This window comes from Malania oleifera, chromosome 2 (genome assembly GCF_029873635.1).
Source record: "Malania oleifera isolate guangnan ecotype guangnan chromosome 2, ASM2987363v1, whole genome shotgun sequence".
Taxonomy (NCBI): Eukaryota; Viridiplantae; Streptophyta; class Magnoliopsida; order Santalales; family Ximeniaceae; genus Malania; species Malania oleifera.
In genome coordinates, this window is record NC_080418.1 from 112,040,609 (window position 1) to 112,184,787 (window position 144,179).

The window sequence follows — 144,179 nt, forward strand, 5'->3', positions numbered from 1 at the left end:
CATATGGTTGCTAGCTCTAGAATCAAGGTACCAAACACTTTGGTCCTGGGGAGTTGAATCGTGTTCCATCAGCATTAACGACTTTCCATCTGCATGTTCATTTTCGGCAAGTTTAGCCTCCTCGCTAACTTTTTCTTGTTGTCGTCCCCAACACTTATTGCTATAGTGTTCATACTTATGACAATTGTAGCATTAAATGTTTCTTTTTGCTACGTTCGGGTGGTTATTGTATTATCCTCTTCTTCCTTGTCCTCTGCCTCATGGGATATAGTTCTGTTGATTTCGTCCTTCTCTAGTGGGACCTATTCTGCCTCTACCACCTCCTCTGGAGTCAAAGTTTCTAGAATTTCTTCCACGAGATCCTCGGCCTCATCCTCTTCCTTGCTGTGACGTCCCCCCTTTGTCGTATCTATCTGCAGTGAGGGACAACTTTGTTTGGAGGGCTTACTCCAGTGCTTTATCATCACTCATTATGTTGACTTTCTGCTTATGGGCTTGGAGTGAGCCCACAAGTTCTTCTACGGACATGGTTTCCAAATCTTTTGTTTCTTCTAGGGTCAAAGCTATATAATCATATTTTGGATCTAGAAATCAAAAAATTTTCTTACAAATTCGCTCGTCATTGAGAGTCTCTCCATTTCTTCTCAATTGATTTGATACAACCATAACTTGTGTATAGTAGTCAGCAAAAGATTCAGTAGATTTCATTTTTAGAGATTCGAAATTACCTCGCAATGTTTGAAGACAATTCTTCTTTACTTTGTCTGCACCTTTGTGTGTTCGCTGGAGAGAATCCCAAACTTCTTTGGATGTCTTAGCGGAGGTGATGATTTCGAAAGTGGCCTCATCAAGGCCATGGTAGATTATGGACTTCGCTTTGCAATCCTTCTTTTGATTGGTTCGCAAGGTCATTCTTAGAGAATCCGACATAGCTGCTTCGGCTTCTTTTGATGGCTTTCTCTGTACCCATCTTCAACAATGTCCATGACATCCTGAGTACCTAGAAAGGCTCTCATTTGAATCGACCAGTTGTCATAATTCTCCCGGGTCAACTTTGGAATGACCGCTTGGGTAGTACCGTTAGCCATCGAATTTAATATATCAAAACAAAGATATAGGGACTGATTTTGGCAAATCTAATGCCACCAATATGTTCAGAAGGTCGAAAAACCTTAAGAACCAGTTTTGGGTTGCAAAGAACCGGTCCGAAAACCACTAAACCGGCTATAAGAAGTTTTGGTAGTTTAAAACTGGGCCGATTTAAATTAACGGCCATTTGAATGGCGTTAGTGCTTACCGTTAGGCCACGTGGCAACATCTACGCCTGCCGCATGTCGGCGACAGGGACGTAGGTTGGAAGCGGGTCAAGTCTCAAGTACAGATCCGGGTTGCGAGTCTCGGAGCCAGGTTGCAGGTTGCTGGCCGAATTGGATCTCGACAAACAGGAGAGGAAGACGCGTGCGGGCGCGTGAGGGGCATGCCACCGGCTACCGGAGTCAACATTGGCGTGTGTGGCACGTGGGAAAGGCGCTGACAACGCTGGAGGCGCGTGTGAGCGCGTGCGGAACTTTCCGATCCTTTTGAGATGTGGTTTCCACCATTGTAATCATCTCGGCGCGAATTTTACAATGGTAGGCTCAATTTTGGATTTTGAGCAGCTTCAAATCTGAGAGAAAAATGAATTTTTTCTCTGTTCGTCTCGGCTTGGCAGATTTCAGCATTCCTAGACGCTCTGATACCACTGATGGAGGGAGAGAAACGTTCACTCACTGGTTGTGACTGAAACTCAGTGAAAATAAATGCACAATAACAATATATTTCAATCTAAAAAAATATAGAAGACTTCAAATCAGAATTCTCTCTCACGCTCACTGGTTTTACACTCTCAACACACCACATTAATACATTACATAAACACACCTATTTATAGAAAATTGTAAAATCAAATAATCAACAATTGTGGGAGTGAATCTTCAACGAAGTTGGGCTGGTAGGTGGAGTAGGTTGCCTACCGACTCCAAAAAAATCAACAGCGGGGGGCTGCTGGCCATCTCTAGTCAAGTTTATTATCTCAACAATTTCATATGATTAATAGAGTTTTAAAAGTTAAAAAAGGAAGAAAAGTGAAAATTTTACCTAATTGTTAGGAGGAATTTTGCATTAATGTCCAAGATTTGTTTGCATAATAAAATTGACTAGATAAAATATATACCACTCTTTGGACACGGAAGGACATCATCATTATCCCACTTGTTTATTAGTTTTACTAAATGATGCAACCCATTATATCACAACTTTTTGTTATATCCGATCTAAGACTAATTACATCATTTCAAGTATAGATATTAGAAAACTTCCGGGTATCAACTTATACATAAGACTCCAAGATATTCTAATGTCCTCATATATTGTCTATATTAGGGATGTAATCGATTCTAAATGACTTGACTTTGTCCTGAACCAAAATTTCTCCATTACCATAATGTGGGATTTGGTTGAAATGGGCCAAAGTCAATGTCTACAATCTATACCATGCCCCATGCATGTCCCAATGGTTACCCTTTCAAGGCCAACAATTAAAAAGCAAACCATGCTTAAAGGAGACAAACTGCACATCGAGAGTGGCATCATACTAGAATTGAAGAGTTGACAGTGCTTACGTACCTTGGGCAAGAAGTGGGTGTTGGTGATGATACAATACGCCGGGAGGACAGCATAACATAGCTCCGGAATGGACCTCAGGCCCCATATCAAGATCCAGATGTAGCCTAAGCACTGCCGGAACTGGAGCTTCGCAGTGAGTGTGGCTGTAAGGGGATTGTTCCGGCTGAGTAGGATTTCAAGTAGTCCCATTGCCCATCTCTTCTGCTGGATTATTGCACTAGGCCCGCTTGATGGCGCTGACCCGAGAAACGCTGGCGGGTTTGGGGTACAGTACATGGATCTCCATCCTCTTGCATGGATCATCAGTCCCGTGAGCACGTCCTCTGTCGTCGATCCATATAACCAACCAACCTAATACCAATAAAACAATTGGGCGCGCGCCATAGTTATTTAGCATTCTAGAGCATCTAAAAAAAAAAATCATAACACCTATCACAGCATTTTTACCAAAAAAAAAGAAAAAAATCTTTAATATGACAATAATAATAGTATATTATTTTTTAATATAAAAATATTTAAATTTTAATTATAGTTAATTAAAATAATTATTAATGATGCTGTTAAATAAAAATTATTAATATTTTTAATTTAAAATATGTCTAAAAATGATTATATAATACTCAATAAAAAAAGTTTGTATTGCAAATACCACTTATTTTAAATATAGCCAAACACTTAATTGTTTTGGTGTGGGCAAGGGGTGTTTCACTTCACTATTGATCGCTCACTTTTACACCCCAACTCGTCCCGTACTCATAACAACAACTAGCGACTTTGTACATTGCCCCAATTGTGGTTGTAAGATGATTTCCGCGATTTGAGTTTCTTTCCAGCTTTGATAAATTCTTGCCCGTTGATTCAGCAAATTCGATTGATTCTCCAAATGTTTTCTGTAACTCTTGAACAGCCAAATGCTCTATCAAAGAAATGGAAACTCGTAGAGTCAAAATATTTAAATACTTAATTAAATCAAAGAAATTGATTTAAAATCACATTTAACGATCAAAGAAGTAGGATCAATGCACTGTTGACATACCAATACGAGTAGTGGTTAGATTTCTTTCTCTTGTTTCCTTCTCATCTGGGCATGCTCCGTAAATGACTCTTCGTCTGTGAAAACATCCTGTTCCCCCATAGAATGGTCCTTGTATCCCCGCTATTCCCCTCCCCATAAACTGATTAATGCATGAAGAACATTATTAGTTACTTAACATGTACATATATCATTAATAGTTTGTTTGACGAGAAATATATATACATAGAAAATGAAGGGATTTGATCATGAATTGACACCTAGTGAAACAACTTTCAGTTATGTAAGGGCGTCCGCTAAATAAGTTTAATCCTATAATGAAACTAAGTCGAAAAGTTAAGTACATAATCATTTAATGTTGTGTAGATTTAAAAAAGGCTGATGACATCTTTTTTCTGGGTTTAAGAGATAGTATGTAATTAAATTTAATTTCACATACTTCATTTAGAACTTGAAGTGGCTCCGATACCCCATCGTAAAATATTTGAGGAGACTGAACAAATGCGCTTTCTTTCTCATCAGCGGAACCAAGTAAGAAACACATTGCGTGAAGTACAATCTGTGGATTGTTAGCGTACATATCGCAATCAACATTCAACATGAAGGGAGCATTTGTCATCAGCCCTGAAACTCTTACCTGTTATAGTTTTAACACACTAGTTATGTTATAATTAGCAAGTGAAAGCATTATTCAATAATAATAATAATAATAATAATAATAATAATAAAGGATATTGATCCCTTGAGGTTTAAAAAGTTCATAAACCTCTTTGATTATTGATTTTTGGTATTCCTATATCCTTTTATTGGGCTCGTCTTTTATAAATATGAAGGGAGATACATGTTTTGTGCTACATATACATAATAAAAGATTAATAATATATTTCAATATTTTTTTATCAAAAATTTATAATTTTAAGAGAGGTTGAGGTCTCCACATATCCGTGTATCTATTTCCTTAATGCTAGACATGTGACAAAGTAGTCATATATTCATTAATACTCATTTTTAGTAAACATATAATTAAGAAAAGAGACACGCCGATACATAAATGGGCACGTGAAGGGAGAAGTCCCTGTATAATTTCTCGGCAAAATCAGAAAGATTTTCATCAAATATCTCGTCAAGGATGGCTGGATTACGTAAGCTGATAGGTTACCAGAACATTCATGGCGCCAGCTTTGTAATGGTGTGGATGCTTTGGATGCTTTTCCCTTGATACATAAACAAGATGTGGCAATCCATATCCCCCTGAGAGCCCATCCCTATTCTCCCACATAACCTTCAAGATCACGCAAGTCCAAGTAAGCTTTTTGTATGATCCTATTAATAATTGAAGAGAAAAAGTACACGTCCTTTTCTTTTCCTATTTTTATCAACCGTTTGTATATTTTGGTCGACACTATTTGGCTGCGAGCTAGCATATGCCTGCGCAAAGCCATGTGCACGCAGGAGCAATTATTCCCACTCGGCCTATTCTATATACAATATTATAGGCCGGCAAACCTCACCATACTATGTCTTCACACTCAAATGTGTTTGAAAGTAAAATAGTACCTTCGAATATTTTAGAAATATTCAAGAATCTTTTGAGACTTGAATTATTACGATTAAAATATTTATTCTACTTCTTAAATATTTGATAATAAATTCATGATTTTAAATTTTGTGTCTTATAATTTGCATTACACATAAATTTACTGGAAAACTAATAAAACGATTGAGAATATTTAAATAAAAATTATCATGAAATCAAGTATTTTTCATTTTTGTGAGAGTTAAAGTAACATATCATAAATTTTTTGGTAAAAGAATTAATATTTTATACTAAGAGTGTGTAAATACTTTAAGGGTAGGGATGAGATTTTTACAAGCGATGGTTATTATTACATTTAGCCCTCTCCATTTGTTATTGTATGAACACGTGACTTGGATTGGTGCATGTGCATGAACATGCTCATCAATAATTCATATGATTTTTATAATTATTTTGATGAATTTGTTTAGATTGTAATATAAAATAAAATAAAAAATGAGGAAAGGCATTCATGAATCTTTATCCCACCAGGGAAAAAAAAAATTTAAAGAATTGCAGTAGGTTTATAAAAAATATTTCCTATTCAACCATTTAAAATTAAAATTTGGAGAGAGAAAGTGAAACCAAATAGTAAAATATAAATATATGAATTGATATATTATTATTGTGTTGAAGTTGTTTAACTTAAATGTATAATACAATAAACGAACGAGAATTGACCGTCATTTAAAGTACACTATTTCAAAATATGTTCTAGCGTATTCTCTATAAAATATTCACGCACGCATATTTATCTTCTAAGAAATTAAATACATAAAATTTATTTCTCAATCACACTAGAACAAGTTAGAAATATTTTTACCCGGACATATATATTCTCCAAATTTTTTCAAGAAATTGATTTCAAATTCAAAACATGGGAGATCTAATATATAGGAGTTCTAATATATAGGATATGGGATGGGCCAAAGATGACTAGCTCTCACTGTATGTACAGCCAAAGTTTAATAAACTTTGAAAGGCTATATGAATTCTATTAAAACTTAACTTTACATAAAGTTTGAGCATGAAAAAATGAGCTATCTATGTATGTACCTTAATTATAGTGGGATGATTTCTGGGGTCTACATTTGAGAAAACGTCAAACTCGTCTAAAGAATCATAAAGCATGGGCTTTTTGACCGCATTCTCGATCTTCTCGATAAGTTTTTCATATTCATCCTGTAAAGAAGTGAAGACATACATACATATACTAGATCATGCAACATTCATGCATGATTTGAAGCATCATACTTCAATTCTCCTTTCTAATGAAATTACCTATTTCAAAAAACACATATGCATGTACCTTTCAAAAATATTATATATGCAAGCGGCTCATCACTGACGCATGCTAGACGACGGACAGAGTCCGTGGAAGAGAGCTGTAGGACACAGCCCTTCCTCCTCAATTTGCTTCTCACATGGCCCATGATAAGCATAAGCCCGTGATGATCATGGCTTTTTTCTTTGTTTTATACATGTATAGTACACATACATACATACATTTGTACGTACATACATACTTATATACATGTGTGTGTGTGTGTGTGTGTGTGTGTGTGAGAGAGAGAGAGAGAGAGAGAGAGAGAGAGAGAGAGAGAGAGAGAGACGGAGGATACTTAAGTCAGACGAGCTAAAAAGTTTTTCATAATCAAAGGAATGGTATATTAAAAATTGAGTACCTTCATCATTGTCCACTCTTGTTTGAATTGCAATGAAGTTGCACTCCAGATGGGTTCACTGCCGAGGAAGTACCTGAAGGGGGCTCTAACAAGAACACCATATCTCTTGCAAAAGGGAACCCATAACTTAGCAAACTTTGAAGCTTCCATAAGAGCGTAGAAGGTAAGAGCGGAACCCCCATCGTCCGACACATAGCATGCTAGTTTATTAGCTGGATAATCAACTGCCATCAACGACAGCACTGTGTTCACTGTGATGATTGGAGGCTCTAATATAGGATCAGCCGTTGTAACAAACATGTCCACTGCAGGTAGCTCAGTTTCCCTGCTGAAAAGAAAAAAAAAAATCAATAAATCAGTTGTCTATGTTATTTTATATATATAAACAGCCAGAATAACAGATATACCAGTGGTGTAGGAGTCGTTGTGGGTAAGTTCTGTAGTCAACTTTGTTCCATTTGATGTTGATGATGAGGAGCCAATTGAAGGTGAACCATACCTCGCACAGGAAGGCGAGAAGCCAAGTGAGGCCATGATTGTTGAGTGAGAGGAGACGATAGGAAAGGAGAGAGAGGAGGAGAAATAGGATGATGAAATCCAAGGCTCTGAATAAAGAGTTTTTGTGAGTGACTCTTTCATAGAGAGGGAGAGACATGGAGTTGGGGGTCTTTGACATTGAGTGAGGATGAGAATAGCTCTGCCCAAAGCACTGCTTTCTGTCCTAAAAACTATGGTGAGAGTTGGGGCTAGAGTTCTTTATAGTATTGGATTAATTTATTTGCTCGAAAATACTGTATACTGTAGGTCACATACAGTAATTGAACTCTATATGAGGACAGTACCTTGTGTTGCCTTTGTTGACCACACCCCTATCTTAGTAACTAGCCTCGTGAAACTAAGACACCAGCTAGCTGGGTTTGGTTGGTCCTATACTTATAGCATACAGACATATATATATATATATATATATATATATATGTCTGTATGTATATATATATATATGACACAAAATTATTTAGTGCTGCCGTGCTGATGATGAGAGAGAGAGAGAGAGATTCTTTGGTGGTTTCACCAAAAATATATGTATTGAAAAATATTAAAATATATATGAAGTGAATTTGTTATAATTTTTGTTGATATATACCTGTTGACCAATCCAACAAACATGACTATTTATTTTAGTCACCCAATTATAAATGATTAAACTTAAGTCCAAATTGATTTAATTAATACTCATTCATTAGTAGTCAAGCATGTGGCTTGTTTTCCCAAGTACCTATTTATCAAAAAACAAAAAACCACCCTTTAAAAGAAAAATGAAAGGATAGTCATTACAAAAACAAAAGATTTTTAGTGATGAAATTATTAGTGAGGGAACTAAGATCTTCACTAATAATGAGTCATTAGTAATAAAAATAAAATTCGTCACTAATAGTTAACGTATTAGTGACGGTTTTATTAATGACGTTTTTTTCAAACCGTCACTAATAATGCAATTTTAGTGACAAAAATGAAATTGTCACTAATATTTTCGTCACTAAAAGTAAATTTCCCGCTCAAATTATTGTGGAACAATATTAACAATATTTTTTTGGGTATTAGTGACGAAAATTGTTGTGACTAATAGTGGACTATTAGTCACGATTTTTAAAAACCATCACTAATAGTAGACTTTTAGTCACGGTTTTTGAAACTGTCACTAAAGCCCTTACCCAGAGCACTTATTTCGTCTTCGCGCTGAAATCCCAAATCTCCCAAATGCCCCCTCTTCTAGCTCCCTGCACGATCAAAACCTCCTCCTTCCTCCCTACACAATCAAAGCCCCCCCCCCCCCCCCCCCCGGTCGCTCCACTGCTGGACACACCTCTAAGCTATCGCTAGACGCACCACAACCGCCGCACCACCATTGTACACAACGCTGCCGCTACCCTCCACTGCTTGCAAAAGGGTGTGTCTCCACCTCCCCCTCCCCCTCGTCTTCTTCTTCTTCATCCTCTTCTTCTTCTTCTATTACAGTATTTGTATGTGGGTGCTTGTGTGTGTGTGTGTGTTTGTTTGTTATTGTCTTTTGATATTGAACTATGATTTTGGCAGTTACATTTTCTTTGTACTCTTGCGTATTTATATTGAACTATGCTTGATAGTTGGTAATATTTGTGCACTTATGTTCTAGTATTGAACATTTAAGTCTTTTAAAGTAATTAAGTGTTTACAAATCAAGAATCCATTATATAAAGCATTTTATGCCCAATTTTTATAAATGTGTGCCTCTTCTTTGTAAGGCACGTGTCTTCCCCTTGCACCTCACATCTAGGCTCTTGGTACCCTTCGTGCCTTGTTTTGGCTTGCGTCCTTATATGCCTAGCATTGTAAAGCCTTGCACTAAGTGGCAGGTGCCCATGAGGGGCTGCACCATTTTTTGGTGGGACTCACCGTATATTTCAAGTGCCAACGGGCTGGCATGCCAAACACTGTCAAGTTGGGGTCCACTGCTATAATCCCTCGCAACAGGGTTGACTGTTGACTCCCCATAAAGCTAACAATCACCCCCAGGAGCTACCTTGGGAGCACTCAAACCCATGACCTCGATCTGATACCAATTGTTAGGATTAAGGGCTTACCACTCTCCTAAAAGCAATTGTTTTTAGGAAGGCGCAACTTTACTTCCTTGTAAGCCTAGCAGCGCAGAGCCTCGCACTAAGTGGCAGGCGCCCATAAGGGACTGCACCATTTTCTAGTGGGACTCATCGTATATTTTTAGTGCCAATAGGCTAGACACCAAGCACTGTCGAGCTGGGGCCCACTACTATGATCCCTTGCAACAGGGTTGACTGCTAACTCCCCATAAAGTCAACATTGGCGTAAGTAAAGTCTTTGAGGTTTCACAAGGTTTCTTTTGATGTCTTTGGGGAAGGTATATGTGGAGTTTTGATAGGGACACCCTAAATCATTTTGTAATGAAAAACTAGTAGAGGCTAAACAAAAATACAAAACATATAATAGAGTTTTATGCCTATGTCATGGTCTGATTCTTCCATCATTGGAGATATTATTTTTTGACCTAGGAGTTTGTAATATATTATGATCTCCTTGCATTGAGGTTTTTCAGTTCATAGTTGAGCTTTAAGCATTGTGGCTGAGCAACATCCCTTAATGAGTTAAACAATTTTTTGGTGTTCATAAGGTAGTTGATGGCCTTAATTAAGTTGTAGTCATTCTTCAAATCATTAGTGTTGGGGTGATATGATTTGAGCGCTTGAAGGATGAGTATCTTATTTATCTAGATTCAGGGCTCATTTTTTATGAGCTGAATAAGGGTGCTCATACAAAGTATCTAGAGTTTTTCATACATGATGATTATCTATTGCGGGACACTACGTTACGCATCCCCCACTCTTCTTTGGGATTTCCTAGTTTGGGGATTGCATAAAAGAAAAGCTGGTCATTTGGTTTGCCTTATTTGAGGATTGGTTCTGTTGGCCTTCTTATAAGAAAGATTTGGCTATGAATAAGCACTCAGTCTCCAAGTGTTGTGACTGTTACCTAGCTAAGATATTTATACCCCTTTTCCTTTGCCACACATGGCTTGGTGAGACTTTAGTATTGTTTTTTGGACTCCCTAAAACAACCTAAGGGCATGATTCCATATTTATTAATGATTAATTCTTCAAAATGGGACATTTTTTTCAGTGCAGCCAAGTTATATGTTATAAAGGTTGTCTAGCAGTATAGCTTGCTGACTCCATAGTTTCTAATAGGGACATCAAGTTTGTTAGTTGCATCTGGAAGGCATTTTTGATAATGTGTGACCTTAGTTAATGTTATCATCCCTAAAATGTGATCATTTTATAATTGTCTCCCTAGGACTTTTGTCTTCATACCAAATGCATGAAAATGATTAGATTACAAGTAATTAATCAACAGCTAACTATACCTTGATAGAGGACCATTTTGGGGTGAATTTAATGGACAAAAAGGGACTTTTGTCCCAACTTTAATGGAAAAAAAAAATCAATGAACTTGTTTATTTTAATAGACAAAATAGGTAGCGTTTGGAAGATTTTCAGAAGCCTTTGAATGCCTATTCTATCATTGGAGTCAGAGCCATATACCATTAATAAAAGATTTTAAAATTAAGACAGACATACCCCTCCAATAACACTAGTAAAACAGGCCATGAACCAATAGGTGACTCGTACCTGTATGTTTAAAACAAGTTTGGATCTAACCTAAACCCAACCCAATTAACCAACGGGTTAGCCAAGTTCATGGGGAACAACTATGTGGGAATGCAACCTACAGAGAGAATTAAACTAAATGTAATAGGGAATAGCAGACCACTACTGTTTAATGTGTTCCTAAAATGTACTATTTTATGCTCCCATTTACCTATGTTTTGTTCTCATTTTCATTATAATTGCCAAGGAAGTAATTGGGTAGCACAAGGCTCAACCAACTGCTTGACCATGTCTCTAAGGCTTTGTTTCATCAAAGCAACATGTACTTGCTCAACTAGAGTACGACCAAGTTGAGGAAGCCTTGAGCTGAACAATGAATTAATCGAAGATTTTCTAGAGTGTCTTGACCAGGGCGCGACCAGAAGAAGTCGAAGGTGCAACCAGGTCGACTACTATCATGTTCCTAATTATGCTATGCGAGATTTTAAGCAAAAGTGTCCTAATTTGAAATTGATTGCATAACCCAGATTTGTATAAAATCAAGCTTTGAAAAATTGATTAGGGGTCTCCTGTAGTTCATTTTTTGGTTCGTGAAAAACCATAGAGTGTCATTGGGTTGCCGTTAGATTAATTGTAGCGTAGATGTGTTCTCCTTTGGCTCCTCTTTGGTTAGTGACATACCTTGAGTGTTGTTGGGTGCCATTTTGAATAGATTTCAATTCATTTTCAAGTTGCTTCCCTCTTGGTTCTTCGAAGGTCCAATGACAAACCTCGAATTCAATTCGTGCCATTTAGATTAGATTTCAATTCCATTGTCAATTTACTACTTTGTACTCTAGTTGTGATGAAACCCTAGGTCGAGAATGACATAGCTAGGATTCAGACAATTGTGCATGATAGGCTATGGTTGTGAAAAGGAATCCGTGTTCGCTGGATAGGGTATACTTCGTTCTCTTGATTGTGCTCCAGACAATTGGTGCGAACCTTGCTACCTTATGCCACTCAAGTGGATTAAGTTAAAAAGGGATTCACGTTCACTGGATAGGGTATACTCTGTTCTCCTAATCGTGCTCCGGACAATTGGTGCAAACCTTGCTACCCTATGCCACTCAAGTGAAATACTTAACTTTGAAACCCTATTATGTAATAATTGACCGAACCTAGTAATAGCTCAGTAAAGACCTAGGGTGGATTCATAACTAGGGAATTGTCTTTCCATAAGTAGTTTAATTCACTTTTAATTGCTTTCTTAGTTTAGTAAATAAACCAAAATTCTATCTTTTTTCCTTTTGTTCAAAGCGTAGTTATTATATTAAATTGGTGCACTACTGCACTAGAGTCCTTGAGGACTAACACCTGAATTACTCATTGTTCTACTGAACTTGGGGTTAGTTTGGTTATAAATATTATTTTTGGTAGTTAATGACCCAAGCCTTGGCAAGCCAACCAAATTTTGACGTTGTTGCCGGTGACTTAGTTTGGATAGTGAGCCAATTCTTCATATAGTTTACTACGTGATTTTTATTTTCTTCTTTTCTTTTTTTGTTTGATATTTGAAGGCTTGATTGTGTGCTGAATTTGTATATGCTAGGTTTGCAATCTTTGGATCCCAAGTTAGTGCCTATAGACCCTAAAATTGAAAAATCCCATAGGTTAATTAGGAAATCTACTTCTAGTCCATAGTTAGCTAAGTCCTCCGAACCTAAAGTCATGGTTGATTGTCAACCGGTTCTCACTTTTCATCATCAAAACCAAGACTTGGAACCAATAGCTCCTCGTTGACCTGAGGCAGAGGAGCAACCTCTTCGGCCCCTTAGGGACTATTTCACACTCAATGCATACATGTTGTTGTCTTGCATCCATTTCCCCGATGTCAAGGTGGCGCAATTCGAAATCAAGACCTCCATCATCTCGATGCTTCCCAACTTCTTTGGGAATTCAACTGAAAATACATACAAGCATCTTGATGAGTTTCTTTAAATTTGTTCCACCGTCCATATACCAAACTTTGATGATGATGCCCTCTGTCTAAGGATATTTACGTTCATTTTAAAGGACAAATCCAAATATTGGTTGAATTCTTTAGAGCCGAACTCGGTAACCACCTGAACTACCATGCAATACGAATTCCTAAAAAAGTACTTTCCCATTGAGAAGACTAGCCAGCTTAAGAAGTAAATCACCAGTCTCTCACAGATATATGGTGAGCAATTTTTCGAGACAAGGGAGCACTTTAGGGACGTTTTACATAAATGCCCACATCACTAAGTCCCTTGGTGGCAATTAGTTCAAACCTTCTATGAGGGGTTAGCTAAGCATGATATATCCATGGTTGATGCATCATGTGGAGGTACTTTCCTCGGGAAGCATAACAATAAGACTTGGACACTCTTTGAGACCCTCGCTGAGAATTCACAGCAACATGCTGTTGCTACTCGTAGACCATCCCAACCATCTTCATCTCATCCTAAGGGAGTCTATGAGTTAGCCACTGGCTATGACCTTGCACCCACTCTAGACAACATTGTTAAGAAATTTGATCAGGTTTTATCCTTAGGATAATACCCTTAGCCAGTGGTGTGTGCAAAGTTGTGTGCCATAAGCTTTGACCCCTGTCACACCAACTATAATTGCTCTCATGCGTCTCCCACTCCTAAGTTTGTGCAGGAGAAAGTTAAAGCCACCTATAATTGGTACAATATGCCGGCTAATGATCCATACTCCAATAAGTACAATTCTGCATGGTGTAAACATCCCAACTTCTTCCAGAGGCCACAAACTCTGGGTTTTCTAGCTTAAAGACCTCAGTAATCACCCAATGCTCTTCCTCCTCTACCATTTCAAAATTCAAATCCTCAAAATTCTCCCAAGTCTGCACCTCGACAATCAACTTATCAAAATCCATCTCCTCCTTAGCCTCAATATGATCACTCATTTTAAGAGACAATGTTGAAAGCATTTAAGGGTATCGAGGATGATCATCAGATTGATCAACAATTACTCTAGTCTCACTCTCAGTCCATAGCGAAGCTAGAGGCCACTATGGGCCAACTAGCTAAATCTTTGAGTAGAAGTGATGAGGGTAAGTTGCCAAGTCAGTCCTTTGTTAACCCAAAAGGATAATATGGGGTGGAGTGTGAACCAATTGCTAGTCATTTGACATATCATAAGCAAGCCCAGGTTGTTACAACCCTTAAAGTGGAAGGGAGGTAGATAATAGGGCTAGGGAGAAGTTAGACCAAGGTAAGGGTAAGGAGAAGATAAGGGTAGAGCCTAGTGTTGAATCATGTATTGCCTCCTCCTCCAATCCAATGAGCAATCCCAAGATTCCCACCTCCTTTACTGAAGGAGCATTGCCCCATTATGTTCCTACGGTGACATACTGTGCAACTCTTCAGGCACATTCCAAGCATAATAAGGAAGAAAATGAAGAGTACGTGATGGAAATATTTAGGCAAGTAAAGGTTAATCTTCCTCTATTAGATGTCATCAAGCAAGTGTTTGCGTATGCAAAGTTCCTCAAGGACTTGTGCACCCAAAAGCGCAAATCTAGGAAGCATATGAATAAAAGAGTTAGGTTGATGGAGCATGTGAGCTCAATTCTTTAAGGTTCTATTCCCTCAAAACTTAAGGACCCCGGCGTTGCCACCATCTCATGTGTAATCAGCAATTAAACTATTGATATGACCCTTTTGGATTTGGGAGTAAGTGTTTACCTACTTTCCCACTTAATCTAGAAACAATTCGGCTTAGGAGAGCTTATGCCCACCCCAACCACCTTGAGTTTTGCTGACCGATTTATAAAAAGGCTCTAGGGTGTTGTCGAGGATGTTTTAGTAAAGGTAGATAGGTTCTTTTACCCATTTGATTTCATTGTCTTAGACATGGAACCTACTGACCCAACCAAAAATCTGATCCCTGTCCTTATAGGTAGACCATTCTTAGTTACGACTAATGCTTGTATTTAGTGTCGGATCAGGATCATGGATGTATCCTTTAGCAACACGAAGCTCCGGCTGAATGTGTTTCACACTTCCCAACACACATATTATGACGTCCAATATGTGGACATGGACATGATCGAAGAGTGTGTTGAGGAAGTTGCCCCATCGATTCTTTTGAAGGATCCCCTTGAGGTTATGCTATAGATTGATCATCCCTTCTTCTTAGGTCTAGAGGAATCGTATGAGCATATCTCTACTATTTATGATGCAGCCTCTAGCCTAGAGAGCATGCTTTGGACATGTGAAGAGAGCATTAGTATGGGACCGGTGGAAAAGATTCCCATTGTCGAACCTTGGTGAGTTCGACATGAGCATTCATTAGGTCTGGCTGAAGACGATAAACTTAGCGCTTTTGGGAGGCAAACCACTTGTTTTTTTTTTCTTTTTCTTATTTTCTTTAGTCTTTGAGTCTTTAGGTTGTACATTGTAGGGTTTGTTAGAGTTTAGAGTCCTCAGGGTAGGTTTTAGGTTAGTGTCTCAATCTAAGGTGTGACTAGTGCTTCCATTGGTGCAACCAGGTCCACCCCTTATAGTCTTTAATTAGGAGAATGTAGCTTTCTTTACAGAATAGGTTGACCATGGCTCGACCGCCAGACCCACCAGGTATGACTTAGTCTCCTTTTCGGCCCTTGAAACTTCAAAAATTCCAAACTTTTCCAGAGGGGTTCAACCATCGCGCAAACATCACCTCCCTAGGGGGCGGCCTAGTCGAGTCTAGGTGTGCCTATAACCATTGAAATTCCAAAAGGGTTCGACCGAGGTGCCATCAACACTCCACACTAGCATGACCTAGTTGAGAGTCTACTTTCCATCTTAAGTTAGGGGTGCGACAAAGGCGTGACCAGGCTACCCCAAGGTTTGACCTAGTTAACCATATAAAAATCATTTTAAATCCCCTTCTTCCCGCGAAGCCCTAGTTTTTTTCTCCTTTCCTCCTCTGACCTAGTTGCCCACACCTTCCCCACATCTAGGGACATCCAGCGACTATCTCTGGTGCCTCTCCTGGCTCTGGTGACCCCATTGGCTACTCTCCTTCTCTTGGTTGTGAGACTTCTCTACTTGCGTATGAGGGCTCTTCTTCTTCCCTTGTCGCATCCATGTCTCTTCCTATTCTCCACCCTTCCTCTTCAACCCTGGCTTTATATCCCTCAATCCTCTTCATTCATATGCATCATATCATCTCCTTCCAGCCTTCTTTGACCATGACATGTTGCACAACATCTCGGGCTACTTCTTAGCAACCTCAGTCATCCTATGCTACCACCCAAGTGAAAGAGAATTGAGGATCACCCTAGGGATGAGTCTACATTTGGGTCTAATGGGATTCTACCACTACATCCAAATAAAAGGGGTTAGGCAGCCTAAAGAGAGCTGGAGAGGATAGGGCGAGGGAAGAGGACTCACAGGATGACCCTCGACGACTATGACTTCAAGCCAATGTACACGTTCCGGCTTGATAAGACTCGAGCCCATCCGCGGAAGAAGTGTTGCATCAAGGTCATTGAGAAGTGGAAGCTTGACCACCATATGACCTCTCCCACCACATCCTATCATCTAGAGTTGGTGTGGGAATTCTATAGGAACATATAGCACAACCCCATCATGGGCATCTGGATCAACGAGGTTCACGAGATTGGATTCCAGCCTACGACTGAGGTGATTAATAGGGCCTGGCCATATGAGGAGATAGACAACATCTCCTGTCAAGCCATCAACTTTGCCAACGTCCACCATATTTTCTTTTAGATGTTCTATGGATCATATTATGATGGCGTCGAGTATCAAAAGGGGATGTGCACGACACGTAACTACCTGCCAGATTACCTACTTTTGTTGGACCTCATCTTACAACGTAACATCTGCACCTTTAGGCATCACTTTGAGAGACAGTGCGTAGACCTGCAGATCCTCTACACCGTCCATCGAGATATGCTTGTTGCCGTCCTGGAGCTAATTTTAGAGGACATGCTCATGTTCTATGAGAGGACATAAAGCATCCTAGACTGAAGATGTAACACCCCGGACCCGCTGTGTGGGGCCCATAGTGTTAAGAAACCGACACGCGTCTCTGATACCATTCACGCAGCTAGAAAAAAAAAAAAAAAAAGAACTAAGCTCGAACATAATATACCAAAGTTCTATATTTACACATTAACAAAACTTATATCATATAGCCATGTTTACCATATTACAAAACCTGAAAGAAATATAAAGAACTATAAAAACTAATACATATCCATTCTAGTTTCACTCACAAAACTACCCGACCTAGAGTGATCTAAGCTCGATCTCCCGAATAACCTTAAAATATTTAACATATGATGGGATGAGACACCTTTCAGTAAGGAAGAAATAGTTTATAACAGTGTGTGGTTGAAATGTTTGATATACAATTAAAATATTTATCCAAAATGCATCCACGATCCACAAGTAACCCAAAATATCATGCCCATAATCACACAAAGTCAGCGGCTTTGCCAACCAATCACATTCCACAATCATCAATATTTTATTGGTAATTCCTAAGAATAAAGAAACCTACCCGCTCATACAAGTAGTTTCCCTCTGCTCTAGTGCTAACACCAGGGCACTCACCTTTATCAGCGAGCCCTCGGGTTATGTTTTCAGGTAAAAAAGATCATCTGCCCATACAAGTGGCTTCCCTCTACTCTGGTACCCACAGTTAATTATCAAAGTACTCGCCTTTCCTAGCAAGCCCTCGGGTGGAGTAATCTACTTTACCATAAATACTTAATTAATTAAAGTCGCACTTATACCTATATCACAATCAATCCACATAGAATAGTCATACAGTTTCCAATTTTTACCTACACATGTTAGCCTAACAAGGCTTTCACCTCTTGTTTTGATGATAACAAATGAAGAAAAGGTTAATGGCATTATGTGTTCAAGTAATGATGTTTTTAGGAATCTAAAAAAGCTTAAAGGTGTATGGTGTGTCAAGAAGTGATCAAACCGGGAAGCACGAAGACATCTGAAGATGAAATGAACCTAAAGCTTCAAGATGATCATGAAGTTTCAAAGAACAAGAAATGTTCATATTGTTAGGAAATCTTCATGTAAGTACTTCAAAGTTAAAAATGTCATTGTGAATGAAATGAAGCTCATTAGGGGATAAATATGGACTTAGAGACTTTATTTTAATACCCCAAAAAATGCTTTTCAAAAGTAAGAAAGCAAAGAAACCAAATGTCTTTGAAAAAGAAAGTAGGAAAGTGGTTGTGTCCTGCCCAGGCGACTGAGGTTAAATCCTCAGGCAACTGAAGATTTTTGCTGAAGAAAATCAAACAGGCAGTGTACCTTTAGGCTTCTGACCCTGTGTCTTCAGGCTCTTAAATGTACCTCAAGCTACTGAGGTTGCACTTCAGGTAACCGAAGTACGGCAACGGGCAGATTTTTTAAACTTCTCTTTTTCAAATCTAATTGACTTGTGCCCTAATATTTTTGGAAACTTTGGAGGCACTCCAAGTAAACTTGGGGAGCACGAATGAAAGTTTTTTTGAAGCCTATATATACATGGTTTATGAGAATCAAATATACCAAGCATTGAAAATTCTTTCAAGATCTCTTTTACTCAAAGCTCTTGCTTTTTGTTTTAAAAGCTCTGAATTGCTGCGAAATTTTAAAGAAATCTCGAAGCTTTTACAACTTCTCTGAAGAATCTGATTTAAGTTTTTGATCCTCATCAAAGAGAAGTAATCCGATTATATTTACACAGAGCTTCTTACTTCATTCTTTTGATATTTTGAATTTGAAGTATATTAGTTTCTAAAGTGTACTAATCAGCTCTTTGTGTGAGCATTATTTGTACGCATCTATTTGAATTATTTCTTGTAGATTGACGATTCTAAGGGTTGTTTGGATCGTTGGCTAAGCAAGGAGATATTGCTTAGAGAGGCGGGCTCTAGCCTATATAAGGAGTGACCGAACGAGGGGATATCCTTTGGAGAAGGCAGGCTCTAGCCTTCCCCAAGGAGTTTTGTAAAGTTTTGTTCGGCCCGTTAAAGGAATAGGTTTTAGTAATCCTTTGGTGGTTTGCCAAAGGCGAGGATGTAGGCTGGGTATAAGTCGAACCTCGTAAAAATATCCGTCTCACTCTCTCTTTCCTTATTCTTTATTTTCAGTACTTATTTAAATTGCGTGGATGATTTGAATTTGAAAATCATATAAACTACGTATATTCAAAAATCAAGTAAGCCTTAAAGTTTGATTTTGATTTGGGTTGCAGAAACCAAAAGGGAGTACGTTGGTTGAACCATTATTTGCGGAAACCATACGAGTGTACTTTACTTGGCTAAACACCCCAAAGATAAATTAACTTAAGAGTTTATTTGAATTCTGAAGTTTGGAAAGAGTAATTGGATTTTATATTGAAGAAGAAATTTCATGTATATAGGGCTTTGTTCAAACTCATATTTACTACAGGGCTGAACACAACATAAAAGCTGAAAGTTACATATGCTAATCTTGAATGCTTCCATCAATCTTATAGTGCTGAAGTAAATTTATATTTGGCAATCAAATTGGTTGTGTTGGTTTGGAAATTGTGATTAATTGTTTGATTGTTTTTACTTTCAAAGTGTGGTTGAAGATTGAATGTTTAATTGTGTCGTTGATTGATTGTTCTTGTTTGATTGACAAAATAAATAAACAAGTCAAAGAATTGGTTTATTCGCAAAAGAAGTTAAGGATTTTAAAAGAACTAACCCCCCTCTGGGGAAGCTATTCCTAATTTCATTTGGTATCAGAGCCAGGTTATAGCAACTCTTAACTAGAAGCCATAAAAAGATTTAAATGGCTAACATAGGCATAGCTCCCTTTGGAGAGGGACAATCTTCAATTAGGCCACCAATCTTTTGTGGACAAAACTATACATTTTGGAAAAAGAGAATGCAAATATATCTTCAAACCATGGATTGGAAAGATTGGGAGTTTGTCACGGATGATGATCAAGTTCCTACCACATTAGTAGATGGAAAACAAATACCTAAGGAAAAGAAAGACATGACTGAAAGAGAATAAAATGTTACAAATAAACTCTAGTGCTATGAATACTCTATATTGTGCTTTAGATGCCAATGAATTTAATAGAGTAATGGCTTGCAAATCAGCTAAGGAGATATGGGATAAGCTAGAAGTAACATATGAAGGAACTACGGATGTTAGGGATAATAGGGTTGATATGCTTACAAGTGAATATGAAGCAATTAGAATGAACCCAGATGAATCCATATCTAGCATGTATACAAGATTTACCCACATAATCAATTCCCTAAATGCTTTAGGAAAAACTTACACTACTCATGAGATGATAAGAAAAATTCTTAAGGGGCTGCCACCAAAATGGGAACCAAAAGCCACTGCCATAACTGAAGGAAGAAATCTAAAAACCACTTCCTTAGATGAGCTTATAGGTTCTCTACTTACATATAAAATGGCTATGAATAAAAAGAATGGAAAAACCAAAACCAAAGATTCAATAGCCTTCAAAGCCTTAAAAGACAACTCAAGTAGTGAAGAAAAAATGGATGAAGATGAAGCAGCCTTCATATCTAAAAAACTAGCAAGGATACTAAGAAGGAGAAACAAATTCAAGAGAAGAAATCAAAAATCTGAATCAGATGAATAAAAAGAAGAAGTTAGCAAGAAATCAAAGAATAAAACTCCTTCGTGTTACAATTGCAACAAAGCTGGACATATAAAACCGGAATGTCCACTACTAAAGAAAGAGTCTAAGAATAAAAAGAAAAAGGCCATGAAAGCCACTACTTGGGACATGATGAGTACAAGTAGTTCTGAAATTGAATCAAGTGACCAAGAGGTTGCTTATACGTGCTTTATGGCGTGGGACGATGAGGAAAGTTCTTCAGCCAAATCCCTAGATAATTCTTGTAGTAATTCTTCAAATGAATCTAATGATGAGGGTATGCCCTCTTATGAAGAACTACAAAATGATCTATTCAAAGTATATAAGATGTTGATCAAAGTAAATAAACAAAATGCTTCATTGAAGAATAAGAATGAAAGTATAATGAAAGAATTAGAATCCCTTATGAATGCTAAAAGGGAAAAGGATTCAAGTATCAAGAAAATTGAAAATAAGTATGATGCCGCAATGAAAGAATTAGAAGCTAAAACTCTTGCTGAAAAAAAAAATGACTTGAAAAATAAAGAATTAGAACGCAAGAATTAAAAAATGATAGAAGACTGGTATATGAGAAAGATATGTATATTTCTGAATTAGAGGATAAAATAAGAAAATTGTCTCTAGAGTTAGAGAAATCTCAGAAGAAGGTCAATAACAAGAAAGATATAGAGTTAAAAGATCTCAAGAATCAAATTAAAGATAAGGATAAAATTATTTACAACTTTACAAAAGGGAAAGAAAACCTTGATAAGATGATTGGCTCACAAAGAATGACATTGAACAAAGAAGGTAATGGGTTCAATGAAGTTGAAAATAAAAGGAAAAAGAATCTGTATATGGGATATTTTTCAAAAGAATCCAAAGGCTATGCTACCACATCTAGTAAAGCCTACACAAATACAATTTGCTATCAATGTAAGAAAAAGGGGCATATCAAGTTTGAATGTCCATTTAAGAGAAAGGGTGTGAGGACTAAACAGGTGTGAAAAATAAAAGAAACATCCTTTGACAAATCAAAAGGAACCAAAAAGATATGGGTACCAAAAATAAAATAGAGAGAAATAAGGATCCATAAAGGTTGGATAAATGAAAAAAAAAAAAAGAGGGTCTTCCCTAACCCTACGAGGTCTAAGATATCTTTTTTCTAGATTTTTCAGCCCTTTTCTAGAGCTCTTCCTTTTTCCAAATATTTTCTAGGTCTTTTCTTTAACCTTGGAGGATCTAATCTTTTTATGGCACATACCTCCTGCACAACTAGTTTCTACTCTTTCTGAGTACCTAATTGGCTTCTGGGTACAACCATCAACCCCACTTGTCTTAGGGCAGCATGCTGGATTCATGAATGGCATACTTCTTATGTCTTGCAAGACATGCCTCTGTATATAGTAAAGTCTTATCATCTGCCTTACTGTTTCTGCTCATACTCCTAGAGTATCTGATACTTCTATATCTCTATCTAGTCTTTGTTTTACAGCTTGAGCAACCAATCCTGGCCAACTGCCTAGTAGTTTCTGCACAAAAACCTCTTTGGCATAAGCTTGGTCCTGGGGGCCTTGATAATACCAATGTCAAAACTCACAAAGGTATTCTTCAAAATTACACATTCACAGATATGAATTTTTGTGATTCCCATTTTGGCTTTCTCTACTAATTCATCTCCCATATCCACTAGCGAATATCGTACAAACTCCTGTTTGAGAAAATCTGTTATAATGGAAATTACTTCATCTGGGGTCTTAATAGTGTCTAGGATTATTGCACTTACATATGAATTTCTTTGCAATATTTCCCAAAAATTTCCTGCATTTACCCTCAGGGTAGATACTGCAAACTTATAAGCTCGTTCTACGTTCAAAGTTTCAATTCCATGACTTAGGATATTGTATCTAATATCCATAGCCCAATCATCTATCTTGACTGCAGGATCCTTTTCACAGTCTAATCTAAGTATTGTCCCATTCTGGGGTACTTCTTCTGGAATACTCTTCTTAGGTCTAAATAATTCTTGAATTCTTCCTGGATAATTCAAAACAGACTCCTCCTGTTTTGCTGTAGTTTGGAGCATTTATTTGAAAGATAATTTCTTTCGCTCCCACGGGCCAGGCTCCAATCTTAGGGGCTGCCATACTAGCTTTGCATTCCAAGATGAAACTTCTAGAAAACTTACTACTTTCGAAAATCCTGATGGTCCTGCTCTTTCAGTTCCATCTCCTGTAGATTCTTTACTCGTCTTTGCAAGAATTTTTTTCAACACTGGCTGGTTTCTTAGCCTTGAGATCTTTTACCTCATTCATCTCATTCTTGATTATTTTCTAAATCTCCAAGACTTCATTATCTATCCATTTTTCTTGATGTAGAAGCTTATCCAACTCATCCTAAGCTTTCTAGATATCTTCTGTTATGTCAGATAGGACTTTAGTTTTGTCTATATCTCTGAGGGCATTTGAACCTACTGTTCCTGTGCTTCCTCATAGTGTCTAGGTGTATATCTTCCTGATATACTGCTTCTAGCTTCTTGAGTTGGCTCAAGATCATCCTATTTCATAACTTTTCAATTTTCTTTAATTTTACTTATAACAGACTTTTTATCAGTCATTTTTGAAGATTAATGAGATCTTGGTTATCTAATTCTAATCCTAAGGTTTTGTGGAGTTGCTCTAACTGCCACTCACACTACCTAATTCTAGATTGATAGAGATGAATCTACTCTTCAATCTCTGGTAGTTGTGATTCAAGACCCTACTTAACTCTTTTTGAATCAAACACTATAGGATCTATTTCAAAATTGACTCTAGAAGAAGGTAGTCTGAAAAATTTTTCTTTCCACACTTCTTCAATTAAGTTCTCATAAAATCTTGTATTAGAATTTATAGAAGCCTTCTAATAAAAAAGTGACCCCTTTTATTTTTCTCTTTTACTGATCATAAAACCACAACCAGGCTCTGATACCAATTTCTCGCGAATCCTACCTGCTGGAGTTTTAAATTGAGGAAAATAAAGGAGGGGGAATAAGAATTAATTAATAAAAGCTTATTACCTATATTACTTGTATCTTGGCAATCTCTCTTAAACCTATACGAAACTGTATCAGGCAACCTCTCGATTCCACTATTATGCTTTGTGTCTAACTAGAACCTCTATGAACGCTCTCCTCAATGAGATTCTTTGAGCTTCCTTAGAGCTTCAACCATCACACAATAGCGTCTGAATAAAAAGAAAGATTTCAAGAGAGAACTTTTGGTCTGAATAAACTTTTATTAATATGTCTCAATTTTTCTTCCCCGAAGCAAGAGTTGGAGATCCCTTTAAATAGACTCCAAGGGATAAGCAGAACTTGCTTTCTCCTTGATTGACAGACTTACTTTTAAAAGAGCAACTGACAACTTTACTTTAATAAAACAACTGACATCTTTACTTTAGTAAAGCAATTGACATAAAAAAAACACTACGTAAATATATAACCTACCAACCTACTATAATAGCCTACCAATATTGACTTTTTAATACATCAAGTACACATCATACTTTAATAAAGTTGTTGCAAAGATAAGTAATATAACCAAATAATACAACAAACTTTAATAAAGCTGCTTTAAAGATAACATGATATGGCTTGTCGAATTGTCTGTTTTGCAATTCTTGGGTATGACACGTGTCTCGACAAGTGCCTGATATGAGCCTACTAACTATTCCGATTAGTTTGGCCTGGAATATGATGAAAACTGGACTATCATTTAAGCTGTACACCTGTCAAGATCTCGTCCTGCTTCAGAGATCTTCCAAAGCTGCAATGATTTCTTCATCGTGCTCTTTTCTTGCTAATTCTACTAGTACAATCTGAAGATCACTCTTCATAGCCTAAGTTGAAGGAAAATGACACTCCCATTTATTAATTTGATTGATTGTTTTCTTTGCTTCAATTGCATGTTCTTCTAAACTAGCTTCTTCAAATTGTTGGAGATACTTCCCCTCAATAGTAATTAAAGTTTCATGGTCTTCAAAGAAAATACAACTTAAGGCCATTCTTGCTTCAAGGAGATAAATTCCCCAAAGATTTTGAACCAATTCATAGAATTTCTTATGTCTCTGGAAGTCCTCCCAGTCTGGTTTTTCTTCGTGGATGTAGTGACCCAAAAAATAATAGTATTTAAATAATATGAGGGAGGAAAATGGGAACAGGAACATCAGGAGGTCATAGACTTCATCGATGAACGTGGACATCACATTTTGGAGATAATAATAATAATAATAATAATAATATCAAGGAATTGCCAGGACTCGTCGATGAATACAGGGGTTCGTCGACGAGTGCATAAGGAAATTCGTCGACGAGTACATGGTTTCATCGACAAAGGTCCTCAGGACCTCGTCGACAAAGGCAAGATTTCGTCGACGAGAAACTACCAAGCGAAGAATGTGCTACTCTGAATTTCGTTGACGAATACAGGGTTTCGTCGACGAATTTAATGAAGGACTCATTGACGAGGTGACGTGTCTCGTCGACGAATCTGGCCCTATAAGTAGTGAAAAAGCGGATTTTTATCCATTTTCAATGCCGCTCTCTCTCTCTATGTCCCTCTCTCACTTCTCTCTTCGTTTTCGGGCCTATTCCTCGTCGGATTGAAAATCTTGAAACCACCACAACGTTCCTGGCAGAGTTCTCTTCAAGTTTGTTAGGGCGAATCGTCGGTGGGATCGCGTTGGAATTTATCCCAAATTCAGGGTAAGGCCTTTTAGTCCATTTTTGGCCTTATGACAGTTATAGGAAATGATGCAGGCAAAGAAATACTGATATTTTGTTCTGGAAAATGTTGGTTTCAGGGTGTTGTGTATGAGGCCCTGCGAGTGTTAGGCCAATATACCCTAGGGACTTTTCAATAAACAGGTAAGAGAAATATGCTATGCTAGATATTTTTAAGATATTATACAGTTTATTAAATTATGAAAATTATGTGTTAAAGTATGTTGTGGCTTGAGAATATGAATATAGTACGGAGATATGATTTATGAATTTTAGTATCATGATTTTATGAATTTCAATACCATGATTGTACGAATTTTGTACCATGATTATGCGAATCTCAGTACCATGATTATACGAACTTCAGTATTATGATTATGCAGTCTTCAATATTATGATTATGCAGTTCTCAATACTATGATGTATGCATTACAATTACAGTTTATTCAGAATCATGGTTATTACGGTTATTTTAGAATCATGGTAAATCAGTTAATTGTATATAGAAATATACTATATAGTATCAGACCCTGTTGGACTATGTAGTTACAGAGCACGAAATCGTTGTTACAGATATTATGTTATGTTATGTTATGAGTGCAACCACCTATTTAGATAATACGTGGTAGTAGGTCGATCACCTAGGCCCTTGACGTAGACAAACTCCCCATCAGATATAGGTTGAGGTGGGCAAATCAGACCGATGGAGTATAGTGATTTACCCTGGTCGGCGAGCCAGTGTAGATCCCGTCTATGGGCCACACAACCCTATCATGAGGGGTTAAACCATGACACACAATTATCCATAGGGAAAGTTTTCAGTTACTATTACGTATATATATAGATTTATAGAAACAGGGAACATACTTGTGTACACTAGAAGTATTTTGAATAGTAACGTACGATATTGTTATGTTAAGCAACATGGAAATGGGTGGTGGATTTTATCACTTGTACTGTATTTATATATTCAGTTATACATGATTATATGGAAATTGATTTTCATAATATTGTAGCTCATTTGCTACACACTAGTAATAGCATATTTTGTCATACTAAGCGTTGGCTCATCCCAGTGTTGAATCATTTTTTAGGTGATCCAGGTAGGCGAACAGGCCAGGCTCGTAGATAGAGGGGCTTCAGTAATGCCCTGTCAGTGAAGTGAGTATTGTGGAGGATTTTTGTATATCCTAGTATAGTTGAGGGTATTTTGGGAAACATGTTAGAACTCTGGTATTGTATTATATGGTATTGTACATATATATTTACATATGGTTATGTCTATTTGATTTCCGCTTATTGCTGCTTAGGTTATGATTGGGTTTGCCCAGTATGGTATCAGAGCATATTGAATGTCATAGTTTTAAAATAAATAAATAAATAAATAAATAATACCCAGATAATTAAGCAGGTTGTTACAATGAAAGTCTGATATGGGACCTTCTTTCCAGTTTTCTAACAACAGATTCCAAAACAAAACTTTTCCTGTTTTTAATTCAATGGGTTTAATGTATCCACTCCACCATAACTGTCTTGGATTAGTAAAATTCAATACATGTTTTACCACTGATGGTAGGAAATTAAATGATTGGTCTGTTTTGCTGAATCCGAAAAATTGAACTTCTCCTATTCTTAAGGCCTTTTGCACTGCAATTAGCGACTCAAGGTTTATACTTCTAGGAATGTGTAATTTCAGAATACACAATCCACTCCTTATCTAAAACTATTTTAATTCTAGATATTCTAAAATACTTACTATCGCTCTAGTAGTGAAATTGTATTTCTTCAACTGAATATCCATTTCAACTTTGAGCTTGATTTGTTGATGGATAAGTTCTGATGTACCTTCCCTGTCCACAATTTTGAAGTTTTTTGAAATAATGGCTTCAAATTCTTCCAATATTTCGACTACTTCTTTTAGAAAAACTGAAAAAGATGCATTTGCTAGAATTGTTGGATTATTGACTATCCCTTCTAGCAAATTTCTTTTTTCCTTGGTGATTTCTGAAGTCCTTCCCAGAAAATCTTCGATAACCAAATCAACTTCAACTATTTCAACTTCAACTGTTTTTCTATCCTTACTGGATTTTGAAACATTCTTGATGATAGTTTCTTGGTCAATTCTATGCTTTTCTTTCATGCCTTGTCCTCTTACCTTTCTGGTTATAGGATTCTGAACACACTAAGTACTATACTGTCCATATTGGCTGCAAATAAAGCATTGAATATGACTTTTATCAATGAGTTTTTCATCTTTTCTAGACGAACTCCCTTTCTTTACCTAGATTTGTTCCAAAGCTAGAACCGAACGTTCTCTTTTCTGAGAAACATTTCTTCCTCTACTACTCCCTTCTCCCTTTCTGGAGTTGGAAGTTAGCTGCCTCTATTTGTCAACAAATTTTGCAACTGGGCAATTTGTGACCTTATGCTTTTCTTGACAAATCGCACATTTCAAATGGCTACTTCTGTTACTGCTACTGCTTGCCATTTGTTTTGCAAGAATTCAAATATCTGATTAGAATATAAGCAATAATATTATCTCTACCTTTAATATGTTCTATATTAAAAGAGTAATATTGTAATTCATTCATCCATCTAACCAATCTTACTTGAGTGCATTGTTTTAACTTAATTCCCATAAAGTGCTTTACATGGGAACTATCTGTTCTAACGATGATGTCCAAAAAAAGTTCATTAGCCATAATTCCTTTTAGGACTGCTAATAATTCCTTTTCATGAACAAGGTAATTTAATTCTGCTCCATTGAAACATCCACTGCAATATCTACTGAAGTGTTCTGTTTTATCAATTTTTCTAATTTTTAAAACACATCCCCATGCTATATCTGAAGTATCGGTTTCCAGAATTATATCTAATTCTGTATTGTTTGGATATTCTAATTTTAGAAAATTTTAAGCTTCTTTCTTTAAGACTTTTACTACTTTAGTATCCTCTGAAGTCCAATTCCAATGATTCTTTATTGAAAACTTTTTTTGAATTGGTGCTGCCTTTTCTGCCAAATTTTTAATAAATTTCCTAATATAATTCAATACTCCTAGAAAGCATTGACACTGTCTTCTGTTTTCAAATTCATTAGGAAATTCACATAACCTTCCTGTTATATGTAACTGAAGTTCTTCTTCACTTCTCCAAATTCTTAATCCTAAAAATTCAATCTAAGGCTGCATCCAAATGGTTTTTCTTTCTGAAAGAACCATTTCTTCTTTTTTTTGAACACTTGAGCCACCTGTTTCAAATGTTTTAGATGATCCTTAATATTTTTACTAAATACTAAGACATTGTCAATATAAATTGCAACAAATTCAGTCATTCATTCAACAACCCGATCCATCCTTCTCTGGAAAATTTATGAGGCGTTCTTTAATCTAAATACAATAACTAGCCATTCGAAAAGCCCGATCGGCGTAGTGAAGGCTGTAAGAGTTACTACTCTTTTTTTGACCTTTATCTGCCAATATCCTGATTTGAAATCGAATTTAGAATATGCTGAGGGTTTCTCCCTTCTTATTTTATTTCTAAGAGAATCCTGATTAGCTAAATTATACCCATCATCTCTTTTTTCTCTATTTAGATCTCTATAATCAATAATCATCCTGACTTTACCACGTACTTGCTCCACATGATTTGTTACCATGAATGTAGCACTCCTGTGTGCACTCTTACTGTACCTAATAAGCCTCAAATTCAATAATTCGTGAATTTGTTTTTCAAATTCTTTTATCATTTCATTTGGATAACTAATCTCATTACTTCTGATAATTGTATTAGGGTTTTAAAGTACAATATCCGCTTCTGGCATGACCTTTTGTAATAAAGTTTAAGGATTTTTTTGACCAATTGTCTGAAAGTATCTTCTTGACTTCTTCAATACTACTTTCTTCTTTTAATTGATTTATCATTATGTTACTTCCTGATATCAATTCCTTCTACTTATCAAACTTCTCTTGATAATCAGATTTTTCTTGTCTTTGACTATCATATAATTTTTTATAATAGTACCTAAAAATTTTGAAATGAAATGATTATTTAGAATTATTCCTTCTGAAAATACCATAAATGATTGATATTTCTTAAAAAACTTACCACTGAAAAAAAAAGAAAAATTCATCTGATACATTACTAAAGGAATACCCAAACTGTAGGGACCATCCGATACGGTTTCTCTGCCGCACATATAACGAGTGGCCTTGGGTGCGTAGTTCCAGCGCATCCCAATGTCATAGAGGAGCTTATATGCAGGGTAGCATGATCAAGACACAGGCTCGATTGCCCCTCTGCAGTTTGATTTCTGTATTTATTTTTTCAATGCCCAACTCAACCTCCCTCCCTCTCCATGAAAGAATCACATGTAAAAACAACGCACAGAGAGCCCTGGATCTCACCATCCTGTTCCTCCTCCTTTCTCTCATTTCCTATCGTCTCCTCTCCATCAACCGCCACGGATTCGCTTGGCTCGTTGGCTTCCTCTGTGAGTCGTGGTTCACTTTCGTATGGGCTCTTGCAGTTAGCACTAAATGGAACATAGTGAAGAACGAAACGTTTCCAGACCGCCTCTCCTCACAGTATGTACCAGATTAATTAATTAACCTTACATTTCTATGTACAGTATCTAAGGTGTTGTTATTCATTTCAAGAACTTTTTTTTCTTTTCAGACATCCTAAGATTGGATGAGTTTCCTTCGCACTTGAATCATTAATTTACAGTTTTTAAGGATAATATGTTGAAAATTATGTTTTTCTTTTCTCCCAAAGGGCGTCTGAGCTTCCAGCAGTGGACATTTTTGTAACAACAGCAGACCCTGTGTTGGAGCCGCCTATGCTGACAGTAGACACTGTACTGTCGTTGTTGGCAGTTGATTACCCAGCTCATAAGCTTGCTTGCTATGTGTCCGATGATGGCTGTTCGCCGCTTACCTTCTTCTCACTCGTCGAGGCGTCGAAGTTTGCAAGGCTCTGGGTTCCATTCTGTAAGATGTATGGAGTCCAAGATAGAGCACCCTTTATATATTTCTCTGATGATCATCCCATGTGTCCTAGTGGCGGCGGTGTTCATTCATCATTTGAGTTCCAACAAAATTGGAAAATGATGAAGGTGATTCATTTACTATATGAATAAGCCTTTCGCCCTTTATCCTCTATGATTGGCCCGAAATTAAAATTTTAATTCTTATAATAACACACACACACACACATATCTACGCATGTATGAATGTATATGTTAGTCTAATTCGTAATCTGGGTTTTTATATCTTTGAAATTTTTTTACAGGATGAGTACGAACAGCTCTGCCAGAAAGTAGAAGCAGCATCCCAAAAACCTGCGCCATTTGATCTCACCGGCGAATTCGAGGTTTTCTCAAATATAGAACGCAAAAACCATCCTACCATAATAAAGGTAATTTGCTTATATATATATATATATATCATGACCAGGCTTGTTTTCAATTTTTGTGTGCGACTTAATTGGGCTACATGCCTTTTGTTTGTAGGTTATATGGGAAAATAAAGAAAATGTCCCTGATGGAGCGCCCCATCTCGTTTACATATCCCGAGAGAAGCGTCCAAAACATCAACATCACTACAAAGCAGGGGCCATGAATGTTCTGGTACGAAGCTTGTTCCTACAGATGCGCTTGTGTCACGGGTCTGAATACGTATGCTTGACGAATTAGCTCATTATAGTTCGTGTTTGGTGCAACCAAGATTAATGTCCTTAGATTAGTTTGACTAGCACAATGAAAAATAGGTTAATTTTAGTATATTAATAACCATTTGTTATAAATAAATTATACAATCACTATAAAACAAATAATAATATCATACATTTTTTGAGTTTATAATAAGAAATAGGTAAGGATTGCTTATTCCCAAATTTGATGTCTATTCTTTTTCTTATTAAATGTTAAATTAAATAAATAGAAATATGTAAGGAATAATTACTCCCTTAATTCCTAAAATTTAAAGTATATTCCATATTATTTCAATGAATTGTTATTTTGTCAAACTAAATGAACTATTAGATTACGTTTGATTTGCGCAATGTCGATTCCTAAGAATAAATTAATTTTAGTATTTTAACTACAATTTTTTATACAAAAAATTATGTTACTATAAAAGAAGTAATAATGTGAAACATTTTTTTAGTCCATAATGAGGAGTAAAATAGGGATAATTATTATAAATTTCATCATGGGGATGCATATTCCTTTCTTGTTACATTAAATGAAACAATTAGAAATATATTAGAAATAATTATTTTCTTAATTCTAAAAATTTAAATTATATTCAATTTTATTCCAATGAAAAATTTCTTGTCGAATCAAATGAGCCATTATAGTCCATGCCCATGGGCTAGAGCTAGACAATTTATCTCTCCTCGCGTCACCAATGGTTAAGGTATTTTGCTAGTGTAAAGACCAACAACAACAACAAAAAACACTTCACTCTCTCTTCATTTTAACTCTCTTAGAGAGAAAATCAAATGATATGATATACCATACCAGTTCATTGCAATATTATTAGTCCTACCAAATCTTTACATCCTTTGTGTGTCATGTTTTAAATTTTTATAATTCAATATCAAATATATGTCATATCAAAATGTCCATTTATGTGCTTATATTCCAATACTATTTAAGGAATCGTTTGAAACTACTTATGTATAAGCATTTTTTTTTTTAAAGTGCTGAATTTAATATGTGTTAAACTGAAAAAATGTTGAAAGTTATAAGTGTTGTGTTAACTTTGGTGCAATCCCAAGAAGGGGGGGTAAATTGTGTTGTGCCGGGAACCCCACTTGTGTCAAACACCAATACTACAATTATTGCTATTGAATATATAAGAAATTAAAGTGATGCAGAAACTAATAATAAAACAGTACAAATAACAAGACAAGAAATCAACGAGGTTCGGTATAAAATTACTTATGTTCTCAGGCGCCGACGATCAATCCACTATTTCTTGACAAAGTACAACTTTGAGGTGTGTTTTACAAATGAAGAGTTGAGCTCTTTATATAGCTTCAACCTTAAGTCCAAAAAACACTTATTTCAAATGTGGGACAAATAATACAAAAAATTCAAAACAACTTTTAATACTAATGTGGAACTATTCTACCAATGTGAGACAAAAAACAACAAATCTCCACATTGACGATAAATTCAACAAATTTTTCAGTTACCAACATTTTCTAGAGTTCCACATCATCTGCGCCTTCAAAAAATATTCAGACTTGTAGGATATTGATCAAGTCTAAACAATGTTTGAACTTGATTGTTGTCACAATCTTAGTCAACATATCTGCTGGATTTTTATTTGTAGTAATCTTCTGAAGAAGTATCTTGCCTCCATCAATAATATCCCGTATAAAATGAAATTGAACGTTAATGTGTTTTGTTCGTGAATGGTAGACTTGATTGTTTGTCAAATGAATAGCACTCTGACTATCATAGAACACAACAATGTGCTTCTGAACAACTCCCAAATTTTCAAGTAAACTCTGCAGCCAAATAACTTCCTTAACAGCCTCTGAACCTACCATGTACACTGCTTCTGTTGTAGACAAGGCAATGGTAGACTGTAAGGTAGACCTCCAACTCACTGGACCATTAGCAAATGTAAAACCATATCCAGTAATTGATCGACGTTTATCCAAATCACCTACAAAATCAGAATCCACATATCTAACAACACGTGGATTAATAGTATTATTTTTCTCAAAATACTATATCAACATCAATCGTATTCATAATATATCTCAAAATTCATTTTACAGCTTGCCAATGTCCTTTACCCAGATCATGCATATACCTACTCACCATACTAACAACTTATGAAATATCAGGTCTAGTACAAATCATTGCATACATCAGACTACCAACAACACTTGTATAAGGAACCTGTGATATATACTTACGTTCCTTATTTGATTTAGGAGATAAAGTTGCACTAAGATTGAAATAAGGAGCAAGAGGAGTGCTTATTGGTTTTGACTGCTCAGACATATCAAAACTCTATACTACTTTCTTCAAATACTGTTTCTAAGACCGACTAACTCTTTCTCTCATTTTGTCTTACAAATCTCCATGCCAAGTATTTTCTTTGCTTCACCAAGATCTTTCATCTCAAACTCTTGATTTAACTAACTTTTCAACTTATTGATTTTTTCCCTATTCTTTGAAGCTATCAACATATCATCAACATATAAGAATAAATATGTAAAAGATCCATTTTGTAGTCTGCGAAAATAAACACAATGGTCATGTTTATTTCTGATGTACTTCTGACCTATCATAAACTGATGAAATCGATTGTACCATTGTTTCGGAGACTATTTTAAACCATACAACAATTTACCCAGTTTACATACCCAATTTTCTTTTCTAGCAATCTAAAATCCATCTGGTTGAGTCATATAGATTTCCTCTTCCAAATCACCATCTAAAAATGCAGTTTTTATATCGAGCTGAACTAGTTCAAGATCAAATTGTGCTACCAAAGTCAACAAAATTCGAATGGAAGAATGTTTAACAACTGGAGAAAATACCTCATTATAATCAATGTCTTCCTTCTATGTGTAGCCCTTAGCTACTAATCTAGCTTTGAAGCGAATATTATTTGCATCTAGAAATCATTCTTTCTTTACATAAATTCATTTGCAACAAATTGCTTTCTTACCCTTGGGCAATTGGGCTAGCTCCCAAGTTTGATTCTGATGAAGAGATTGCATTTCTTCATCCATCACTTTTTTCTACTTATCTGATTCAGAGTTCCTCATTACTTCTTTGAAAGTGTAAGGAACATTATCATCCACAATTGGAAGTGCATAGGCCACCATATCAGTATACCAAGCAGGTTTTCGAATTTCTCGTCTTATTCTCTAAGAAACAATTGAGTCTTGTTGCTGTGAAAAATCTCGAATTGAAATCTCCTCTTCTTGTACATTATTCCCCACCGTAATTGGAGAGTTACCTTGTGTACTCTCATTTTTCAATGGTTTCCTAAATTTGTCTCAACCTTCACCTGTTGTTGAGTATCACTGGTCTTCTCTTCAACTCGTGACTCCTTGCGTATTGTTTTCTTCATCATCGCAAGTTCATCAAAAGTCAGAATCCCTACTTAAAATCATTTTTTTGGTCTCTAGACACCAAAGACAGTATCCTTTGACTCCTGCACTTATCCCCAAGAATATTGTTTTCTTGACTCTTGGATCTAACTTAGATTTTTTAACATGTTAATAAGCCATAGTACTAGATACATGTAAAGAATCATAATCACTAGCAGACTTTCCAGACTATGCTTCATAGGGTGTTTTTCCCTCTATTGTAGATGATGGTAGACGATTGATGAGATGAGACACATATCTAACAGCCTCAGCCTAAAACCTTTTGTCTAACTCAGCATTAGACAACATACATCAAACTTTCTCCAGAAAAATCCGATTCATGAGTTCTACCATCCCATTTTGCTGTGGTGTATCTCGAACTGTGAAGTGTCGAGTAATACCTTCATCCTGACATACCTTCATAAATAGGTCACTCGTGTATTCACTACCATTATCTGATCTAAACCATTTAATCTTTCTGCCAATTTGAGTTTCAACTAATTTTTTCCACTTAAGGAAAATAACACACACTTCATTTTTATGCTTCATAGAATACACCCAAACTCTTCTGGAAAAATCATTAACAAAAGTGACAAAATAATGCATACCACCCAACGAAGCCGTTTTTGTGGGCCCCCATATATATGTAGGGATGTAGTCTAAAATACCTTCAGTCTGGTAGATTGCAATGCCAAATTTCACTCTAGTCTGTTTTTCCAGAATGCAATGCTTACAAAATTCAAGTTTGCACACCTTTGCACCCTTTAACAAACCTCGCTTAACTAATTGTTGTAAAGATTTTTCTCCTGCATGTGCTAATCGCATATGCCATAACCTGGTTGTATCTAAACCTGCGTTTTTCTCAGAAACAACAGCTGCTGAGCCAATAACTGTACTACCTTGTAAATAATACAAGTTATTTTTCCTTATTCCTTTCATCACCACCAGTGCACCTGATTTAATCTTTAAGGTTCCATCTTTCAAAGTGATAGTGAACCCTTTAGATTCTAAGGCACCCAATAAAATCAGATTTTTCTTTAGGCTTGGAACTTTCCTAACATCAGTCAAAGTCTTAATAGTTCCATCTTGACATTTCAACTGTATTGATTCTATTCCAGTTGTTTTATAAGTATTATCATTTCCCATAAAAACAACCTCACCATCTAATTCTTTAAAATTAAAAAACCATTTCCTATTGGGACACATGTGATAGGAACAACCAGAATCCAAAATTCACTCACCAAAATAATTTGACGAAGATGTTCCAATAAGAGAAAAATCTGACTCACTTCCATCATCATTGGCTATATTGGCATTAGAATGTGTTTTGCCCTTATTCTTCTACTGTAATTTAGGGTAGTCTTTCTTTCAATACCCTCTCACACGACAAAAGGTGCATTCGTCTTTAGCAGGTCTCCCACGAGATTTACTCCTCCCATGAGATTTACTCTTCCTTCGAGGCATACGACTCTGAGAACGTCCCCTTGTTATTAGTGCTTCTGCTGTTTCCTTATGAACCCTCTGATCTTTCTTTCTGCATTCAGTACTAATCAATGCAGTACAAATAACATCATAAGTAACTTTATTTCCTATATAATAAAGTGGTGGTCAAATGTTTATACTCATCAGGGAGAGAATTCAGTAACAATATGACTTTATCCTCATCTTTCACCTTTTCATCCAAATTTAACAAATCGGCCAAAATTTTATTAAAAACATTTATATCGTCATTAATCGAAATACCTGGTTGATACTAGAAGCAAAACAATTTCTTTTTTAAATAGAGCCGATTTTCCAGACTCTTGGTCATAAATGTATCTTCCAATGTCTTCCACAATTTCTTTACAGATGTCTCCCTCATAACACAATATTTATGATTTTTAGCGAGACACAGACGAATCGTACCACATGCTTGACGATTGATCTTTTCCCAATCTCTGTCACCCATATCTACTGTTTTATCATCCAAAGCAATATCTAGTTCTTGCTAATACAAAATGTTCATCACCTCACATTACCACATACCAAAATTATTGGTACCATCAAATTTCTTCACCTCAAACCGAGCATTAGCTACCGTCTTCAATGATAATGTCAAAGCCCAAGGGGTTGGAGTTCGCTTGGACAGAGTTTCTTCTACTACTGCACTAGTTTCTGCCATCTTCTATATATTCAATAGCAACTAACAAAGCAAAAGGCCTAGGATGAATAGTATGTACTAATTGTGTCTACTCTGTTTTATCCTATGAAATTCCACTTTGACTAGGCCAACCTCTAGGGAATGACTAAGCCGCAATGGTCTCTGAGCACTTGTCTATTCAAGGTCTTTCTTAAGCATCAAACGTGGAATCAATGATCCCAACAGAGGAACACCTTCATATTGACACCATTCAACCTAGTTCCGATCCCAATTGTTGTGCCGGGCACCCCACTTGTGCCAAACAACAATACTACAACTATTGCTATTGAATATATAAGAAACTAAACCAATGCATAAACTAATAATAAAACAGTAAAAAGAACAAGACGAAAAATTAATGAGGTTTGGTATAGAATTACCTGCATCCTCAGACATCGATGATCAATCCACTATTTCTTGACAAAGTACAACTTTGAAGTGTGTTTTACAAATGAAGAGTTAAACTCTTTATATAGCTTCAACCTCAAGTTCAAAAAACATTTCTCTCCAATGTGGGACAAATAATACAAAAAATTCAAAACAACTTTTTATACTAATGTGAAACTATTCTACCAATATGGGACAAAAAACAAGAAATTGGATATTTAAAAATTCTTTCCTAGGTCAACCAGTCTAACAATAGAAGTACGCAAACTAGGGTCTTTTTATGTAATTGCGAATCCAACTAGATATTCAACCAATAAACATAAAAATCTAGTTGTATAAGGATTACACTAAAGGCTCACTTAACGGGTGGAGTGACACTTAAATACAATCAAGTCAATTAGCACAGGATTGACCTCAACCTTTACAACCAATCCTTTCGGGCTAAATAACCGCTCCCTCAGGCCACGCCCAGAATACAACAATATTTCAATACAAATCGGGTATAGTGATTGTGCTTCTCAATCAAACAGATATGTACCAATAACAATCAATCAAACGCACATCAACGACATCGGAATTGTAAGCTCGGTGATGTGATTATGTGCAAACAACACTCAGCAATGTATAATCTTAAATATGCACAAGAGTGTTCAAACAAGCTATTCTTTAAAACATGATATAATAAATCTCAATATTAGATTAGGGTTTCAAAGATACTGGTAAGAATATTCAAACAAACTCAAAAATATTTTCCTTAATTTAATAAGCACAAGAGTTGTTTGAAATTGAGCTTGTAAAATGCTTTGCACACAAAAACTATTGCTTAAGGGATCTTGCAATAACAATGCAAAGACCCTCAAGCTAATGAGTTTTCTCCACACAAGATTTATCAAGTTAAATCCGTGGGAAAATTCTTGCTTAACTCTCAAAATCAAATACAATAAACAACAACACAAATGAGAGTTTTAAGTGATCTAAAGTGGAGCATTAGCACATTAGGAACTCTCGCAATACTTGGATGATCAAAGAAATGAGTGTATGAGAGTATTTGGAAGTAGTATAAGAAAAATAGGCTTTGTAAATTTGAGAGAGTGTTTTGCTAATGATCTAGCTAATCAACCTTTAATCAAGACAAAAGAATGAGTATATATAGACAAGAGGGGAAAATTAGCCGTTGGGGACACGCTGGTAATTTTAAAAATTTTTTTAATTATGTTTAAAACATTAACCCCTCATTTAACCTTAATTACCCACGGTAAAATTAAGCCAACCCGAGACTTTTGGTCGATCGAGCCCAAGGTTCGGTCGCCCGAATAGACACAATGGAAAAAACGAGTTTCCCATGTTCGAGTGCCTGAATTTATATTCAAGTGGCTAAACCAGGCGATTTTCCAACCGCTCGAGGTTCGGTCACCTGTTCCTGAGTTCGGTAGCCCGAACTCCTTAGTTCGGTAGCCTGAAGCTATGTTGAACGTAAATGTTCGGTAGCCCGAACTGTTGGGAAAAGTTTGAATAGGATTTCGGTCGACCGAGGAAGATGTGTTCTTTTTAGTTCGGTCACCCGAAGGTCAAGTCAACGTGCTAACTTTTCCACGGTTCGGTCGACTGAGGAAAATATACTTACCAAGTTCGGTAGCTCAAACCCTCATGGATTTTGGGTTAAAGTCCTATATTCATGTGCATTCAAGTGTGAGGACCTAAGGACCATTCTAGGGTCATTTGAGCTTACAATTACCTTCATGCATGACATGCAGATATTATTACAGACCCATTTGAAATTAAATTAATACAAACCCAATAGTATTTCAACAAATGATATATATATATGTCGGGTCTTCATAATTCTTCAAATTGCTGCATGCTATCAATGTGATCCAGTTAGTATGATCCTGTACACAAACTTGAAAGTCATCAAATATAAAGAGTATTTGTCATTATCAAAATCGGGAATGACCTATAAGGTTAATATGTTGTTTGCTTGTTATTAAAACAAAATGGTATTTGAATACTTATTTTTATTATAGGATATTATAAGATTTGGGTAGAATTAGACAAATCTGAATACAATTTTATTTTACATCTTATTCAAATTTAATATAAATCCAAATCCAATATCTATCTAAACATAGTATTAGTGATCTTTTTCTAATTTTGAATATGGTAACAATTATTACACTATTAATTCCCGAATCAAAATATGAATTGGAGGCTTCTTCTTATTCTCACATGGTGTATGATAAAACAGACCAGAGTGTCTGGGGTGATGACAAATGCTCCATTCATTCTGAACGTGGACTGTGATATGTATGCCAACGATCCTCAGATTGTTCTTCATGCCATGTGTTTGCTGCTTGGTTTCGACAACATAAGGTATTCCGGATTTGTCCAGTTTCCACAAGAATTCAGCGGCGGATCAAAGGTTCAACCATTTGGAGACATATTTGTGGTTATGCAGCAAGTACGTAGATTCATGAATATGTAATTTTTGCAGTTAACACAGAACAAATGATCATTCCATTTCTACTTAACTACTTTTATTCTTTCGCGTAATGTGTTAATATTGTCAGTACCTATTAAGAGGGTTGGCGGGAATTCAAGGAGCTCCCTATTCAGGAACTGGATGCTTCCATAGAAGAAAAATAATTTATGGTTTACTGCCAGATGACACCAAACTTGAAGGGCCAAATTTTACCTCAGCAGACGGTACATCCATGCATCAACTTTGGTTTTGTTAATTAATGTACTCAAGCTGCTGTATTTCTTATTGTGCTTTTGTCAATTAATACATTTATGCTGTAGATCCAAATTATATTTTCACTTTTTTTTTTTTTCCTGGTGGGGGTGGCGTGGTAGTGAGGTTATCATCAGGAAAATTGGCTGATCTGAGCCTCCAGAAAATATTTGGAAAGTCAAGTAAACTCTGCAAATCAGCATCTTACACTTTGTCAGAGATGGGCACGAGGACAGAGTGTGTCCAGAGTCTTTCGGCTTCTGTGAAGGCAGCTTACCAAGTTGCAGGTTGCGACTACGACTATGGTACAAGTTGGGGTACAAAGGTGTGGCTTACGTTTTCCTTCCCTGCTCTAACTCAGTTACCATGGCCCACATTTCACTAATAACATTGGCATTGTGCCCTAAAAATCTTTTTTTTAAAGGATAAATATTTTATTAGAAAAATGGGGAGGACTCGAGCAAAAGGCTTGAGCCCCTTTCGGCACAAACAGCAACCAGGTAGAGACTTGGCAACCAAAAGAGTATATAAAGTCAAGATCATAAATCAAAACTTCGAAAGAAGACTTATCTCTCGTCTAGTTAATGGAGGGAGAGGATTTTGTGAAGACCCCCCCATTGCATGGTTTGAAAGGGAGTGAGGGTTTTGCTCCAATGAAACATGTTACGCTGGATTTTCTTCTTGAATTGACAACGCTTTATCCATGAAGATTCTGGAGTTCCTTTCCTTCCATATTTTTCATGCACATGTACATGCCACTGGAATAGTGTGTCTTAGACATAAACTCAGGTGGTAAGAAGATTCCCTAAAAAGCCGCTTACAATGGTAGATTTGGGGTTCAAAACGTGATGCTTGCGACGCGCATATGGATTTGTCTCCCAATATTATAAAAAAAAAATGCCATTGGAATAGTGTCTCTAAGTTTGCTTGAAGGGCATTTTGATTGTGGGAAGTTCCAAGACTCCATCTAGCCCTCAAGGGTTTTGGCGTGGAGTTTGGGGGGGAGGGTGAAATGGAGATTTAAAAAAATTAGGTCTAATATTTTGTAATCAGTATACCACAACCTAGGGTCTGTCTAAAATTCGTATTTAAAAGATCCGATAAATAAATCAGTAATTAATGTGCGCAAATGTTTACTTCAGGTCTTTTCAATCAATCCCAAATATGTATTCAAAGATAAATTTAGCAGATATATATATCAACAAATAAATACCAGAAAATAAAGCAAGCAAAATACGAGATGACACCAGATATGTTATCGGGGTTCGGCAACAGTGCTTACGTCCTCGCCTCGAGCTAACAAGTAGGAAGATTTCCACTAAACCTTTGCTCACTTGCAGATGGAGCGTCCCCAATTACAAAGTCTCTGCTTACTGAGCAAGGATTGCCCCAAGTCAAATTTGCAAACCTGACCCCAACCTTTACAATCTCTTCTTAAAGGGGCGGAAAATGCCCACCTCAAGCCACACTTGAATTACAACATATAATCAAATAATGTGTTCAATATCAATGTTTCTCCAATAAGCAAATATGTACCAATACAATTAATGCACTCACAGATAATAGAGATTTATGCTCAAGTGAGATTAGGTTAAGTTATATGTCAACTCTCAACCAATGTGTACTTATATATATTTGTATATATCACTACAAAAAAATAGGGTTATTAGTGACGGTTTTAAACAGTCACTAATACTCAAAAAATCGTCACAACTAGTTTTAGTGACCGTTCTATGAGTATTAGTGACGGTTTTCAATTTTTCGCTATACCTGCCGTTACTAATACTTATTAGTGACGAAAATTTCAAATTGTCACTAATAATCGAGTATTAGTGACGGATTACAACCGTCACTAATAATAGCGTATTAGTGACGGTTTTAATCTGTCACTAAAGAACGAAACCCGTCACTATAGATTCTACACAAGATCGATCAAAAACCGTCACTAATGCTCAATTATTAGTGACAGTTTCAAATTCCTCACTAATTTTCTATTATTAGTGACGGTTTAAATTCGTCACTATTACTTCATTATTAGTGATGATTTTATATTCGTTACTATTACTACATTATTAATGACGGTTATAAAACGTCACTATTACTAATCAGTAGTGACAGTTTAAAAAACGTAACTATTGGCCTTTTACTAGTGACAGTTTCAAAACCGTCAGTATTTGTCTATTGTTAGTGACGGTTTCAGGGCTGTCACTATTGCTCTGTAGAACCGTTATTTATGGATTTAGTGACGATTTTAAACCGTCACTAAAGACATATTATAGTGACAATTTTGAAATCGTCACTAATACCTAAATTGCACAATTAATAGTGAAGGGAATTTTTTTCCAATTATATTATCCTGTAAAAATCTGATTCAAATTAATTCCTGTAAAAGCCATAATTGCAATTCAAATTTAAGCACAAATATATTATACAACTTCAAATTCAAATACAAAATATTATACAAATTCAAATTTAAATACACAACATTATAAAAATTCAAATTTAAATACATTCCAATTGTTTAGATAAAAAAAAAAAAGTGGAAAGCTGCATCCGAGCTGCATTACATCGTCCTGACGCTGTCACAGTTGCAAACCCCTACAAATTAAGAAAGTTAAAAAAATTAGTATACGGTTTTTGAAAATAAATCACTACGTAGCATATATACAGGCATAAAACATAAATCACATCAAGATCAGATTGTAGAGGACGAAATAATCCACCCCCCAATCAGTACACATCAATACAAAGAATGAAAAACACAGCAACAATGCAAATTAGGCAGCGCACACTAGCACAAAGCAACATTATAGAACTTCAAAGGTTAAGTTCAAAAAGCAGTCACGACTACAGAATTCAGTATTCTAGGAAGAAGCACAGATATACATAGCCTTGAATAACTGCAGGCACTTAAGCAGCCATGTTGACACTCAATAAACAATCTAGCAGTAGCTAGAAGCATTTGCAAGCAGGGTTAGGTGATTACGTACACACAACAACATCATTTCAATTACAAGATTTTAACTAGATTTTGATACACATTATCCTAGTTTTTCTTTATAAAGATTCATCAATCTTTATGCAATATCTACCATGACAAGGTGATGATTTCACAAGTGGGTGACATCTAGCTTACTGAACTTTGACGATCTTGCATGTTCACGCAATGACCAAGCTTTTAGGTTTTAGTTGAGCTATGTTCATTGATTGACATGCAACCAACCAAGGCCACCTTAACGATGTTGGAGGACCAATCATATAACTATATGTTTAGTATGAATGAATAAAATCAAATCAAGTGGAATAGAATCGAATTTATAACTTCATTTTGTCATGCTTCTCATTTAAATTTTTACTTCATTTTGTCATGCTTCTCATTTAAATTTTTATGTCATTTCTTTCCTACTCCTATTCCATCAGCAAACTAAACATGATGTTTGACATTTATACTTCCATGTTTCCACTTTTCAGTCCACTTCATAAACAATGCTTGAAATGATTACACAAGAAGGTTGTCACTAGTTTATTTTTCTATAAACGAAAGAATACAAGTAGGCTTTAATCGATGAATGTAAAACCCGAAGGACCAAAAAGCTCTCTTTGTGCGATCTACAATTTGTTCTAGCCACCTTGGTGAGAAACCAAATTTACTTGCTATATTGTGACCTTGAACAAATACAACTTCAGTAGAAACAGACAAAGCCAGCTGCAGTAGAAAGATCACAGCCACTATCAAGAACCACCTCTCACCTGCTGACTTAATGTGGGCTCGGAGATTAAGTGCCACAAACATAGCTGACATGAACCCCGCAACGCCTGCAACCACCCAATGAAACAATTCCAAGGGAACAACAGAGAGACACTGCAACCAACAGGTCTGGAATTATGGGAAACCATCCAATAACCGTAGTCGATGTTTCATGACATTTTTCATCAATGAAATGAAATAGGAATGGAATGACATAAAAAATTGAATGAAGAACAAGAAAGAAACCAAGTGGCAAGTTCCAATCTATTCCATTTTTCCAAACTAAATGTATAGTTTCCTTATCAATGCTTGGACAAGCAGTTTTCATGGATATTTGATCCTTGACCAAACAAATTCTATAGATATTAATCCGGTTGAAGGGAAATACGCAGAGTGCATGGTTAACCATCACTAACTAGATTTCCCTCAAAAACATATTTTACACAAAATATTTAATCTGATGAATGATTTCGAGAAGAGTATTTGATATCTCAAAGTTCAAAATAGAGAGAAAAAAAATCAGAAGGTCCAACAATGAGAACACCAAACATGAAAGCCTGAGAATGAATTTGGGTTTGAATTTTAATCCTTCAGTTAGTGCAGTTCAAATGCCTGTTGAGTAACTACTAAACCTAAAAGCTTAACTCAATAAATGAGGGCTTATGAATAAGTTTTATTTCTAATAATAGAAATAGTTTGACATGCCTTTAATGGTAAGCCTACCATGCAGAGAAGTGATTTTCGTTGCACAAAGAGGCATATCTGTAAAAGAACTTACCAAGATTGGAACGAAGATGAAGAGGGAGTAGCCATAAAGACAACAACTGGACGGGGCCGGACGGTGCTGAGAAATACTTGAGGATTACATACAAGCCTAGAGGAACAATTGTCACATAACCATAGAACAAACCCGCAGACCAAGTCACCAGATTAATGTCATAGTCCCATTCTTTTTTCTGTAGCTTGTGTGCCAAGTATGTAACAAATGTTCCAATCGAAGCTGCAACAAATATCAACGTAGTACATATCCAGAATGGTCCATACCTGCTTAAGTGAAAGAGAGAAAATCATACCATACATTCCATAACCATAAGAAAGAAAGCGATGTAGAAAACATAAGGGGGGATGGTATTGTAATTATGACAATTAACAAGCTTGGGGAAAAAAAAAAAGAAAAAACCAGGTAGTAAAGCTACTTATAATAAGATGGAGAAAAATGATCCTTACTCCTTAGTTTCCCAACACCTAGAAAAATTATTTTTCAAACCACAATTTCATATTTACTCCTGGATTAAACTTGACCTCAATTTTATCAATTTTATCAAAAGGACACCGAACTAAAAACAAAATAAAATGAAATGCAACCTCAAGACAGCAACCTTTAAAATCACTACAATGAAATGCAAAAAACTGACTTTTATAGTTCTACGTCTAGAAACTACAACTAGCAACCTAAACACAATAATATTATGGTTCAGCAACCTTAAGACAGCAACATCACAAAGTTACAGTGTACAGTAACATTACAATCCAACAATTTCAATTGGCAATGCATCTTCATCAAAGTCAGATGAATGAAGAAGAGATTCCAGACATAGATGGCAAAATATTAATCGGGAAAGAACCATTAGCTAAAAAGAATGTACAAGATCATGCAAATCAACAATATGAATCACCAAAGATAGCTGCTTTCAAATGAAGCCATAGCCCAAATTCACAAAATTGCAACACGGGCACACAGAACACAGTAAAGCCTTGAAATTCATTGAATTACATTTCACTTCCTAATTTGACTTGCAACATACTCATGCTTGAAGTTTCATTTTCTAGAAAATTTAAGTCCTTTAAAGATCTCAGTAAACTAGCCTACACAGATTCAGAGTTCACAGCACTATTTTTGAAGTCATATTAGGCCCACCAATGCCTCAAACTGTCACCATTTCTAAAGGGGGAAAAGAAACCAAAGAAACCAAGGGAAGCCAAGGACAACTAGAAATGAAAGTAGTTTTGAACAAAAATCTCACCAAAATCAGAGAAGAAACTCTTAGATAGCAAATGACACCTACAGAAGCACAATATGGGGATCCTCTTGTTTGATATTCTATATTTCAGTGGATTGCAGCCAATGTCAATATCTTTTTGCAGTTGACCCCTACATAGACAATGTCAATGGGTTCTCACATAGGTGAGCCTATATTGCCAAGTATATAAAAAAATTGATATATACTTGGACAATTACTACACCGTGCCTGCAGTAGTGCCTGTAGCAGTGGAACATGGTGGCTGCCAAGCAGCTACGCATGAAACAATGAGATGAAATTCTTAGATTTGATTCATTCGTTGAAACTGAAATAAGGTATTGTAATAAAATGACAAAAATATGATTAGTTAAGGAAAGTTAAGAAGAAACAAGGCCAAGACCCCTTGACAGTTCTTTCCTCCTGAAAAGTATGGGTCTCTTAAGAATTTTTAGGAAAAGGAGAAAGTTAGGACGCTCACTTATTTTGGGAATGTGATCTTCTTGTAACTAGTCTATACTGGAATATTGTTGTAATCTTACAATAATAAATGTTTTTATTCAAATTATTCTTTCACCATCTTCTCATTGCAGTAATGTTTTGGCAATTCTCTTTCTTGTGCTCGATTCAATTTTCCAAATTTATTGCTGAAGCTTTTCTTTTCTTTTTTCTTTTTCCTTTCCCAGGTAGGCTTTGTCTTTAAAAACTCTTCTTGCCAACTTTCATTTACTATTTGTCGTAAGTGTGAATTCATTGAATATTTGAACAAATTTCTAAAAGATATGGAATAATGGAAGGAATTGTTTGCCAATTCATTGGAAATGCATTTGTTTGAATTACATTGTCAATAATTGTTTTGTGTTTGTTTTCTGAGATACTGAGGACCCATTTGGAAGCCTGTTTGATGTATAAGAATGAAGAAATGATGTGAAGAACATATCTGTAAGAAAAGAAGCCCAAAAATAGAAAAAAATATGAGGTTTATTCCGTAAATATACAGATTGAGACTTGTATATAAAGCTAAAATGCGTTGTAATTTTGTGGAAAAAAGACTCACCTACAAAGAGTTTTAGGGGATGACAATGTATTGATTGTCAAATTTTCTAATAGAGAGATAGACCTCAGCACTTCTGCGACCTGTTCTGATAATCATTACACTGCCTACAGAAATATTGCTAATCATGACTTTTTATTGGTCTATTGTTTATCTAAGTAAATTCATGATAGTTTGTTGTAAGGAATTCTTGTTGGTCTATGTAATTACAATTTCACATGTAATTACAATTTCACCAAGAGTTTATGAGCATGCTTTTAGTAAGATACTGTAATGCACTATCTACTGTTCCTAGTAATTTTCTTTCATCCCATTTGTCATTGTTATATTTTAATTGCTTCAGGTAATAATTTATTTAAGTGCTTTGTTAAGTTTTATGGTTTTAGGAGTTAGATTTCCTTGATAGAAGTGTTTTTTGGAAGAATGATGTGAAAGAATGTTGGATGTTAAGGGTGCATTCGATTCGAGACAATGATGGAATACTAAACTAAATTCAAACTTGATTGATCTTGTAATTGATGAACTCAAACTCAACTTGACTACGAGTTCTTATAATTTGAGCTTGACTCAATTAAGCTCTATTTAAAATATTATTAAATATATTTATAAAATTTATTAGAATATATACAATTTATATAAGACATATAATATAGCACTTATAAAATATAAAAAAATACATAAATAACAAAAGCTTGATTACGATGGTCATTAGTGCTGTGAAAGTCAAACCTCAATTTGTCAAGGTACTCGAGTAGCTGGAAGTTGGCTCATTTACACACCTACAGCCCTATGCTTGCTTGTCATAGGGGGGGGGGGGGGGTGTGGAGATTGGGGATGATGGGAGTGTTTGGTGTGATTTGAGGGAGTTTTTTTATGTACTCACTGCTAATTCAGCGACCCACTTATGCAAAGTACATGTCTCTATCTAGCTTCTTATGGGTCTTTGATTCAATTCATCGCCCCAGCGACCGTGTTTTTGTTTGTGGAGTTGCTAAACAATTCTTCAATCTCACACATGATGTTGAGTGTCTTGAAAGGATTAATTATGGTTCAAGTTCATGATTGGATTCTAGACATATACCTTGGAAAATATTTTTAAAAGAGTGTCTCTAGATATCCATTTGATCTGTCTACCATATCATAGTTCTATATTGAATTTGTACTTGAGAGTTCGATTCACTCTAATTAGGTCATTGATTAGACAAGCAGACCATAACATTATACCAACAATTAATCTATTGATGTATTTTGAAAAAAAAAAAAAAAAAAGATGAAGTATTTATTCCAATTGAAATCCTCATGCATTTTATATTTCAATTAATTGTAACTAGCTTGTACATACCTTCTAATGAGAGGAGTCACCCGCATCATCTGGACGGGATTGGCGCATCATTTGTTCCATCTACACTTTCCAATCCTTGATGGCTTGCATCTCCGCTTCCCAATTCGAGATCTTTTCTTTCAATTGCTGGTTCTCCGCTTTCACCATTTGCACCCAGATAACCATCACCTCCTCTCGAGCCTCGGCGGCTCGGCGCTCTCGGTCAATCTCAGCACGAGACGCCGCATTGAAAGAAGATGATGATGTTGGGGCGATGTATCCACTCCCAAGACCATTCAACCAACCACCTGATCGTTGCCCAAGAACTTGAGTGCAGATCTTGTCATCCGTCATCGGCGGACTGCCCTCTGCAACGGGTGCTTCTCGCAGCTCAAGCATCCTTACCTATTTTCATTCATTAAAATGATGAAAATGAAGAAATAAGAATACAAATGACGTTTTGAATAAGAGAATGAACTAAATAATCTGCTTGACTTACATGTTTCATCTGTGCACCTTGGCACCACTCCCCCGATGTCCTCTGATGTGTTCTCTGATATAGATCCGACCTCGACTCCAGGTCGCCAGTGACGGGAACACGCTATAGTATCATATAAAAGTTCATTAATATGAATTCAGCGGTGTCAATATAAATAACACTTGTCAAGTGATGGTCAGATAGTTTCGTAGCAATTACCTTTCGATGATTGACGAACAATTTCGAGCCACCACAATGCGTCATATCTAGTTTTCTGTGATTCGCAGCATTTTTCTCACAGATAGCCTACAAAATATATGTAATCACTTTTTTTTATTCACATAAATATGAAAAAGTAGTTATTGTAATTAATAGAAGCACATCACCTGATAGTTAGGATCGTGAAAATGGCGACACACCACCCACCAATCCTCTAGGGAGATCTTATCGTATGGGTGCGCTTCTGCCTAATCTTCCATCTCCCTAAAATGGTTGCGCATTTTGCTACAATAGGTCTTACACCAAGAGCACAGCTGCGTGTTCACCGCCTTTTTCACATGGTTTGCGGTGAAAATGTCCATATCAAACTCTTCCTACATATGAAATATATATATTGAATGTTAGAGAATCTTTCTTGTAATATATTAAAAGTGAAAGAAATGTTTTAGGGTTACTTACCAAGATGCGCTCATACAGAACCAAGCGCTCAGCCTCCGTCACCTTTGCTCCGTCACCTTTGGTCAGGTGAAGCAAGTGACTGGAGCATATTGGCGACATATAATCCCAAACTCCCGTGACTAGGTTGTACACCAATCATCAATCGGGGCTGTAAAGCCTGGAGGAATGTCGATACGAATCCTTCGCCCAGTCCTATGCAGGTGCTTCTTTAGCGCAACGTTCTTCGCTGCACCGCGGCCTGCACTCATATGCGTCATAGAGGTCGATACTGAAAGAAAAGTTAAAGAATAATAACATAATCATACACGTGAAATGACAGTAAATATATTATTCTAAATCAAATACGCATAACCTTACCAACGGTGCTGATTATGGATGGCAACTCACCCTGGGCCTGATCCCTAACTGATGTATCAATGTCGAGCTAGGGTTCCGAGGGCTCAGAAGGTTCCGCATCAGCCCCGACGTGCTCAGTCGCTCTCGATGATGACCTATCATCCTCGCGGGATGCTGTTGTCGATAGCCTAGCCTGAAGTAAGGGGCGGCAACCTCCTGGGGCCATGTCTGCAAAATAGTTCACAAGTAAATATAAGAAGATTGGATATTAGATGGATGCATAGTAAATATATTTTCATTTGTTCTTATATGTCAAATGCACGATGACAACATAACACGCTTACCCCCTATACGTCCTCAATATCAGTATCATCCTCACTTTCTAGAGTGTCTTCCTCTTCATAACAATACATAACCATAGTTTCATCTTCCCCATCAATTTCATCACTGTCGATGAAGTCAACGTGTACAAAGGGTTCAATTCTAATGTCAGCAGTTCCTACGTGTTCTGCCATGGCACCAACCCTATTTAATAGTATAGGATCGTCTCCTTCCTCAGCAACATTGATAGCAGAATGCATTGCTATGGAAACAGATGGTTGATCTTCTTGGAAAGGATCATCGCTAACACTCTTCTCCCTATCTGCGATTTCTGTAATATCATACAAACTTCGAGGAGGAATTTTTTGGGCCACATGCCATTCACCCTTTAATTTTGTGTCCTTAAGGTATAACACTGTTCTGCCTAAGTCGCAAGTACAAAAGGGTCATTTTGATACTATGTTTTACTGAAATTAACACTAGTAAAGTAGGCATCTGTATTTTTCCCACTCTATTTATTGCTAATGTCCCACCCGGTACACTTGAAGATGTGGACAAGTCTGTTAGCTCCATAGTGAAGCTCTATAATGTCATCCAACACACCAAAATAGTCAATTTCCTCATCTCCTTCTGTGCCTAGCACCGCAACGCCACAATTTTGGGTTCTTCTATGCAATTCGAGGGATTTGGTATGAAAGCGTAAGCCGTTGACAATGCAACTGCTGTTGCGGTTAACTCGTTGATTGGGGCCACATGCCAACGCGTACAAATCTTTACTTCTTGTTGGTTCTTTATTATAATACATGGCTTTCATCTATTAATTACAAATGACTTTAGATGAGTAAACCATCAATATTGAAAATGTACATTGTAGCGAACTCACGCAGTAGTTGTTACTTACACGGCACTCAAACCAATTGACAAATTCCTTATGTCTTTCGTCAACATTCCTTTCATTTTGAGCAAAAAGTTCAGCTTTATGTTCACTATATGCAACAATAGTACATGTTAATGTCAACTAAGTATATATGCATATGTAAATACAATTCGAAGTAAGGAGTTTTGAACCACGTACTCGATATATGGAATAATTTCATCACAATTATTGAGGACGTAAAAATGTGCCTTTCGTAGGTCCTCCATATCAATGAAATCGTAAACCCGTGCACCGAACGGCTGAACATTTCCTCGAAATATAGAGCTCCTCGGTTCTTCATCTTTGGCATTAATAGCATGAACGTCTACATTTTGCTCCTCACAAGTGAACCTTGTTTCAATATTATGTCGATACATTGAGCGAAATGCAAGACATTCACTGTCAATGTATGCCTCAATGATTGAACCTTCTAGTCGTGCCTTATTGCGCACATAACCCTTCAAAGTGGATAAAAACCTGTGCAGTTTACATAGCATTAGTGAGTTGTACACAAAAAAAAAAAAACAAGGAAATCATGCGAACGTTGTAGGACTTTATAATGTACCTCTCAATAGGATACATCCAATGATATTGGACCGATCCTCCAATTATGGCATCCATTGGTAAATGGACGGCTAGGTGGACCATCACATCAAATAATGCTGGCGGAAATATTTTCTCCAGCTTGCATAATATGATCACAATGTCATCTGCTAACCATTCAAGTACATTTACGCTTAATTTCTCAGAGCACAACTTTCGAAAGAAGATCCCCATTTCAATCAGCATCGAGCGAACATCTTCGGTCAAGTGTCCACGAAGGAAAACGGGCAGAACTCATTGCAAAAGGATGTGACAGTGATGACTTTTCATTCCTAACATCTTCCATTCCCTCGTGCTTATGCATCGAGATATGTTCGATGCATATCCATTAGGAAACTTCACTGATTTCAACCATTCGAAGAAATTCTTCTTCTCATCTTTCGAAAATGTGTAACAGGATGATGGCATGAGAAGTTTGTCCCCATCACATATCAGATGCAACTCAGGCCGTATTCCTATATCTTCCATATCTCGATGAGCATTTGCGTTGTCCTTTGTCTTCCCATTTATATCTAACAATGTATAAATGACATTTTCACAAATGTTCTTCTAGATGTGCATGACATCCAGGTTGTGGTGTAGTGGAAGATCTTTCCAGTATGACAACTCGAAGAAGATGCTTCTCTTTGTCCAATTTAACTCCCACTCAGCACGTTTCCTTTTTCTATTGTTAGGTGATTTCCCAAATTTCATATCTCTGATCAACCTGAGCTGGTTTAATATCTCTTCCCCGCCTAGTCGGTTTGGTTGCAACCTTTGTTCAAGATTTCCATTAAAGCTTTTGACACCACGAGTCCTCCAAGGATGTTCAGGTCGTAAAAAACAACGATGACACATAAAACATAACTTGTGTCCATGCTTTAATGATAAGGACCCAATATCCTTATTACACACTGGGAATGCTAAGTAACCTTTTGTGCTCCAGCCCGATAGATTGCCGTAGGTGGGGAAATAATTAATTGTCCACAAAAGTACAGCATGCATCTGAAATGTTATCCCAGTTTGCACATCAAATGTCTCCACTCCTTTCTCCCATAGTTCTTTCAACTCATCAATTAATGGCCTCAAGTAAACGTCAATATCATTACTAGGTGCCCTCGGTCCAAGAATAAGTAGAGACATATAAATGAAGGGTTCTTTCATGTATCGCCATGGCGGCATATTGTATGGCATCATCATAACTGGCCACATGTTGTATAGGTTGTTCATGTTACCGAAAGGATTGAACCCATATGAAGCAAGGCCAAGTTTGATGTTGCGAGGATCACTAGCAAACCACGGATGCATTTTATCAAACTTGTCCCAAGCTTCGAAGTCCGTTGGATGGCTAAGGGTGTTTCCATCTTGAAGACGTTTCTCATTATGCCATCTCATATATATAGCAGTCTTTTTGCACATATACAATCGTTGCAGCCGCAGGATTAATGGATAATATTGCAAAACATTTTAGGGGATCTTTTTACCCTTCTTCTGATTAGTTGTATACCTCGGTTCACCACATTCTGAACACTCATTCGCGTTTTCATGTTCACCATAAAAGAGTGCACAATCATACCTACACGCATGTATTGTAGTGTAATCGAGACCCAATTCATGCATGTATGTCTTCGCCTCATAAAAGGACTTTGGAAGTGTTTCACCATTAGGCAGTGCTGCCTTAATGAGGCTTAAATGCATGTTAAATGCGCTCTAAGATAACCCATGCATTGTCTTTGCATGAAGCAACTTTATCAGGAACTCTAATTTTGAGAACTTTCTACAGTTTGGATATAGGGGCACCCGTGCATCCCTCACAAGATTAGCAAATGGTTTACCAAATCGATTTAACGTACTATGATCGCAAGGTATGGTACCTACTAAACTAGATTCATCACCAGTACACGACAGACTGACATCTTCCGTGTCACCTAACATTTCGATTAACCCTTTCGAACGTACATCACCACCTACTATATTTGCCCCCTTATCTTCATCGTCATCATCATCGCTCTGAACTGCATAATCTTCACCGTGGAACACCCATCTTGTGTACATTTTCTCCATTCCAAAGTCTAATAAATGTGAATAGACTAAATCAATGTGTTTGAATGTTATGTTTTGGCATTTCTTGCAAGGACACCTTATTCTACTAGCATCGTCAGCACGAGGACGCGCGAACTCTATGAAATCATGTACCCCTTTCACGTATTTTGGCAAAATCCTACCCCGAGCGTTCATCCAACTCTTATCCATGTTCATTAATTCCCTATAACATGTTCAAGTAAATGGTGTTGATTACATTGTCAGAATGTTTATGACGCATGCATTATGAATCCTATAATCAACGACCTTTCATCTAAAGGGTACGGATCCTATCCCATTCAGGAATGTTGCAATTACATTGCGATCAATCGCTCAAATTCCTTCGTCGTAGTCATTATAAATTTCAGCAGCATCTCCCCAATGCTCTCCAAGTACATGAGATGGGGGAAGTGCACATCATCTGCTAGTTTTCCATCACTGACAAATTGTCACCACACTCCACTATGCATCCAGAGAACACAAGTAGAGAGCGATCGAAATATATAATGACAATGACGAAAGCGTGAACGATGACAAGAATGTAAATAAAACTTCCTAAACTGTCCACATTGGACAATTCAATAATGGTTGAAATACAAACATGACTAATTGTAAATGAAACAAATAATCGACATGTTCAATTGATTATTAGTCTACATAATATGACTAATATTCAATTAAATTTTAACAATTGATTTTTCATACATGTACGATGAGGTATGAATGTATAGTAACCATTCTTGAATGGGTCTAAGCTTCGATGCACACATGAAATGACAATAATTAATTTTGCATAAGGAGCCCGTGATAAGTAGGCAAGGCATAAGCCTTATGGCATTAAGGTGTAAAGATATGGTTGTTGAAGATAAATGCTTCAATAGGTAACAATCGCGATTGATGGGACTATGAGAGTGATACTGAAAAGAAATTAATCATGCGCTAACAAGACTACCTCCAACCATGAATCACTCAGTTGCATAAAAATGCGTTACACCAAACAAGATAAAATATGAACAAAAATGTTCAATGCCTTAGTGAATAATAATCAAATACATATCAAGCCATATGTTAATATGAAATTATGGAGACAATGATCTGAGAACATGGAGTTAAGTGGATCATAGCCAAACATATCTCAAAATTTGTTTATCCTATGTGATCCTAAGTTTCCAACAATGAAGCCAGTCTAAATAATCCACACGCTCTTACAGAATACTTTGTCTACAAATCTAAAAATGGAAATAATGATAAAAATTTGTTTTAATGATTTCTAATAGGTAATAGAGATGCAGAACAAATATGACAAAATACTTTTCACATTACTGTTACATTGCTGTAGTGTGGTTACTCTTCATGCTTTAATGTAGCAGCATAATTCTTTAGATTTGTATAGGGGCTTGATTCTTTCTAGTTTATTTCATTCTGTATGGCTAGGAGTACTTTTGGACAAGAGATGGTATTTAACTATTTATTGTTGTTAGGATTTCTAGAGCTTACTCAACAAAAGAGATGTTTAGGACTCACAGTAAGCAGTTTGACTCTCACTAAATTCCAACTTTTGGCTTTTAAGTTATAGCAAGAACCTATCATTTCTCTCTATAAAAGTAGGCTTCAATAGACAAATGAACTAAATCCTTTATCTCACAGTGCTCCCAACTGTGTCAAGTTGGGAAGCAGAATTAATTTCATTTGGTAATCAAATATGTACTTGCTGTGTACAAGAAGAAACTGCAAAATTCTTTTCATGGAATTATAAACACAAGAAAGCACAAATTTTATCTATTACAAGCACCATAAATCCTCTATCTCAAAGCACTCTCAACTTTGTCACGTTAGGAATACAATCAAAGGTTCATTTACCATGCACCTACCTCTTTGAAAACTACGCCTAATCCAAACCCTAATACAATTTCTTGCAAAGTAGCCAAAAGTCCCAAAATGTCTAAGAATCAAACAGGAGCACAAGGCTTGACGGATGATGGTTCACCCAGATCTACAGGTAACTTGATTTTAACGGATAAGCTAAGAAGGAAGATCCTGACATTTAGAGACACCAAGGACCTGCCTCCTTGTGATGGCTCTACTTCGATTAATGAGGTATTCTTTGATCTATACTTAGGAAATTCACAACCTGTTGTAGGAAGAATACACTTTTTTTAAGTGTTGGTGCAGGTATTCTTTAATCTGCCCTTAGGAAATTCACAAGCTGTTGTAGGAAGAATACCATCTTTTTTTAAGTGTTGGTGCACTTCTCGGTTTTACCTACTTCCCTATCTTCTTGCAGTTGGTGGTTTCAACAATGGAGGGCCTCCATAAGCTATACCCTTAACCCTGAAGCCACAGCGCATATCCCAAGTTTAGAACTGAAGGGTCTATCGATGGAACAAGTTCAAAATTAAACTAATGAAACAAAAAATAGCTTTTTCCATAATTTCAAAGGCTCATAGGCTAATGCATATGACATGTTTAAATAGGGAATGGTCTACTTTTGCAATTATTTGAAATCCCTTCAGAATTTATGGGCAAAGAATCAGGAGTGCTCAACACCTTGCAAGCCTAATGATCTCAGCAATATGCAGATCCCTTCTGGTTGCATTGGTAAGTTATTTATCCAAGATTTAGGTGGCAGCTTTCTCTTAATTGGAATTTTTGTGAATTAAGCTCATTGAATTTTTTTTCTTCTTCTTTGTAGTTGAAACAGTGTTGGAGGCACTTGATGACATGATTAATCTAGCTGGAGAAAGGTTTGATATGATGGATGTGGAAGATCAGAAGAGTGATTGCGATTCAGGGGATTCTTATTCTAGCAACAGCTTCATCTGTAGCTCTCCGGTAACCCCAACATCTGTCCTCCCGCAGCACACCAACTATTTTGCCAAGGAGGAAGTGTCTGCCAATATTTCTTATTCCCCAGCTCTTCTTTTGCCTCTAAGAGTCCAAGTAGTGGGGAAATTGAGTTCGTTTGATATGAAATGCCTCTCATTTCACAAATTTCCTCATAACACAGCCAAAATATTCAAGCCCTTTGATGTAGAAGAACACAGTTGATGAACCAAAACCAGAAATAAAAGCACAGAGCAATTACGAGGGAATCATAGATTGCAAAACTGGGGAAGAATCTTCTACAATTCCAATGTCAAATTTGAGAGATGATCGAACTAGTGAAACTAGCAATCCAGTCCTAAAGACTACATATATTTTGGATTACTTAGCAATATATTTAAATATCAAGAAGCATCATTCGAAAAGTCACAAAAAAATGACTACATGGCTTGAAGCAGCAAGAAAGGGGCATGATAACCCATGACTGCATGGAAGATGGAGCTTAATCTTACCGTGGAGCAGCTGGAGACTGGAGGTGTGGAGTCAAGTCGTCTGTAGAGCTGGGGATGACTGATGCCTGTGGCTGGGGTCTGTGGAGCCTGGAGGTGACGACGACTCGAACTGGGGATCGTTCGCACTTCGCAGGCTCACAACACCAACAAGTCTAGCACGTAGCAGCGCACCAGAGGAGAGGAGAGGCAACTCAGGAGAGGAGAGGATTGAGATTTGAGAGAGTGAGAGCTGAGAGGTCAGAGATGAGGAAAGAGTAAGAGCTGCGGCATGGGTTAGGGGCCCTTAGGGCTTTTTGGACTGAAGTCTGAAGTAGTATTGACGATTTTGAAATTGTCACTAATACCCCGTTATTAGTGACAATTCTCCAAAATCGTCACTAATACCTTTAACCATTTTTTTTTAATATTTTTTAAATAAAAACACTAATAGTGACGGTTTCAAAACCGTCACTAATACCCCTTTATTAGTGACGGTTCTCCCAAACCGTCACTAATACCCTTAACCATTTTTTTTAAATATTTTTTAAATAGAAAACACTAGTAGTGACGATTTCAAAACTGTCACTAATACCCCTTTATTAGTGACGATTCTCCTAAACTGTCACTAATACCCTTACCCATTTCTTTTTTAATATTCTTTTTAAAAAACACTAGTAGTGACAGTTTCTAAACCGTCTCTAATACCCTAGAATCGTCGCTAATATTTTTCCGAAAAAAATTTCGGGCGGAAATTGTTTACCGCGCTGTTTTTAGTAACGAAAGTATTAGTAACGGTTTTAAAACCATCACTACTAGTGTCGTATTAGTGATGGTTGTTGAAACCATCACTAAGGCTTAGACTATTAGTGACGGTTCTTAAAAATCATCACTAATACCAACTATTAGTGACGAAATTGAATTCGCTACTAATACTTTCGTCACTAAAAACCCATTTTTTTGTAGTGTATGTGAGAGTGATGCCTTTGATTCAAAATAATACATTCAACAAATGAATAATCAAATGATTTTGAACTTTTAAGTAAATATCTCAACAAATATTTTTCAAATATTAGGCACAATCGAGATTGGGTTTAAGCTTGCAAAAACGTATTTTATCAAATAGCACAAGCAAGCTTTCGAATCTGGCAATAAGAATGCCAAGACTCAAAAACAAATAAGAGTTATTCCCAAATTATATTTATCAATAAAATATAATGGGAATAACTTTAACTTACTCTCAAAAAATCAATTTCAGATAATGCAAGAGAGAGTAGTAAGCTTCAAGAATGATGTATGAAAGTATGCACCACAATAAGAAATCAAACTCCCTTTTAAGTTGCAATTAGTTTGCAAGTAAGGAGTTATAAATAGTGATTCTCCTCAAAGATGATTTTTCAAATAAGAGTGTAAGGAGAATAAGTGATTTTCTTGAAAGATTTGAAAGAATATAAGCAATAGGAGCACAAATAATTTTAGAGAGTATTTGCTACTTATTTTGTTACTCCAAGTGGTTAATCAGGACAAACGAATGAGTACATATAGATATCCTAAAAAATATTACCGTGGGGATACGGTGGTCATTTTGAAAAAATTATTAATAAAAACTAACCCTTGATTAGTGCGGTAAAAAATAGCAAACCTGAGAGGCTCGGTCGACCTAAGCTCGGGTCGGTCGACCAAGGGGAACCGGCAATCGACTGAGCTTTCATAGCCAATTTAAATTTTAAATTGGTTCAGTTGATCAAGGACAAGCCGGTCGACCTTAAGACTAGAAAATCAGAACCCTTCGTGGGTTTGGTCAACCGTGATAAGGGGACGGTTTGCCATCAACTAGGTTCGGTTGACCGTGGTAGTTTTGAACTATATGTTCGGTTGACTGAGCAAGGTAGCACAAGGTTCGGTCGACCGTGTGAGCTCAGTTCAACACTGAGTTGGTGACTGAGCCGTGGCCAACAAGTTGACCCGGGCAAATAGTAGTTCGGTTGATCGTTTGATTATAATACATGGGTGGTCGGTCGACCGAGGACATTTGGATTTTCAATTTTGCCCTCAAATTGACCCTAAATAGATATAATTTAAACTTCGGGTAATTTTCATGAAGTAACAAGGGACTTAAAGTCAGTCTATAACCTTTTGAGCATAAATACCTATCATGCATGAAATGTAATTATTATAGATCATAATTATTACAGACCCAAAAGATTGAAATATGATTACAATAAAGAAAAATGGTCTTCATTCCCTTTGGTTCTTCAATTGCCATCTTGTGATTTGAGCATTTGGTTCCTTATGACAACACTTGTATCTTTACCAGCCATTATGTGCTAAGGTTAATCCTGTATAAAAGCTCAAGGCACATGTAAGATACTGAGAGATTTGTCATTATCAAAACGAGATCTAACTCATATAGTTAACAGAGTTTTGAAAGCAACAAGGCAATTTTAATTATTAAGGTTAACTTAGTTTTGCATGTCTAATTTTAAACTAGAGAGAAGCTTTTGGGTATTGTTAGCTCAGATATGTCCACTTTAATGTCACAAACATGTTGGAACTAACCCTACTCAATTTGGATCTCGTATGCCCGATTTGAACACTTTAGTTCCAAAATGAACTAAGCACCTAAATTATGAAAGTCATTTTACTTCTAAGTGTCTAATTTTTATTTGGAGATGAGATTTCATGTAATGTGAGCTCCAACATGTCCGCTTCAATGTCACGGATGTGCTGGAGGTGATCCGACTCAATTTGGACCTCGTATGCCCGATTTGGACACTTGAGTTCTGAAATCAACTAAGCAATTTTTAACTATTAAGGTTAACTTAGTTCTATGTGCATAATTTTCAAATCAGAAGGAATTTTTGGGAACTTTGAGCTCTGGTATGTCCACTCCAACATCACAGATGAATTGAAACTAACCTCACTACTCAATTTTAACCTCGTATGCCTAATTTGGATACTTGAGTTCTGAAATGAACTAAGTGCCTAAACTATGAAAATCATTTTGTTTTTGTGCATCTCATTTTCAACTGGAGAGAAGTTTTTGGGTACTGCCAGCTCTGGCATGTCCACTTCAATGTCACATACGTGTAAAAACTAACCCATTAAATTTGGGCCTTGTATGCCCAATTTGGACACTTGAGTTTCGAAATCAACTAAGCAATGTTAACTATTAAAGTTAACTTAGTTCTACGTGTCCAATTTTAACTTGGAGAGAAGCTTTCGGGTACTATCAACTCCAACACATCCACTTGAATGTCATGGACGTGTTGAAACTAACCCCACGAAATTTGTACATCATTTGCTTGATTTGGACACATAAGTTTTGAAATGAACTAAGTACCTAAACTTTCGTAACTCATTTTCTTTCTAAGTGTCTAATTATCAATTGAAGAGGAGTTTTTGGGTATTGTGAGTTCTGACATGTCCACTTTAATGTTACAAACACATTGAAATTGATTCCACTCAATTTGAACCTCATATGCTTGATTTGGACACTTGAATTTCGAAATCAATCAAGCAATTTTAACGATTAAGGTTAACTTAATTCTACGTGTCTAATTTTCAACTAGAGAGGAGTTTTTGGGTACCGTCAGCTAAAAAAATATTCACTTCAATGTCATGAATGTGTTGGAATTGACCCCATTCAATTTCGACCTCATATGTCTGAGTTGGACACTTGAGTTCCGAAATGAACTAAGTACCTAAACTTTTGTAACTCATTTTGCTTCTGAGTGTCTAATTTTTAACTAGAGAGGAATTTTTGGGCACCATGAGCTCCGGCACATCGACTTCAATGTCACAGACATGTTGGAACTGATCCCACTGAATTTGAACTTGTATTACTAAGAAATTCTAACTATTAAGGTTAATTTTGTTCTACGTGTTTAATTTTCAAACCAAGAGGAATTTTTGGGGATTGTGAGCTCCAGCATGTCTACTCCAACGTTATAGACATGTTGAAATTGTCCTCACTTAATTTGTACCTCGTGTGCCTGATTTGGACACTTGAGTTCTGAAATGAACTAAGTACCTAAACTATGAAACTTGTTTTGCTTCTAATTGTCTAATTTTTAACTGAGGAGGAGTTTCTGGGTACTGTCATCTCTAGCACGTCCATGTCATTGTTATAGACGTGCTTAACTAACTCCATTCAATTTGGACCTCGTATGCCCAATTTTGAAACTTGAGTTTCGAAATCAGCTTAGCAAATTTAACTTTTTGGGTAAACTTAGTTCAGGTGTCTAATTTTCAACTGCAGAGGAGTTTTTAGATATCGTAAGTTTCAACACGTCTACTTCAATATCACAAACATGTTGGAATTGACCCCACTAATTTAGGACATCGTATGCCCAATTTGGACACTTAAGTTCCGAAATGAACAAAGTTTGGCAGTCGACCACTTGTAGAGGGCTAGTCAATCGCCTTGTAACTAGCGGTTCAATTTTCAAAAACAAGAGGGTTGGTCGACCGTTTGCAATGCAAAAAATCCAATACATGCAATTTTTTGATACTTAGGCATGCTTTTAATAAGGAAATTGTAAGCAAGACGTCCTAACACCACTAACATGCCATAAACAACATATAATGACATAAAAAATTTGACAAATCTAACCATTAGCACGGAATAACCTAAATGCATTATGCATTTAAAATATTAAAGGAAATGAACACAAATTGAAGAGGAAAAGGGTTAGGCATTGATCTTTTTTTCTTTTTTTTCTTTTTAATTTATTTTAAAAAAATGCATACTTTATTGATATGCCTTCACTTTTGGCGGAAGAATACCGTGGTTATAAGACAAACATTGAGAGATTACAGATAAAGAAATTAAAGCCCTCCCAAAAACAACACCAACAACCAACCAAAACAGGACTACAAATCCAAACAAAGTTAAATAAGAAACAAATCTAAACAAGCCTATCAAAAACAAAAATAATAAAATAAAATAAAATTTAAAAATTTAAAAATCTAAACCTACCAAACAAAAATCGAGATGTTGAACTAATGACAAAAGGAAGTAAGACCCAACCTATCCATCCGAAAGATACCTTTCAAAGAACGTGGTAAAAGATGTTGTTCTTCGTAGATGACATTGTTTCCCATTTCTCCTTCTCTAGCGAGAAAATCAGTTACACTATTGCCTTCCCTATATTGGTGGATCACCATGAAGTTCACTCCTTCTAGCTCTATCACGAGATCCTCCCAAAAATCCCAAAGATACCAGAAGGTACATCTATTTTTCCGAAATCAATCAACGACAATTCATGAGTCACTTTCAATAATCACATTAAAATAATGAAGTCGTTTGCATAAACGAATTCCTTCCAGAATTGCTTTCAATTCCGCACTATTGTTCGTACCATTGCCAAAATAACTTGAAAAAATTACTTTCACCATGCCATGGCAGTTTCGAATAAATCCTCCGCCTTCTGAAGTACTCGGATTGCCCCTATAGCTCCCATCACAATTAAATTTTATCCACCTTGTGGGGGGTTTAACCCATGAAATAATTTTTTCATGCTTGATGCAAACTCCTTGCTGCTGAATTTGAAACTCTTTCAAAATCTTAATGTCCGATATCTTCAATTTTTGAAAAGAATTAGAGCTCTCAGCTAAAGAACTAACCTAGTATCGAACACTTCTTCACGTTTGATCCGCACTTTGATAAACTCCTTCCATTCTTGCTTTGCATCTTCGATTCTAGAGGCATCACGTAATCAAACATAGACGGAAGGAAAATGGATAATCACACTATAGATTAAATAAGGACTCCTCTCTCTCTAATCACACCCCAAATACTTTCAACAAGGATGGAAGGAAAATGGATTTTTTTTCCTTTTTTTCGAATTTAACCACCAATAACTACCAACTATCGATTTCTAATGTCAAGACTTGACATGTGGCATCAAAGGGACACATGACATGCCTAAACTCCCCAACCAATCATGTGCAAAGAACTTAAATTTTTGAACTTCAGTAGGGATGGTCGACTACTTGAAGCGGCCAGTCGATTGCCCGTTAGGGCGCCAAGCTAATTTGGTGGGGAAAGTGGTCAATTGACTGCCAAGGTGGTTGGTCAATCGCTTCAGCTAATTTTTTACTTTTGCATTTATTACCTTAATTTTTTCATACATTCAAATTGATATTTTTTTTGTAGGATATAAAAAGTGATGGAGGAATTGAAGCAGCAAAAAAATAAATAAATAAATAAAAGAGGATTCTAATTGTAAGATATCTAGTATTACATAATATTTGAATAAGATTTTGGATCAGCTAATATTGATTGATTTCCTCAATTATGTTGTTGCTAGTGGATGCAATTTTTTAGTTTTTATATTTGGAATCTTCCAAACCTTTGTTGTAGGAAAAGTAATTTAAACTAAAAGATCAAATCTATAGAATTGAGATAAATAAGTTTACTTATCTACTACCAAATTATATTTTCTTGGGATTATAGGTTCCTTGTCTATAAAATAGGGAACTCATGCCTTATTTTGCATGTTATCTTATTTTAAAATTGAGGAATTGCAAATTATAATCACAATATGTGTTGTGTTGGAGCCAAGAGACGTTGAGCTGGAGACATGTGTGAGAAGATAAATGACGCGTTGCAAGCTGGAGCCATTTATCCACCATTTAATTTAAATGGATGAAACCTCCCATTTGTAATTTATTGTATTAAATTGTAATTGATTCCCAAGCCCTATAATTAGAGAGCTGTCAAGGGTAGTAAGATGTACAAGAGAGGCACAGAGAGAAGAGAGAAGAAAGAGAGGAGGAAGAGAGTTGTATTTTTCTGGTGAATGGTGAATTTGTGGTGTGCTCTATGGACATAGGTTGATCTTGACCGAATCATGTTAAATTTACGGTGTTCATATTTTTCTAGTTGCTTACAGGGTCCTAACAAGTGGTATCAGAGCCAACAGTTCATAACTCTGGGTGAGCGACATCGTGAAAAGTCGAGACGTGAAGTTAATTCTCTTGACGTGCTAACAGTTGGAGGACCAAGTGTGTGGCCGAGGCCAATAAGGATCATCTAGGCTAGGGATGGATCCATATAGAGTCAAAACGTGAGATGTAGGATTGGTTTGAAAGCACACGGAATGCAATCTGACGCACATAAGATGCTAGTGGTAAGGCCCACTTGAGTAGTTGTTAGAGAATTGAGTTTACTCCCAGAGGGGAGACGATTTTCGTTCAAGGGGGAGTAGTTGGAAATCACAAGTGAGGGGGAGATTGTTGAGAATTCTACTTGTGACTTTATTCCACATTGGAAAAATTGAGTGGATGATGGGTGCTTATATACATGATTGGGCCTAAGACCCAATAGGCTTAATATTTTGGGTCAAGTTGGTGTTCACCCATGTTTATCAAGCTCACCCATGGGCTCCTCTGTTCCTAACAAGTGGTATCAGAGCCCGATTGGAGAAAAAAGGCCAAATTGGAGTGTTCACCGAAATCAAAGCTCTGTCCAGTGGCTTGAAACTGAGTTTTAAGGCCACCATCACCTTCACCTCGCTAAGACGAAGCCTACCGTGCAAGCTGGAGCTCGAACGGAGCTCAGGCGAAGCTACACACGCCACCACGCGCTCATGCGTCTTCCTTGCCTGGACTGCCTCAGCCCGACCCGGACAACACCGACCCGACCTGACGACTCACTCACTCACACCGGACCAACCCACAAAGACCCGGATCTGTATCCAACTCAAACCGATCAGGACCCGGGCACGTCTGCAGTGCCACGCCACTCGCCACGTCTACAGGTGGGTCCCAGCGCCACGTCAGCAGGCGGGTTCCAGTGCCACCTCACCAGGTGGGCCTTACTGCCATGTCATCACGCCACGTTAGCACTGTTATATCTGCATTGCCACGTCAGCATTGACCAGTTGACCAGGTTTGACCTAAACTTTAATTGAGTTTTTCACAGTCGTTTTGGATCTGTTTTTCGAATGATTTGAATCATTTCTAAGGTTTTCGACCGTTTTGGATCCAACCGTGCTTTCCATTTGAGCTAATTCCATCTTTATATTAGCGAATCAAGATGTCAAACGAAAAGAGCTCAAAAACCATAATGTTCAACGACAACAATTTTGGTTTCTGGAAGATGCAGATAGAAGATTATTTATTTGGAAAGGAATTGCACTTAACATTGGAGGGTAAGCCATCATCTATGAACGAGGACGAGTGGGAGTTGCTTGATGAAAAAGCTCTCGGAGCCATCAGAATGACGTTGTCAAATTTTGTGGCATTCAATATCAAGCACATATCATCCACCAAGTCTCTGATGGATGCACTTTTGAATATGTATGAGCAGCCATCAGCCGCTAACAAGGTACATCTCATGAAAAAATTATTTACTATGAACATGTCTGCATGTGAAAGTTTTAGTAGATATTTGAATAATTTCAACGAGTTGTCGGATCAACTTGCCTCAGTCGGGATAACATTTGATAATGAAATTCATGCCCTATTGATTCTCAGTCAGTTGCCCGAAAGTTAGAATGATGTTGTTACTGCAATCAGTAGCTCCGCAGGAAAATCAAAGCTTGTATACGATAAGGTCGTCAACATGATTTTGACGAAGGAAATCAGAATGCAGTCAAACCATGGCTCCACTTCGAGTTCAGCCTTGAACATGGAAAGTCGAGGCAGAGGAAACAGACATGGATGATTAAACAACCGCAGCAGATCTAGGCCTAGGTGGTCTTAATCTAGAAATCCCAGAGGTTCTTAGGACACAGGTTTCTAGAGCACAAAAATTATTGAGTGTTGGAACTGTGGAAAAACTGGTCATTAGAAGAACTAGTGTAGAAGTCAGAAGAAAAAATACAAGATGAGGGAAAAGACAAAAGCAAATATTGCTTCAGAAAATGATGATTTGTTGATTTGCTCTTTGGAGAGCAAAAAGGAGTCTTGGGTGTTAGAATCTGGAGCTTCATTCCATGCCACTTGCAGCAGAGATTGTCTAGAGGAGTATACATTAGGTAATTTCGGTAGAGTATATCTGAGCAGTGATCAACCTTGTGACATTGCCGGTAAGGGGATAGTGAAGATCAAAATGAACAGGTCAGTATGGAAACTGAGAGATGTCAGGTATATTCTAGACTTGAGGAAGAATTTGATCTCAGTCGGTCAATTGGCAGATGAAGGATATAACACATCTTTCATTGGTGATGAATGGAAGATTTCGAAGGGTGCATTGACCATTGCTCAAGGTAAGAAAAGTGGTACTCTTTATGTAACTCTTGATGCATGCATGTCTATTACAGTTGCTACAGGAAATGACGATAGCAACTTATGGCATCAACGACTCGGACACCTAAGTGAGTAGGGACTCATGGTGATACACTCAAAGGGTAAGTTGAGTGATTTACAGTCAGTGAAGATTGACACATGTGAGGATTGCATATTTGGGAAACAAAAGAGAGTCAGTTTCAAGACAAACATCACTACCCCAAAGAAAGAGAGACTTGAGCTAGTCTATTCAGATGTGTGGGGACCAACAACCGTTTTTTCCACAGGGGGAAAGCATTACTTTGTCACATTTATCGATGACCATTTATGGATGGTATGAGTTTACTTCCTGAAGTATAAATCTGATGTTTTTGATGTTTTTAAAATTTGGAAAGCAATGAAAGAAAACAAAATTAGTTTGAAAATCAAGAAGATGAGAACAAATAATGGTGGTGAGTATGTTGACATCGAGTTCAAGAAATTCTGCTATGAGCATGGTATCAAAATGAAAAGAATTGTGCCAGGTACGCCTCAACACAACGGCGTAGTCGAGCAGATGAATAGAATGTTGACAGAAAAAGCCATAAGCATGCGTATGCAATCAGGCTTGCCAAAGATGTTTTGGGCTGAAGCAGTCAACACAGCAGCTTATTTAATTAACAGGAGTCCATTAGTACCATTGGACTATAGTCTATCAAAAGAAGTTTGGAGTAACAAAGAGGTAAGACTTTCACATTTGAAAGTTTTTGGTTGTGTTGCATGTGTACATATCAATGATCATGTTAGGAATAAGCTGGATTCGAAATCCCGGAAATGCACTTTCATCAGTTATGGTGGAGATGAATATGGATACCGCATTTGGGATGATGAAAACAAAAAGATGATCAGAAGTGGAGATGTGATTTTTGATGAAAAGGTGATGGACAAATATAGACACACAACAGAATCTACAGAGTCTAAAACAACCTTGATAGATGTGGATGATGTTTTAGAATGTGTAAGGATACGTCAGCTAAACACCGAGCATCCTCAGCAGAATACTGAGATTCCTCAGGCAGAGGAACATGTGGAGCAGATTGTTGCACCACCACCTCCTACTCTAGCACCAGAGCTTAGGAGATCTTCTCGGTAACATGTACCAAATAGGAGGTATGTGAACCATTTACTTCTTACAGATGGAGGAGAACTTGAATGCTATGTTGAAGCATGTCAGGAAGGAGATGCGAGCAAGTGAGAGCTTGCAATAAAAGATGAGATGAAATCTCTTAACTCTAACAAAACGTGGGAACTAGCTAAGTTGCCTAATGGTAAGAAGACTCTTCACAACAAATGGGTATACAAGATCAAAGAAGAGCATAATGGGTCCAAAAGGTATAAAGTTTGGTTAGTAGTCAAAGGTTTCAAATAGAAGGAAGGAATTGACTACAGTGATATTTTTGCACCAGTTATCAAACTGACAACCATCTGTTATGTTTTAAGTATTGTTGCCTCAGAGGATTTACATCTTGAGCAGTTGGATGTGAAGACGACATTTCTTCACGGTAATCTTCATGAGGAAATTTATATGGAACAGTTAGAAGGTTTCTCAGTAAAAGGTAAAGAGAATCTTATATACAAATTGAAAAAGAGTTTGTATGGTCTTAAACAAACTCCTAAACAGTGGTACAAGAAATTCGACAACTGTATACAGAGGAACGATTTTCAGAAGTGCAATGCTGACCACTTTTACTACTTCAAGAGGTATCGTGCTAGCTATATTATTCTACTGTTATATGTTAATGATATGCTAGTCGCAGGATCAGATGTAGAAGATATCAGAAAATTGAAGCAGCAATTGTCAGAGAAATTTGATATGAAAGACTTGGGTCCTACAAAGCAGATTCTTGGGATGTGGATCCCTAAAGATAAGCAACAAGGCACGTTGCAATTATCTCAATTAGAGTACATCAGTCATGTTTTACAGAGGTTCAACATGAGCAGCGTCAAGATAGTAAATACACCATTGGCAGGTCACTTTCATCTCTTAAAGGATCAGTCTCCCTAGACAGATGAAGAGAAAGACTTCATGGCTAAGGTACCATACGCCTCAGCCGTCAGAAGTCTAATGTATGCTATGGTTGGTACCAGACTGGATTTTGGCCAAGCAGTGGGAGCTGTCAGTAAGTATATGTCAAATTCAAGGAAGGCACACTGAGAAGCAGTGAAGTGGATTTTGAGATATCTTCATGGCACTATTGATAAGTGCCTATGTTTTGGAAAAAGCGATTTGAAAATAAAAAAATTTGTAGATGCTAATTTTGCAGGTGAAATTGATCATTGCAGAAGCACCGCCAGGTATATATTCACTGTTGGCACAACAACTGTTAGTTGGATGTCACAGATACAGAAGATTGTTGTACTATCCACTACAGAAGCTGAGTATGTAGCAGTGACAGAAACCAGTAAAGAGATGATTTGGCTTCAAGGTTTGTTAACGGAGCTTGGATTAAAGCAGGAGAGGAATGTTTTGTACAGTGACAGTCAGAATGCGATACATCTGGAAAAAAACTTAGCATTTCATTTCAGAACTAAGCATATTGGATTACGTTACCACTTCAAAAGATCTCTGATAAAGGACGACATGTTGATACTTGAAAAAATCCAAGGTAGTAGAAATCCGGTAGATATGTTAACTAAGGTGGTGACTACAGAGAAGTTGAAGTTGTGTTCAACTTCAGTTGGTCTTCATGCCTGAACACATATTTTGAACACATCATTTATTCATGATACTGGTTGAGGTGGCGTCTCCATCTCCAAGTGGGAGATTGTTGTGCTGGAGCCAAGAGACGTTGAGTTGGAGACACGCATGAGGAGATAAATGACGCATTGCAAGCTAGAGGCATTTATCCACCATTTAATTTAAATGGATGAAACCTCCCATTTGTAATTTATTGTATTAAATTGTAATTGATTCCAAAGCCCTATAAATAGAGAGCTGTGGAGGGTTGTAAGATGTACAAGAGAGGCACTGAGAGCAGAGAGAAGAAAGAGAGGAGGAAGAGAGTGAGAGGAGGAAGAGAGTTGTATTTTTCCGACGAATAGTGAATTTGTGGTGTGCTTCGTGGACGTAGGTCAATGTTGACCGAACCACGTTAAATTTTCGGTGTTCATATTTTTCTAGTTGCTCATAGGGTCCTAACAATATGCATGCTAGATGTTCTATCCAAGCTATTATACAAATTGTTGCATCTACAATTAGTTATTAATTTTTTAAGGATGTTGCGAAGACCATGTAAGGATATCAAGGGTTGATGATGTAATGCTCTATTAGTTTGATGTTGTTATTAGCTCTGGTAAAAAATATTCGTTCACACGTTTATTATTTCAAATGTAAATATATATGATAACCTGGGGGGTGAAAGTTGTCTGTCTATTGACGCATCCCTAATAATTCATCGTCGTAATGCCTTAAGGGGGAATCCAATCAGTGACCATGGGATCACAAGTAGCCCTTACCACTTGAGCTGACTCGGCTGGGCCCCACACATACACACGCGCGCGCGCACACGCGCGCACACACACACACACACACACACATATATATATATATATATATTAAGCTTATAAATTTAACTATGTTGCAGAATCAATGATGTTTAGTAAATTGCATGTTTTGGTTATTTGGTTTTCAGGTTGGATGGGTGTATGGATCAATAGCTGAAGATAGCCTTTTTGGAATTACAATCCATTCAAGAGGCTGGGGCTCTGTCTACTGCACACCAAACCGGCCTGCATTCCTTGGGTTTGCACCGCCAGGCGGGCCTTCGGCAATGGCGCAGCAAAAGCGATGGGTCACGGGCTTTTCTGAAATCCTTGCTAGCAGAAGCAGTCCATTTGTTGCCATCTTCGCCACAAAGCTTCAATTTAGGCAAGGCTTGGCCTACATTTGGTGTTATACCTGGGGCTTGCGTTCTGTTCCTGAGCTATGCTATGCTGCTCTTCCAGCATGTTGCATTATCTCAAACTCTTATTTCTTGCCCAAGGTGAGTTGTTTTTTTTTAATTACTTAATTAAGTTATATATGCTTGTATAGGAAGTTACTTTCTCTTGTGCAAGCTAATACTCCCCTGCATGCCATATAGTTAAAAGTTAATAAAAGTAACTTCTATTCATGAAAATTAACTTGTGAGTAAAAGTGAAGGTGTATGAACAATGTCATATACTACTTAAATGAACTAATTTTTAATCAATTAATCTTGCAATATATTAATCTTGTTGTGTTTAGGAATATGAATTTTGAACCTTAGATATAGATTTGTGTAGTTTTAGACAATTTTTAATACAATTTTGTATTATATTTTATCCAAATCCAATACAAATCTAAATTCAAAAACTATCCAAACATAAGGTAATTTTTTTTTGTTCTAAGGGTTAGGCATCACACACACATTGAATTTATAAATTCAATCCCTTTTACCCTTACCCGCCCTACCTTATTTTGCACCCTATAAATTATATTTTTTGCGGCAAATATTCTTTGATCTAATTTTTTTTTAAGTAACACTTAAACTAATCCAAATATTCTTCTATAATTATAAAATATATCATTTGTTAGAAGATATCAATTTTAAGCTTAGTAGGCTACTGTCATATGCATGGTACCCTACTGATTAGTGACTTAAAAAAATAAGACTGACTTTGCTAACGCAATAAATTAGATGGTGACATTGGTGAGCCTCCTTTCCTTGCTTATTAATAATGAAAATATATTCTAAAAATAAAATTTTTATATCCTAAAACAATACTTGAAGTAATAACATAAATTCGACATTCAATGCAGGGTTAAGATAAGCAATGCATGATTTGGTAATTAAACAAGTAACATTTTTTAGGATAAGAGCAGCCCATGGGTGGATTTGATACACACAGGTGAACACCAACTTGACCCAAAAGCTTAAGCTTATTGGGTTTTGGGTCCAACCATATATATAAGCACCCATCATTTAGACATTCACTCAATTTTTCCAATGTGACAAACTCATAAATGAAATTCTCAACAACTTTCTCCTTACCAATATTTAAGGTCAATTAATTTAAATAGTTACCAGATCTTGTAAGGGAAGTTTTGAATGTAATCAATCTAATTCAAAAGATTTAAATATTCAACCTCGGTGTGTAACAACAAATAAGAAACAATTCAAAAATCTCCCATTCTTGAAACAGAGAATACTAATAAAATCTTTCAATGAAAGCAAGCATAATTTAATAAATGGATTTTAAAAATTCAAATATTCAATTTGATAAACAAAATCAGTTTATTTAATAAAGTATAGATCATAGCTAATTGAATTACATTGTCAAAGATATCATACACAGATACACTACATTAGCAGTTATTAGACATGTCATTAGATGTTCAAGCAAAGTTTAACAGAAAATTCATGGACCAAATATAGAGTCAGATCTGTTGAGTTTGCAGGTGTGGAGTCGCCAACAGCCGCACCAGCCCAGCCGCCAACTTGGACGTTGAAGACCGGCGGCAACCTACTTTGCAGACATTGCTGAAATAGTAGCCACCTTCTCTGAATTTTTGCTCCCCCCCCCCCCACCTCCTGTATATATATATGTGGGTTGTAGTGAGGTAAAGTGTGTGAGTGTATGGACCTGTGAGCTGCGTGAGAATTGTATTGCAGTGTGCTGAGAGTACAAAGAGAAGTGCAGAGAGTTAGAAGTGTGAGACAAAGAGAGTAGAGTTTAGCAGTGTGGCTCCTCCTCCTTGTTATATTTCTCCCAGTTTATAGTGCAGTGGTGTGTGCTCCCGTGGATGTAGGTCAGTTTGGACCGAACCACGTAAATCCGGTGTTCCATTGTGGATGTGCTTGTTTATTTTCTCCGTGTGTGATTGTTGCTCCAAGTTTAATCCCCCAACAATTGGTATCAGAGCTTGGTTGGAGTAAAATCGCCAGATCGAGAAAAATTTCAGATTTTGACCCTCTATCTAGTATCTCGAAATTTGATTTTGAAGCTACCATCAAACTCCTCTCGACGAGACGAAGCCTACAGCTGTAACCGGAGCTCAAACAGAGCTCGGAAGACCCCGCACGTGCCACCACGCGCCGAGCTGGAGAAAGACGCCTTCGCACACGCCGATAACACGCCAGTGCCTGCCCGTCATGCACCACACGCATGCCCACGCGTCTTCCTTGCCCGGACAGACTCAGCTCGACCCATTTAGACCCCGACCCGATTCGGATACACAGTTATAACGGGTTGACTTGCAACCCGGTCCACGAGAACCGGATCCGACCCGCAATAGAGACCCGCCCCGTCAGCGCGTTGTGTCAACGCCACGTGGTGCCAAGCAAGCGAGCGAGTCAGCATTGTGTCAGCGCCATGTCAGTAGGGGACCGGTGACACGGCATCGCACACGTCAGCGGCCGAGTCAGCCGCCACGTCAGCCCCGGACCCACACCACTTCATCAAGTGGGCCCTAGTGCCACGTCAGTAGTGGGCCCACGTGCCACATCAGCAGACGGCACAGTAACGTCGACATTAACGGCGTTAGAGAATATTCCGTCAGTTAGTGGAATATTCCGTTAAAGTTGACCAGAGTTGACCATCTTTGACCGAAAGTTTGACCAGTCTTTTCGAAGCCATTTTGGGTCCGTTTCTCAAACGACTTAAGCCATTTCTAAAGTTTTCGGCCGTTCCGGATCCAACCGTGCTATCCAATTGAGCTAATTCCATCTCTAAATCAAAAAATCGAGATGTCGAACGAAAAGAGCTCTCACATCGAGATGTTTGACGGCACGAACATTGGTTTCTGGAAAATGCAGATCAAGGACTTTTTGTTTGGTAAGGAGTTGCACGTACCACTGATGGAGAAGTCAGAATCCATGAAGGAGAGCGAGTGGGAGTTACTTGACCGAAAAGCCCTTAGAGTCGTGAGGATGACGTTGGCAAAGTCTGTTGTCTTCAACATCAAGCACTTGACAACCACCAAGGCCCTTATGGTTGCGCTATCTAACATGTACGAGTAGCCATCAGCCGAAAATAAGGTACATATAATGAAGAGATTGTTTACCATGAGCATGTCTACAGGTGAAAGCTTCAGCAGACACTTAAATAATTTCAACAAGTTGTCGGATCAACTCGCCTCGGTCGGGATTACCTTTGACAGTGAGATCTGTGCCCTATTAATTCTCAATCAGCTGCCTGAGAGTTGGAAAGGTATTGTCACTGCGATTAGTAGCTCTGCAGGAAAATCGAAGCTGAAATACGACGAGGTTATCGGCATGATTTTGACAGAGGAGATCATAATGCAATCGATCAATGACTCCACTTCAAGTTCCGCTTTGAATGTGTAAAGCCGAGGAAAGGGAAGCGGGCATGGACGATCTAACAATCGTGGTAAATCCAGGACCATGCGGTCCGAATCCAGAGATTCCAGATGTACTCAGGACACAGGTTCTCAGAGCAGAAAAGTTATTGAGTGCTGGAACTGTGGAAAGACTAGTCATTACAAGAACCAATGTAGAAGTCAAAAGAAAGAGACGAGGGCAAATACAGAAGCAAATATTGCTTCCAAAATTGATGATTTGTTGATCTGCTCTTTGGAGAGCAAAAAGGAGTCTTGGGTGTTAGACTCTGAAGCTTCATTCTATGCCACTTGCAGCAGAGATGGCCTGGAGGAGTATACATCAGGTAATTTCGGTAAAGTATATCTAGGCAATGATCAACCTTGCGACATTGCCGGTAAGGGGACAGTGAAGATCAAAATGAACGGGTCAGTATGGAAGCTGAAGGATGTCAGACATATTCCAGACCTGAGGAAGAATTTGATCTCAGTCGGTTAATTCGCAGATGAAGGTTATAACACATCTTTCATTGGTGATGAATGGAAGATTTCGAAGGGAGCATTGACAATTACTTGAGGTAAGAAAAGTGGTACTCTTTATGTAACTCCTGATACATGTATGTCTATTACAGTTGCTACAGGAAATGATGATAGCAACCTATGGCATCAACGACTCGGACACCCGAGTGAGAAAGGACTCAAGGTGATGCACTCAAAGGGTAAGTTAAGTGATTTATAGTCGGTGAAGATTGACACATGTGAGGATTGCATATTTGGGAAACAGAAGAGAGTTAGTTTCCAGGCAAATATCAGTACCCCGAAGAAGGAGAGACTTAAGCTAGTCCATTCAGATGTATGGGGACCAACAAACATTTCGTCTACAGGAGGAAAGCATTACTTCGTCACATTTATCGATGATCATTCACGGTAGGTATGGGTTTACTTCCTGAAGTATAAATCTGAGAACTGATAACGGTGGAGAGCATGTTGCACCGAGTTCAAGAAATTCTACTATGAGCATGGTATCAGAATGGAAAGGACTGTGCCAGGTACGCCTCAACACAACGGCGTAGCCGAGCGGATGAACAGAACATTGATGGAAAAAAGCCAGAAATGCAGTCAGGCTTGCCAAAAATGTTTTGGGCACATGCAGTCAACACAGCAGCTTATTTGATTAATAGAAGTTCTTCAGTACCATTGGACTATTGCCTACCAGAAGATGTTTGGAGTAACAAAGAGGTAAGACTTTCACATTTGAAAGTTTTTGGTTGTGTTGCATATGTACATATCAATGATCATGTCAATGATAAGCTGGATCCGAAATCCCAGAAATGCACTTTCATCGGTTATGGTGGAGATGAATTTGGATACCGCATTTGGGATGATGAAAATAAAAAGGTGATTAGAAGCAGAGATGTGATTTTTGATGAAAAGGTGATGTACAAAGATAAGCACACAGCTGAATCCACCGAACCAGTTCAGAGAGAATCAACCTGTGTAGATATTGATGATGTCCCAGAGTGTGTCGGGACACAACAGAAAAATGCTGAGAATCCTCAGGTGGAGGAACCAATGGAGCAGATCGTCGCATCACCGTCTCCTACTCCAGCTTCGGAGCTTAGGAGATCTACTCGGCCCCATGTACCAAACAGAAGGTATATAGATTATTTACTTCTTACAGATGGAGGAGAGCCTGAATGCTATGATGAAGCATGTCAGGCAGGAGATGCGAGCAAGTGGGAACTTGCAATGAAGGACGAGATGAAGTCCCTCACCTCCAACAAAACGTGGGAACTAGCTGAGTTGCCCAAAGGTAAGAAGGCCCTTCACAACAAGTGGGTGTACAGAATCAAAGAGGGGCATGACGGCTCCAGGAGATACAAGACTCAGTTGGTAGTTAAAGGCTTCGAGCAGAAGAAAGGAATTGACTACACCGATATTTTTGCACCAGTTGTGAAGTTGACAACCATCAGATATGTTCTGAGTATTGTTGCCTCAGAGGGTTTACATCTTGAGCAGTTAGATGTGAAGACGGCGTTTCTTCACGGTGAACTTGATGAAGAAATCTACATGCATCAACCAGAAGGATTCTCAGAGAAATGTAAAGAGAATCTGGTGTGCAGGTTAAAGAAAAGCTTGTATGGTCTTAAACAAGCTCCCAGACAATGGTTTCGGAAATTTGACGGCTTTATTCACAGGAATGATTTTATAAAGTGTAATGCCGACCACTGTTGCTACTTCAAGAGGTATCGATGTAGCTATATCATTCTATTGTTATATGTGGATGACATGTTGATCGCAGGATCAGATATAGAAGAGATCAGGAAATTGAAGCAGCAATTGTCAATGGAATTTGACATAAAGGACTTAGGCTCAGCGAAGCAGATACTTGGGATGCGAATCTCTAGAGATAAGCGACAGGGAACATTGCAGCTATCTTCGTCGGAGTACATTGGTCGTGTTCTACAGAGGTTTAACATGAGCAACGCCAAAGCAGTAAATACACCTTTGGTAGGACACTTTCGCCTCTCCAAGGATCAGGTTCCCCAAACTGATGAAGAGAAGGACTTCATGGCTAAGGTACCTTATGCCTCAGCCATTGGAAGTCTCATGTACGCTATGGTTTGTATGAGACCGGACATTGGCCAAGCAGTGGGAGCAGTCAGTAGATTCATGTCTAATCCAGGAAAGACTCACTGGGAAGCAGTGAAGTGGATCTTCAGGTACCTCAGAGGCACTATTGATAAGTGCTTATGTTTCGGCAAAAGAGACTTGAAAGTCAAAGGGTATGTAGATGCCCATTTTGCTGGTGAAATTGATCACCGCAGGAGCACCACCGGATACGTATTCACTGTTGGCACAACAGCTGTTAGTTAGATGTCGCAGATACAAAAGATTGTTGCCCTATTCACTACAGAAGCTAAGTACGTAGCAGTGATAGAAGCCAGAAAATAGATGATTTGGTTTCATGGTTTGTTGACAGAGCTTGGGTTAAAGTAGGAGAGGAATGTTTTGTACAGCGACAGTCAGAGTGCGATACATTTGGCAAAGAACTTTGCATTTCATTCCAGAACCAAACATATCGAATTGCGTTATCACTTCAACAGATCTCTACTAGAGGATGGAGTACTGACACTTGAAAAGATTCAAGGTAGCAGAAATCCAACTGACATGTTGACAAAGGTGGTGACTACAGAGAAGCTGAAGTTGTGCTCAACTTCAGTTGGTCTTCATCCTTGAAGACAGACATGAGCACATCATTTGTCTATATACTGGCTGAGATGTTGTCTCTGTCTCCAAGTGGGAGATTGTTGAGTTTGCAGGTGTGGAGTGGCCGATAGCCGCACCAGCCCAGCCGCCAACTTGGACGTTGAAGACCGGCGGCCACCTACTCTGCAGACATTGCTGAAATAGCAGCCACCTTCTCTGAATTTTTGCTCCCCCCATCCTGTATATATATATGTGGGTTGAAGTGAGGTGAAGTGTGTGAGTGTACGGAGCTGTGAGCTGCGTGAGAATTGTATTGTAGTGTGCTGAGAGTACAGAGAGAAGTGCAGAGAGTTAGAGAGTGTGAGACAGAGAGAGTAGAGTTGAGCAGTGTGGCTCCTCCTCCTTGTTATATTTCTCCCAGTTTATAGTACAGTGGTGTGTGCTCCCGTGGATGTAGGTCAGTTTGGACCGAACCACGTAAATTCGGTGTTCCATTGTGGATGTGCTTGTTTATTTTCTCCGTGTGTGATTGTTGCTCCAGGTTTAATCCCCCAACAAGATCCTCTTATTACAGTTTAATAAAATATTCATGCACCAGATTTAGAGTCATATCGTTTCATGCAAAGTGTAATACAGTAAACTAAACATACAAACTCAAATCACATTTGAGCAACACATTCACTAATCAAAGTGTTATAAAAGAGTTTGGAGATCATCGAAGAAACTTAGTTAAAACAATCACAAACAACACTAGTTATTCCAACTTTCTTCAAGGTAAAGAGAAGGGTTAACTGTATAGCAGTATAGGTGATGCTGGGTTTTGTTGGGGGTTTAAAAGCTCTCCTTCTAGTCCTATATAAATGCTACTTCAGCTACTCATTAATGCGTGTAATTGTGCCCAAAGTCATTGCATTGGAACATTATAATATGCAGACTCAATTTCAACAATGGCATTCCTGTTTAATACAGAACATCTCCATTTTACATCAATTTGTGCACACATACAGAAAAATAATAGGTTCTTCATTTGCTTTTTTGTAAAGGATTCAAGCTGTGCTGGGGTTTTGTAAAAATGGCTCATATACTTTATAGATTGCATAAACAAGGAAGAAGACATAGTGGAAAATCACATGTGTTGAGGAGTAGTAGGGAATCAGTCGATGGTTTGGCTCCAGAATTCAGACAATTTACATTCTATCTAACTCAGTTGACCGTGTGGCCCAATAAGTAGACGGTTTGGCTCGGGAACCCATCGTAGATTTTCAAAATTTGAATGTGAACATTAAGTTGGTTGGGTTTTTGGAGGGAAACCTCCAAAATGTTTATAAATATACCATTATGGGTATATTCAGAGTGAAGAAGATCATTGTAAGAGTGATTCTATTGTATGTTCTTTGACACTTAAATAGTGAAACTTTGCCGATTGCTTCCGTGGATGTAGGCATTACCGAACCACGTAAATCTTTGCGTTGTTCTTGCTTTCAAATATACTGCGTGTGTGTGTTCCATATTTGTTCTTCATTAGTTGTTGCGTTTAATTTTCGCTGTGCAATTTCGAGTTTATTCGCAACAATTGGTATTAGAGCGTTGTTGTTGTGGCATCGGGCACTTCATCTGCGAATTTGATGTTGTCAAATTTGATAGATAACGAAACTTCGGTTTGTGGTAGAGGAGAGTGAAAGCTTTTCTTGTGCAGTAAGGGATGGTGAATACCTTGTATGGTGTTCAACTAGAAGATATGGATGAGGCTAGTTAGAAAGAGTTAGAGGCAAAGGCTGTTGTTACAATACGATTTTATTTCGCCGACGAAGTGCTCTATCATGTCATGGAGGAAGATTCTCCTATGGCTGTTTGGCAAAAGCTTGAAAGCCGGTACATGTCCAAACCCTTTACTAACAAGCTATTTCTTAAGTAGTGTCTTTATTGACTTAAGATGGTGGATGGTTTAAACTTGAACCCACACATCAACACATTTAATCAAATCATAATTGATTTAATGCTGGTTGAAGTGAAATTTGAAGAGGATAATAAGATGTTAATGCTATTGAATTCCTTGTCAGCAATTCACACATATGAGAACTTGGTTACCACTCTTAGATGGGGGAAAGAGACCCTAAAGTTGGAAGAGGTGACAAGTGCGTTGTTGGGGTTTCATCAAAGGATGAAAGTTTGCGATGAAAATTCACTTGGAGAAGTACTTCTGGTGAAAGGTAACCTTGATCGTGGTAGAGGAAAATTCAGAAATGGATCTAGTCAAAAACGCAGAACTCAATCCAAGAAGAAAAAGAATATCCAGTGTTATAAGCGCAGTAGAAAGGGACAAATTAAACTGGAGTGTCTGGATTGGAAGAAAGGAAATGCTGAAAAGCATGAAAGAACTTCAAAATCAACAAATGTAGTTCAAGAAGAAAAGTCAGTTTGCAGTGATAGCGATGTACTTTCAATTTCGATGGGGTTGGATAGCCTCAGGGACTCATGGATCCTAGACTCTTCATGTTCTTACCATATGACTCCAAATAAGTGGTTCAACACTTATATGTTAGTGAATTCAGGTTTAGTTCTTACGGGCAATGATATCGCTTGTAAAATCATTGGTATTGGAAGTGTTAGAATAAAAATGTTTGATGGTGCTGTAAGAACATTGAGCAATGTAAGAAACATACTGGACCTACGGAAGAGTCTCATTTCACTTGGCACTTTGAATTGTTATGGATTCAATTATAAGTCCAAAAGTGGGATTATGAAGGTGTGTAAAGGTAATTTGACAGTGATGTAGGAAATATTTATACACTGCAGGGAACTATTGTTGTCAGTGGAGCTACAGTCGTAGATTCTGAATTTGATGAAACTGTTTTGTAGCATATGCGGCTTGGGCATATGGGTGAACATGGTATAAAAGAACTTCACAATAGGAAACTTTTGAAAGGTATGAAAACATGTAAGCTAAAGTTTTGCAAGTTGTGTGTTCTTGGGAAACATAATAGGGCACAATTCAAATAAACCATTCACAAGATAGAATGTATTCTTGATTACATACATTCTGATGTTTAAGGTCCTGTTAGAGTAGCATCACGAGGAGGACATGTTTATTTTGTGCTAAATTTTTGCAAGTTGTGTGTTCTTGGGAAACATAATAGGGCACAATTCAAATAAACCATTCATAAGATAGAATGTATTCTTGATTACATACATTCTGATGTTTAAGGTCTTGTTAGAGTAGCATCACGAGGAGGACATGTTTATTTTGTGAGTTTTGTTGACGACTACTCATGACACAAGTTTGATACGTTTACCAAGTTTAAGTTGTGGAAGACTGAAGTGGAAAACCATACTGGGAGGAGAATCAAATGCCTCATGTCAGACAATGGGACTGAGTATGCTAATTCTAGGTTCATGGAGTTTTGTGAGCAACAGGCCATTAAGAGACATTTAACTGTTCGCCGGACACCTCAGCAAAATAGTGTGGCTGAAAGGATGAACCAAACTCTGACTGAAAAGCTTAGTGTCTCAAGCTTAATACAGGGCTACCAAATAACTTATGGACAGAGGCAATTAGTATGACTTGTTTCTCAGTAAACCGATCGCCAAGGGCATTACTAGAAAGGAAAGTGGTATAGACGGGAAATGCAATAGACTATTTTGAATTGAACGTATTTGGTTGTCTAGCCTATATTCATATGTCTAGTAAGGATTGATCGAAGCTTGACGCAAAGTCTAGATGTTGCATCTTTTTGGAATATCAAAAGAGTGTAAATGGGTTCAAGTCGTGGGATCCAATGACAAACAATGTGGTGATTAGTAGGGATGTAGTTTTCGATAAGAAAGCTATGGTGAAGCGTGCTCAAGAATTTAATTAAGAGAAACAGAGCCAGAAAACTAGAGCAAAGATGAACATATTGTGCTGGTGAAGTTAGAAACTCAGGCCAATGATAATGATCTTGGTCCTCCAGTTGCAGGAAGGTCTAGCTCAGGAAACCAGCAAGTTAATAATATTCCTATATGGAGATCTAGGCGCATTATTAGACCACCGCCACGGTATGAATTTGAAGAGTTACTATCTTATGCTTTCATTAATGATCCAACTACTTTTCAAGAGGTAGTGCACCACTTGGAGAAAATTAGATGGATGGGTGCTATAATTGAGGAAATGGAATCGCTACATAAGAATAAAACTTGGGAGTTGGTGGAGCTTTGAAATGGGAAGAGGGCAATAGGTTGCAAATGAGTATATATAAAAAAGGAAGCAATTTTAGAAAATGAATGAGAGAAATTCAAGGCACGATTAGTGAAAGGGGTACTCACAGAAAAAGTGAATAGATTGTGATGAAATCTTTTCACTCGTGGTCCAACACACTTCCATCAAGGTTGTGTTGGGGTTAGTAGCACATTATGATATGTATTTGGAATGAATGGATGTGAAGACGACATTTTTCCATGGTGACTTAGAAGAACAAATTTATATGGTACAACTGGAGCAATTCAGTGAACCAAGGGAAGAGCACTTAGTTTGCAAGTTGGAGAAGTCTTTTTATGGGTTGAAATAGTCTCCAAGGCAATGGTACAAAAGATTTGATTCCTATATGATCACGATAGACTATAGAAAATGTGAGCATGACTACTACATGTATGTGAAGAAGCTTGATGATGCTTCTCTTATTTTCTTATTGTTGTATGTCGATGACATGTTAATAGCTTCGAATGATTTAACTGAGGTAAATCAGTTAAAGGATCTGTTGCATAAAGAGTTTGACATGAAGGATCTTGGTCTAGCCAAGAAGATACTTGCGCTGGAGATTTGCGGAGACAAAACTGTAAGGAGGTTGTGGTTATCTCAGGACGGTTACGTGGAGAAGGTATTGGAAAGGTTTAGCATGACTGATACTAAATTGGTATGTACACCTCTAGCAAGTCACTTTAAATTTTCTAGTGCTGAATGCCCAAGTACGAATGATGATATTAGGGACATTTCAAAGGTCTCCTATGCTAGCGTCGTGGAGAGGTTAATTTATGTCATGGTGTGTACAGGATCAGAATTGGCACATGCAGTGAGTAGTGAGTAAGTTTCTCTCTAATTCTAGTAGATAGCACTGGGAAGCCGTCAAATGGATTTTCATATTCGGCAAGCAACAGGATAGTCCATCAGTTGTGGTGTTTGTTGATGCTGACTATGCAGGGGATATGGATGACAGAAGGTCTACAACGGGTTATGTCTTTACCCTTATGGGAGGACCTATATATTGGAGGTCCACGGTACAATCCTTGGTGGCATTGTCTACAATTGAATCTGAATACATGACAGTTTCCGAAGCTGCAAAGGAAGCCTTATAGCTTACCGGTTTGGTCAAAGAACTGGGTATATAAGAAAGTGGGATTGTATTACGTTGTGATAGTCAAAGCTCTATATACTTGGCAAAAAATCAAGTGTACCATGCTAGAACCAAACATATTATCTAAGGTTCCACAAGGTCGGGAATTGATTACTTCAAGTGATCTTGTACTAGATAAGGTTCACATATCTGAAAAAGCTGTAGACATTTTGACAAAATCAGTTACTATTGAAAAGTTCAAGCATTGCTTGGACTTACTTCATGTCTCCAAGTGTTAGAAAGGAGATGGACCCAACACAACGTTCCAAGGTCAAAGTGGAGCAACAAGCTTTGTTTTCATGTTCTCCTAAGGGGTGTATACTCGCCAAGGTAGAGATTGTTATGTTTTTTGTGACTCATATATTTGATGGTTGTTTTTTGTGACTCATATATTTGATGGATTGCATAAATAAGGAAGAAGACATAGTGGAAAATCACATGTGCTGAGGAGCAGCAAGGAAACAAACAATGGTTTGACTCTAGAATTCAAACAATTTACATTCTATCTGAAACAGTCGACGGTTTAGCTCAGGAACCCAGTGCAGATTTTCAAAATTTGAATGTGAACGTTAAGTTGGTTGGTTTTTTAGAGGGAAGCTTCCGAAGTGTTTATAAATATACCATTCTGGGTATATTCAGATTGAAGAAGATTATTGTAAGAGTGATTGTATTGTTTGTTCTTTGACACTTACATAGTTTAACTTTGCTGATTGCTCCCGTAGATGTAGGCATTGCCGAACCATGTAAATATTTTGATTGTTGTTCTAATTTTAAAACATACTATGCGCGCGCGCGCGTTCTGTATTTGTTCTTCATTGGTTTCTGTGTTTAATTTTCACTATGCATTTCTGAGTTCATTCACAACAATTGTTATCAAAGTGTTGTTGTTATGGCATCAGTCACTTCATCTATGAAATTTGATGTTGTCAAATTTATTGGAACATGAAAGAGGAGAGTGAAATATTTTCTTGTGTAGCAAGGGATAGCAAAGGCTTTGTATGGTGTTCAACCGGAAGGTAAAAGAACCAGTGGCAAAGGCTGTTGCTACAATACGATTGTGTTTGACTGACGAAGTGATTTATCATGTAATGGAGGAAGATTCTCCTGCGGCTGTATGGAAAAATCTTGAAATCCGGTACATGTCCAAATCCTTTACTAATGAACTATTTCTTAAACAACGTCTTTATTGGCTTAAGATTGTGGATGGTTCAAACTTAAACTAACATATCAACGCATTTAATCAAATCATAAGTGATTTAATGCGGTTTCATGTGAAATTTGAAGAGGATGATAAGGCATTGATGCTATTGAACTCCTTGCCAGTGACTCACACATATGAGAACACATATGAGAACTTGGTTACCACTCTTACATGGGGGGAAAGAGACTCTAAAGTTGGAAGAGGTGACAAGTGCGCTGTTGGGGTTTCATAGAAGGATGAAAGTCTTTGATGAAAATTCACACAGAGAAGGACTTGTGGTGAAAGGTAACCATGACCGTGGGAGAGGAAAATTCAGAAATGAATCGAGTAAAAAATCCCAAACGCAATCCAAGAAGAAAAAGGATATCCAGTGTCATAAGTGCGGTAAAAAGGGGCACATTAAATCGTAGTGTCCGTATTAGAAGAAAAGAAATGCTGAAAAGCATGAAGGGACTTCAAAGTCAACAAATGTAGTTCAAGAAGAAAATTCAGTTTGCAGTGATGGTGATGTACTTTCAGTTTCGTCAAGGTTGGATGGCCCCACGGACTCATGGATCCTAGACTTGGCATGTTCTTACCATATGACTCCAAATAAGGAGTGGTTTAACACTTACAGGTTGGTAAATTTAGGCTCAGTTCTTATGGGCAATGATGTCTCTTGTAAAATCATTGGCATTGGAAGTGTTAGAATTAAAATGTTTGATGGTGCTATAAGAACCTTGAGCAATGTACAACACATACCGGACCTACGGAAGAGTCTCGTTTCACTTGACACTTTGGATTGTAATGGATTCAATTATATGTCTGAAAGTGGGATTATCAAGGTGTGTAGAGGTAATCTAACAATGATGAAAGTGCAAAAGTTAGATGAAAATATTTATACACTGCAGGGAACTACTGTAGTAGGTGGAGATGCTAACGTAGATTCTGAATTTGATGAAACCATTTTGTGGTATATGTGGCTTGGGCATATGGGTAAATATGGTATGAAAGAACTTCACAACAGGAAACTCTTGAAAGTTATGAATACATGTAAGCTAAATTTTTGCAAGCTTTGTGTTCTTGGGAAACAAAATAGGGTACAATTCAAATAAGCTATTCACAATACGGAAGGTATTCTTGATTATATACATTCTAATGTTTATGGGTCTGTTAGAGTAGCATCTTGAGGAATACATGTTTATTTTATGAGTTTTGTTGACGACTACCCACGGAAAGTGTGAGTATTCTTCATGCGGCACAAGTCTGATACATTTGCGAGGTTTAAGTTTTGTAAAGCTAAAGTGGAAAACCAAACGAAGAGGAGAATCAAATGCCTTAGATCAGACAATGGGACCGAATACGCTGATTCTAGATCATGGAGTTTTGTGAGCCGCAGGGTATTAAGAGACATTTCACTGTTCGTTGGGCACCTCAACAAAATGGTGTGGATGAAAGGATGAACCAAACTCTAGCTGAAAGCGCTCAGTGTCTCAAGCTTAATGCAGGACTACCAAAGAACTTCTAGGTAAAGGCAATTAGTATGACTTGTTTTTTTGGTAAACCGATCACCAAGGGCATCACTAGAAGTGAAAGTGACAGAAGAGGTTTGCACGAGAAATGCAATAGACTATTCTGGATTGAAGGTATTTGGTTGTCCAGCCTATGTTCGTGTGTCTAGTGAGGATAGATCGAAGCTTGACACAATGTGTAGACGCTGCATCTTTTTGGGATATCAAAACGGTGTAAAGGGGTTCATGTTGTGCGATCCAATGACAAATAAGGTGGCGATCAGTTGGGATATAGTTTTCGATGAAAACTCTATGGTGAAGCGTACTTAAGAATTTGATGAAAAGAAACAGGATTCAGAAAACTGGAGCAAGGAAGAACATGTTGTGCAGGCGAAGTTAGAAACTCAAGGCAATGATAATGATCTTGGTCCTCTAATTGCGGGGAGTTCTTGTTTGGGAAACCACCAAGTTGATAGTATTCCTATACGGAGATCCTGACGCACTATTAGACCACTGCCAAGGTATGAATTTGAAGAGTTAGTATCTTATCCTTTCATTATCAATTGTAATGATCCAACTACTTTTCAAGAAGCAGTGCACGACTAGGAGAAAAGTAAGTGGATGGGTGCTATGATTAAGGAAATGGAATCGTTCCATAAGAATCAAACTTGAGAGTTGGTGGAGCTATCAAATAGAAAGAGCGCGATATGTTGCAAATGGGTATATAGGAGGAAGGAAGCAATTTTGGAAAAGGAATGAGAGAAATTTAAAGGACAGTTAGTGGCAAAGGGGTACTTACAGAAAAAAGTAAGTAAATTATTATGAAATATTCTCACTCGTGGTCCAACACACTTCCATCGGCGTAGTGTTGGGATTAGTAGCACATTATGATATGCATTTGGAACAAATGGATGTGAAGATGACATTTCTCCATGGTGACTTGAAGGAACATATTTATATGGTACAACTGGAGGGATTTTGTGAACCAGGGCAAAAAAACTTAGTTTGCAAGTTGAAGAAGTCTCTTTACGAGCTGAAACAGTCTCAAAAGCAATGGTACAAAAGATTTGATTCCTATATAATCAGGGTAGGCTGCAAAAGATGTGAGTATGACTGCTGCGTCTATGTGAAGAAGTTTGATGATGGTTCTCTTATTTTCTTATTGTTGTATGTTGATGACATGTTAATAGCTTCAAAGGATTTAACTGAGATAAATCAGTTAAAGGATCTATTGCATAAAGAGTTTGACATGAAGGATCTTGGTTTAGCCAAAAAGATACTTTAGATGGAGATTCACTGGGACAGAATTGCAGGGAGGTTGTGGTTATCTCAGGGCAGTTATATGGAGAAGGTGTTGGAAAGGTTTAGCATGGTTGATGCTAAATCGGTATGTACACCTCTAGCGAGTCACTTTAAATTGTCTATGCTGAATACCCAAGTATGAATGATGATATCAGAGACATGTCAAAGGTCTCCTATGCTAGCACCGTAGGGAGTTTAATGTATGTCATGGTATGTACAAGACTAGACTTGGCTAATGCAGTGAGTATGGTGAGTAAGTTTCTCTCTAATTCGGGTAGACAGTATTGCATGGATTTTCAGATACTTACGGAGTAGAATGGTGAACCTAACGTTCCAAGGTCAAGGTGGAGCAACGAGCTATGTTTTCAGGTTCTCCTAAGGGCGTATACTTGCCAAGGTGGAGATTGTTGTGCTTATTTTTGTGGCTTATACACTTGATGGATTGCATAAAGAAGGAAGAAGACATAGTGGAAAATCACATGTGTTGAGGGGCAGCAGGGAAGTAGTCGATGGTTTGGCTAAATCAGTCGACGGTTTGACTCCAAAATTTAGACAATTTACATTCTGTCTGAAATAGTCGACGGTTTGGCCCAATCAGTCGACAGTTTGGCTCAAAACCCAACGTAGATTTTCAAAATTCAAATGTAAACGTTAAGTTGATTAGGTGTGTGGAGGGAAACCTCCAAAGTGTTTATAAATATACCAGTCTTGGTATATTCAGAGTAAAGAAGATCATTGTAAAAGTGATTGTATTGTATGTTCTTTGACACTTGCATAGTGAAAGTTTGCCGATTGCTCCCGTGGATGTAGGCATTGCCGAACCATATAAATCTTTGAGTTGTTGTTCTTGCTTTCAGATATACTACATGTGTGTGTTCCATATTTGTTTTTCATTAGTATTTGCGTTTAATTTCTGCTATGCAATTCCGAGTTCATTCACAACAATTGGTATCAAAGTGTTGTTGTTATGGCATTGGGCACTTCATCTTACGAAATTTGATGCTATCAAATTTGATGGAACCAGAAACATTGGTTTGTGGCAGAGGAGATCGAGTGAAAATTTTTCTTTTGTAGCAAGGGATGGTGAAGGCCTTGTATGGTGTTCAACTAGGAGGTATGGATGAGGCTAATTGGAAAAAATTAAAGGAAAAGGCTGTTGCTACAATACGATTGTGTTTGGCTAACGAAGTGCTCTATCATGTCATGGAGAAAGATTCCTCCAGCTGTTTGGCAAAAGCTTGAAAGTTAGTACATGGCCAAATCTTTTACTAACAAACTATTTCTTAAGCAGCGTCTTTATTGGCTTAAGATGGTGAATGGTTCAAACTTGAACCAACACATCAACGCATTTAATCAAATCATATTTGATTTAATATGGGTTGATGTGAAATTTGAAGAGGATGATAAGGCGTTGATGCTACTGAATCTTTACTAGTGACTCACACATATGAAAACCTAGTTACCACTCTTACATGCGGGAAAGAGACCCTAAACTTGGAAGAGGTGACAAGTGTTGGGGTTTCATAAAAGGATGACAGCTTGCGATGAAAATTCACACGGAGAAGGACTTGTGGTGAAAGGTAACCATGATCGTGGGAGGAGAAAATTCAGAAATGGATCGAGTCAAAAATCCCAAACTCAATCCAAGAAGAAAAATGATAACCAGTGTTATAAGTGTAGTAAGAAGGGGCATATTAAATCGGAGTATTCGGATTGGTAGAAAGGAAATGTTGAAAAGCATGAAGGGACTTCAAAATCAATAAATGTAGTTCAAGAAGAAAATATAGTTTGAAGTGATGGTGATGTACTTTCAGTTTCGTCGGGGTTGGATCGCCTCACGGACTCATGGATCCTATACTCGGCATATTCTTACCATATGACTTGAAATAAGGCGTGGTTCAGTACTTACAGGTTGGTAAATTCAGGTTCAGTTCTTATGAGCAATGATGTATTTTGTAAAATCATTGATATTGGAAGTGTTAGAATTAAAATGTTTGATGGTGCTGTAAGAACCTTGAGTAATGTAAGACACATAACGGACCTACGGAAGAGTCTCATTTCACTTGGCTCTTTGGATTATAATGGATTCAATTACTAGTTTGAAAGTGGGATTATGGAGGTGTGCAAAGGTAATCTAGCGGTGATGAAAGGGCAAAAGTTTGATGGAATTATTTATACACTGCAGGGAACTACTGTTGTAGGTGGAGCTGCAGCCATAGATTTTGAATTTGATGAAACCGTTTTGTGGCATATGCGGCTTGGACATATGGGTGAACATGGTATGAAAGAACTTTACAACAGGAAACTCTTGGAAGGTACGAAAACATGTATGCTGAATTTTTGTAAGTTTTGTGTTCTTGAGAAACAAAATAGGGCACAATTCAAATAAGTTATTCACAATACGAGGTATTCTTGATTATATACATTCTGATGTTTGGGGGGCTGTTAGAGTAGCATCATGAGGAGTACATGTTTATTTTGTGAGTTTTGTTGACGATGACTTACAGAAAGTCTAGGTATATGCAGCACAAGTCCAATACGTTTGCGAGGTTTAAGTTATGGAAAGTTGAAGTGGAAAACCAGACGAGGTGGAGAAGCAAATGCCTCAGGTCAGACAATGGGACCGAGTACGCTGATTCTAGGTTCATGGAGTTTTGTGAGCAGTAGGGCATTAGGAGACATTTCACTGTTTGCCGGACACCTCAACAAAATGGTGTGGCTGAAAGGATTAACCAAACTCTAGTTGAAAGAGCTCGGTGTCTTAGCCTTAATGCAGGGCTACCAAAGAACTTTTGGGCAGAGACTGTTAGTATGACTTGTTTCTTGGTAAACCAATCACCAAGGGCATTACTAGAAGGGAAAGTGACAGAAGAGATATGAACGGGAAATGTAGTTAGACTATTCCGGATTGAAGATATTCGGTAGTCCAGCCTATGTTCGTGTGTCTAGTGAGGATAGATCAAAGCATGGTGCAAAGTCTAGACGCTGCATCTTTTTGGGATATCAAAAAGGTGTAAAGGGTTCAAGTTGTGGGATCCAATGGAAAACAAGGTGGTGATCAGTAGGGATATAGTTTTCGCTGAGAAAGCTATGGTGAAGCGTGCTCAAGAATTTGATGAAGAGAAATAGGATTCAGAAAAATGGAGTAGAAACGAACATGCTGTGCAGTTTGAGTTAGAAGCTCAAGGCAATGATAATGATCTTGGTCCTTTAGTTGCAGGGAGTTCTAGCTCGGAAAACCAGCAAGTTGACAATATTTCTATACGGAGATCCAGACGTACTATTAGACCACTGCTAATGTATGGATTTGAAGTGTTTGTACCTTATGCTTTTATTACCAGTTGCAATTACTTTTCAAGAGGTAGTGCACGACTAAGAGAAAAGTAGGTAGATTGGTGCTATGATTAAGGAAATGCAATCGTTGTATAAGAATCAAACTTGAGAGTTGGTGGAGCTTCCAAATGGGAAGAGAGCGATAGGTTGCAAATGGGTATATATGAAGAAAGAAGCAATTTCAAAAAAATAAGGAGAAAAATTTAAGGTACGGTTAGTGGCAATAGGGTACTCATAGAAAAAAGGAATAGATTGTGATGAAATCTTTTTACCTGTGGTTCGACACACTTTCATTAGGGTAGTGTTGGGGTTAGTAACACATTATGATCTGCATTTGGAACAAATGGATGTGAAGATGACATTACTCTATGGTGACTTTGAGGAACAAATTTATGTGGTATAACTAGAGGGATTCAGTGAACTAGGGCAAGAGCACTTAGTTTGCAAGTTGAAGAAGTCTCTTTACGGGTTGAAACTGTCTCCAAGGCAATGATACAAAATATTTGATTCCTATATGATCAAGATAGGCTACAGAATATGTGAGTATGATTGCTATGTGTATGTGAAGATGCTTGATGATGGTTCTCTTATTTTCTTATTATTGTATGTCTATAACATGTTAATAGCTGCAAAGGATTTAACTAATGTAAATCAGTTAAAGGATCTGTTACATAAAGAGTTTGACATGAAGAATCTTGGTCCAGCCAAGAAGATACTTGGGATGGAGATTCATTGGAACAGAACTGTGGGAAGGTTGTGGTTATCTCAGAGTGGTTATATGGAGAAGGTATTGGAAAGGTTCAGCATGATTGATACTAAATCGGTATGTACACCTCTAGCGAGTCACTTTAAATTGTCTAGTGTTGAATACCCAAGTATGAATGATGATATCAGGGACATGTCAAAGGTCCCTTATGCTAGCGTGGCAAAAACATTTAGTTTGCAAGTTGAAGAAGTCTCTTTACAGGTTGAAATAGTCTCCAAGGCAATGGTACAAAAGATTTGATTCCTATATGATCAAGATAGACTACATAATATGTGAGTATAAATGATGCGTGTATGTGAAGAAGCTTGATGATGGTTCTTTTATTTTCTTATTGTTGTATGTCGATGACATGTTAATAGCTGCGAAAGATTTGAACTAAGGTAAATCAGTTAAAGGATCCATTGCACAAAGAGTTTGACATGAAGGATCTTGGTCCAACCAAAAAGATACTTGGGATGGAGATTCGCTGGGACAGAACTGCAAGAAGGTTGTGGTTATCTCAGGGTGGTTATGTGGAGAAGGTGTTGGAAAGATTCAGCATGGCTGATGCTAAACCGGTATGTACACCTCCAGCAAGTCACTTAAATTGTCTAGTACTAAATGCCCAAGTACGAATGATAATATTAGAGATATGTCAAAGGTCCCTTATGCTAGGGTCGTGGGGAGTTTAATATATGTCATGGTGTGTACAAGACCAAACTTGGCACATGCAGTGAGTGTGGTGAGTAAGTTTCTCTTTAATTCGGGTAGACAGCACTGTGAAACCATCAAATGAATTTTCAGATAGTTACGGGGTACTTCTAGTTATGGCATCATGTTTGGCAAGCAACAGGATAGTCCATTAGTTGTGGGGTTTGTTGATGCTAATTATGCAGGAGATATGGATGACAGAAGGTCTACAATGAGTCATGTCTTTACCCTTGTGGGAAGACCTATGTGTTGGAGGTCCATGGTACAATCCTTGGTGGCATTGTTTACAAGTGAATCTGAACACATGGTAGTTGCCAAAGCTGCAAATGAAGCCTTATGACTTACCGATTTGGTCAAAGAGCTGGGTATATAGCAAAGTGGGTTTGTGCTACGTTGTGACAGCCAAAGCGCTATTAACTTGGCGAAGAATTAGGTGTACCGTGCTAGAACCAAACATATTGATGTAAGGTTTCACAGGGTCTGGGAATTGATTACTTCAGGTGAACTTGTATTGGATAAGGTTCACACATCTGAAAACGTAGCGGACATTTTGACAAAACTGGTTACTATTGAAAAGTTCAAGTATTACTTGGACTTACTTCATGTCTCCAAGTGCTAGAAAGGAGACGGATCCAACCTAACGTTACAATGTTAAGGTGGAGCAAGGAGCTATGTTTTCAATTTCTCCTAAGTGGCATATACTTGACAAGGTAGAGATTTTTTTTATTTTTTTTGTGGCTCATATACTTGATGGATTACATAAACAAGGAAGAAGACATAATGGAAAATCACATGTGTTGAGAAGCAGCTGGAAAACAGTCAACGATTTGGCTCCAGATTTCAAACAATTTACATTCTGTTTGAAACAGTTGACGATTTGGCCCAGTCAGTTGACGGTTTGGCTCGAGAACCTAGCGCAAATTTTTAAAATTTGAATGTGAACATTAAGTTAGTTGGGTGTTTGGAGGGAAACCTCTGAAATGTTTATAACTGTACCATTCTGAGTATATTCTGAGTGAAGCAGATCATTGTAAGAGTGATTGTATTGTATGTTCTTTGACACTTACATAGTGAAACTTTGTCGATTGCTCCCGTGGATGTAGGCATTGCCGAACCGCGTAAATCTTTGCGTTATTGTTATTTCTTTCAGATATACAGCGTGTGTGTGTTCCATATTTCTTCTTCATTTGTTGCTGCATTTAATTTCTACTGTGCAATTCCGAGTTCATTCACAACATGGTCAGTATGCGCTAATAGAAAAAGGTTATTCTATCTTGGAAATAGATGTCAACAAGCCTTCCTCATCATATTGGAGGAGCGAAATCATCCCTAACGCCACTATTATGCACACCTCAACCAATAAATTTTCTCAATTTTATTTATCACATCTTATGTTCATATTCAATTTTTTCAACAATCTTAGGATGTGTTTGGATTGAGGATTTTACTTGGGGAAGGAAAAGGAAAAGAAAAGGAGGAGGAAACTCATCTTCAATTGTATTTTCCTTCAACATTAAATACCATTGAAAATGTAATTTTTTTGAATATGATTAAACATATGAAAAATTCAAATATTAATGATGTATAGAATCAAAATATTGTTCCTAGATTTGGTATGTTTTTATTTATTTTTTTATTTTCGTTTTCCTTAGTAACCAAATATAAAAGTATGAATTCCTTAATATTTTTCTTTCCTTTCCTTAGTGCTTTCCAAATTCTAATCAGAGGCTTAGGGAATAGTTAAAAGATTTATTCTAACTAATATGCATGTTGCTCTTCTCAATATCAAGGTTTTTTCCTAATATATTTACAATTAAGAAATTCACTGACATATTTTAACATTATTATTATTATTATTATTATCATTATTATTTTGGGTTTAAATAGTAGTTTTGATTTGTTTTTGTTAATTAATTGGACTGCGTAGACTGTGTTGTTGCATTCAACATTTTTAAGACATAAATAAGTTATTTATATGCCTAACATGCATCATCACCTTAGGCTGTATGGAAAAACCATAGAATATTTGAATATTGTCCTTTCACAAATTTGTGTGTATACAAGTGGCTTTTAAACAACATACCCTTGTATTATTGTCACAGTTCCACTAAAATTTAGAATATTATTCATTTTGAAAGTCGTTAGTAAAACAATATAATTTTGTTATGACTTGGCTTGAATTTATTTATAAGTACTTGTAGTTGAATTCTTTGATTGTGTTCTTATTTCAATTTATGAACCATAATATGTGTCATCATTTTCATTTGATTCTAAGGTTAGTTGATCAAATTTTCATTCTTGATAATTTAGATACATAATTTAGGATGAGGACTACCGTTATTTATTATGTGCTTAACAACTAGGAAGTGATATAAATGGCTTAGTTGGGTGAATAAATATTGTTGTTATGGTTTTTTTTTTTTTTTTTCAATTTCAATATTTATTAATTATTGGATAAAAAATAAATGGGATTTAAAAACCTAACTTGTACAACTTTTTGGATTAACGAAAATCCTTTTATTCAGGCATTTTATACTTTTTTGTAAATGCAATGTTGTAAATGATCAATATATATATTTGAGCATATGAAAAGTTGTTGTCGTCATATATCTACTGGCGCATAGATAGATTCAAAGTAATGAAATGAGATGAAGTTCAAGAAAGTAACTATAAGAGTTATTATTTTTTACTTATTTATTTTCTCACTACTTGGTTGAAACTATTTTTTTATCTATGGTATATTTTTATTTAAGAGTGAATTTATAGTCTATGTCCGAAACTATTTTCATCAATAAGCATTGAGATTTTACTATGAAGTTCTCTTTTCCCCTTTTCATGAATTGAATGATGATAGCAAGGGATGTGCAGTCCAAATCAATTAGTACCACAAATTGTTTATGGACCTAAAAATGAGTATATTACTCTTCAGATGACTTTTGTCCTAATCTTGGCAAAGTTGTAAGTAGCAGCTGACATACAAAAGAAAATCATGTGTCATTATAGTATGTCATGGTGCACTTTATCATAGAGGGAAACATGTTTTCATGTTTTTGATTGGTGCGAGCTTACAATTGAAGAAAAATATAGGGGACAATGTATTACAATCTGAATATGCTAAGATAATTGTGACCTTGTTGCTTTTAATGAATTATATTCGCCTAGATATAGCACATTCATTTTATAGATTGTGTCAATAAAATCAGCATCCTAATTGATACAATTAACTTACATCAATGAGATACTAGAGATTATGGTTTCATGCATAATAGGTTTCCCGCCATATTAGGGGGCCACAACGATGGTATCTAAATCTCTTATTCATATAAGATAAAATCCACTAGGGTTCTTACTATAAGAGGGGGTGGTGTGTCATGTATATTGACAAATTGTTATAGCTTGGTCTACCATGGAATTTGAGTTTATTGCCTTAGAGATGGCAGGAAATGAAATTATGTGGCTTAAAAATTTCTTAATAGATATCCCTTTATATATGGATGAAACAAGTTCTACTTGTGTCTTTGTACTGTGATTGCCAAGTTGTAATAGCTTATGCAAAGAATAAAATTTATTATAAAGAACATATGCATATGAACCTATGACATAATGTTGTAAAGTAATTTCTAATTCCGAAAGTAATATTCATAGATTATGTGAGATCAGAGATGAATTTAGCAAATCCTCCAACTAAATCATTAAGTAGAAAGCTAAAGTGTGATTCATTGAGGGGAATGGGGCTTCTGCTTATAACCAAAGGTAAAAAGTGATGGTAATCCAACTTATGTGATAAGAGATATCAAACAAGTAAGTTCATATAAGTAAACCAAATCATTGATTGTCCTTGTATACACTATCATTGAATTTATAAATATAATTCCTATGGTGAGGATAGTGCAAGACAACAATTTGTGAGGTTGAGCACTTGCTCTTAATGAACTCCATATCTCTTATGGGTGTTTTGCTTAATTATAGTGCACACTTGATGGTTTCACCTATATGGGTGTGGAGTGGGGCTCCTCCTATGTAATTTTAGGCAAGATTGCTAGAACACATGAAATATAAGAAAGATGCATGACATAGAGTTTACAATGACCAAAAGGAATCACTCTTGCCAAAATCCTTCAAAAGTGTCGAGGGGAGACACCTACGTGGCGGCAAGACTACAGCAAGTCGAGCCTAGCCGTACTCATCCTTTCCAAGCAAACATTGAAGTGTCTAACCTAGTGGTCAAATCTCATGACCCAACAACCTTTAAACCAAGTAAAGTCATAACTAATGAATTCGACTTGAATAGTAAAGGAAATAACTCACATTCCACTAGTACTAAGGGTAACTCTCATATCCTCAGCACAACCAGGGCCTCACATGATGCCACCCAACTATATAGTTGATGAATAAGAGAGACATGCATACATCCAAACCTCCAGATTGAGAGTACTTGCGCGATCTCATTCCCAAATGGATCATTCATAGGGCTCCCAATCCCATATGAAAGCCCAAGACAGCCCTTGGGAATCTCAAGCCCCTGAGCACTCCTCATGGTTGCTCATTTAGTACCCATAAATATACTTGGGGAGGTAGGATGCTCACGTGGTGTACCCTAAGAATCATTCTCTATAGTATTCTCTGTCACATCCAAGTAACTACAAGGGATCTAATGATCATACATCTTAGGTTCTAGAACATCACAATCAGAACTATCCAGACCAACCATGACGTCGCCAATACATACCGAAACCATCCTAGTGACAATAGAACAACTGCATCCAAGTTAACCAACCATACCTCCGACACAATAATTATACACCCAAACCATGTGTTAGGGTCATAGAACTCTAAGACCCTAACATATAATCTATTCACGTCAGCTCACATTGAACAGTTGAGCTTTAGACTCTAATGTGGACAGTAAGCTTAATTGTATGATTTGTAATAGGAATTAGGTTCATAGAGTCTTCATGTCCCACCTTGTTTTGGTGGGTCGCAACTCATATATCCTCCTAAGAAGCCAATTCAATAGCGAAATGAGTGTGTTCATTTCTTTTGTGCATAATTTTTCCACAATATTAAAGGAGAAAAGGAAGAATAGGAAGAAGAAGATTTTGATTTTGGGATAACTTGAGGTTTTAGCTCCCGGCCTTTATTTTATAAGCTACACTATTTTCCCCTTATTTTATTTTTCTATTTGTCCATTGTAGAAAAAATGTTTCATTTGCTTGATATTTGCTTGAAATATTTAATTATTATAGATTGTAGAATTGGATTGAAAGTAAATTAATTTACTTGTTGTATATTTCATTTATAATTTGTAGACAAGCTATCATTATTAATACCAAAATATCTGAAGTAATTTACAATGTGATTTATGAGCAAAATTTTGTAGTTTTGGAATAAAATTCTTATGCAAACATAGTTTAATACTTAATTATATAAGTCATGATTTGCTAGCTTTTAGTTTCATTTATGCAACATATTGTTTATTAAGTGATAAATTATTGATCTATGGTGGCTACTTAGAACTTTCATAGTTTCTCTTAGAGTTCATTAAGGACGATTGCCATTGCATGTTTTTTCTCCTAAAAAAAAAAATTAGTGATCTTATGGTTTCAATCATTAATGAAAATTTTTCATGAAAAACATGCTTCTTTTTCTATTACTTTTTACACTATCTTTAAAAAGTTAGTATGCCACTCAATAAAACGATATTATAGATGCATCTTTTCTAAAGTTTAAAAAGATACAAAGAAGTTGTTCACTCCAATTATATTTTCTTGAATATGTATTCTCAAGTATTGATTGACTATGATAAGAGATCATGATAATTAGGTATTTGTTAGAGTTTAAAGATTGATAATGGATGTCTAAAATTTTCATTACAAATGATCAGTTAATAACTTTCTAACTCAAATCTTTAAATATCTAAAATAAAAAATCTTGATAAAAAATTTTATCTAGTCCTACTTAGACCTAAATCTTGACAGAATATTTATCATCTAATTTTAAAATATAAAAATTCATTACTCTAAAAAATAATTCACATGATCTACACTTTCATATATATATATATATATATATATATATATATATATATATATATATATATATATATATATCAAATTGTCTATCTAGATCAAGCATGATTGAATTGGTCTAGCTAAATTTTTAAATAATACTTTATCTTATTTCTAAAAGAAATGAAATGTATTTTTGTGCATAATTATGTCCATTTGTGCAGGTTCATGAACCAGCCATGTTCATGCTGATAGCCATTTTTGCCCTCTACAACCTATCCACTTTGTCAGAGTACCTTAGAACTGGCTTTAGTATTCGTGCATGGTGGAAGGGCCAAACGACATTCAGAATAATCACAGTATCTGCATGGTTATTTGGAGCTTTAAATATAACACTGAAGCTTCTAGGAGTTTCAGAGACAACATTTGAAATTACACAGAAGGGCAGATCTACTCTCGACGAAGATGGCAAGTATGTTGATCCCAGCGAGTTCACCTTTGATGAGTCCCTGGTCTTTGCACCGGGAACCACCCTTGTGCTGGTGCATTTCGCTGCACTGGTTATGGAATTTTTAGGGTTCCAGCGGCCATCGAGCCATCACGGAAACGGGGCAGGGGTTGGGGAGATTATTTGCAGTCTGCTGGTGGTAATAACCTTTTGGCCTTTCGTGAAAGGCCTATTTGGAAGGGGAAGACATGGGATTCCCTCGTCCACCATTTGGAAGTCAACAGTTGTGGCATTTCTACTATTGCAGCTCTGCAAATGGGCCTCAGTGCATGAGACGAACTATTTAAATTAGTTTATCGGAAGGACATAGTTTATTTTGAGGTTGATAAGGTCGTGGATGCATGGTGTGAAGAGTAAAATTATGTAGTTGAATTTTAGATTGGAAGGGCCCGTTTGAATGTGTTGCCTTTGCAATTTTAGCTTTATGTAGTTCCACATTTGCGTTAATAACCAAGACTTGTCCTTTTTCATATTCTATTGTATTACACACACACACACACACACAAATAGGTCATGTATGTGTGTGTGTATATATATACATGTAAAAAAAGAAAATATGGTAAAAAACAATAGATGCTAGTTTGCAGGAGCTAACTGTCGACAATTTGCATGGAACTGTTGACGATTTTGTCAAGGTGAGAAGGAAACAGTCGACTGTTATGCAATGTTTTATCGACTATTTGATCTCGGTTTCAAATCGTTGACGGTATGTCTGAAACCGTTGACAGTTTTATTCGGTTACTCAGCGTTGGTTTTCAAATTTTGAATTGGAAAGTTGTATAGGTTGGGTTTCGGGGGAGGGGGAGAACCTCTGGGAGAGTTATATATACATGTTGTATGATGTAATTCTATGTCTGTGGACACAAGATAGTAAAAATTCACTGTCGTTTGCTCCCGTGAATGTAGGCATTGCCGGTCCATGTAATTTTTTGTGTCATTATTTTATTACTTTAATTATAATCTGCGTGATTGTGTTTTCTGTTTATTTCACTCATTATAAAAAATGAAGTTATTAGTGATAGTTTTGAACCGTCACTAATACTATTAGTGACAGTTATCTCAGTATCAGTGACGGTTCTAAATTTGTCATCATATTTGCGGATACTAATACTTATTAGTGACGGAATATTCAAGTCATCACTAATAGTGGAGTATTAGTGACGGAAAAAAAAAACGTCACTAATATCCTACGATCGTCACTATAAATTATGCATATGGTCGGCTCAAATTCGTCACTAAAGTGCATGTATTAGTGACAAATTTTATAATCGTCACTAATATAACTGTAAGCATGACGGTTAAGAAACCGTCACTAATAGTGCACTTTGTAGTGATGATTATTAAAATCGTTACTAATAATTAACTATTAGTAAGGATTATAGAACCGTCCCTAATATTTGGCCCCCATAAGGTTGATTCTGTAGTGACGGTTTTGGTCATTTAGTAACGGTTTCTAAACCATCACTAATACTTCATATCCCATTATTAGTAACGGTTTTGCAAACCATCACGGATGTTTTAAAAAAAAATTAAAATTTTTTTTTAAAAGATTCTTATAAAAACCTGTTATTACATTTTAACATACATAAAATTGATCCAGAATTACTAAAACATTCATAAATTATTAAAATTCAAAATACAAATTATTCAAAATTAAAATACATACAAGTACAAATTCAAATTAAAATATATAAATTAATTATATTCTGTGAACAAGAAATACAGGAAAAATCTAAAGTTGCACGCATTTGACCTGATTGAAGTGTCTGACATCGTCGTAGTGTTATGAGAGTCGTAAACCCTACAAAATAATAATTTTACAAGAAATTAGCTAGCTAGTATACAATGTCCGAACATATATATGTACATAGCATTATTTTGTGTTCATAACAAAAGAACAATCCATATTTAATCATAAAATTTTAAGAGTTGGGTACGATGTTCAGAGTTTTCAATTTAGGATGAAGATCAATCTTCATTTAGCAATCACTCATCCTTTTAATAACGATTTAAGCATGCATCATATTATAAACATTTAGCACTTGACTTTTGGGCTTTGATTATTTTGGAAAAATTTTAACAAAATTTTGGCAACTTGCCGTCTGTAAATAGAATGTTTCCCAAATATGAAAATCAAAGAGAGTATACTGGATAGCCAAGCAGTTTTCTATAGCTTATGAAACACAAATCATTGCATTAACCATGCAGGTGGCATTCCAGATAAGGGATGCAATCATGTAGCTTAAATAATAATTCATAAAAAATATAAACCATCAATCAAAGAAACGTATCATTCACTCTGTTTGCAAAAATGAGACACAAATTTTCACTTGCTTATTTGAGTGGCCATCCAAGAACACGCCTTAACTCTGCAAGCACTTATGGGGCAGACGTGTCTAGGATTTTTCTCTTTTCCGTTGCAAGCCTCTTGTGCAGTCACTTATGATGATCTACAAACTCCATGAATAAATCCCTTTCCTCCTTAGCTATCTTGTATTCTGCAGTTCTTGAGTGATAGAGCTTTAATTCTTAGCCAATTATAGCATTTGTACTCCGTAATTCCTACTACAATATGAGAATCATAAAATCAATTATGCAATTCCACGACAAAGCTCCGACAGTAGCACAAAATATCACTTTTATAGTTGATGACATTTCCTAAAAAATTAACAAAAATGGAAATGAAAGAACGTGCTAGGGACGTCAATTTCAAGTTCCCAATTAATGGTTTAAACAATCCATGCCTTGGTATCTTTTCAGTTATCACCCACGGCCTGTAGAAAATGAACAAAACAATGAAAGCTAACTGAAAAAGAAATATAAGTTCTAATGAAAAAATATTACTCCAAATCCCATATAATTCGATATAGAAATAAAGCAAAAAGCGAATATTGTACAATCAACAATAATAATGCATTAAGTTGATACCTTCATGTTGAAGATGTTATAATGTGCTTTGAATTCTCCAAAAATTCACATAATTTCTCTAGGTTCTCTTTAGAATCCAACACAATGATTCTCCTCGTGTATGTATTTGAAGACAAATTTGAGAAAATGCAGACTTGTGTTGATTTGGTCACCTGCTTCTGTATGAATTCAATAACTATTCTTGGGGACAAGTCTTTCTCCAAATTGTCAATTAACACGAAATGGTCATAGCTAGTGATTCTATTTATAAGTGAAGTTTCCTTACCCATATCTAAATCTTGCCCTATAGACTGAGACAAAATTGACTTGTTCTTGACATTTGAACTATAAATATCCTCATGGTAGGCAACACTTCCAACACTAGAATCACTAGCTTCTTTTGTATATGAACCAGACGCTATTAGGGCGGCCAGTTCTCCATTGTTAAATTGTGTCTAAACAAAATATGTCTAGTTCTGAACAAAGTAAGGTACATTAGTTCATAAATAAAAAAAATAAGTCAACCTCATACCATACAGAATAATAAGGAGTTAATTTGTAGTTTCATTTTGACCAGTAAATCCCCTTTACAATACTATACAAAAAAGAACATCCAGATCAATGGGTGGGTTGCTTGTGAAGATGAGTACATTTTCGTAAGGTCTTATGAGACTATCTTCGTAGTAGTGGACAAATGAAAGCAATTTCTGATATTATCCAAGAAGCAAAACTGGATATATATATATATATATATATATATATATATATATATATATATATATATATATATATATATATATATAAGGTGATATATTGGCTATCCTTGCCAGTGAGGTTAACACCACAGATTAGAATCTGGAGGAGTTGACGGTAGAATAGAGTGCGCAACCCATGCCATTTTAAATAGAATGCTCGAAGAGAAAGACCATCACCAACAGTATGAAATTATCTGCTCGCTTAACCTTTACAAGTCAACTCAAGATCCCCAAAAGGGGTGGATTATTAGTGTTGGTTTTATAAACCATCACTAATATAGTGGATTACTAGTGTTGGCATTTATCCCCAAAAGGAAACAGTCGACTGTTATGCAATGTTTTATTGACTAATTGATCTCGGCTTCAAATCGTTAACGGTATTGTTGGCCTAATAAGGCTTACAATTCTTATTTTGATGATAACAAATCAATGATATGTTTAATATGTTTCAAGTAAAATTTTTTCAGGAAAGTAACAAAGCCCAAGTGCATAAAGAAGTCTATGGATTACAAAGAATACTTAAAGAACACAAGTATAGTTTATGGAGTACAAAGAATCCTTAAAGAATACAAAGAAAAACTTATGGATTACAAAGAGCATGAGTAATAAAATTATACTGGTAAAAAGTTCAAATAAAAGATTGAAACAACAAAGATGATAGAAGAACAAGATTAAAGATTAAAGAATTATATTTTAGGATATTCTTGATGTAAGTACTTTAAAGGTTAAACTCAAATAGAAAATCAAAAATATTTATTTTAACATATATACTCTAAAAAGTATTTTTTTTAATAAATAAAAAGGGCTTAAGAAGGGAAGATTTTTTAAACCATTTTTTTAAACATATATACTCTAAAAAGTATTTTTTTTTTAATAAATAAAAAGGGCTTAAGAAGGGAAGATTTTTTAAACCATGTTTTTAAACATATTTATTTCAAAATATTTGGAAATGAATTTTAAGAATCTTTGGGAGTAATGGATGACTTCTAAAAACATCTATAAATAGTCAAAAGCTTCAAAGGTTTAAAATAATGATCATAGAGGCAATATTGAAAGGTTTTTGAAATTAAGCAATTCTCAAAAGTTTCAGATCCAGAAATTTTCAAAAGTTTCAGATCCAGAAATCTTCAAAGTTTCAGATCCAGCAATCTTCAAAGTTTAAGATCAAGCAACCTTCAAAGTTTTTAGATCAAACTATTTTTCAAAAGTTTTTAGATCAAGTGATTTTCAAATATTCAAATTTCTTAAAGGCTCTAAAAATTTTTTTGTGCTTAAACTTTCTGATCTAATATTGATTTATATTTTTTTGAAGCAAAGCTTTAAAAAATCAGAATCTTTCATTTTTTTTGAAAAATCATTTAGTAATTCATACTAAGCGTTGAGCTTCAAATTTCTTATATTTGAATTACTTTGGACTATAAGTGAGCTGATCATTGTACTAATCTATTCTATTGTGAGAGTTCTCTTTTGTACACAAATTTCTTTATCATCATTCTTAAACAATTCAGAGTTGTTGAATCGTTGGACCAAACAAGGGGTTATTGTTTGGAGAGGCGGGTTCTAGCCTGACAGAAGGAGTGGTTGTAAATTGGTATTATTCCACCAGGTAACAGAACTGATATAGTGGAATCCTTTGGTGTTTTGCCAAAGGCGATGACGTAGGATGTGTTGAAGCCGAACCTCGTAAAAATATTGTGTCTTTCTCTCTGCTTTACTTTATATTATTTACTTGCTATTGTGGTATGATTTAAATGTGCAGGTTGTAGATTCTTAAGTGAGAAAAAAAATAAAGGTACTTGATATTTAGAAAGTACGTTTTGATTAATCATTTGCGGAAACCCAAAAAGTGAGTACGTTGGTTAATCTACGGAAATCTTGATCAAGTAAAGTGCATGCTAAGAGTTTACAGAAAAATCAACTAAAACTCTAATATTTTTGGTTGAGTGATTGAATTACGTTGATTTCATTAATTGACTTGTGAATTTAAATTTCAGTATTTTTAAGTGTAGTTATTATTTATATATCTTGTTTTCTGGGTAATTAAAATCAATAGCTTAAAAATCATTAAAATTTAAAAAGAATCCAATTCACCCCCCCTCTTGGGAAGCTATTCCTTATTTCAATTGGTATCAGAGCCTAGTTATAAAAATTCCTAACAAGAAACTATAAAAAGATCTAATGACAAAAATTGGAGTAGCATTCTTTGGTGAAGGACAATCCTCAACCCGTCCACTAATCTTTTGTGGACACAATTACACTTTTTGAAAAAAGAGAATGGAAATATATCTCCAACACATGGATTGGAAAGCTTGGGAAGTTGTTATGGATGTAAATCTTATTCCCACTAAGTTAGTTGATGGAAAACACATTCCAAAAGAAAAGAAAGACATGACAGACTTAGACTATAAAATGCTTCAAATAAATGCAAGTGCTATAAATGTGTTATATTGTGCATTAGATGCTAATGAGTTAAATCGAGTCATGGCTTGCAAAACAGTTAAGGATATTTTGGGTTAAGTTAGAAGTAACTTATGAAGGAACCGTCGATGTTAGAGACAATAGGATAGATATGCTAACAAGTGAATACGAAGCCTTCAAAATGAATTCTGAAGAAACAATATCAAGCATGTACACCAGATTTACCCACATAATAAACTCTTTAAGTGCCTTAGGAAAGACCTATACTATATATGAAATGATTAGGAAAATTCTAAGAGGTCTACCCTCTATTTGGGAACCAAAAGCCACAGCTATCATGGAAGGTAGAAACCTTAAGACTAATTCTTTGGATGAACTTATAGGTTCACTTCTTACATACGAAATGACAGTAAAAGAAAGAAACTCGAACCAAAGCATAAAAAATCCATAGCTCTAAAGGCATCTAGCCATAGCTCTAGTGAAGAAGAAAGCGAAACAAGTGACCTAGATCAAGATGAATTGACATTCATTACTAAGAGACTAGAAAAATTCTATAGAAGAAATAAAAGGTTTCCTACAAAATTCTACAAAAAGAAAACTGAAAAAGGATATACAAGTAGGAAAGAAAATAAAGGTAAGAATGAATTGCCAATTTGTTATCACTGCAAAAAGTCAAGACATATTAAACCGGAGTGTTCATTGTTCAAGAAGGATAAGAAGAAAAAGAAGGAAACAATAAAAGCTACTTGGGACGATTCAAGCTCCAGCGAAATTGAAACTGAATCAAGTGAACAAGAGATGACAAATATATGCTTCATGGCAAATGATGAAGAGGTAAATTCTTATTATTCTTCAACAGAATCTCAAAATGTGTCTTGTGATGAGTCATGTGATAGTTTGCCTTCTTACAAGGAAGTACAAACTGAATTATTTTCACTACATAAAAGATTTATAAAAGTGTCTAAAAGAAATATAACTTTAAAAGATCATAATCAAGAACTAGTAAAGCAACTAGAATCATTCAAAGTTATTGAAGAAGAAAGAAATACTTATATTAAGAAGCTGGAAGAAGAAATTGTCGCGACGTCCCGGGAGCGCGTGTGCCCCGAGTGGCGAAATTAAAAATCAATTTTAACTTTCAAGAAAAATATGAAATGTCGGAGTCGCCACTAACCTTTTAGTGTGGTTAGAACACATGATTACTACCCCATTAGGGGTAGAATGGGTCTACGTTACCAGAGTTAGGCTCGGGAGTTCGGTTACGCGAGGGGAAGGTACAAGCACCCCTTACGCGCCCGTTCTTACGAACGGTACCTAATTAATTTGAAATTATCCCTAAGTTAATTTAATAAGTCTTTAAATTACTCATTTTTATGAATTTATAAATAGACATGGAAAATAAATAAATAAATATAATATATACATATATATTCCCTCAGAACTTAAAGGTACGTGAAGCCCAAAGGCTAATACCCTAGCATTAAAATCATTGGGATGAAAATCAAGAAAATATTTTATAAAAATATATACCATAGTACGTATAAGGTCAAATAAAGAAAATACTAAAAATAGTGATAATATTATTAATAATGATAAGAATGATAATGTTAATAAATAATAATAATACTAATAATAATACTAATATTAATAGTAATAATAATAAATACAATAATAATAATAATAATAATAATAATAATAATAATAATAATAATAATAAACGACAATAATAGTGATAATAATAATATTAACAGTAACCATACTAAATATCATTAACTAATAATATACATATTTTAATAATATGATATTTATCTTAATATTAACACGCTGTCAAAGATATGCACAAGACACACATATGCCAATAATTAATTAGGGAAAACAAATCGAACTTAAGATTAAAATATGTAAGCTAATGAAAAGGGCAAAAAAATAATTGAATTTATGGAAACAAGTTATTTCTAAAATTAATGCGTACCTATTCAATATGGCAACCAAAATTAATACACAACCCTATATATACAATTATTAAACATAAAATAAATGCAATAACAACCAAAAATCCTATATACCCACAACAATGAACACGACCTATTTAGATAAATACAATCATAACACTAAATATTAATCACAGGCTTAATTATGTCCTAAAAAAAAACCCTTGCATATTAAACGAATAACATGAATATGGCACACTCGATAATATTCGACAATCAAAACTTATTACATTTAGAACTCTTACCTCCGCAATAAAACAAAATCCTACAATAATGAGAATGAACTTATTAGTATTTAAAATAATTAGCACAAAAAACCCAAACAAATATCACTGTAATAAAATGAAACCGTAAACACAATATTACAATTTTAACGTATATACAATAAAAAGCCTAGATGCGAATATTAACTAAATACCCCGACAAATAATACCTCAATACACATACTCATACCATGAAGTCTTAAGCTTTAAACATTAAAACAAATCAAAATAAGTAGAGAAACAAAAAATAAATAAGTAAACAAATAAATAAATAAATGAGAAACAAAAAGAATAAAAAGTAAAATAAACTACAATACACGTGCACCTGTGTCTGTGTGTGCACGGTGTGTATGGCCGGAGGTGAAAACCTCACCCGGTGGTCGTGGTCGTGGGAAAAAGCAGGCGGCCGGAGCTGGGTCGTCACCGGAGTTGATGGTCGGAGAGTTGGGACTGGAGGTGGCCGGTTGTTGCAGGAGCTCGTGGAGGACTGTTGTTGTGAGGCTGACGGAAGGGAGCTCGCCGGGGCTGGCGTCTGCTGGTGCACGGACTGTGTGGCGGAGTGGTTGGAATGGGGGTTGCTTGGCCGTAGTGGTGCCGGAGAGGATGAACTTCCAGGGAGAAGATGCTGTGGTGCGGTGACGGAGGATCTTGGTGGCGGCTGGTTCTGTGGACCGGCAGAGCAAGGTGGCTTGGCTACTGGTGAAGATGGAGACTTCGGGTGGTGTAGCTGCCGTGCAGCAAGAGATGTGGCCGAGGCTGTGGAGCAGAGGTGGCGGCCGGAGCTGGAACAGGATGGAGAGAAACGGGAATGAAGGAGGAAGAAGGAAGAGAGGTTTGCGAGCGTTGGAAGAGGAGCTGGAAGGATGCGCCGGAAGAAAAAGAAGAAGAAGAAAAGAAAATTTTTGCTGTGCTCTTGGCCTCCGCCCCTTTGCTGTGCGCCTCCCCCCATTATATAAAAAAAATTCTAGAAAACCCTAAAAAAACTTCCTTTTTGATTTTCTTTTTTTCTTTTTTTTTTCCTTTATTCTTATGGTAACAATAAAAATAGAAATAATAATAATAATAATTATCATAATAATATAAGGATCAATAAGGTAATAATAATAATAATAATAATAATAATAATAATACTAATAGTAAATAATAATAAATAATTATAGTAAAAAATAAAAATGAAGATACTATCAATAAAATAATAATAATAATAATATTAATAAAAATAAAGTAATAATACTAATATTAAAAGTAATAAATAATAATAATAATAATGATAACATTACCAAAAATAATAATAATAATAGCCAAAATAAGATACTAATGCTAATAATAATAATAATAATAAAATAATAATAATAATAATAATAATAATATATCAAAAATAATAAAATAAATGAAAAATAAAAATAATTATAGTAAAGTTAAAATAAAATAAAGATAATAAAAGTACTAGTAATAATAATAAAAATGAATAATAATAATAATAATAATAATAATAATAATAATAATAAAAATAAAAATACTAGCAAAACAATAGTAAAGTACTAATAAAATAGGAAAATAATAATAATAATAATAATAATAATAATAATAATAATAATAATAATGAAAATAATAAGAGGGGACCCCGTATTCTATTTGATTAGGGCAAAAATAGGGTGTCTACAGAAATAAAACAAGAATTAGATAAAACTCATATAGATGGTTTGAATAAGAAAGATTTAGAAATAAATGAACTCAAAAAGATAGTTAAGGATAAGGAAAAAATTATCTATAACTTTACTAAAGGTAAAGAGAACTTTGAAAAGATGACTGGACAGCAAAGGCTTCATGGAAACAAAGAAGGAATAGACTACAATGGTAAAACAAATAAAAAGAATAAAAAGCTATACATGAGATACTTTAATAAGGAAACTAGGTTTTATGCTAGCACTTCATCAAATAACAAACATGAACACACCACTTGCTATATGTGCAAGACTAAAGGTTATGTAATGTTTAATTTTCCATTAAAGAAAAAATATGTTAAAGTCCAAGGAGAATGGAAAACAAATAGTGGAACTAACAGTAAAACAATGAAAGTCAAAAGAATTTGGGTTCCAAAAAACTAACACATAGTGTCCCTCATTATAGGTTTGCCTTAGGACAACAATGACAATGGACAAATAGTACTTGGATAGCAGATGCTCAAGACATATAACCGGTGACAAAAACAAGTTCACTACCTTAAAACAAAAAGATGGGGGATACGTCACCTTCGGCGACAATGCCAAAGGTAAAATTGTCGATATAGGTAAAATTGGTAAAGAACCTTCACTCACTATAGATAATGTGTTATTAGTAGAAGGACTAAAACATATTCTTTTAAGTATCAGTCAATTAAGTGATAAAGGGTTCGAAGTAATGTTCATGAAAGAAAAATGTGTCATCTAGAATCCCAAAAATAAAGAAACCTTGTTTATGGCTCATAGAATAAATAATGTTTACTGTATAAATCTTGAGAAAATAACAAATCAAAACATAACTTGTTTAACAGCCATGAATGAAGCAAGTTGGTTATGACATAGAAAATTAGGACATGCTAGCATGGACCTACTATCTAAATTATCTAAGAAAAATCTTGTAAAAGGATTACCAAATATTAAGTATGTAAAAGACAAGATATGTGATGCTTATCAAAAGGGAAAACAAGTAAAAACAAGTTTTAAAAAGAAAAAAATTCATATCCACCAAAAGAACCCTAGAACTCCTACACTTAGACTTATTTGGTCCAACTAGAACCTTAAGCTTAGGTGGAAAACAATATGCTTTTGTAATAGTAGATGATTTTTCAAGATTTACTTGGGTAATATTTTTAGCAAACAAAGATAAAACTTGCAATCAATTAATAACCTTATGCAAGAAACTACAAAATGAGAAAGGTTATAATGTAACAAGCTTTAGAAGTGACCAAGGAAGAGAGTTTAAAAATAAGGAAGTTGATAAATTTTGTAATGAACATGGAATAACTCACACTTTTTTAGCACCTAGAACTCCACAGCAAAATGGAGTTGTTGAAAGGAAAAATAGAACTTTGCAAGAAATGACAAGAACAATGCTCAATGAAAATAGTTTACCTAAATATTTTTAGGCAGAAGCTGTAAATACAGCATGGTATATTGTAAATAGGGTATCAATAAGATCAAAAATAGATAAAACATCATATGAATTTTGGAAAGATAGAAAACCAAATATATCCTACTTTCATGTATTCGGTTGCAAATGTTTTATATTAAATACTAAAGATGACCTAGGAAAATTTGATGCAAAGTCGGATGAAGGTATTTTCTTAGGTTATTCTACAAATAGTAAAGCTTATAGGATTTATAATAAAAGAACTTCTACAATTATGGAATCAATTCATATAACTTTTGATGAATCAAATCATTATAACATTAAAGATATGAATGATGAAAAAGAAGTCACTTCACAAAAGGAAGATGTTCTTGAAATAAAAGAAGAAAAGAACAATGATGCATTAAATGAAAACCTTTCAGAGAAACTGAAGCTTCCTAAAGAGTGGAAATATGACAAAAATGACCCAAAAGAACAAATTATTGGTGAAACCTCAAAAGGAATAACTACTAGAGCCTCACTAAAAAAATATTTGCAATTATTATGCTTTCTTATCCCAACATGAACCAAAAAATATTGAAGATGCCTTAAATGATGACTCTTGGATTATAACTATGCAAGAGGAATTAAATCAATTCGAAAGAAGTCAAGTATGGGAACTAATACCAAAACCCAAAGATAAATCAATTATAGGAACTAAATGGGTGTTTAGAAATAAGAAGGATGAAAACGGAGTTGTTGTGAGAAATAAAGCTAGGTTAGTGGCACAAGGATATAATCAAGAAGAGGGAATTGATTACGATGAAACTTTTGCACCTGTGGTAAGAATGGAAGCCATTAGGATGCTTTTAGCCTATACAGCCCATAAGGATTTTAAGTTATATCAAATGGATGTGAAGAGTGCATTTTTGAATGGATATATAAACGAAGAAGTATATGTCAAACAACCACCAGGGTTTGAAAATTCTAAAAATCCAAACCATGTATTCAAATTGACAAAAGCTCTTTATGGTTTGAAACAAACTCCAAGAGCTTGGTATGAGAGATTAAGTAAATTCATACTTAAAAATAAATTTACAAGAGGAAAAGTTGATAGTACCTTATTCATTAAAACTAAAAACAAAGATTTGTTATTAGTTCAAATATATGTGGATGATATTATATTTGGAGCCACAAATAAAGATCTATGTAAAGAATTTGCCACATGTATGCAAAAAGAGTTTGAGATTAGTATGATGGGAGAATTAAATTACTTTCTTGGATTACAAATCAAACAAGCAAAAAATGGAATCTTTATAAATCAAACTAAATACATTAAAGACATGTTAAAAAAGTTTGATATGGAAGAAAGTAAACCCATAGGAACTCCTATGAGTACTTCAACTAGTCTTGACAAAGATGAAAAAGGGAAACAAGTTGATACTAAGCATTATCGAGGAATGATAGGAAGCCTACTCTATTTAACAGCAAGTAGGCCAGATATTATGTTTAGTGTATGTATTTGTGCAAGATTTCAGTCAGCCCCAAAGGAATCACATCAAATAGCAGTCAAAAGAATCCTTAGGTATCTCCTAGGTACACTTGAACTAGGTTTATGGTATGCAAAAGAATCTGGATTTGAAATGATTAGTTATTCAGACGCAGACTTTGCTGAATGTAAAATAGATAGAAAAAGCACAAGTGGAACGTGTCATTTTCTAGGACATTCTCTAGTTTCATGGTCTTCAAAGAAACAAAATTATGTAGCATTATCCACAGCAGAAGCAGAATACATTGATGCAGGAAGTTGTTGTGCTCAAACATTTTATATGAAATAACAGTTAAAAGATTTTCAAATACAATATGAAACTATCCCTATCAAATTTGATAACACAAGTGCTATTAATATTTCAAAAAATCTAGTATCTCACTCAAGAACAAAACACATCGATATAAGACGTCATTTCTTGAGAGATCATGTACAAAATGAAGATATAGTACTAGAATTTGTAAATACATATGATCAATTAGCAGATATTTTTACAAAACCTTTGTCGGAAGAAACATTCATATTAATAAGAAGAGAATTGGGCATGCTTTATAGTCGTGAAGTAATTTAGAAATTGTTCTGGTTGACAGGCGACTGCCACCAGGGTACCAGGTAATTGCCTGGCTACTGTCTTTCAAAATTCCACAAAGACAAGCGCCTACCACATTGAAGCTGGCGACTGCCTCACGGCGGGTAGGGTTTAAAACCCTATTTTAAGTCATTTTAAAACCCACCAGGCACCTGACCATTCATTTTTTCTCTCTGAAACCCTTCGTCTCCATCACTTTCCATACACAAATCTTGCTTAAAGCATCTTGTAACCTAGTGTCAAATCCTTCCTCCACACAAACACCGAGCTTAACTTAGAATTTCCTTGATTTTCTTCTTCATCCAAACATGCCTAGATCAAAATCCATTGGTGTTGAAGGATCTTCCTCTTCCACAAGAATAAATAACGATGAGGTGGAGAAATGGTTGGTCACTCCACATGCCAAGCACCTTTACCGAAATCAAATTGCTTCAGCTGAACCGATATTAGGTAAGGTACTCGATGTAACGTTCTTCAATTCTGATTTTCCCGAAATCTTGGAACTTTTCAAGAACATTGTATGGGATAAGTTTGTCACCTTCCAAGCTAAAGGCTATTATCCCAATGTTGTGCGTATTTTTTATGCAAACATGGAGCGATGCCAAAATGGAATGAAAACAAATTTGCTTGGGAAAGACATCCATCTAAATCCTATATCTTTGGGAAAGATTCTTCGAATAGGGGATTTTGAGATTCATATTATTGAGAAGCAATGGATTATGGCTCAAGGTTTTACACCACAAGAGTTTTTGCCACTGGTTATGACTGACACTCTAGTAAACTTTGGTCATCCTCCACTTTATAAGCAGCTTAGTTTGAAAGCCCTCATTTTGCACAAGCTCATTACAAACAACATTTTACCACGATATGGTTCTCACGATCACATTTCAATTCTGGACTGTTTTGTAATGTGGTGCATTCTGAAAAGGAAGAAGATGGATCTTCCAAGTTTGATCATTCAGTGGATTATCATGAAAGTTGATGCTCCCCGTGTTGTCCTACCATATGCAGGAATGTTGAATATGGTTTTCGCTCATTTTAATGTTTTAACTCCATCATTCAACTTTACTAGCAAGATGTACTATGATATCTTTTCTAACACCGTTCTAAAACGGATGGGCTCTAAAAATTCTCCTCAAGGTTGGTTCCATAAAGGACATAGGAATGTCTCATTTGCACCACCACCTTCTTCATTATCTATCCACACACATTTAGTTCAGCCTGATCCAGATACTCCGTCATGGTTTGTTCCATTTTTTAACCATTACATGACATTTAGTGATGGTATGAAATCTGGCCTCAGTACTTTGCAAGAGAAGGTTAAATCCATAGAAACTTATTGTTCACAAATTGATAAGTGAGTTGAAAAGATTGAGCCACAGTTGGCCAGTTCCTCTAAAGGAAAATATCCTATGAGTATCAATTCTGCTACATCCAGTGAGGATGAATTTGGAGAACAAGAAGAAGGAGAAGATGAAAGTGAACAAGAAGAAGGAGAAAATGATAGTGAACAAGAGGAAGGAAATCATAAATCTGAAGAACAAGAAGAAGAAGATGATGAAAGTGAAAATATGGAAGCCTCTGACTGATGTGCCTTTACCTATCACTTTTATGTGTTTTTAGGTAATTCAAGTTTTATCGGCTAGGCTATCTTGGGTTTTCTAAAACTAGTACTTTGACTTACAACATTTCTTTGTTTTTTTCTTTCATTTTCCTTTTTGATTGATGTCCAAAGGGGGAGAAAATTTTTAAGAGAAGCGAGTGCAAAAATATGATATATAATGGTTTGTAAAACTTTTTAAATACCTTTTAAATGGATGGATGAATCTTTTACGTGTATGTATGGTTTATTCATGAATTATCTTTTGGACTTACATACATGAATTATATCATGCTTATTGATAGGGGGGAGCCATGAATATTAAAATCTTATTATTTTTGCTCTCGATTTGTCATCATAAAAAATAGGGAGATTGTTGGTCAAATAAGGCTTACAAATCTTATTTTAACGATAACAACTTAATGATATGTTTAATATGTTTCAAGTAAAATTTTTTCAGGAAAGTTAAAAAGCCCAAGTGCATAAAGAAGCCTATGGATTACAAAGAATTCTTGAAAAACATAAGTATAGTTTATGGATTATAAAGAATCCTTGAAGAACACAAAGAAAAGCGTATGGTTTACAAAAAGCATGCGGAATAAAATTATACTGGTGAAAAGCTCAAATAAAAGATTGAAACAACAAAAATGATGGAAGATTAAAGAATTATATTTTAGGATGTTCTTAATGTAAGTACTTCAAAGGTTAAACTCAAATATAAAGTGGTTTGAAACTTATAGAAAATAAAAAATATTTTTTTTAACATATATACTCTAAAAAGTATTTTTTTTATAAATAAAAAAGGCTTAAGAAGGGAAGATTTTTTAAACCATTTTTTTAAACATATATACTCTAAAAATTTTTTTTTTTAATAAATAAAAAGGGCTTAAGAAGAGAAGATTTTTTTAAACCATGTTTTTAAACATATTTATTTCAAAATATTTGGAAATGAATTTTAGGAATCTTTGGGAGTAATGGATGACTTCTAAAAACATCTATAAATAGTCAAAAGCTTCAAAGGTTTAAAATAATGATCATAGAGGCAATATTGAAAGGTTTTTGAAATTAAGCAATTCTCAAAAGTTTCAGATCCAGAAATCTTCAAAAGTTTCAGATCCAGAAATTTTCAAAGTTTCAGATCCAGCAATCTTCAAAGTTTAAGATCAAGCAACCTTCAAGGTTTTTAGATCAAGTTATTTTTCAAAGGTTTTTAGATCAAGTGATTTTCAAATATTCAAATTTCTCAAAGGATCTAAAATTTTCTTGTGCTTAAACTTTCTGATCTGATATTGATTTATATTTTTTTGAAGCAAAGCTTTAAAAAATCAGAATCTTTCATTTTATTTGAAAAATCATTTAGTAATTCATACTAAGCGTTGAGCTTCAAATTTCTTATATTTGAATTACTTTGGAGTATAAGTATGCTGATTATTGTACTAATCTACTCTATTGTGAAAGTTCTCTTTTGTACACAAATTTCTTTAGCATCATTCTTAAACGATTCAGAGTTGTTCAATCGTTAGACCAAACAAGGGGTTATTGTTTGGAAAGGTGGGCTCTAGCCTGACAAAAGGAGTGGTTATAAATTGGTATTGTTCCACCAGGTAACGGAACTGATATAGTGGAATCCTTTGGTGTTTTGCCAAAGGCAAGGACGTAGGCTGTGTTGAAGCCGAACCTCGTAAAAATCTTGTGTCTTTCTCTTTGCTTTACTTTATATTATTTACTTGCTATTGTGGTATGATTTAAATGTGCAGGTTGCATATTCTTAAGTGAGAAAGAAACAAAGGTACTTGATATTTAGAAAGTACGTTTTGATTAATCATTTGCGGAAACCCAAAAAGTGAGTACGTTGTTTAATCTGGGGAAATCTTGATCAAGTAAAGTGCATACTAAGAGTTTACAGAAAAATCAACTAAAGCTCTAATATTTTTGGTTGAGTGATTGAATTACGTTGATTTCATTAATTGACTTGTGAATTTAAATTTTAGTATTTTTGAGTGTAGTTATGGTTTATATATCTTGTTTTCTGGGTAAATCAAATCAAAAGATTAAAAATCATTAAAATTTAAAAAGAATCCAATTCACCCCCCCTCTTGGGAAGCTATTCCTCATTTCAGGTATGTCTGAAACCATTGACAGTTTTGCTCAGTTACTCAGTGTTGGTTTTTATATTTTGAATTGGAATGTTGTATAGGTTGGGTTTCAGGGGAGGGGGAGAACCTCTGGGAGAGTTATATATAGATGTTGTATGATGTAATTCTATGTATTTTGACACAAGATAGTAAAAATTCACTGTCATTTGCTCCCGTGAATGTAGGAATTGCCGGACCATGTAAGTTTTTGTGTCATTATTTTATTGCTTTCATTATAATCTGCGTGATTGTGTTTTTTGTTTATTTCACTCATTACAAGAAATGAGGTTATTAGTGACAGTTTTAAATCGTCACTAATACTATTAGTGACGGTTATCTCAGTATTAGTGACGGTTCTAACTTTGTCACCATATTTGCGGATACTAATACTTACTAGTGACGGAATATTCAAGTCGTCACTAATAGTGGAGTATTAGTGACAGAAAAAAAAGCGTCACTAATATCCTACGACCGTCACTATAAATTATGCATATGATCAGCTCAAATTCGTTACTAACGCGCATGTATTAGTGACAAATTTAATAATCGTCACTAATATAACTATAGGCGTGACGGTTAAGAAACCGTCACTAATAATGCGCTTTGTAGTGACGATTATTAAAATTGTTACTAATAATTAACTATTAGTAATGATTATAGAATCATCCCTAATATTTGGCCCCCACAAGGTTGATTCTATAGTGATGGTTTTGGTCATTTAGTGACGGTTTCTAAACAATCACGAATACTTCATATCCCATTATTAGTAATAGTTTTGCAAACCATCACTAATGCTTCCAAAAAAAATTAATTTTTTTTTAAATTCCTATAAAAACCTATAATTACATTTTAACATACACAAAATTGATCCAGAATTACTAAAACATTCATAAATTATTAAAATTTAAAATACAAATTTTTCAAAATTAAAATACATACAAGTACTAATTGAAATTAAATTATACAAATTAATTTTGTTCAGTTAACAAGAAATACAGGAAAAGTCTAAAGTTGCATGCATTTGACCTGATTGAAGTGTCTGACATCATCATAGTGTTATGAGAGTCGCAAACCCTACAAAATAATAATTTTACAAGAAATTAGCTAGCTAGTATATAATGTCCGAACATATATGTACATAGCATGATTTTGTGTTCATAACAAAAGAACAATCCTTATTTAATCATAAAGCTTTAAGAGTTGGGTACGATGTTCAGAGTTTTCGGAAGAGCCTCAATATTAAAAAAGCAAAGCACGTGATGCAAATGGGTTTTTCATGCTCTATTTCTAAGAATGGTGCTCAGTTCCTCTCTCTCTCTCTCTCTCTCTCTCTCTCTATATATATATATATATATATATATATTCTTATGCATGCATTTTCAATTTAAGATGAAGATCAATCTTCATTTAGCAATCACTCATCCTTTCAATAAGAATTTAAGCATGCGTCATATTATAAACATTTAGTACTTGACTTTTGGGCTTTGATTATTTTGGAAAAATTTTAACAAAATTTTGGCAGCTTGCCGTCTGTAAATAGAACATTTCCCAAATCTAAAAATCAAAGAGAGTATACCAGATAGCCTAGCAGTTTTCTATAGCATACGAAACATAAGTCACTGCATTAGCCATGCTGGTGGCATTCCAGATAAGGCATGCAATCAAGTAGCTTAAATAATAGTTCATAAAAAATATAAACCATAAATCAAAGAAATGTAATCATTCACTCGGTTTGCAAAAATGAAACACAAATTTTCACCTGCTTATTTGAGTGGCCATCCAAGAACACGCCTTAACTCTGCCAGCACTTATGGGGCAGACGTGTCTAGGATTTTTCTCTTTTCCGATGCAAGCCTCTTGTGCAGTTGCTTCTGATGATCTACTAACCCCACGAATAAATCCCTTACCTCCTTAGCTATCTTGTATTCTACAGTTCCTGAGTGATAGAGCTTTAATTCTTCTCCAATTATAGCATTTGTACTCCGTAATTCATACTACAATATAAGAATCATAAAATCAATTATGCAATTCCACAACAGAGCTCCAACAGTAGCACAAAATCTCACTTTTATAGTTGATGATATTTCCTAAAAAATTAACAAAAATAGAAATGAAAGAACATGCTAGGGACGTTGATTTCAGGTTCCCAATTAATGGTTTAAACAATCCATGCCTTGGTATCTTTTCAGTTATCACCCATGGCCTGTAGAAAATGAATGAAACAATGAAAGCTAACTGACAAAGAAATATAAGTTCTAGTGAAAGAATATTACTCCAAATCCAATATAATTCTATATAGAAATAGAGCAAAAAGCGGATATTGTACAATCAACAATAATAATGCATTAAGTTGATACCTTCATGTTGAAGATGTTATAATGTGCTTTGGATTCTCCAAAAATTCCCATAATTTCTCTAGGTTCTTTTTAGAATCCAACTCATTGATTCTCCTCATGTATGTATCTGAAGACAAGCTTGAGAAAGTGCAGACTTGTGTTGATATGGTCATTTGCTTCTGTATGAATTCAATAACTATTCTTGGGGACAAGTCTTTCTCCAAATTGTTAATTAATACGAAATGGTCATAGCTAGTGATTTTATTCATAAGTGAAGTTTCCCTACCCATATCTAAATCTTGCTCCATAGACTAAGAAAAAATTGACTTGTTCTTGACATTTGAACTATAAATATCCTCATGGTGGGCAACACTTCCAACACTAGAATCACTGCCTTCTTTTGTATCTGAACTAGACACTAGTAGGGCGGTAGGCTAGTTCTCCATTGTTAAATTGTGTCTAAGAAAAATATGTCCAGCTCTGAACAAAGTAAGGTACATTAGTTCATAAATCAAAAAAATAAGTCGACCTCATACCATACAAAATAATAAGGAGTTTATTTGTAGTTTCATTTTGACCAGTAAACCCCCTTTACAATACTATACAAAAAAGAACATCCAGATCAATGGGTGGGTTGCTCGTGAAGATGAGTACATTTTCGTACGGTTATTATGAGACTATCTTCGTGGCAGTAGACAGATGAAAACAATTTCTGAAGTTATCCAAGAAGCAAAACTGAATATATATATAAGGTGATATATTGGCTATCCTCGCCAGTGTGGTTGACACCACAGATTAGAATCTGGAGGAGTTGACGGTAGAATAGAGCGTGCAACCCATGTCATTTTAAATAGAATGCTCGAAGAGAAAGACCGCCACCAGTAGTATGAAATTATCTGCTAGCTTAACCTTTACAAGTCGACTCAAGATCCCCAAAAGGGGTGGATTATTAGTGTCAATTTTACAAACCGTCACTAATATAGTGGATTATTAGTGACGGTTGAAAACTAAGGTGTAGTCCCAAGGGGGGGGGGGGTGAATTGGGTTTTTAAGAAAAAAATTATTTTAAGTCTTTTTTTTTTACAAATTCACAACCTTTATTAAATTCATCAAACACACAAGAATTTTTTAATTTTAATTCTTAATTTTATCAACCCAAAATTCAATATCAACACAATACAATAACAATCGACCAACCTAACAATCAATTAATCAACCAATCAAAATACCAATGTATAAGCTGCAGCACTTTGCAATATTCAGTGTTTGCAAAAACTCAAAGTAGAGTTTGAATGATAGCCCTATATTGATTTTGATTAAAGCCCTGTTTAATTTTTGTTTGCTTCCTTTTAACTAAGGTTTCCACAAACGATTAATCGATGTACTCCCTTTAAAATTTCCACAAAAGATTAATTAACGTACTCCCCTAAATTAAAAGTCTTCTCAATCTCAGCTTTTAGCTTCCTGCACTCAAAGACACAATACACAATTTATATATGCAGAAATTTAAAGAGAAAGGGTAGAGAGTGAGACCGAGATTTATACGAGGTTTAGCTTATATTCAGCCTACGTCCTTGCCTTAAGCCAATACCACCTAAGGATTCCAATAAACCAATCCTTTTTGGGTTAAACAAACTATTACAAGCCTCCTTAAGGTTAGAGCCCCCTCTCCAAGTGATAGCCCACGCTTGGCCCAACGATCCAAACAAGCTTGAACTGTCAAAGAACTACAAAATAAGAAACAAATATCAGTGTACAAAGACACTCTCACAATAGAGCTGATTAGTACAAGTTAGAGCTGTCACGCCCCAAACCCACAAGTGGGCCTCATGTGTGAATTTAATAACCTAACCTATCCTTGTATCAGTTAAAACATACGTGATACTACATTGAATGAGGGTCCGACCCCGTGGGGTACATGTACGTCCTATACACATTCACAAACATATCCATACTCGTCAAATATGCAACAGAAATCTTCTTTCTATACATACATCATACCATACTAGAGTCTATACATAACTAGAATATACGTTCCCAAATTGCAATACATACTCTGGGTTTCTACAAAACCCAACAATGACAACTTGGTTACAAAAACCACACTTACACAAGTACTCAATGTAGCTAACCGACACCCATGCTTTCGGATGCTAGGATGCTAGTTTCGACTACCTGAAGGACCTGAAAAACATTTGTATATTCAGAGTGAGACACCTCTCAGTAAGGAAGAAAGCAGTTTATATCGGTGTGTGATATACAAGTGTTATTTCAATATAAAACATAACACAATACAATTCTAGTATTTTCACAATTAAGTTCCAATACATACGATGCCAAATATATGGTCAGTGTCATCACACTCAAGCAACTGACACCCTGTAATAACCAAACCCTCATAGTGATATCATGCTATTACAATCTCCACTCACACCCATCGGTGACCAGTCGGAACAAACATGTGATATTTTACACCCTCGGATATAGAGTCGAACACTCAAGCCCATGGTAATTAGCCGAGATATGGCGGCAGCGTATGGTAATTAGCCGCCCCTAGGTGCTTTATAAAATCAGGAACAATTTTGGAACTCATGTTCCTATAATCATTAGCGTAAAGGAATTAGCTGCCCCTATTTGTTTTACAAACTCTAGAACATTTTACATACAACATTTCATTCCACACTTATTTGAACATACACAAATCATATCGTTTTCAGTTCGAGAAATACATTTTAATACAAAGACAAGTACGGTCATCTCTATACTACCATTTTATACCACATATAATTTTCCAACAGAAATATAGATGATACTCGGAATCCCTAATTTTTCCTAAAAACTGTAACTCAAAAATCCTGCATTTTTACCTAATAGATTTTCCCAAATAAGTAGCCAAAATATACATACGATCGTAAACTACAGGTTTACCAATCCCGATTTTAAAAATAACTGATATAAACAGAATCCCCTTACCTTTTCTCGAATACCAAAATACGAACTCTACGGCTCCAAACTACGAACCGAGTTCCCAAAACCTAAACATCCAAGAACTATATTTTGCTACAATTCTTACTACTACATATGTACTGAAATGAAAATGAAATTGGACCCTTACCTCGGTTTTAGGTCAAAACCTGAAAATCCTCGAAACAAACTTCCGATCTGCTAAAAGTGTAGAGCTTATCCTTTTGATCCACGTGGTAACGTTGGATCGTTAATTCCGAAAACTGACGGTCTGAAATCCTAGAGAGGGAGAGAGGGAAGATTCGAGTTCTAGAGAGAGAGAGAGAGAGAGAGAGAGGGGGGAGATTTTAGCTTACTTAGCCATGAAGTATTGAAGGAGGATATTTATAGCCCCTTTGACCCGGCCAACCTCGTCAACGAAACGGCGCCTTCGTCGATGAATCATCCACATGTTTTGTCGACGGACCGGCTCCTTCAGCAACAAACCCTATTCTGATATTTTAAAACACGTTCAGTATCTCTTCATTGATGAGGCTCTAAATTTTAGCGACGAAGAGTATGAAGGCCTTCGTTGAAGAGAACAATGACTTCGTCGATGAAGTCTGCAAAATTTACCTTTTTACCCTTTTGTTATATTCGATCTACATATCTCAGGTTGTGTTCTTACAACCTCCCCTCCTTACAAAAATTTCGTCCTCAAAATTTGTAATCCCTCATTTACCAACTCAACTACATACCCAAACGCATACCCGACTCCAGGAAGAGCTGATGACCACCCACATAGCAGTTCCGTCCTAAATACATACATACCCTCACTTATGGAGGAGGAATACTGTAGTTAGATACATACACTATCTCGGAAGCTCACAATATTACAAAACTCCCCGAGAGACTAACCACACAACACTACTACGATAACAGAATATTACATTCATACATACCCATACCGATCCTACTACCCAAAAACTACTATTCAGAACAACTGCGGATATTTTCGGCATATCTCCGTCTCTAACTCCCAAGAATCTTCCTCAATCGTGTGATTTCACCACAGTACACGCACTAACGGTATCTCCTTGGTATGCAACTTCTGAACTTTACGGTCCAAAATCTAAACGGGTATCTCCTTATATGCCAAAGCATCCCCAATCTCTAAAGATTTGTAACTAATCACATGCGACGGATCCGACACGTACCTCCTTAACATGGATACGTGGAACACATCATGGATCCTCGAGAGTGCTAGGGGTAGTGTAATCCTGTAGGCCACCGGACCCACTCGTTCCAGTACCTCAAATGGTTTGATATACCTCGGGCTCAGTTTCCTTTTCTTCCTGAATCTCATCACCCCTTTCATCGAAGCGATTCTCAGAAATATCTTACCCCAACCTCGAATTCCAACTCACGACGATGAACATCCGCGTAACTCTTCTGTCGAATATAAGCTAATTTGATCCTATCCCTGATCAATATGATCTTCTCAGAAGCCTGCTATACGAGTTCAGGACCCAATACCAGTCGTTCACCGACCTCATCCTAATACAAGGGAGACCGACACCTTCGACCATACAATGCCTCGAACGGTGTCATCCTGATACTAGCCTAGAAGCTGTTGTTATAGGCAAACTCCACTAGTGGTAGAAACTGAATCCAACTGCCACCGAAATCTAATACACAAGCTCATAACATATCCTCTAAGATCTGTATTGTCCTCTCTTATTGTCCATCAGTTTGGGGGTGGAACACTGTACTGAAAGTAAGCTTCGTCCCCAGTGCTTCCTGTAAGCTCTTCTAGAATCAAGAAGTAAACCTCAGGTCTCGATTCAAAACAATGGACATCGGTACTCCGTGCATTCTAACTATCTCCTGTACATACAAATCTGCTAGTCTACTCAAGGAGTAGCTAACCTTCATTGGTACAAAGTGAGTAGATTTAGTTAACCTGTCCACAATTACCCAGATGACATTCTGCCCGTGTAATGCTGGTGGTAACTCGGTGATAAAGTCCATGGTGATATGCTCCCATTTCCACTCTAGCATACTCAATGGCTGGAACGGTCTTGCTGGCCTTTGATATTCATCTTTTACCTACTAACACATTAGACATTGTTCCACAAATTGAGCAATCTCCCTTTTCATGCCACTCTACTAGAAAGAATTGCGCAATTCCTAATACATCTTCGTACTACCTGGATCTACAGTATACAAAGAATGATACGCCTCCTCCAAGATCATCCTCTTTATCCCATAGTTATTTGGAACATACAACCAAGTCCCAAACCTCAGTACACCTCCCTCAGAGATGTTAAAATCTGCAGCCAACCCTTGCTGCACTTTCTCTACAATCTCGACTAACTCCGCATCATTATCCTATGTGACTTTAATCCTCTCAAATAATGTCGGTTGGATTACTAAGCTAGCAGCAAAAGCTTGATAATTACCATCCACCAACTCCACGCCAAGACTTTCCAAATTTTGCCTGATATGATACTGACCAACCACTGCAGATACTGACGCGTGCTCTGACTTCCAACTCAACGCATCAGCTATCACATTAGCTTTCCCTGGATGATAGCTAATTGTGCAATCGTTGTACTTGATCAGTTCCAGCCACCTCCTCTGCCTCATGTTCAACTCCTTTTGTGTGAAAAAGTATCTGAGGCTCTTGTGGTCCGTGAAGATCTCACCCTACTCGCAGTACAAATAGTGTCTCCAGATCTTCAATGCATATACTACTGCCACCAACTCTAGATTGTGCGTGGAGTAATTCTTCTCATACTCCTTGAGTTTCCAAGAAGCATAAGCAATTACTTTCCCCTATTGCATCAACACACATCCTAACCCATTCAGTGATGCACCGCTGTAAATCACAAAACTACCCTCCCTAGATGGAGTGGTTAGAACCGGAGCAGTGGCCAGTCGGTGTTTCAACTCCTAGAAACTCTGCTCGCACTCATCAGTCCAATAAAATCTCACACCCTTCCTCGTCAACTGTGTTAGAGGACCATATAACTTAGAGGATCCCTCCATGAACCGCCGATAATAACCAGCCAATCCTAAGAAATTCCAAACATCCTATACGTTCTTCGGTTTCACTGAGTCAATTACTACTTCTATCTTACCAGGATCAACTGAGATACTACCCTTCGACACAACATGGCATAGAAATGCGTCCTACTTCAGCTAGAACTTGCATTTCTTTAGCTTAGCATACAACTTCTTTTACCATAGTGCCTGAAGTACCAACCTTAGATGGTTTTTGTGCTCTTCTGAACTGAGTATTCTAGAATATTGTCGATAAATATCACTACAAACTGATCCAAGTACTCATAGAAAACCCTATTTATTAGGTGCATAAATATTGCTGGGGCATTAGTCAACCCAAATAGTACAACTAGAAACTTGTAGTGACCATATCTGGTTCGGAAAGCAGTTTTCACAACATCCTCCGTCCTAACTTTCACTTGAGGATACCTTGACCATAGATCAATCTTTGAAAAGACTTGCGTTCCTTGCAGCTGGTCAAACAAATCATCAATACGAGGCAACGGGTATCAGTTCTTCACTGTTACCTTGTTGATCTCACGGTAATCAATGCACATTCGTATCGACCCATCCTTCTTCTTCACAAAAAATACTAGAGCTCCCCAGGACGAAACATTATGTCGGATAAAGCCCTTATCTAGTAGTTTCTGCAACTGCTCCTTCAACTCTCTAAGTTCAGCTAGAGCCATTCTGTATGGAGCTTTAGAAATCAGCGCCTTATAAGGCAGCAGATCAATAGCGAATTCCACTTTGCGATCAAGAGGTAAACCGGGTAAGTCTTCTGGGAATACATCGGGGAATTCATTAACCACTCGGATATCTTCAAGTTTCATATCATCTCGAGGTGGTTCCTTCACGCAAGTTAGGTACCCCTGACAACCCTTCAAAAGTAACCTTATTGCTTGTATAGCTGACAGAATCTGTGGCGTCGAACGCACACACAATCCCATAAACTCATACTCCTACTCCTTAGGAGGTTTGAACACTACTGCCTTCCTACGACAATCAATCACCGCATAACTAAAGAATAGCCAATCCATTCCCAGTATGACATTAAATCCACACATGTCGTACACTACTAGGTTCCTCGGTAGTAGTCTTCCCTAAATAACCTTTGGACGGTTTCCCAACATCTTACTATAGATCGTTATACTCTCAGTCGGTGTAGCCACAGACAACCATTCATCCATTACTTGGGTTTCAATCCACACAATTTCGCAAAACTAACAAATATAAGCGAATGGGTTGCTCCTGAATCAAATAAAACAACAAATTTATTCGAAAGCAATAACATGGTACCTGTCACCACAATCCCAGTGTGTTCTGCATCTGTTGGAGTAAGAGAGTACACCCTTGCCGGAACTGTGTTTGCTTGATAGTTCCTTCAAGGCATCTAATTACTTCCACGGTTGTGGCTCTATGTAGGCATATCACTCATCTGTTCCTGACAGTTTCGGGATATGTGGCCCAATTTGCCACAGTTGTAGTAGTCACCCCAGAACGGCTGGCATTCACCATCGTGCCATTTACGACACTTGGTGCATGGTGCTGAGGATGGATCCCCCTGAGAACTCTGCTGCTTGGTATTCTAGTGATTCCGAACTATAGTTCTTCTTCTTCTTCCACTGTCCTTGTCGAGGACCAGTCTGAGAACCAGAAGATACTGGCCTCTTCCTCTGTTCCTATACCCCCTCATCCCCCTAGAGGTCAGTTTCAACTATAGTGGCTTTATCCACTAGAATAGAAAATTCTCAAATCTGTAGCATACCCACAAGCCTGCGGATGTCCTTCCTTAGACCCTTCTCGAACCTCCGAGCCTTCTCATACTCGTTGGAGGTCGAATACGACGTGAAACAAGATAGCTCAATATATCTGGCAGCATATCTCTACACCATCAGGGTTCCATGAATCTGGCTCAAGAACTCATTAGCCTTCGCGTCACAAGTGGAAGCTGATAAGTATCTCTCGAAAAATACCTCCTTGAAACGGCTCCAAGTCATACCATATGGACCAACTCTCTGCTTCTTAAGAAAACTCACAGCCATCCACCATCTTTCAACCTTTCCTACCAGCTAAAAAGTAGAATAGAGAACTTTTTGCTGATCAGTGCAGTGCAGAACTTCTAATATCTTCTCGGTCTTCTGTACCTAGTTCTTTGCTACTATCAGATCGAGTCCTCCCATAAACGTTGGAGGGTGCATGCGGGTGAACTTTTTTATGGTACAACCCGTGACAGTAGGAGAGTGCTCACGTCTCCTAACACTACTCTCGATCTCCCCCGTAACCTGCCTCGTCAATCCCCAAGGCATAGGAGATTCATCACTTGTAGTCCCCTCGGAACCACTTTCCAAGTTGTTATCCTTAGGCTCCATTCTGAAAGTAAGATAGGAATCGGTTAAAATTCCTATATCATATACAGTTAACACAATCATCGAAAGCTAATCATGTCAACTATAACTCTCACGGGTCTAGGTCTGTCCTACCACACTAACACAAACGCATCAATGGTTTATCATGGTTTTACCGAAATCGTCATTCTAGGAAAAACACAGAACATCGCCAATGAGTCCTTGTCTAGCAACAATAAAACCCTCGACCTACTCTACCTACTTCCTACATCCTATACTCTGGTATATACACATAACTACGCCTAACCATGTCTACAAGACCTAACAACCCAGTTAGCTCTGATACTAAGCTGTCATGCCCCAAACCCGCAAGTGGCCCCAGGTGTGAATTTAGTAACATAACCTGTCCCTGTATTAGCTAAAACATACGTGATACTACACTGAATGAGGGTCCGACCTCGTGGGGTACACGTACACCCTATACACTTTCACATACATATCCATACTCATCAAATACGTGGCGGAAATATTCTTTCTATACATACATCATACCATACGAGAGTCTATACATAGCCAGAATATACATTCCCAAATTGCAATACATACTCCGGATGTCTACAAAACCCGCACTTACACAAGTACTCAACGTAGCTAACTAACACCCACACTTCCAGATGCTAGGATGCTAGTTTCGACTACCCGAACGACTTGAAAAACTTTTGTATATTTGGAGTGAGACACCTCTCAGTAAGGAAGAAAGTGGTTATATTAGTGTGTGAAATATAAGTGTTATTTCAACATAAAACATAACACAATATAGTTCTAGTATTTTCACAATTCAGTTCCAGTAATATGATATCAAATATACGGTCAGTGTCGTCACACTCAAGCAACTGATACCCTACAATAACAGAAGCCTCATAGCGATATCATGCTAATATGGTGTCCACTCACACCCAACGGTGACTAGCCGAAATAGATAGGTGATATTTCACACCCTCAAATATAGAACCGGACACTCTCACCCACGGTAATTAGCTGAGACATGGCGGCAGCGTACGGTAATTAGTCGCCCCTAGTTGCTTTATAAAACCTAGAACAATTTTGAAACTTATGTTCCTATGCTCATCAGTGTACGATAATAAGAACCCCAAGTTGCTTTACAAACCCTGGAACATTTTACATACAACATTTCATTCCACACTTATTTGAACATACACAAATGATATCGTTTTTAGTTTGAGAAATACAGTTTAATACAAATACAGGTACGACCATCTCAATACTATCATTTTATACCACATATGATTTTCTAATAGAAATAGAGATGATACCCGAAACCCCTAATTTTTCCCAAAAATTGTAATCCGAAAATCCCGCATTTTTACCAGATAGATTTTTCCAAATAAGTAACCAAAACATACATACGATTGTAAATTACAGGTTTACCGATCCTGATTTCAAAAATAACTGATATAAAAAAAATCCCCTTACCTTTTCTCAAATACCAAAATACAAACCCTATGACTCCAAAACTACGAATCGAGTTCCCAAAACCTAAACATCCAAGAACTATACTTTACTACAATTCTTACTACTACATATATACTGAAATGAAAATGAAAATCAGGCCCTTACCTAGGTTTTGGGTCAAAACTCGAAAATCCTCGAAACGAACTTCCAATTTGCTAAAAACGTAGAGCTTCTCCTCCTGATCCAAGTGGTGACGTCGGATCGTTGATTTCGGCAACTGACGACCTGAAATCTTAGAGAGAGAGAGAGGGAAGATTCGAGTTCTAGAGAGAGAGAGAGAGAGAGAGAGAGAGAGAGAGAGAGAGATTTTTTGACTCGGCCAACCTCGTCGACAAAATGACGCCTTCGTCGACGAATCATCTACATGTTTCGTCGACAAACCAGCTCCTTCAGAGATGAACCCTATTCCGATATTTTACAATATGTTCGGTATCTCTTCGTCGACAAGGCTTTAAATTTCGGCGATGAAGAGTATGAAGGCCTTCGTCGACGAGAACAATGACTTTGTCGACGAAGGATGCAAAATTTACCTTTTTACCCTTTTGTTATTTATTCAATCTATATATCTCGGGTTGGGTTCTTATAGAGTACTAATATACTTCAATCAAATATAATATAGATAATATGAAGCTTAAGAATGAATATCACCGGAGGTTCTTTCTTAGAATTTGAGAAACGTAGTAGCAAATTAAGAACCATAGGCTTTTGATCAACACAATATCAGTAGTATTCTTTAGCAAGAGTTTCACAAGAAAGAGCTTGAGAAGAGATTTCAATATGAATGCTTGAACACTGATTGTATTGCTTGGTACATCAAAATCCTTGGGTTTATGGAGTATTTATAAAGTTTTAGAAAATAATTCCTTGTTTCCCACATTACTTGGAGTGTCTTCCAAGTTTTTACAGCGTTTAGAATTCAAAAACTTATTTTTGGAAATTTCCGGTTGCTGTTTAAAAATTAAATTTTTCGCAAGTGAGTCGATTGGGCGTATTCTGTTTGGGGTCAGTTGACAGAGCCTATTCTATTTGAGCAAAAATTTAGTTAAAAAATTGTCAGTCGACCGGGCTTTCTGGTCAGTCGGTTGAGCTATCAATTCTTCACAATTTTCATTTTTTCAATACTTTGAACCTTTAATTTTTGAAAAACTGAAATGTGAATTTAAAAATCATTTTCCGAGGTTTTAAAAAATTGGTCACTAAGTCTATATTGCATCCGGAAGAGCTTCATATACCCATATTGATATTGAATGAAGTACTTACATAAGACTTCTTAAACGTGAACACTTTAAGTACTAAGTCTTCATACTTTTTCCATTTCTTTGGGTCCATATTGACTTCATATCTCAATATGCTTTAAGCTTTAGAGTTGTCTATCTTTGAAACCAATCTTCAATATCCTTTCATTTGATTGACTTTAAGTATAAACTTTCTCCTTTGATAAGGTTTATGAACATTTTGAACATTCAATCCTAAATCATTTTGAACATTCACTTTAACAAACACATGTTAAATTCTATTGTTTTGTTATCATCAAAATAAGATTTGTAAGCCTTGCTAGGCCAACAACGATTTTTTTAAAACCGTCCCTAATAATGCACGTTAATGAAAGAACAATCTGTGTTTGATTGGTTGAGTTTAGACGACGAGCTACGATCTTTTGTTAGGTGTTTGGGTGCTTGTGAGGTTGTTGAAATTCCAGTATTGTGGTGAAGTATCTGATCAAGAAAGGATGCATAGGGAAGGTTGCGATTCCTCTGCATTGAGGAATCCTAATAAGCGTAGTAAAGGACCTTCCAAGATGAAGGTAAAGATGGTAAATGAATGGAGCAACATGTTTCATTCATACCTGAACTTTCCATGAAATAAATTTCAAGCTCGTTTTCTCTTAAAATGTCGCATTATGATATCTCATAAGGCTTTCTTAAACGTTTTTATAGGTTGGCCACCACATAGGCATGTCACTTGCTAGACGAGACATATCAAGTTGTTGAAACTTGATATGCCTTGGTGTTGCAAATTTTTCGAATAAGGCCTTGGGGTTGATTGTGGACAGTTGCACGGTGATGGTCTTAGAGTACTCCTTCATGCAATTGGGTTATGACAATTGCTTTCACCCTTTTCGGGTGGAAACATTGGTGCCACTTTTGATTTCACTTGCATTACTAGGTTGAACCTCCATATCCGGAGGGAAATCTTCGTATTCCTTCCTCCATTCATTTACCGCCTCTACCTTCATTTTGAAGGTCCTTTACTATGCTTGTTAGGATTCCTCGATGGAGAGGAATCGCAACCTTCCCTGTGCATTCTTGCTTGATTAGATACTTCGCTACACACAAAAATTCCAACTAGCTCACGAGTTCTCAAACACCTAACAAAAGACCGTAACTCGTCGTCTAAACTCAACCAATCAAACACAAATTGTTCTTTAGTTAACGTGTATTATTAGGGACAATTTTAAAAAAATCGTCACAAATAATCCACTATATTAGTGACGATTTGAAAAACCGACACTAATAATCTACCCCTTTTGGCGATCTTGAGTCGACTTATAAAGGTTAAACTAGCAGATAATTTCGTACAACTAGTGACAGTTGACTCACTTGAAAAATGAGTAGCTCGGAAGCTATCCCAAGTATAGGAGTTCTGTCGTGTAATATTAAACCCAAGGAATAGATAGTCTCCTCAGGGAATGCATTTTAATCTCAAAATTTGCGTTCGTCCAATCGAAAATAAAAATGTACTGAGCTTAGTTCAGATTCGGGATTTTCAAGGTTGTTTCAATTCTACTTTTGACAAATTAAATAACACGCGAATTAAAACTCTAAACCTAGCATGCACTGAAATTGAGAGCAAAAATGGAAACTCTAATCTACTCAAGGAAACACTGAAACACGCGCTAATTAAAGATGATGACTTTTAACACGAAATTAAAATATGCACTGAAGGAAAACCTAACGATGAACTTTTTACTCAAGAACCAACCTTTTTTACGCAATCAATAATTAGAACGGAAATTAAAACTCTAACAACTAAACAATAACAGGAACAAATCAAAATAAAAAATAAAAATAAATCTAATGCTAATATCAATTGAGAAGAGAAAGAAAAGAAATAGAATTTAATACTAATCATCCAACAAGGATTCAAAACTTCAAAACATAAATAGAAATTTTACTAAAATTTAACAATAACTAATTAAAAACAAGAGTAAATAAAGAGAAAAGCAAAGAAGAGAGAGAGATATATAGAAACAGAGCCATGGGAGCTGGAGAATGCTTGGAGGAGCAGCAACTGCAATGAACCTCTCGGGTGTTGTCTAGTATGGCAGCAAGGATGTTGTGTTTGTGGAGGTCTCGGGTGTTGTCTGCTGGTAGCGAAATTTAGGAGCAGCCGAGAGTTGCAATAGCTAGTTTTGGGGCAGAGGCTTGTGGCTGGAACAGGGGCTGGTATGGCTGTATGTAGCCGGAGAAGAAGCTTTCAGAGGGAATCTCCTGCTGCTCGGGTGTTGGCAGCAGATTGCTAATGGCAGCAGGCTGCTATTGCTCTTTGGGTGAGTGCTATGAATGCTGCAGCTATGGACTGAAGAAGTTGCAGGGGCTAGAACTGAAATCTGATACAAAGAGAAGAGATTAAGGGAGAGAGCAGCCAAGGAAGATACAGAGAAAGAGAGAGGACAGGGAACAGCAAGGTGGATAAAGAAGAAGAAGAAGAAGAAGAAGAAGAAGAAGAAGACGAAGGGATAGGAGAAGAGAAGATTTGGCTGGGGTAGCACCCAACAGGGAAAAAGGAAGAACAAGAGAGTATTTAAATGGGAAAAAATTGGCTTGCCCTAAACCCACGAGACCAACTTGACCCGGCAACTTGACCCAACCCGAATTGTTATAATTTTTTTTCATTTTTTTCATTCTCTGTTCATCGCAAATCTGACTCTTCTGGAGCCAGTTTCTCACAAAACTCAAAACATGAAAGTTGTAGATAATCCTTTTCTATTTCTCTATAAATTTGAATTATCTCTATCAGAGCTCTGATGGAAAAGTTATACACAAAATATGAATAGGTGTCAGTTTTGGTTCCCGGGATTTTTCCCGCGACAAAAAAATTACCATAAATTCATAAATAGTGCAATAAAGTTCAAGAATGATGATTTTGGAACTTTATTAAAATATTGAATAAATTTAGATATTTAATTAAAAATATAAGTCATAAAGACCGGGTTAAAACGTCCAATTACGCAATTTCGGCGTGTAATCAACAGTCTTTCTTTTCAAGCATTCTACTTAAAATGACATGAGTTGCTTGTTCTATTTTATCGTCAACTCCTCCAGATTCTAATCTTTGGTGTCAACAACACTGGCGAGGTTTGCCAATATATCACTTCATATATATCCAATTTTGCTTCCGAGGATAATATAAGGAATTAATTTCATTTGCCCATTGCTACGAAGAGAGTCTCTTAAAGACCCTGCTAAAATGTACTCATCTTCACGAGCAACCCACTCACTGATCTTGAGGTGCTTCCATTAATCCTTTTCATATTCACATCTTCTTAATTCGATGTTTTGTGTAATTATGTGTTCTAAAAGACGCCTCATTTATTCAAAACTCAAATTATCCTTATATGGCCAAGATGTCCGTACTGCACACCCGATGTGGGATCCTTACTCAATGGCCCCATATGTAAAAAAAACTGCTATAGGTTCATATAATAAGTTTCTAATGCTAAATTGTTAAATGAACTCCATGAAAACTATCCACATTAGACAATTCAGGACCTGATTGAAATACAAACATCCCTTTCAAGAATATTTTAGCATGCAGTATAACATACTCATTTTAGTTTTCTAGTTTATGAACTTTTGATTATTTTGGGAAAATTCTAACGAAATTTTGGCAGCATGTCATCTGTAAATAAAACATTTCCCATCAAGACATGCTTTGAAAACCTAGTTGTTTACAGCAAGTAATTCAGATTAAGTATGCGAGAACCTATAACTATCTTTCAACATGCAATACACAAGTCACTGCATCAGTCATGTAGGTGGCATTCAATTCAATTAGTATAGACTCCTATTACCTAAACTATCAGAATGCAATACACAAGTCACTGCATCAGCCATGCAGTTGGTGTTCTAGACAAATATGCAATCCAGGATATTTAAGCAATTCAGTATAGTCCAATATAGTTTATGTCAAAATATAAACTATCCATCAAAGATATATAATTATTTAATACAATATGGATAGTCTATTGTCATGTTGATATCATAAGGCATATAGGAAAAGATGGAATAGGGATGCCTTGAGGATATTGATCATGCAAAAGACTTGGGTAAATATCTTAAAGGATTTAGTTAGCAAGGGATTTTATTTTAAGAATGATTTTGACGCTTTGCTAATAAAGGAGGAGATAAGTTGGGAATAAACAGTTAGGGTTTAAATGGGTCAAATTCAATATATGCAATATTGGATTGGGGAACCAACGGGAACAAAGCAATATAGAGAAAGTCTAAAAAAATATTACTTGGATAAAAGTTAAAACACAATTCAACTAACCTTGAACCTTTGTGCACATACATAGGCCCCTGTTTCGTACTTCATTTCCCCACCTCATCAACAAAGCCCTATCCTCTTCTAGGCACAAAACCCTAGTCTCTAATTCCACAAACTGCTTCTTCCAAGCCTCAACCTCAGCCTCGGCTCTCGCTTTCGTGCACTCCAAATCCTTCATCGTATTCTTTAGATAAGAAACAACCTCCTTCTCACCTTCACGAGAACTCATCGAAGGCCCCAATGATGTCTTGCATCCCTCCTTTCTCCTCTTTTCCTTATTACTTGTTACTCTGTTATCCTCTTGCAAGCGAATGATCATCTCTTTAGCGTTTTGTACTTTTTCTTTAAGTCTTCCAATTGATCTTCAAGCAAGCATTTACTGAGTGACAACGCTTGATCAATGCTCCTATACAAGTGCAGTTTTCACCAGAAGATCACTCAAAAATGGAGAGTAGAATGGAGAGCTAGCGCTCAATAAATGCTTCCATGAAGATCAATTGGAATACTTGAAGAAAAAGTACAAAGACATTAAAGAGATGATCATTCGTTTGAGATAGGATAATAGAGTAACGAGTGATAAGGAAAAGAGGAGGAAGGAGGGATGTGAAAGGTTATTGGGGCCTTCGAGGAGTTCTCGTGAAGGTGAGAAGGAGGCTGTTGCTTATCTGAAGAATAAGATGAAGGATTTGGAGTGTGCAAAGGCGAGAGAAGAGGCGAGGGTTCAGGCTTGGAAGAAGGGGTTTGTGGAATTAGAGGTTAGGGCGATTTTTTTTAAGTGGCGACTGGTGAGTGGGTGATTTTTTTTAACCCTTTTTGGTAAAAGGACTAGGCAGCTCAATGAAAGGCCCTGTAGATTCTAACAAATAAACTTAGCAAACTTAGTGGTTTTTACCACTCAGGTGTCCAAGTTGGTATACAACGTACAAACCAAGTGGGGTAGTCCGAACACATCCGTGACCACTTGGTCAAGGCAATTTATAAAGTCACTTGCTCTCCCACTTTCCTGTACTTCAGATCTATAAAGATGTAGAGATCCTTATTTTTTGATCCTTCAATATTTTTATATATCTAGGATACTAGTGGAGCACCTAGGTAAAGATCAAATGCCTGTAGTTGTGTGCACATCCTATGCCGCTGCATGTGCTTTTGATAAGTATGAACAAACTAGAAAAGTAAAATTTTCATCTTGCACTTCATTTAGTTGCAATTGAATTAGGAAGAAACATAAGTGGTCGGTTTCTTGTTATATGTCTTGAGGATATAAGGTAAAATGGGGAGTTCTTTCAATGTACTTATGAAATATAATTAGTGATTGTTGTGGGAGATTTTCCACAGGTGTGTGTTTGTATTTATTGGTATGATTGTTTTGCATACACTCCTTTAATTTTAATTGGGATATGGTTTGGTGAATTGGCACACCCGATGTGGGATCCTTACAAAAATGCCCTATATGTAAAACAACTCTTATAGGTTCATATAATAAGTTTCTGATGCTAAATTGTTATATGAACTCCATGAGTGATGAATTCCAATATCTTGTTTGTATTGGTGGGTTAACGACATCCACAAGAATTTTGGCGTTGATACAAAATGATAAGACCCTGGGGTTTTATCATGGATAAATTTGTGAAATTTAAAGAATGGAAAATATTAAAGGAAATTAGGTGTTATCATTCAAGGGATCTGCCTCCAAATTTGCCAATGGCTATGAATTATGTTACTGCTTCATTGCTTGCTTTAATGCCAAAAGCCCTATAGAGGTCACATATACATATATATAAGGTAAAGAAACTGACTTCTATTAGGGCTGTAAAATATCCCCTCGAATCCTAACTAATAGGGGAATCCTAACAAACATTAAATAATTCTAAAAAAAAGTAGAATCCTAATTGATTTATCACTTATATTAATTATAAATCCCAATTGATTTGGAAATCCAAACAAACAAACATTAAAAAATATTAACATTAAATATAATGATCATGTACAACAGTAATATCAAAAACCCTAATGAACAATATATATATATATATATATATATATATATATATATAGAAAACGAAAACATTAGACAGATTTATATAGCTCAAGTAAATGAATTAATATAATTACAAATTAACATTAGTTTTAGATTAAAAAACCACTAAAAGTGAAAAGCCATACAACCCCCGAAAACTCAGATACCAAAACATCTCCATAGATTAACACCAGAACATGAAACTTAAGAACATAGAATATTCAGAGGAGCAAAACTTACAAATAATGTCATATTAAGTGCAACAGAAAAAAAGAAAAAAATTCCAGAATAGTATCGAAAGCCTCCATTTTGAGTTTTGTAGATCGTAGACCCATTTACCAAACTAGAGCATAATAGACAATCTCAAAAAAATCCACACACACACACACACACACACACAGTCACACACCCACGTAGACACACACTCACATACCCACATTCAGATACACATGCACATATACAGGCACACACACACACACACACACACACACACACACACACGCAGACATGCTCACATATGCTGAACCCTCACGATTTGCAGATACACACACACACATACACACATGCTTAAACACACATTGAACCCTCACAATTTGTAGAAGGCCAAGACGAAGAAGAAGAAGAAGAAGAAGAAGAACCCGAGGAGCTTCGACTAGATGGCCCTTTTAGGTCAGGCGAGTGGCGGCAGCAATGGCGGTGGGATGACCTCAGGTGAGTGGTGGTGGCAGCGGTGGCAGGAAGAGCTCCCACTAGCAATGACGGCGGCGGCAGGGCAACGGAAGAGGGACGTGCAGGGAAAGGAATTTGGGAGGAGGGAAAAGGAGGGAGGGAGGGAAATGAGGGTTCATCAGCACGGGCATAGGGTTATTACAAGGTTAGAGTATTAGTGACGGTTTTAAAACCGTCACTAATACCTTAAATCTGTCACTAATATGTAAGTAAATTATTTTTATATTTTTTAAATAAAAGTAATATTAGTGACAATTTTTCTAAACCATCACTAAAAACATGCTATTAGTGACGGCTTAGAAAAATCCTCACTAATAACAGACTATTACAATTACTAAAATTTTATGCGTAATATATGTTGATTAAGGTGTAATCCCAAAAGGGGGGGGGGTGAATTGGGTATTTTAAAATTCTTTGAACCTATTTACCACTTAATCCCTATTTGTATATTTACCAAATCAATTGCTAGGATTTATAAATAACTTAAATTGATTAATAAGTTCTTTTTACCCAATTAATTGTGTGCAAAGTAATTTAACATTCACATGCAATGCAAATAATATAATGTAGTGCGGAAAGTAAAGAGTTAAGAGAATAGAGAAGACAAATGCAATTTTTATGAGGTTTAGCCAACTCGGCCTGCCTGCATGCTCGCCTTGAGCAACCCACTCAAGGATTTCACTAAAATCCTTGCTCCTTAAATTGGGACGGAGCTTCCCTAACAATCCGCTGCTTACAAGCGGTACAACTCCCTCCTACTCCACTGCTTACAAGAGATACAACTCTCCTCAAACCCCGGTTCACAAGCCGAACCATGAATACAATGAATATGTAAAACACTCAAAATTGCTTCTAACAAAAGCTAGTGAGTACAATTCAAATGCCTAATACATTTACATATGATTAAACTTGAAGCTCATAATGTATGAAACGATGCAATCGTTTATGTATGATATGCTTCCACACACAAAATTCTTCTTATCAAATCTCTCAAAGATATTTATATAAGTCACTGCTTTGGAGAACTTAGGTCAAATCTTTGAATACAAAAACAACTTTGAAGATTGCAAAGATTTGACACACACTTTGTCAAAAACAATATTTCTCTCAAGATTTCAATCTCAATGTGATCTTGGTAGTTTTTTCCCTATATATATATATATATATATGTATGTATGTATGTATGTATCTATATGATGAGAATACCAAGGATCAAAAACTTAATATATGATTTTTAGAAACTATCCTTCAATATATATAGATATAGTTATGCACTTCTTAGGATATCTAATCAACTAGTTTAGAAGTATTCAAAATATCACGTCTTAAACTTTGAACACACTTGAATGATTACTCTTTAAACAATAGCCAAATAAAATCTTTCTCAAGTGTTCAACTTGTCAAAAACAATCTTTATATGAATATGAAAAATTGAATATCAAACTTCTATAAAGATATTCAATAACATATGTTGATATGAGAATCTCTTGGAAAAGCTAAATGAATCAATCAAACTTTAATACCAAGAAGAAATAAAGTTGTGTAAATGAATCCCCTTTTGATTTCCGGAGTAGATTTGCCTAAGCTTGATGAATATAAGCTAGAGTGCAGGCAATTGTATAGCTTTATGCTCAGATTTCTCAATTCTCTTTCAAACAAAGTTCTCTTCTCTTCTCATTGATCTTGGCTTTCTTTTTCACGTGTACTAGGGTTTAGATATTCAGTATATATAGTGTCTTACCCTTACAATTGATCTCAACCATTGGATCAATGAAATATCTCACGAGTTCTTTTAATAAAAATCAGATTTTTGAATTTTCCCGCAAGTCCAAGTGACTGAGGTCGAAGCCCAGGCGACTGAAGTCCCTTAAAGCTTTGAAAAATTAACATGGAATACAGGGTCAGGAGCCTAAAGTGAGGTTCAGGCTCCTAAACCTGAACAAATTAATATTTAACAAATTAATTGCAGGGGCTTGAAATTAATTCAAATTATTATCTTAATAAATTCTATTTTATCCAATTAATTATCAAGTGCATATAATATAAATCAACATACAAACATGCAAAAGCTGATAATGAAATGCAAGCGGAAATTAAAAGGATAAGGGAAAAGAGAAGGTAAACATGTTTTTACGAGGTTTAGCCAACCCGGCCTACGTCCTCGCCTTGAGCAACCCACTCAAGGATTCAACTAAATCCCTGATCCTTTAACCGGGATAGAGCTTCCCTTTCAATCCGCCGCTTACAAGAGGCACAACTTCCTGCTCACCCAGTTCACAACCCGAACCGTGATTACAATATAAAATTTCAAATCTACAAAACTCAATATTACTTCTAACAAAGCTAGTGAGTACAATGGAAAACCTAACACATATTCATATGATAAAGTTTGAAGCTTAGTATGTATGTAACGATGATATCTTTATATGAATGATACGCTTTACAAATCAATCCTTTAAATCAATATCTCCCAAATATGATTTTATAAATAAATGCTTTGGAAAAAAAATAAGGTTCAATTTCAGAATACTTTAAGCAAGATTAGAAAACAAGATCCTTTCAAAAATAATCTTTGATAATGCGCAGATTTATATTCTTGCTATCAATAATATGTAACGTTGGATCTTTGAATAAATAAACAGTTTTGAATATAACAAAGTGATTACGCGTGCAAATTGCGTAATTGGGCACTTTAACCCGGTCTTTACGGCGTATATTTTTAATTAAATGTCCAAATTTGTCCAATATTTTAATAAAGTACTGAAATTATCATTCTTGAGTTTTATTGTGCAATTTACGAGTTTTTAATAATTTTTTATCGCAGGAAAAGTCCCGGGAACCAAAACTGACACTTGTTCGTATTTCATGCATAACTTTTCCGTCCGAACTCCGATCAAGGCGATTCAAATTTTTGGAGAAAATAAAAGGATTATTTACAACTTTTGTGTTTTGAGTTTTGTAAGAAATTGGCTTCAAAAGGGTTAAATATTATGGTGACCAGAGAGCAAAAATGTGACCCAGCCATGCAAGCTGTGTCGGGTCAAGTTGTCGGGTCAGGTTGGCTAAACCGGGTCTAGGGCTTCCCCCAATCTCTTTTAAATTCTTCTTCTTCTCCCCCTTCTTTCCTAGGCAGCCCGAGGGCTTTCCTCCTCTTCTCCCTTCTTCCAATTCCCTTTCTCTTTATCTTTTCCTTCTTGGTTTTCTTCCTGTCCTTCTATTCTCGCTCTCTTTTTCTCTTTTCTCTATTCTCTGCTCCAGCCACAACACTACCTCATCCTCTGCAAAACACCAGCAGCTCCAACTCCCTCAGCATCCCGAGCACCAGCCACCAGCAGACCCCTTGCGCCCACAACACGACACCAACTTCTCAGCCACCACAGCAACAGCTCTTCTCCAACAGCTTACCGGCAGCCAAAGCTCAAGGCTTCCCTCTGTAGCAACCGAAGCTCCATCTCCAGCCCCTCCACAGTACCAGCCAAAGCCCACACCAGCAGCAGCAGCAGCAGAGCTTTGAAGACCCCAGAAGCTCCTCCATAGCACAGCCAGGCTAGCCGAGCACCACTCCAACTGCAACTCCCATGGCTCTCTCTATCTCTCTGTTTTTCTATCTCTTTCTTTTATTTATTTATTTATTTACTTTTTTTGTATTGAAAGTTGGACATGGTTAAATTAGTATTAAGGTTTATTTTAGATTTTAAATAATTGTTAAGTTGTTTTTGCCTTTGGAAAAATAAATTAGTTGTGCTTTTTGTTCAAGATTTATTTTTATTTTTTTGTTGAAACTCAATTTAGATTAGGTTCGGTTTTATCAAAGTTTGTTTTTTTCTTATGATTTTTCATTTTATTGATGCAGTGAGCCACCGTGGAATTAATTTGACCCGGAAATTGTTTATTGTGAGCATGAGTGGCTAAGTTCGGTAACTCGGGTTGTGGGTCAATGTCGTTTGTTTTCCATGGTTTATTAGTTCTCCTAAGAAATTATTGTTAAACTTTTATTTTGTTAAAACCGAATATTGAAGGCATCGTTGATAAATCGCTGACTCTTATTTCTTGTTTTGTTGTTGACGATAGGCACATCAAAACCTTGATTTAATCTAAGATTTTAATCAACTAATTTTTACATAAAATTTGGTTATTGCTTAATGAGAGTTTTTATTTTCTTCCGTTTGGATGTGGCCAATTTACTCGATCTTTAGTAATAAAATTTCATCTTATTAATGCCTTGATTGGATTAACAAGAAGAGGAGTACGACCTAGGAAATTAGTAAACGATGGAAGCAAATAGACGTTGAACCCGTAACCCGAGTGTTTGGTAAAATTGTTTCAGTTAGTCTGTTTAGTTTTGGTTGCGTTATTAGATTTACATTTTTGGAAAATTGATAAAATTTCAGTTTCATTTTGATAGTTTACTCAAGCTTCTCTCACTTTGTTTATTGTTTTCAAAATCGTAAAAGACAAAAAGGATTTTCAAACCCCATTTTTCAGCAACAGGATTTCACTAAACTTGCATAAATACTTTGATACTCAGTGGTCCCTGTGGAATACGATCTTGGACTCATCCTTGATACAACTTGACATTTCTGCACTTGGAAGCATAACTCAGAACGAGTCAAGTTTTTGGCGCCGTTGCCGGGGACCAATTGGTGTCATTGAAGTGTTTCTCAGATTTCAGAGAGGTGTTATAGAGCTATGAACGTCTTCACAGCCTGGGTGATATCTACTTCCTCACCTTTGACCTGTTTGCTTTTATTGCGTTTATACTGAGTTTGTATGACTAGTTGGGCTAGACATAACACATTTAGACTAGTCAGGACAAACTCATCCATCTCATCATCGAGTGAACCTGTTTCACTTGAATCACTTGAATCACCATCTGATACACGTAGCATCATGGCTGAGAATGAACCTCCTGATATGGAGAACCCTAATAGGACACTCAGAGAATATTTGCAACCTGTTAGGACCAGTACCCCATCCTACATTATTCTACCTTTGAATGCAAATGCTTTCAATTTTAAACCTGGAATGATTCCATTATTACCTCATTTTCATGGCATTGAATTTGAAAACCCATATTTGCATATTAAAGAGTTTGAAGAAGTTTGTGCGACATTCATGGATAGAACATGCACTAAGGAGGTAATAAGACTGAAATTGTTTCCCTTTTCTTTAAAAAACAAGGCAAAAACCTAGTTTTACTCCTTAAGGCCAAGATCCATTAGGACTTGGCAAGAAATGCAAACTGAGTTTTTAAAGAAATTTTTTCCTATGCAAAGCACTAATGCTTTGAAAAGACAAATCATGAATTTTTGCCAAAATGATGTGGAAACATTTTATCAGTGTTGGGAACATTTCAAAGACCTCTTAAATGCATGTCCTCACCATGGGTATGAGAATTGGAGGGTCATCAATTTTTTCTATGAGGGGTTGCAACCAAAGATGAGGTAATTTGTGGAAACAATGTGTAATGGTGAGTTTTTCAATAAAGAGCCTGAAGCAGCTTTTGACTATTTTGATTATTTGGCTGAAAATGCCCAATCTTGGGTTGTCTCTGATGTGTATGATAGATCTAAAAAGCAAAAATGTATTAGTGGGGGTGGTAAGTATCAATTGGAAGAAGTTGATGATTTGAATGCTAGGCTTGCATTGTTGTTCAAAAGGTTAGATTCCATTGAGCTTAAGGAGGTAAATGAAATGCACGTTTTACCATCATCTTCTAAAAAATGCAGCATATGTGAGGATCCATGGCATGCGACTGATGCATGTCCAACTATTCCTGCTCTTAAGGAAGTTTTGCTTGATCAGTCTAACCCGGCGTATATGGTTTCTGAGATTTCTTATGAACCTTATTCTGATACTTACAATGCAGGTTGTTGAAGTCATTCAGATTTTAGTTGGACGAATGACCAAGTGGAGCCATCTCCCTAGGGACAAAGTCAATACATTCCTTATGCAGCATCTGGCCAAGACTCGGGACCCTCTTACTTTGCAAATCAGCCTCCTCCAATGCAAAGAAGGGAAATGGAAGATTCCATGCAGCAGCTAACTTTTCAAAAATAATCTTTGATAATGCGCAGATCTATATTCTTGCTATCAATAATATGTAACATTGGATCTTTGAATAAATAAACAATTTTGAATATAACAAAGATTTAAACACTATGTTTGAAAAATAATATCCCTCAATAATATGTATTTAGAGGTTCTTAGGATTTGCAATCAAATACTTCTTACACTAATTAAATAGCAACCCTTTGAACGAAGATATATTTAAAACATTCTTCAAGATTTTAGTTTTAAACAAAAGATTTTATCAAGTAGTGATCTTCCATAAAATATATATATATATATATATATATATATGTAGATAATAACTCAAGATCAACTTCTCAAAATGAATATTCAATGATAAGTTTGTGAGATGAAAAACTCTTTGAGAACAACACTTAGTTTGATCATCAAACCTTAATACCAAAGTTGTTCGCACAATAGTTGTTGGAATCCCTTTTGAAAATCAACGTAGCCTAAGCTTTAATATGATGTAAACGCTTTGAAATCACAGACAAGAGCTTAGCAATAAGTTCATCAATGTTCAGAAATGTGTATACGTTCAAGGCTCCCACTTCTTTTCCCAAAGTTTAGGCACTAGGGTTTAGAGGTTGATTATATAGGTTATCTCGGCCTTAGGATAAGTACTGACCGTTGGATCAATTTGATCAAGTGTATAACCCGTGTGTTCTCTTACTAAAGATCATATTTTTAAACTTCCCACAGGTTCAGACGACTGAAGATTTGGGTTCAGATGTCTGATGTTTCCAGATAGAGTCAGACGACTGAACTATGGGTTTAGTCTTTTGAAGTCCCAGCTTAGATGACTGAACTGAAGGTTTAGACGTCTAAAGGTGTTTTACCTGTTCTGTGTTTCAAAATTAATTCTTCAGATGATTGAACTAATTCTTCTGTCTTCTGAGGAAATTCTTCAGACGTTTGAAGTAAAACTTCACTCGTCTGAAGTTGCATCTTTAGAATTCTTAGGGTAATCCTCAGTCGTCTAGGCAGTCCAACTTCAAATTTTTTTATTTTATTTTCAAAAAACCAATTTTGCTTTCTTGCTTTGCTTGTTCATAAAATATTTTTTGGGGTTTTAAATAAAGTCTCTAAATTAACGAATAACCCCTAGAAAGTTTTCATGAGATGCATGTGTATGATATATTTTGAGTTTCGAATTAAATCATATGAAATATGTAAATACATTCAGTTCTAAATACCCATTCCCATGACGATCTTGAACTTGACGCTTGTATCTTCATTCTTCTATTCTTTTAGTTCTATGGATTATGCCAGGTTATGTATGCTTTAATTCTCGTGGCTTCCATGACTTCATCACCTTCTATGCATGCTAAGTAATGTTCCTGCTCACATTCTCAATGCACAAATCAAATACCAAGTGATTTGTCATTATTAAAATAGGATTGGACTCATAGAGTCAATAGTGAGTGTTTTGAGCTAGGGATGTATGTTACCCCTAGGGTATTTTGTTATTTTTGAAATGGGTTAGATCTGTATATAAAATGGATGTCTATTACTCTAGGTATTTGTATTCTGGATGGTTTATAATTAATGACTTCCGCTGTTAGGGTTGTGTATATAAGTTTGATTGATTACCGGGTACTCGTTTCGGGTTGAGTTATGCTGATACGGTATTAGAGATTCTAACTTGGCCGATATTTGAGTATTATTGATTTATTATTATTGAAAAAAAATGGTATGAAAATCGGGGCATCACAATTTGGTATCAGAGGCTAAGTTGCTAGGTTCTACAGACTTTAGTAAACAACATAATACAATACCAGGGTATAGGAATGGATTGTAAGGAGAATAGGAGATGGGTAGATTAAGATATGAGTCAGGTGTTGTTAGAGGATGAGATTGGAAAATTAGGGTTCTATCTTGAGATATGGAAGTAGGAGTTCCGAGGTTATTTTTGTGATTTTCCTAAGGTGGCAACTTCAAGAAAACCATAGTAAACTATTGCTGGTTTTTTTTTTTTTTTTTCTGAGTGGTAGGACTGAATCTTAAATTGTGATTGAGAATATTAGAGATAGACGATTGTAAAGGAATATTTTATGAGTTTAGTTGGTTGAGTATATTAGTAACGTTGAGATGATAGAGTTCTAAGACTACTTTATATTATTTTCGGGATGGAGCCTGAAAGTAGCAATGCACATGCTAGAGGTGATAATTCAGAGCCTTCTAGTATGGGTGGTGGAGACCCTGATGCAGTACTACGTAGCGTCACCCAGTAGGTGATGGGTGAGATGGCTAAAGGTTCAGGGGAGTGGAGCTGCACGATTGAGCAGTTCACGCATATGAGACACCCATCGTTCTCAGGAGGAGCTGACCTACTCGTGGCTAAGAATTGAGTCCAAGATATAGAGGATATGTTGGCAGTTCTCCCATGTACATATGAGCATAAGGTACTATTTCTGAAGTTTAAGTTGACTGGGGAGGGTAAACACTGGTGAAGATCAGTGAGACTACTAGAGGAATAGAGACCTGACCCTGTAGTGGTGACGTGGAGCTGTTTCAGTGACATCTTTTTCAAGAGATACTTCCCCACTACTGTTAGAAGTGTGAAGGTAGCAGAATTCTTGCATTTGACGTAGGGGTAGATGACGGTACAACAGTATGCAACTAGATTTATTGAGTTGTCCCGGTTTGTCCCGTATTTGGTGCTAGATGAGGAAAGGAAAGCGAGGAAATTCAAGGAGGGCCTGAAACAGAGTTTGTTTGAGTAGGTTATAGGCTTTCAGGCTCATACTTTTTGTAGAGGTAGTGGATAGAGCTGCAGTGAATGAGAATAGCCTGCAAAGAGGTGCAGTGGCATAGAACCAAGGAAAGTGTCCCGTGCCTTCGGATTTTCAGGCAAGGTCTAGTCAAGGGCCTTGGAGGAGGAAGCATAATAAGGGAGCATGGAGATAGGGAGTGGGAGATCAGGCAGTACAGGATAGACAGATGCCTTCTCTTTTTCCCTTATGCTACATGAGACACCCAGGGGAGTGTCAGGTCAGGGAGGTGATATGTTACCGGTGCTATCAG

At 36.4% G+C, this 144,179-nt stretch overlaps 2 protein-coding genes and 1 non-coding gene across 7 annotated transcripts in view; 1 reads left to right on the forward strand and 2 right to left on the reverse strand.

Annotated features, from left to right (window-relative positions):
• The window catches only part of LOC131149503 (cellulose synthase-like protein B4), an 18,994-nt gene extending 11,134 nt beyond the window's left edge, over positions 1-7,860 (reverse strand). The window contains exons 1-8 of one of the 5 annotated variants that reach the window (XM_058099987.1): positions 7,366-7,860; positions 6,959-7,283; positions 6,330-6,455; positions 4,857-4,979; positions 4,137-4,334; positions 3,701-3,839; positions 3,393-3,580; positions 2,665-3,015 (exon numbers count right to left, since the gene is read on the reverse strand). In XM_058099987.1, coding sequence (XP_057955970.1) covers positions 2,665-3,015; positions 3,393-3,580; positions 3,701-3,839; positions 4,137-4,334; positions 4,857-4,979; positions 6,330-6,455; positions 6,959-7,283; positions 7,366-7,634 — 1,719 coding nt within the window. In that variant the 5' untranslated portion in view covers positions 7,635-7,860. Of the gene's footprint in view, positions 1-2,664; positions 3,016-3,392; positions 3,581-3,700; positions 3,840-4,136; positions 4,335-4,856; positions 4,980-6,329; positions 6,456-6,958; positions 7,287-7,365 lie in introns of all 5 variants that reach the window. The other 4 variants (XM_058099986.1, XM_058099988.1, XM_058099990.1 and 1 more) reach the window with 4 other exon arrangements.
• Positions 7,861-13,300: 5,440 nt separating this feature from the next.
• Positions 13,301-13,406, reverse strand: LOC131149935 (small nucleolar RNA R71). The gene has a single exon (XR_009135327.1). It is a non-coding gene; the product is annotated as a small nucleolar RNA R71 (small nucleolar RNA).
• Positions 13,407-29,742: 16,336 nt separating this feature from the next.
• Positions 29,743-97,731, forward strand: LOC131149053 (cellulose synthase-like protein B4). Its single transcript, XM_058099106.1, has 9 exons — positions 29,743-30,132; positions 30,323-30,662; positions 30,839-30,964; positions 31,059-31,175; positions 39,484-39,696; positions 39,806-39,941; positions 40,092-40,294; positions 69,723-70,073; positions 96,978-97,731. The coding sequence occupies exons 1-9, from the start codon at positions 29,804-29,806 to the stop codon at positions 97,551-97,553; spliced, it is 2,391 nt and encodes a 796-aa protein (XP_057955089.1). The 5' UTR covers positions 29,743-29,803; the 3' UTR covers positions 97,554-97,731.
• The last annotated feature ends 46,448 nt before the right edge of the window (positions 97,732-144,179 follow it).

Excerpts from the sequence above, each read along its gene's own strand:
- LOC131149053 (XM_058099106.1), top strand. The coding sequence starts at position 29,804 with ATGCAGGGTAGCATGATCAAGACACAGGCTCGATTGCCCCTCTGCAGT. Across the intron at positions 30,965-31,058 it reads ACCATCCTACCATAATAAAG|GTTATATGGGAAAATAAAGA; the intron begins GTAATTTGCTTA and ends TTTTGTTTGTAG. Across the intron at positions 70,074-96,977 it reads ACTCTTATTTCTTGCCCAAG|GTTCATGAACCAGCCATGTT; the intron begins GTGAGTTGTTTT and ends CCATTTGTGCAG.